The sequence below is a fragment of the Lissotriton vulgaris genome, chromosome 6 (genome assembly GCF_964263255.1).
Source record: "Lissotriton vulgaris chromosome 6, aLisVul1.2, whole genome shotgun sequence".
Taxonomy (NCBI): domain Eukaryota; kingdom Metazoa; phylum Chordata; class Amphibia; order Caudata; family Salamandridae; genus Lissotriton; species Lissotriton vulgaris.
Genome location: NC_141694.1, coordinates 567,677,801 through 567,821,979, shown reverse-complemented (window position 1 = coordinate 567,821,979; position 144,179 = coordinate 567,677,801). Strand labels below are relative to the sequence as shown.

The following is a 144,179-nucleotide window of genomic DNA, read 5'->3' as shown; positions in this document are numbered from 1 at the left end:
AAAACCTGTCAAGTCGTGTGTGTAGATTGTGTGGAGTAGTAAGAGTATTCTTTATGGGTCGGGTTTAATGCATGCCACGCATCCACCATCCCCCATCCCGTAAGCCAAGTCTGGAATGAGTCTGTCAGTCTATGCACTCCTGTCATCTGAAGGGGAGGGTGTGATCTATCCAGGTCTACATCTAGTACCATGTTCCAGTCCCCACCCAGGATCCAGGGGATATCTACCCAGTCAGCCAAGGCCCGTCCCACCTTGGCCAGGAATGCCTCTTGCTCAAAATTCGGGGCATAAATGCTGCCCAAAACAAGCAGTGTACCATCTAGTGTGTCCCTCACCAGGACATATCTCCCCTGGTCGTCGACCCTCTTCTCCAGTTCTACAAAGGGAGTGCCATGTCGTACCCAAATGGTAGCCCCTCTGTAGAAGGCGGAGTAATAAGTAGAGACTATGGTTCCCCTCCATCTCTTCCGCAAAGTGTGTATTTCGGACACTGTTAGGTGGGATTCTTGTATGAACGTTATTTGGGCATGATTGCCTAGTAAGAATGCGTGGATCCTGTGTCTTTTCTGTATGGCCCCAAGCCCTCGCACATTCCAGGTAGCCAGTCTATACTTTCCTATGGTGTCAGCCATAATCGGTCCCAGATGAAGTGCAAAGTAGCGCCCTGCCCTTCGCGGCATCTAGTATCATTAACAGCCAGGAGATGTGCTTTTTCCCACCCAGAAACTGAACTATTTTGGCGCAGCGTAAGAACATCACTGAGCCGAACAAAAAAACAATAAGTATAACAAATCGAGCACCGGTGCATGCGCCATTGGGGGGGTGGCCTAGCACTGTTCTAAGCATCTTAACTGTTAGTTCCTGTACTGCCGGCTCAACTGTGCCACCAGGGGTGTCATTATCAGGGGATTAGTCCTAGTTAGCTTCTGGAGGAGCCCAATTAAGAGGTATTAGAATCCAGCGGGATCCCGTAGTCACTTTAGATCTACCCTCTGAAGATACTCTTTATGGAAGTACGTGTATTCTTTTCTCGGATTCATCACAGTATTACAATGTGAAGATAACCTCACAACCACCTTATTGCCCTCCCATGTTGTGTAGGTACTAGCAGTAAACAAGTAATAGAAAAGGATATCAGTGGTCTCTTAAAATATGCAGGTCACACCGCATCAGGAGGTCATTCTTGTCCATTGTCCAACATTTCGTCTGCTGCTCTGGGCGTTACAGTCGGGAATAGGACCATGCTGTGTCCCGAGTCCAAGTTGATCTTGCTGTCATCCGTCTCACGTATTAATCGTTTCCCGATCCTCTCTGAAATTGCCCACCAAGGCGAAGGCTAACAGTTGATCGTCTTTCTGCTGTTCTCGGCAGGGTCTTCGCCGTCCTGGCCCAGTCTCCGAGGCTAAAGGTGCTCCATCAGTGTGTTCCGAGCCTTTCCGGGAATCGCTGGCCGACATAACTTGAGTTGTCTCTTGGCTGCCGTCAATGCTCATCACCTCCAGCCACTCCTCCACGTCGGCAGGGTTTTCAAGGAAGTGTGTTTTTTTGTTGTACACTATCTTGAGTCGGGCCGGGAATAGTAAAGCGTAACGTAGCTTGGCCTTCTGGAGTCTCTTCTTGACTTCAAAATAAGAGGATCGTTGTTTTTGTACCACATTGGTATAGTCCGGGTACAGAGAGATGCGCCGGTTTTCATATTCTATGAGGGATTTTTCACGGGCCTTCTGTAGTAGGATATCTCTATCCCGGTAGTTAAGTATCCGGACGATCAATTGTCGCGGCGGCTGGCCTGGTCTAGGCCGTCCAGTGGGGATACAGTGAGCTCTTTCCACGCAGAAGAGTGGCAACAGGCCGGGGGGCGGAGCTTGCCGGCAGCTAAGATGGCTGCTTGATCCCAGAGCTCCGCCGTGCACAGCACAATATCCTAAATAATCCTGACATAGAGCGAAGATCGTTGCCCCAATTTCCCCCCACGGAGGCCAAAAGCAGCTGGGACTCTAGCGATCTCAAAATCGCGAGGATTTGGCGTGCCTAAACCTGTCCGTGAAGGCGAGAAGACCTGCGGGTGGCCGGGCCGTGAGACCGCGCCCTTCAGTGCACACTGAGCCGGACGACGTGCCCCTGCGTGCGGCAGGGGTGAGCGCGCCTGCCCCGGCCACTCGCAGAAGAAGACCGCGAGCCGGTGAGTCGCACCTCAGTCGATACACACGTGTCCCGGTGGGCTGAGGAGATGGTGCCGCGACACACAGAGGGGTGGGCCTGCCTCCTCCTACACCCTCGTGATGCCGCGTAGCGAGAAGTGGATCCCTGGCTGCGTGTACCCCCTGGGCAAGGAGAATCCTTGGTGCGGCGGCGGCGGCGCTGAGGTCAGAGCGACTAGGGACCAATCCTGGTCAGCGGAGGCCCCCGAACGAGTGGGCGAAGTTTCACGGGAGTGTCCGCACAATACAAACTCAACTTGCGCTGCCCTGGCCGAGAGCCCTTAGGGGAGCCCATGAGCTATTGCTTTAGGGTACATTTACGTGCTGCGGGCTCTCCACTGAGAGTGAATAGGGAATGCTGGTGCTGGCTGGTGGAGACGAGCGTCACAGCGTGAAAGGGGAAGCCGGATCACCGCTTGGTTTTGCATCGGAGCAGCCTTCTGGGTGCAGGTACCTTGCTAGGCTGAGTAAGCCAGATCCCGTCGGTCTCCCCGGTGTGCCAAAGCGGACGAGTGAAAGCCTACACAAACAGTTGGAAATACCGGCGGCCCCACATTTCAGGTTTGTGACGCGCCTCGCCGATACATCGAGATTCCCTGGGGAGGTATTCCACGTTTACATCCGCAGGGCGGCAGAACGGCCATAGCGATGGGGAAGTGGGACAAAACACAAAGCAAGCTCCCCTTCGCACAGAGAAGACTGCAACTGCAAAGCCCCCCTGCGGAACACAGAGAAAATGCGTAATCCGTCAAGGAGCAGGCAGATAGCTCCGATATAAAGAACATTCTACGCTCCATGGAACAAAGCCTTCAAACTAGCATATCTGCGCTGGGCATCAAGATGGACGCTATGACATACAGAATGGACCGGATGGCCGAACGCTTGGATAAGCACGCCGAGAAGCACGACATGGCCGAGAGGAGAATTACTGAAGTCGAAGAGGCGCAGACCGAGTTAGACACGGCGCACAAGAAAATAGAGCACCTGATGCGCTCGCTCCGTGACAAGACGGAGGATTTGGAAGCGCGCTCCCGACGCTGTAACCTCCGCATCACGGGATTGCCGGAATCCACACAGACAGGCACGATGGAGCTGTTCGTGGAAAAGCTTCTCACTTCCCTCTTGGGAGATGAGGTTTTCTCCTCAATGTTTGTGGTAGAGCGGGCCCATCGGACCCTGGGCCCCCGTCTGAAACCGGGAGCGCCGCCCTGTCCGATTATTGCCAAGCTGCTTAACTATCGGGACAGGGACCGCAACGCCAGATCATAATGTAGCCCCGGGCTAGGGGCGTTCCAGAGTAGACTGTGCAACGGCGTCTACCGATTAGGAGGATTTGCCCTGTGTTCGAACCTGCTTTACTTATGGAGGAAGACTACCAGATAAGTGGCGGAGGGCGGGCAGCATGGTGGGGACGATATGGGCATTTCACTGTAATTGCAAATATGCAGCCGCGAACCGGAATTGCACGTACGGAACTGAGAGCAGATGGTGTGTGTGATGGGGGATTGATAAGGGAGGAGGGGAGGAAGCCGAATTCATTGAATAGACTGGAGTACCAATATGCTGCTCTGTCTACATTTACGACTGTGCATGGCGGAAGGAAGGGTGGAAGCCTGACAGAGTGTTTTGAGAACATTAGAGGCAACGGGCTGTTAGGCAACCTTAGTCCCCGGGCGCAATGCACCACTGAAGTTCTAGTTACTATGTTGGGGGAATTGGTTCTGGGGGGGGGAGGGTTGGAAGGGAACCTGCATGGCAGAGTTGGGGGGGGTCTGCTGTGGGAGGAGAGGGTGGAGGGGTTGGGGAATGTTTGGACTCAATTTGGACTGCTTTACCTGATTGCACTGCCAACACTGGCCTTTGAGACAGTGACTGCCTTACACCGAACTTTCCCACTGTTACGATGGCTAGTACAAATGATGTAGCTGTGAATGGGGAAAATGGTACGCTTAGAGCGCTGACTTGGAATGTACGGGGCTGAATGACCATCGGAAGCTCAGAAAAGTCCTGAATTATTTACAGCGCCATAATATAGACCTGGCTCTCATCCAAGAATCACACCTTCCGCTCATGAGTAGAATGTTCCTTAGCAGGGGACTTGAGGGCAATTTCACGGCTGTGGGGTTCACAACCCATTCTAGATGGGTCATAACTTGAGTGAATCCAAAATCTTAACTGACACAGACACTGCTGAGGGCAGACCCGGATGGTCGATTTCTTATCTCTAGATATGTGGGGAAGGGGCACGATTTTATTGTGGTTACCGTTTATGGCCCTAACTACGACTCCCTGGATTTCTATGAAGTCCTTGCCCAGCACTGTCGTGCATATTCCTCCACACAATTGCTATTGGGGGGGGGGGGAAGACTTAAACTTGGTATTAGACCCAGTGTTAGACAGATCCTCAGGCCCACCACGCAGACGCGCGACAGCTGCATTGAAAATACACTCGGAGCTCATCACACTAGACCTAGTGGACGTGTGGAGAAGTAGGCATACTACGAAAGGGGGGTTCACTCATCATTCGGCATACCACAACATACACACCAGAATAGACTACTGGTTGGCGCCATCCTCGATTATGGGACACATAAAATCATGTGCAGTACTGTCGCGCACCCTCTCTGACCACTCGCCGCTTCTTTTGGTTCTAGAGACTCCGGTGAAGAGGATCCCGCCTTTCACGTGGCGTTTCCCCCCGTACTCCCTATTAGACAAGACCTTTCGAAGTGAACTTGCGGAAGAGATAGTGAAATTCTTTGAGGTTAACATAGGGTCGGTTGACAGCTTCCAAACTGTGTGGGAGGCGTTTAAAGTCTACATCCGAGGAATCACTATGGCGAAGCACTCGAGTGTGCTCAAGGCTATATGCCAAAGACTACTGCACTTAGAGACGCGACTGGCTGAGTTAGAGAAATCTCAACTAGAGGGCACAGGTACAGATGTGTCGGAGGACATCAAGTCTCTTATAGCAGAATATAACGAGGAAGCTGACAGAGAAATTCAGCATATGGGGAAGTACGAGACAGCCCGGACGTATGGTGAGGGAGAACGCCCAGGCTCCCTCCTGGCCCGGATAATGAGGAACACCAGGCGCCCCCTTGTGATATCTGAGTTGGAGACGCCAGATGGACTCCTCCTTACGGAGGACACAGAGATTGTAGACGAGTTCAGAAACTATAATTCAAGACTTTACACCTCTCGGGCTGAGAATAATGAGGAGGCTATAGACGATTACTTGGGCCATATACAATTGCCTTTTCTGCCGAATTCTGATCGGGAATTTTTGATGCAGCCCATACACAAGGATGAGATAGAGGAAGCGCTTGCGAGTATGCGCTCGGACAGTGCCCCCGGGGCCACGCACAAAATTCAGCGAAGACATCACGGACTACATCAGCCCGCACGCCCTCCCCTCCGCAGACCACATCCTCCTAGGGGACCTCAACTTCCACCTGGAGAACAACAAGGACCGCAACACCGCCGCCCTGCTGGACAACCTCGCCAACCTCGGACTCAAGTAACTGGTCAACACCCTCACCCACTACGCCGGCCACACGTTTGATCCCGTCTTCTCATCCAGCAAGCCACTCCACCGGACTTCACTGGACCGACCACAGCTGCGTCCACTTCAGCTTCAGAAGAACAACGACCCACTACCAACCGCAACAGGTTCCTCACAGGAGCTGGAGCAAGTTCACCACTGAGCAGCTCACCACCTCCCTTAGCCAGAACCCGCCCGCCAGCACAACGGACCCCAACGAAGCAGCCCGCAACTTCACACAGTGGCTGACTGCCTGCGCAGACTACCTCGCGCCACTGAAGAACCCTCTCAGCAGACCCAGAAGCAAGAAAGCCACCTGGTTCACCGACTAACTCAGGGACTCCAAGAAGAACTGCCGCACCATCGAGAAAGCCTGGCTCCTCGACCAGACCACAGACAACATGACCACCCTCAAACAAGCCACCCGCAAGCTCCACCAGCTCATCCGCACCACCAAGAAGAAATCACTGAAGAATCGACTGGACAACAACGCCCACGACAGCAAGGAACTCTTCAGCATCATCAAGGAGTTCTCCAACCCCAGCACCGGCAACAACGACATCACTCCTTCACAAGACCTCTGCGACTCTCTCGCCTCGTTCTTCCACCGCAAGATCGCCGACATCCACAACAGCTTCGGCGCACCATCCACGCACCCTACCGTCGAACCAACACCCCCCACCGCCACCCTCGGCACATAGACCACGGTGACCACCGAAGACACAACCCGCACGATGAACACCATCCACTCCGGATCTCCAACCGACCCCTGCCCCACCACGTCTTCAACAAGGCCGACTCCATCATCGCACCCCAACTCCGGGACATCATCAACATCTCCTTCAACACCGCCACCTTCCCGGAGAGCTGGAAGCACGCTGAGCTCAGCGCCCTACTGAAGAAACCAACAGCGGACCCCACCGACCTCAAGAACTTTCGCCCCATCTCGCTCCTCCCTTTTCCTGCCAAAGTCATCGAGAAGACCGTCAACAGGCAGCTTGCCGCCTTCCTCGAGACGAACGGGTCCCTTGATCCCTCGCAGTCCGGTTTCCGAGCCAACCGCAGCACCGAGACCGCCCTCATCGCAGCCACCGACGACATCAGAACCCTGCTGATCAACGGGGAAACAGCGGCCCTCATCCTCCTGGACCTCTCCGCAGCGTTCGACACTGTCTGCCACCGCACCCTAGTCCAACGCCTCAGCAACACAGGTGTCCAAGAGAAGGCACTGGAATGGATCATCTCGTTCCTCGACGGAAGAACACAGAGTCCGCCTCCCCCCGTTTCGATCCGAGGCCACCGAAGTCATCTGCGGCGTACCGCAAGGATCATCACTCAGCCCCACCCTCTTCAACGTCTAAATGAGACCCCTTGCAGCCATCGCACGCCAACACAACCTCAACATCATCTCCTACGCCGACGACGCCCAACTGATCCTCTCCCTCACGAGCGACCCCGCCACCGCCAGAACTAGCCTACACGAAGGGATGAAAGACGTCGCCGAGTGGATGAAGAACAGCCGCCTGAAACTGAACTCAGACAAGACGGAAGTCCTCATCCTGGGACCATCGCCCTCCGCCTGGGACGACTCCTGGTGGCCCCCCGCCCTGGGCATCACTCCCAAGCCAACAGACCACGCACGCAACCTGGGCTTCATCCTGGACTCCTCCCTCTCGATAACCAGACAAGTCAACGCCGTCTCCTCATCATGCTTCAACACCCTACGCATGCTCCGCAAGATCTTCCGATGGATCCCGACCGAAACAAGGAAGACGGTCACCCAGGCACTCGTCACAAGCCTACTGGACTACGGGAACACCCTCTACGCCGGAACCACAGCCAAGCTACAGAAAAGACTCCAACGCATCCAGAACGCCTCCGCCCGACGCATCCTGGACATCCCCCGTCGCAGCCACATCTCCGGCCACCTGAGGGACCTGCACTGGCTCCCCGTCAGCAAGAGAATCACGTTCAGACTCCTCACCCACGCACACAAGTCCCTCCACGACCTGGGCCCCAAGTACCTCATCGACCGCCTGACCTTCTACACGCCCACCCGCCAGCTACGCTCGACAAGCCTCGCCCTCGCCGCCGTACCACGCATCCGAAGAGCCACCGCCGGAGGAAGATCCTTCTCCTACCTGGCGGCCAAGACATGGCACTCCCTCCCCACCCACCTTCGGCTGACCCAGGACCATCTCGCCTTCAGGAGACAACTCAAGACCTGGCTGTTCGAGCAATAGCAGACCCCTTCGCCCAAGCGCCTTGAGACTCTCCGGGTGAGTAGTGCGCTATACAAATGCTATGATTGATTGATTGATGGGCTCACGGTGGGCTTTTATAAAGCATTTGAAGACAAACTCATGCCACATTTATCCACTCTATTTGACGACATCTGCGTGGAGGGCACCCTGCCACGATCTATGAGGGAAGCTCTGATCGTGACTATTCTTAAACCGGGCAAACCTTCGAATTCCTGCGGCTCTTACAGGCCCCTATCTCTTCTGAATGTCGACGCCAAGCTCTACGCTAACGTATTGGTGACCCGTTTGGCGTTACTTGCCCCGGAGATGGTCGTCCCAGAGCAAGCTGGATTCATCCCTAGCAGGAATCTCACCTACAACATTAGAACCATACTAGGGACCATTCAACATGTCAGGCAGGACACCAAGGCCATGGCGGTCTTCCTGGACATGGAAAAAGCTTTCGACTCTGTGGAGTGGCCCTTTATGCTTCGCGTATTGAGACGATTGGGACTGGTCGAACCGTTTTTATTACAAATGGTGGGGGCGCTATATTATCCCACAGCCAGGGTACGCATAGGTGACCGTGTCTCGGACTCCTTTGAAATTAGCAGAGGCACTAGACAGGGTTGCCCACTCTCGCCGCTACTTTATGCGCTGGTTGCTGAACCACTGGCATGTGCACTCAGAGTATCATAGCAACGAAGGGGTGAGCTTCCCCACATACAAAATTGTCATCTCTACTTATGCGGATGATACTTTATTGTATGTCCGCGACCCTGAGTCGAACCTCTCATCAGTGTTGAGGGAGGTGGTACGTTTTGGTGCACTCTCTGGTCTCCGGATAAACTGGTCTAAATCGGTGGCCTTCCCTCTGACCCCTAGGACCACAATCTTTGACATGGAGTACCCGTTACAATGGACAACAGAACCGATCAGGTATTTAGGGATCATGCTGCATACTGATTCGGAAATTCTAATACGCGAAAACTATGGGGTCGCGTATAGTAGATTAGAGGACGACGTCGAGATGTGGATCAAACTACAGCTGTCCTTAATGGGACGCATAGCAGTGATGAAAATGGTGGTCCTACCCCGGTTCTTATTTCTCTTCAATAACATCCCTATTGTGCTAGCAAAGTCCTTTTTCACCAACCTGACGCAGCTACTGATCAGACTCGCTTGGTGGGGGGGCAAACAGCCGAGGGGGAAATGGACTCGCTCATGCTACCGTACGAGTCGGGGAGACTAAATGCTCCAGACTTGGAAAGGTACTACAGAGTGGCACAAGCGGCACACATGCACACGTGGGTTCACGGTGAAGCGACGATACCGCATGTACGCCTGGAACGACTTTTTACACAACCGCTTCCGCTCCCGGCCACGATCTTTCGGCCACCTGACCGTAGAATTGGTATATTGGATTCGGTTAAGTCCACTAATCACGCCTGGAATGCGCTCCTGAAGGCGCAACACAGTGCTTTATTGTATTCCCCCCTAATGCCTATAGAATGGACACTATGGCTGTCCCCTATAGCTGAAAAGGGAGTGATTCAGGCATTGCGCGACTTGGGGATCGTCACGGCGGGTGACTTGTTTTTGAACGGCACTGTGAAAACGTGGGAACAGGCTGCATCGACTCCCACTGGGGCCTCTCTACTGCTCCGTTTTCAATATCATAGGATTCGTAGTGCTTTACTGGACCTTTTGGGTCCGGATCAGGCGGAGCCGCCGGAAGTGCTGGAGCTGTTGCATGTTATTAAATCCTACTTCTCCCACAAACTAGTCACAAATTTATATAGAATGAACAGGGAGAGCGACGAGCTACAACACTCTAAGGCAAGGACAGCTTGGTAAAGGGACCTACACATTACAATAGATGAAGGCATGTGGACATACTGCTTCAAAAATACCAGGAAACTATCATTAAACGGCAGACATGGACTGATCCGTTTCAAATTCCTGTAACGAGTGTATTACACTCTGGAGAGACTGCACAGATATGGCCTCCGGCAGTCGGCTGAATGCGAACGGTGCCACGCACCGGATCGCGGACTTCATGCACCTGTCGTGGCAGTGCCCGGGAATTCTAAAATTCTGGACCGGGATATTCACTGAAATTAGTAGGATTCTAGACATAGAGCTGCCAACTGACCCTGCCCTAGCACTTCTCGGCTACTCCCGGGGCCTTCCTGTTGCGATGCGTCGACTAACTGATATGGGCATGCTAATGGCCAAACGAGTGGTTGCAATGTGCTGGATGAGAGGTCCACTGCAGACCACGAAGAGATGGGAACAGGACATGAGTTACTGCTGTACGCAGACAGAATGCTACAGTGAACTACTCCCCCCGACGAGTCGCCCAAAGAATTTCTGGTGCCTATATCGAGACTTTCACAGAGTAAAAGACGCGGAGAAGGAGACGCGCGGGGTGGATTCTGAGGGATGTGAGCGCGCAGATGGCATTAACCTGGATAACAGGTCGCCTTGTCGCACTTGAGAGAATGAAGGGGAGCTCCGACGAGAGGCGGCGCAGTGGTCTAGACTTGGGGGTAACGTACACAGACATGGCACAGCAGAAGGGGCCAGGACTCTCATATGAGTAGTGACCCTTCCGATTAGTAACACTCCTGCATATCCATGGGGTTAGGCCCTCATCACACTAATCTCCACACAGACGGGTAAGGGTTTTTTGGCAGAGCACAGTTATAAACTCTAGTTGAGGTAGAGCATGGGGGGACTCTGGACTAGGGGTGGGGAGTTGTTTGAGGTTTAGGCTAGTAAGAGATTTCATTGGGATCATGAGACAGTACACAGCGGATGAGCGGCCCTGAAGGCACGAGTGACGTGAAGGGGTCTGCGCACCTGCCTCTGTGGATACACGCAGTGTGCGCTGTAGGGTTCCATCATATGTATAAAAGTGCATTCGAGATTCTATATGAGATGCCGCCGGGCTCCCAGCTTGTCGGCTAATTGGCTGTGTATAATGGTTGACGAGAGCAATTTGACTGCTGATCACACTGCCGGCATCCAGGTTGTGACTGCATGCTGTGTATGACTTCTCAATATAATAAAGGTTTTCAAAACTTTAAAAAAAAAATACCCTTGGAAGAGATATTACACTAGAGGGAGGAAAGTGCCCTCACTCCCGTAGTAAAATACATAATTTATGCATAGTATAGACTTCCTGTATTTGCAAATAAAAGTCTACTTAATCTAAAAAAAAAATAGTAGCGACAGGCCTTCTGCAGACAAGTGTTCTCGGAACCACTGTTCCATAAAGTCCGTCGCGTGTGTCCCTTCACTGTGTAACGGAAAGCCAATGACGCGGATGTTATTGCGCCGGTTGCGGCCTTCCGCATCTTCCACGCGGTCCATCAGTGACGCCACCTGTTGCTGTAATTGTTGAACCGAGGTAGTATGATCCGCCACTGTCGGGGTTAAATCCGCTATCACTATGCCTTGGTCTTTTACCTTGTCGGCCAATTTATGATGGTGGGCCTTTAGTAAGGAGAGGTTGGTAGTGAGGGCCCCCAATTGTGAGTCCATTGCTGATCTGGAGACCCTAATCTCTTTTAGGATCAGGTCTAGTTTGTCCATGTGTTGTCCCCCAGTGGGATTCGGTTCCGCTGTCCCTGGCAGGGTCTTCCCCGTCGTATTCTCTTGAGCGGGCACCGTAACAGTCGGGCCGTCCCGCCCATCCAGTGGTTTGGTCCCTTTCCGGACCATGGTTGGCATGATCCGGGGTGTTCAGCATGTTGCGAGGGGGTACTGTCCAGAATATGTCCTGCGGCCCAGGGCGGTCCGTGTAGGCTGCATCCTCTGTGTCACGTCGCCAATCGTTTTATTTTAGGCCTCACTGAGCCGTGTAGCGGTCTTCTGGTTCGTCCCCACAGCGTGGTCATGCGGTCTGGGGCCTCACACCCTCGCCCCCCGGTATCCCCAGGTTGCTGTCCGCAGGCCAGAGAAGAATATTGTGTCAGGTGCAGGCTAGCAGGGCGTGCCGCCTCGGGATATAGCTTCTGGGAGTACCAGTTGTCCCCAATGTGACTCGGGGCATCAGCAGTGTCTCCTCACTATTTCGGGCCCCCCGCTATGTAGGGATCCAGTTGTAATGGTTGCGGCTGGTCTCGGTGCTTCTCAGTGAGTTATGGCCGTCAATTAAGGAGGGGAGGAGGGCGAGGGAGAAGGCCACCGAATAGCACCCCAGGGGTCACCAGCCTCGCCCCCTACCTTCTGGTCTGCACCTCCGGGTCCACTTTCCAGCGCGTGGGGCCACCAGATCACGTCACTCCTCAGGGCCTGCCAGGTGCGTCTCTTGCCTGCTTGTGGGTTCGTGGTTCCTGGGCTCCCCCTGTGTGTGGGCCTGATGTTCTACAGGGCACATCCACAGTCTCGCCACCTTCAGAAGGCAAGTTGGTAGCGGGGTTCCCCAGTGGCGTCCCGGAATTGGGCTCCGGCACTTCCGGCGCCAGGTGCCCCGGGCCTTCGGATGCACCACCAAATTTAGTCCCCGGTTGCTGCCCGGGGGGAAGGCCGCACTATCTCTGTGTTCGTCCACCGTCAGGAGCTTCCGGGAGACCCAGCGGCTCAGGACCCGGTCTGCACTGTTGCTTTGAAGCCCGCCAGAAGCACTCAGTAGGATTTTAGTCCCCTGGCGGCTCCGGAGCTCTAGCAGTGTCCGTCCGCCATCGCGGCTCGCTAGCCACGCCCCCCATCAGGAAGTACCATGGTCACACATATTCCTCATGCATTGCTATGGGAGGGCAGGCCACGCTTGCCACACATACACAGAGAGTGCACGCACTTTACACTGGACCACAGTAAAAAGGTGCCCAGAGGCCTAAAATCAGCAACACCAGGTTACAGAAACAGGCTAGGCAAATGCAAAAAGTTTCAGGGTGAACCTGCCAAAAGGGCCAAGTCCAACAGCTTCTATTTGGGAAATCCAGTTGCGCTGGACCAGGAAAAACTCAAAAGTTCAGGCCGACTGTAATGGAGCGCAGGCCGAATACAGGGACCCGCTAAACAAGAGTACCTTGATCCTGGTTGCATTGACGAAGATGTGGGTTGTATCAAAGTCAATGTGTCGGTTCAAGTCCCACAACAGGGGGAGATGCGTTGGTTTTCTCCACACAAAGTCAGCGATGCATCGGTACCGTGAGCGATGCGCTAGTTCCTTATGCGATGCATTGGTTTTGCTCCTGTAGCAAAGGATACATTGATTCGGAGGGTAATGTGCTGCTTCTAAGGTGATCCACTGGGTCTGCGCCGCGCAAAGGCAAAGATACGCCGGTTTCAATGCAGAAGCATGGGTGGGCTGAAGAAGTACCTTAGGCCTCTCTTCCAAGGGTCCAGGACTGGGGTGGCAGAGTCCAGGTGCAGATGCAGGTAAGTTGGAAGTCTTTTATGTCTCTGAAACTTCAATCAGGAGGCAATTCAGCAAGCCCTTGGAGTCACTCTTGGTTCAATAAATGTAGGTCCAGTTCTTCTCAGTCAGGTCAGAAAAAAGCAGGCAGCAGGTCAGCACAGCAAGAATGGAGTTCTTCCAGAGCAGCATTCTAGCAAAGTGCCAGTCCTTCAGCAGCACAGCAGTCCTTCTGCCTGACAGTCTCCACAGGTCCAGAAGTATACTGAAGTGGTAGGGCAAGAGGTCCTGTTCTTATACCTAGTGGTGCCTTTGAAGTGTAGGAGACTTCAAAGTAGGGCTTTGAAGTGCACAGAGGTCCTCCCTTCCTGCCCTGGCTCCATACTCACTACGGGGGGTTAAGTAGTACTCTGTGTGGGGACAGCACACAGCCTATTCAGGTGTAAGTGTGAGGCTGTGCCCAGATCCTCCCTCCCGCCCTGCCCAGGATGGTCCATCAGGATGAGGATGGCCGGTCAAGTCACACCTAAGCTTTCTTTGTGTGTGGCTCTCTAGACAGACCCTCCAGTTTATCGCGATTTCGCGATTCACGAAAAAATCGCGAAATCGGCAGACTACCGCGATGGCCGCGATAATAACCATTTTAGCCGCGATATTTAGAAAAAAGTGTCTCTACCGGCGGGAGACAACAAACAATGCCTTTAATTGGCTGTGCGCCCCTCCCCACTCGTGTGTGCCAGCAGCTTCCCGGGGACACACAGACAGTCAGTTTTTTAGCTGCCACCCGCAGCCGAGTACTTAATAGGTCTTTAAAAGACCTTTCACTTGTTAATGAGTCTTTGTGTTTCACCCTTTCTTTGACCTCTCTGCCTAGGGCTGGAATAATTAACCACGGGCGATCAGGACAGTCGATGTAAGCCACAACTCTTGGAGCCTTATCTTCCCCGACTCTGAAAAGAGGGAAACGGACTGTTAACCAACAATGCAACTGCAATACAGAGCACAAACTATACAGATTAAATTTACGAAATCTTCTATTGAACAAACCATGCAAATAATATCAGATCTCAGTTAATGAGGGTTGACACCGGGTCTCTTTTTACAACCGAGCCTCACCAAGACAACAAATGCGCGAGCAAGGTATTAATAACTTCTCCGCAGTATAAAAAATGCCTTTAACAAAAAAAAATTGTATTATATGCATTTCAATTATTGAGACAAGATTAGAGGCAAAATGCATGCCTTAGAAGACTAACGGAAAACGATAGAAATCTTCAACGGGAGATGCTACGTTTTCCAAGAAGGCTGCCTCACAGCATGGGCATCAGAAAGATGGCTATGACAATAGAGTTATGTTATATTCTTCATTCATATGTATTGTTTGTTTGCTTTTTGTATAATTAGAAATGCATCTTTTGATGTTCTCTGAAGATGTTCTCTGTTGCCTAGTTACTTATGCTCATTATCACCTACAGCACTCCAACTTTAACTTATGTGCTTTTACTCGGAGGACACAAACCACCCTCTGTGAAATGATTCCCATCAGTATGAGTTTACTCCTCCTTGACCACATGCTGAAGTATAGATGTATGGATGGAAGAATGAAAGGGTGGACGGATGAAGGATGGATGAAAGGGTGGATGGATGGATGGATGAATGATGGATGGATGGATATGTAAAAAGATGGGTGGATGAATGATGGGTGAATGGATGGATGAAAGGGTGGATGGATGAATGATGGATGTATGGATGGAAGGATGAAAGGGTGGATGGATGAATGAAGGATGGATGTAAGGATGGGAGGATGAAAGGGCGGATGGATGAAGGATGGATGTATGTATGGATGTGAGGATGAAAGGGTGGATGGATGGATGGATGAAGGATGGATGGATGGATGGATGAAGGATGGATGGATGGATGGATGGATGGATGTATGCATGGATGGATGGGAGGATGAAAGGGTGGGTGGATGTATGGATGGATAAAAGGCTGCATGGATGAATGATGCATGGATGGATGTGTGAAAAGGTGGGGGGATGAATGATGGGTGGATGGATGAAAGGGTGGGTGGGTGGATGGATGGATGGATGAAAGGGTGGATGGATGGATGGATGGATGGATGGGAGGATGAAAGGGTGGATGGATGAAGGATGGATGTATGTATGGATGGATGGGAGGATGAAAGGGTGGATGGATGTATGGATGGAAGGATGAAAGGGTGGATTGATGGATGTTTGAAAGTGTGGGTGGATGAATGATGGAGGGATGTGATGAGGTCTAACAGGCACATTTATGGTTGTCAAAAGTTGATGATGAGGAGTACCAGTTTCTAGAAACTTTTGTCGGAAGGGGGTCCTTACGCCTAAAAAGTTTTACAAGGGGGTCTCGGGATCAAAAAGTTTGAAGACCTCTGCCATAACATACAAGTTAGCTTGACAACCAAACCAGTATTAATACTAGATAGAGTATTATTCACATAAAGATGCAACTTTATCAGTCGGAGGTAGAGCCACTGGAATTATGAGATTCTGCAATAACTACAATTTCCGAATTGTTATCAATTTGCCAACCTTGCCACATAATATTCAACATCCGCTCAATAATCTTAAGATTTTAACAAAATTAACTGAATCATCAAACAAATATAACAGTGTTCACCACTGGATGTTACCCTGGTGATGGCAAATCTTTTTGTTAATGTTCCTGTGAAGATCTACTGGTCATGGGATTGCTAGCGACAGTGGTTATCCATTGTTACTTTTATGGTACAATCTTGGTGTTACTCAGATATTTGTGGTATGATAGTGGTGACTTGGTGGAGTCTGGGCTTTCTTAGTATAAGACCGGTTTTATAAAATGAGATGTAAAAATGTATTGTAGAATCCTGACCCTCGTTGTAAGGTTTTTTATTTCCATTAGAATGTACCCCCTTCCTGTGTTTGGCGGAATTGCTATATAGTTACAGCTCTTGAAGAAGGTGGTTAAGAAATCTCTATTTCCACTGAAATGTGCATTGGCGGAGGTTGTAGGGAGTCCCCCGACTTGGACACAACATTGGAGATGTTGAAGCAGTGATCCCCATGCTGGATTGCCAATTAAATTCCATCAATTTGGGTTATGTTTGTTTTGAGCGAGCATAAGAGGAGGTGACCTGTATGAATAAGGGTCAGTGAAAATGGGGTGGTTGTTCGATCATTCTGTATTTATGATCGCAGTTGTTTTGTCTAAATCACCCAGTTTTGGGGTGTATAGATAAGTAAAGTTGGATTGTTTTTAAAGCACAATGTATAAAAAAGAACGAAACTATAAAATGTATGAAATTGAAAAGGATTTATTAACAAGCAATTAAAATGCTTTAGTTGGGTCAGTGCTCGTTGTGGATTGACTACCTTCATTAAATAGATAGGTTAAGCATGAATGTATATATTTGTTTGATGGTTTGTTTTTCCCCTATTCACAAACCTAAAATTATACTGAGAGAGGGCCCTTTTCAGCGGCGGGCCCTGGGGGGATTGCTTTGGGGCATTTATTCATTAGTTTATGTCCTATATGCAGCCTTGAAGCCAAACAAAGTGTCTACATTGTAAATAAACCAAAAATACATAGTTTCATGTTGTTAAACAACTAAACAAACGAAGATATGTTTGTTGTAGGAAAAACCGCCAAATAAAATGCCGCTAAATTTCCATTTTTGTGCCGCTAAATTTGCTAATCCATGCCGCTATATCCTGGGGGGTCTGTCTAGAGGGAATGTACAAAGTCCAGATGTCGCCCTCACCAGACGTGTATTGGAGATAGCCTGCAGGCACACAGGGATAAGAGCAAAAAAATGACAACTTTCTTAAAAGTAGCAAACACAACAAGATGATTGGCGGAGTGTCTCACCCCCTCGTCAATAATTCTGGCTTTAAGACATCGTTCTTTTGCTCACTATGCCACCCCAGTTTGGACCCAATCATATCCAAATCAGTCTTGACCCTGCTTCTCATGGGAACGGTCCAGCCCGAAGTACCAGGCCAGGTCCTCCCTAGACTGGAGACCAGCATCCTGGGGCCAGTGTCGGGGTTTCCAGAAACTGAAAACAAATCACACGTTTGAACGATGGAGATGACCGTACAATTTAACTGCGCGAAAGTAATATGAATAGCGTACAATAATTTATTGTGTCTTTTAATCGTCAGCCAGGCTAGCTTGAATCCAGTGACACAGCGAGCAAGGGATCCACGTCTAGCATACCAGTGGCCCCTTAGGGCTAACATAGCAACACAACAAGATGATTGGCTGTAGGAGGCTGGCCTAGTATATAGTGCACACTTATTTAAGTGAAACAGCTTGCACTAATCCAGAAAAACCCTTATAGTGATTTTAGTGGTCTTAAAAAATCATAGAAAGCTCTAAGTGATAGCTGTGGACTCTGTCATACCTGGTGCCTGCCTGGATTTTCGCCGCAATACTCTCTTTCCAACTGGACTCAGCACCCTACTGTTGGGGGGCTCTGCGGGCTGCCACATCTCTGCTGCTCCGACCCGGAGCCGTCCGGCTGCCCAGGAGGAAGCCTACATTGCCCTGGGTGCACCACCTGAGGCACAGCTGCCGCGAGTGAGGGGGAGGCATGGTGATCGCGCTTGAAGCGCTGCCTCTCCCCCCGTGGCACGAGATGTGCGCAGGACATATCCCGGCCCAAGGGCATGCCCGACTGAGGCCGAAGAAGGCTGGGCCACCCCCCTTTTATTTTGCGCTAAGACTCTCAGGCCCCTCGACTTTGATTAAACTCTGCAGCTTGTTTTTGCTTCCTGGCTATGACTACCAAACGTAAGATTGCTGGACAGAGGGGGGGGATAGTGGGAACGCTGGATGCGTTTTTAACAAGGGCAGAATCGGTCTTAACGCATGAAATACAGCTTACAGAAAAAAGGCTGTCCCTGGGTATGTATGCTGGGCAAAAAAGATCATCCCTGGGAGCTATAACTGTGGTTAAATCTCCCCTGGGTGCCCCGCATGTTATGGTTGACCCAAGCTTGGATGCATTAGACGTCAGTTTGGCTGAGGGACTAGAGGATGGTGCAACCTCCAAACTGGGAGCCTTGGAGGAGGATAACTGTGTTATTCCGGAGCGCAACCAAAGCCCAAGGCTGAGCTCCTCTAGGGAACCGTCAGGGACCGTCTCCGTGCAAAATCCAGACTTGCCTGCTTCCGTTGTCCTATCCCAAGCACACACTGGAATCATGCCCGGGGTAGCCCGAGGTGGCCCTGCCACTAGACCTAAAAGAACTACTAGGAAAAGGGATTGTGCAGCATGTTCCTCTAAATCTGGGTTAGGAGGGAATGGAGAACCACCTGCAGAACGCACAAGGGGTGGTGTGGCATTGAGGACTAAGACGAAAGCTAAGCCTAAACATCAAGCCCCAGGGAAAGGTGAGAATTACTCCCCAAAACCCATTGGTGGCGCATCTTCTTTTTTAAACCCTGACTCCCAATTATTGGAAGCACCTGGAGACTTTAATGTCTGCTCTCCTAGAACCCTTTTTAAACAAACTCGGGCGATTGAAGATAAACGATCTGATCCTCTAAAATTAAGTCACGTCCCAGATAATCTGGAGGTATCTGGGTGTCACTGTTATATGGGGGGGGTTAAGGTACTCGTGGTGTCAACGCTGCCAGGGAACACTGGCCTTGTGGGGAATCATAATAGGGATGAGGCACACGGGCTAGGGAAAAAACTTACTGACAATGCGGGCGCTGTTATGCCACGATTACCAAATCTGCCATCTGGTCGGGAAGGGAACATCGCACAAGTGAGTACAGGATGCCAGGTGATAGATGGCAAAGCGAATTTCTTTTGCTCAGGAGAACAGAACCCCCCAATGTCTATGGGCCAGAAGAGACCATTACCTGCCGAATAGGTAAATTCAACCCCAAATCCCAGTAACCTCTATAAAGATGGCTCCACCGTGGTGAATCATGTGCCCACGAGTCCTCTGGGGACGTTCTAGATCTGCCCCCGGCCACATGTCCCTATCTCTTGGTGCTGGCTGGTGTTCCCCCCGCTCAGACCAGAGCAATCTGAATCTTGGACCCAATTGCGTAATAAAACCGTAGATTGGTTATCCAGACATAAAGGCTTTAGGGTACTCATGAGTAATACCATCTTAATGGTGCGCAGAGTTGGGTGGGTGGGGCGGTCACTAAAGAACATCGAGGGGGACTGTGTATTTGTCAACTTCTGGAACCCCTCGATTGTCCAGATGATATTAAATGCGCAGGTCCCGTGCCCTTTGTCTACCATCTCTATTGGGGCTTTGCTACTGGGCTATTTTTACAAACTCCTATTGAGAACATTGAAGAAGATAGCTCCCCCCATCCCTGTCTTTAATAGGTTTGAATTACGACAAAAGTGATGCCACGGTATTTTCTTCAAGAAAATTATTTATCAAGACAAAAACTATTAATTATCTGTCTCGTCACAACATGAATTGTATGGTATATATCTGTCATCAAATATAACGTTCATCCAATGGTTATTACCAACAATTACAAATACAAGAGGAGGAAAAACACAACAAAACAAATAATCTGATTTGTAAATTATTTTTAAAGGTCCTTTTTCATTTTATACATTATTAATACAAATCAGCCAACCAAACCATATTCAATCTTGTAAGGAATGACGTTTCAACATCCAAAAACCAAGTATTTTCTTCTAGATCCTAGAGGTCCAAAAGGTCCTATTGTTGTGAACCTTTAATCCAAGGGTTGTGTAAGAAGCCCAATAATTTATTTACACAGAAAAAATTGAAGTGTCTTTTCTTGGCCTAATTTCCTTTTCGAACACCAAAATAGCATGAAGCATAAGAAGCCTAACTGGTTTTTGTGGCGTCAAAACCAAATGGTGCTCCAAGGGAATATATCCACACAATCTACAAATCCAAAAAGGTGTCTAAAATACTAATAACTGTTGACGCGTCTCGGCCTTTCAAACAGTTTTAGGCCTCATCAGAACAAAGGGCAACATACTTGATACAAGTGATCCAGAAGGTCATTATCCAAATATAAAAGCCGATTTCAACTAAGGTAGTCCAAGGCTGCGGATATAATTCGGAAATGTAACTAAAACCAAGATGAAATTCCTTAAATGTGCACACCTGGGCTTATCCAAATTTCGTTTTGTTTTCAAACAAGTAATCCAATCACCAGCATCCGCAGGGTGTATCAACCCACATCATTATTGGGAAACGAGCCAGAGTCTCCTACTACTCGGCGTATATCTCCTTAATAGGTTTGAGGCATTGTCTGGATTAGATACTCAAGACTGACTACTTGCTAGAAAACACAGTGTCAGCGGCTTTAGCAAGTTTGGAGGATAAGAGGGAGGATGAAATGTATGCCCCCCCGGTTAGTCCATTGATCCCGATTGTATTACCCCCCACCTCAGAGTACCAGGCTGATCTACCTCGTGTTGTAAACTGTAGCCCTACCCGGTCATTAACCGATGGAGGCTGTGCGAAAGTATTATCATGGAATATTTTTTTTTACATTTATTTTATTTGGAAACCTCATACATATCGTTCAAATCAATACAATCATGGGCCTACAACCCCTCGGGCCGGCCGCTAGATAGTATCAAAACCTTGTAATGCAAACATAACATCATCTCAGCATCTCCAGGCCAGAGTCATAGCAAATCAGAGAACAGGATTTATATGTAGGCATGTCCACCAAATAACAGGATTGGAGAGGAGTCCATTTTATAATATGGGAAAAGGATCCTATAACATACAATCAAGCAAAGTCTTATTCGAAGCAGGTCGCGCAGCCAGATATTCGTTTCCTATACAAGCATGTGTAAAAGGGCTGCCATAAAAAACATGTGAAGAAGAATATGCAAATATATAATAACTACGCGCAAATTCGGTGTTCTACCCATGGGTCAGCAAACAATATAAAAACACATAAATGCACATTGCCAGATTTTATCCCAAAAAGAAGAAAAGTAGACCCCCCATCTGAGCGAAGGTATATGAGAAACAAAGAAAAAAGACATAAGTAAGAGAGAAAGAAGAGAGGCCATAGAAACAAGGAAAATGAAAATAAAACCCACCCCCCACCCTGCATACCAGCAGAAGGCTACGGCCCACCCCCACCTATAGGCATGCCTGTCGCCCCAGAAATCTGAAACCCCATTTACGAGAAAAAGGGAGGAGGACCCCCCCTCACCCCCCACGGCATCCCAAAAAGAATGTAAGCTCCCCAAGTAGGAGACAATCATCATCATGTGTCCCTCCCGCCCCCCCCCCCCCCACAGTCACGATAACAAGCCAGGCCTCACATCTCCACCGGGACTACCAACTCAGGAAAACAATCAGGAAAGGCTCATCCTTGACCAGTTCGAACAAGAGTAAACACACTCTCAAACCCATCAGTTCCACAGGCAGATGAGCCCGGAGACCAAACTTGCCGCTTAGGAGCCACCCAAGCGCTCATCGGATGCAGCAGAACAGTAAAAAGACCGCTTCGCCAGTAGTCACTTTCAAGTAGCGTGAGGACCCGGCGTTGCTGTTCGGCGGCAAGCACAGAAGTCTGAAGTTCAAAAAGAGTGTCCGTCGTGCAAATCCAGGCGGAAAGCTCACTGTGCTCAAAATCCAGCACCTTACGCCACATAGAGTCCTCGGGGACCAATAACTAAGCGCAGACGGGCGCCCGACCCAGCGCACTCCCATCCGCGCCACCAGAACCCATGCCAGAGATGATACACGCCAGTGAGTCATGGAGGGCCATCAATCCACGGCTCAGGGAAGAGTAAAAATCACCGACAGCCAAAAGAACATCTCCCAACGTGTATTCCCTTTCGCCACTATCGGTGTTCGCTGTGCTCCTCGCCTCTGGTGACTCCCCAGGCGAGATAAGAGACATCATGCAGGCATCCGGGTTCTTATTGTTACCTGATAGGCTATGTTGGGGTCGGAGCAGAATCAGTTAAAACCCACAATAGTACAGCATCGCCAATCCTTTATACGCCATGCCTGGGAAAGATCCATAGCCTGACACTGGTCGCGGCAGCGGACGATCACACCGGGGGTCAGGTCACTCTAGGCAGCCCCCCAACAAAGACCCATATGGGCAACAGAACTGCCGTGCGATCCCGGGTCATCAAGTGCTGTGAAAATCAGCCACATGCATGCTGCGGGGCTCAAGGCACTCGCTTCATACCTCGCTCGTGTCCGCCAGCAAAGTCGCGCACGCTGTGACTCCCATCGGGGTCCACCGGTCCTCTCTGCCCAGCCGCGGCCGCTGTTATTCAACTCCTCTCCGGCCACGTCCTTACTCAAAGTCCCGGCTTATAACTGGCGCAGGCCACATTCCTTGCGGCGACGTTTCTCGGGCATCCGAGGTGACCGCGAACTCGGGAACACACGGTCGGGCGCCGCTTTACCTCAGCTGTGCGGGGGTACGGTTTAGACGCAGGATTAGTATCAGGATATTAGGGAGGGTGCGGGCGACCGGCGGAGCCGGGCTCTTAAGCAGCCATTTTGAACGCCGTCTTGGCTTCTCCGCCTATCATGGAATATTGCAGGCCTAAGGGCTAAAAGGGGGGATGTCAACTGGGAACTCTTCCTTGCTACTTATCACATTATAGCTCTTCAGGAAACATGGAAGGCAAATGAAAACTATTTTTTAGATGGGTTTACATCCTTCTGTAAATACGCCATATCATCCTGTATGGGGAGAGCTGGGGGGGGGGGGGGAGGGTTATTGTTGATTAACCTCAAATTGTTTCAAGGCCTTGCCTTTATTTTAGCTAAAGATATAGCCAGGAACTGGAAAGCCCCAGGCGGACCAAGATTCACCACTTGGAGGAGAGAGCTAGAATGATGGGTGGGGGCAGAAGGGCGACTGCTACTCCGAGAGGCCAGCAGGGGAATAGGCAAAATGGAAAGGGCCAGAGCCTGGGAGGATCTTGTGGGGGAACTAGTGGCAGCTGACGTAGACGCTAGTAGCGAAGGAAACGCCTCGAAGGTGACAACACCGGTCCCAGAAGACGGGCAAATAGAGCAACCTGCCCCACACACCTGAAGGACACAGCCCAGCAACAACCACTTTCGAGGGCCCTTACATCTGCTTACCTCCTTGTACATTTTATCCAGATTCCACCTATTGGCAATCAACTCAAGGGGAGAGGGGGACAGTTTGTTATGACAGTTTTGGGGGAAAATATCCACTATTGAACTAGCACAAAGGTACATGCACATGTATGTATTGTTATAGCACAAATGCCAATAAAATGTTTTAAAAGAAAATAAATAATATATTAATCCTGGGAGATTTTAATATTTAAGTTTGCCCTAATCATCGTTTAGCAAGACTGGAAGAGGAGTATGGCCCCCAGGGGTTAACTGACTTCGAACATACCCTTATGGGACTTTTTTAGAAAGTTTTTTATCAACCCACAATCTGATCTGCCATGCACAGTCGGATAGGTTACCTCACGTACCTACATTTATTGGTCATAGCCTGCAAAGCACAATTGATTATATTTTAGTTTCAGCTTCATTGCTGAACTTACTAGGTACATTAAGTGTAAAGAATAATTGGCTTAGTGATCACAATCCGTTGGCATTGGACATTAATATTCAGGCTGTTAATAAAGGGAGGTCTATGGTTCAACTTACCAATGTTAACATTGCTCCTGTAGACCAAGCACGTAGAATAAGGTGGGAAAAGATTACCCCTGATAGCTTTATTGACAATCTAATCATTGAGTGCGCAAAGGATATTGGAATTTGTACAGACCATGACTCCGACCCACTATCAGTTCTTGGTGCCTTTGAACTGATTACAAAGCAAGTCGCCTCAAACCTAACTGTACCCAGTAGACCAAGGCCCATAAAATATAAAAAATGATTTGACAAAACTTGTATAAGTTCACATAACGCACTAATGCAGGAACTCAAGCAAAAACCTAGGGTAGCCAGGAGCACCTGCACGGACAGTTGATACTGTCCGTGCTTCACATCCTTTAGTCTTCACTATGGATGAAGTTAGTAAGGCGATTATGACAACGTCAGGGGGGAAAGCCCCGGGCCCTGACGGAGTACCGTCCGACCTCTATAAAGCAGATCCTACGTTATGGGCTAACATTTTAAATCATGTTTTTAACGCAGCCACCCAGTTTGTCTTTCTCCTGTCCTGGGCTAAGGCGGTTATTGTGCCGATCTTTAAGAAGGGAGCAAGAGACGACCCGGCCTGTTGTAGGCCTATCTCGCTTCTTGACTCCGCGGCTAAGATCATGGGGAAAGTGGTTCTTGGACGCCTAACAGAGTGGCTTGATCAAACAAACATAGTCTCTGATCTTCAATACGGCTTCAGGCAAGGGAAAGGCACGTTGGGCCAATGCCTCAACCTTCATTTGGTGATAGGGAAGTATGCAGTCGCTAAGCACGGAGACCTCCATTTGGCCTTTATGGACCTAACCTCGACTTTCGACCTTGTAAAGAGATCAAAGCTCTGGGCGACCCTTCATGACATAGGGCTAGATGCAAACCTGATATATTTTTTGGCGGCCATCCATGAAAATACTACAGTGGCAGTGTGCTTCAATGTAGACGGTACCCTTACTGATTTTTGGCCTGTCAGGAGGTGTCCGGCAGTGGTGCTTTTTTGCCCCATTGCTGTTCACACTTTATATTAACAAATTAGGGGATGACCTGTCCTATTGTTGCAAAGATATCCCTAGAGCTGGCTCCAAAATGATTCCCACACTCCTGTATTCCGACAATTCGGTGTTGGTGGCAAGGACTGCAAGGGGGCTGCATATGCTTTTAAATTGTTTTATAGATTTTATGAAGTACTTTTTTTTTTTTTTTTAAATATTTCAAAGACCTTTGTTTACTTTTTGCACAGTACAACAATGTATTAATGAAAAGGTCACAATCGAAATACAGGCGCCGTTGATGCATGTAGTGCAGTTTCACATACAATTATTTATATATAATTGTATCAACTGAACATACCCCCTCCCCATCATACTACAAAACATATCAAGTGATATTGCAAGCCGTCCAGTCCATCGAGGTACAGTCTAATAGCGTCAGCGAGTAAGTCACGATACATGATAGCCATCGCGAGGTACCTACAGATTCCAACGTAGAGCATCACAAGTAAAAAATCATGCAGCATCCCTCCATTCTCAGTTCTAGCGGTGCTAAGTGAAGTAGTGTGGCTCACTGGTTAGAGGCGGCAGACCCGAGAGCAGAGGACGGCCCGGGACCAGGGTTCGATTCCCGACGCGGCAGGTTTCTGGACCAGGGTCAGCAGACTCGATAATTCTCTCGCCTCGGTGCCCACTCCGATCAGCGATCACACTCGGCAACTCTGGGCACTAGCTTGCCTCATCTTCACTAACGGCCCCCCCAGACCGCCGGGGATGCCTGGTGTCACCCTGGAGATACCCATTAAGGGACCATCTCTCAGGGAAGCCAGGAAGGGTTTCGCAGCGGTCAAAGCGCGGAGGTACCCCTTCGGTGGTGATTCCAGCGCTATATAAGCACACAATTAATATAAGCACACAATTAAGCACAGCATTCGGACCTTGTCGGTGCTAGTCACGAGTCAGTGTCTCAGCACTCCGCACCACCATCTTATGTCTCGTGTAGAACTTCCCGTGTAGGTTGGGGGCAGGTCCCACTCCCGAGTGTATCTTGCCCCTCCTCCCGATCCGCGTCCTGCGCGACGAGATATATGGTGAGTGGGCCCCAGATGTCTTTCGGACGCGATATGGTGGGAAGTGTGTCTGCGTAATGGTGCATATAATCTTGCCATGTGGACATAGTGTGAATCCAGTCCTTAAATTTTGGAGCACGACCTCTCCCCCACCTGCACGCCATTTGTCTTTTTGCCAACAGTAATCCCATGGCTTTTTGTGCACTGTTTGGATTTCCTGGGTCAAGCCCAAAAGGGCTATGAGCGGGCATGGCGTAATCTGGTTTCCTATCATGGTCGACAACCCCTGAAACGTCTGTACCCAATAGACCATCACCTGAGGGCAGACCCACGCCAGGTGTAAAAATCCCGCTCCCTCCCGGCCGCATCGTGTACATGCATCACTATCCCTGAGGCGAAATCTATAAAGCCTAGCTGAAGTATGATATAAGCGGTGCAAGAATTTGAAATGAATGAGGCGTAATCTCCTGTTGCCGGTCACTGCTTCTGTGTGTGTACAGCTAAGTTCCCACTGTTCATCTGTCAGGGTGACATTGAGATCTGCATCCCATTCCCACCTGGCGCGCACCTGGAAGGGGGACGGTGAATTTTGTGTGTGTTGATAAAGGAGAGAGATGATGTGCTGAGGGTTGTCTGCTTGTAGTAAGGCGAGTAGTGGGACTAGTGTATCAGGTTCTGCTGGGAAGGCAGGGGTGACGGCCTTCACACTCTGCCGGAGGCAGGTATACATAAAGAAGTCCATGGTCGTCGGTTCACAGGTCTCAAAAAATTGTTCCCTGGAGTGGAATCGCCTTCCCACATAGAGATCTCCCCAGGAACTGTATTTAAGTTTCTCTAGCATTTTCCTGCATATCCCCTCATAAGTAACTTGCAAGAGCGGGTTCCTTGAGAGGGACACCTTGGGTGAGTACAACATGGGTATCTCCAATTTGCGCACTATGCGATGCTACGCCAGTATTGTAAAATCCACGGTTGGATGGGTCGCGCTCACGCTTCTTCACTGCAGTAAAGAGATAGCACGTCGTTGGCATCAGGGCCATTTATCCAACCTCCACCGCTAAGTGGGGCATGAAGGGAGGAGGATGAAACCAATATGAAGCAAAATGGGCTTGTGCACAGTAGTAATAAATTTAAAAGTTTGGGACATCATATCCTCCCTTGTGATACAGTAGCATCAAAGTGGTCAGGTTTAGTCGCGCCTGCCTCCCACCCCATGTGAACCTTGTAAGTTGAGAGTTGAGCGTCTTGAAGAAAAAAGTCCCGGGTGATAAGGTATGTTAATGAAGAGGTATAATAGTTTGGGCAGCAAGACCATCTTGATCAAAGAGATTCGTCCCGCCATGGAAAGTGGGAGGCGTATCCACTTAGTAATGGTGTCTGTGATTTTATCCACAGTTGTGCCATAATTCAGTCGCATGAGTATATCCCTGTCCCTAGAGATGTGTATACCTAGGTATTTTATCTCATCCGCCTCCCATATCAGGGGATAGTCCAATTGCTGCAATGGAGTGTTGTCTGTAAGGGGAAATACCGCAGATTTAGACCAGTTAATTTCCACCCCAGAAATGGCCCCGAATTTGGTTATCTCGCAAAGTATAGGGTTAAGATTATCTTGTGTTTTTTTAACATAAAGCGTCATATCATCTACTTACTGGGAATTGAGTAGTTGCCTAGGCGAGTAAATTAGTGCTCTATTGTTATGATGTTGCCGAAGTTTGGCAGCTAAAGGCTCGATGGCCAGGGCGAATAGGATGGGAGACAATGGACATCCCAGCCTCGTGCCTCTGGATACAGTGAAAGGGGAGGACTTGGTCCCGTTCAGGAGCACCGAGGCTACAGGATGATTGTACAACAGTTGGATCCATTGAAGGAAGGTAGTAGGCATTCCCATATATTCTAGAGTCCCCAAAAGGTAATCCCATTCCAGGGAGTCAAATGCTTTTGGTAGCGTCAAGGAATACAGCAACCGCCAAGCAGTTAGGATCAATATCCTGTAATACCGCGGCCAGGGTTTGGAGATTATATGCAGTAGCACGACTCTGGATGAAGCTAGCCTGGTCAGGCAGCACCAGACGTTGCATCAATAGGTTGAGCCGTGTCGCAAGGACCTTAGCTAATAGCTTAGTATCGCAGTTTAAAGAGAGAGGGGCCGGTATGAGTCACAGTGATGTGAGGGCTTCCCTGGTTTCAATAAGGAGGTTATGAGTGCCTGACCGCATTGTCATAGGCAGACTACTCTCCTCGAGCTCCGCATAGTACAATTCCTTCAGGATCGGGGCCAGAATTGAGACGTAGGTTTTATAAAACTCTATTGGCAGCCTGTCGGACCCTGGGGCATTGGCTACCTATTTCTAGAAGAATTATGTTTAAAATCCTCATTCTGGCTTTCAAAGCCCTTCACTCTGTTGGTCCTAATTACATCAGGAAGCGTTTGGCTTTCTATGTGCCGCGGAGGATGTTGCGGTCAGCTGATTTGGCTAAAATGGATGTGCCGTCTATTAGACGTGTTCGGATGGGAGGACGGTCTTTCCAATATGTGGCGGCTCGCCGTTGGAATGAGCTCCCTCTCTCCCTTCGTAAAGCCAACAGCCTCCTAGCCTTCAGGAAGGAGCTTAAGACCACGCTCTTTTCTGTTTAATCCTGAGATCGTAGCGTTTTTACAGCCTTTGTGTTTCTGGGTTTTCAGGCCTCTTTGTCAAAGCGCCGGGACACCCCCTGGGGTAGCCGTGCGCTCTAAAAGAATGGCGTAACATAACATAAAATAACTTAGGGCCGTAATAATTAGCAAAGGTCACATCATAAGAGTGACGTCTACCCCTAAGCAAGCAGTACCTGCCTTCCGCATCAGCTTCCGACCCGCTGGGTACGAATGCCACCCCCCTCTTGACTAATATAGCCACGCCCCGGGAATATGCGGAGTATGATGCGAAACTGCGGTGCGAGACCCACATCGAGGCGAACTGAGGAGTGGTGCTGGGGCTAAAGTGTGTCTCATGTAACATAGCTGCTGTGATGTGATGCCTATCAAGGTAACCCAGAATCTGTTGTTTTTTCCTAGGGTTGTTGATACCACGTATGTTCCACAACGCCACTAAAATACTATTTATGTTGTCGTGTGTCTTCAGTCATCGTATCAAGCGTAACATTCAGTATATACCCATGTAATACTGCTCTCATTGGGCTGGACAAGCTGTAAGCCGGTCATTGACAAAAAATCACCCCCACCCACACCAGCTTCCCCAACTTGCAAGGTACAGAACCCCCCCCCCCCCAACCGAAAACGCAACATGGTGTAACTGCTGGGGGATCGCCCTCACGGGAACATGCCAGGGGCACCCGACCCGCCCTCTTCCCTCCATACTCTCACCCCCCCCCCCCCACTACACCAACAGTAGGCTGGCAGTTGCGGTGGGACAGAGGTAAGTAGCCAAGCCAGACTTTATATTAAACAGGTAATATATACATGCATCACCACACCAGCGTGATTCAGTTCGTCACGAACATAGCATCAAAGAAAGTTCCAGCAGATAGCGATGCCAGTTACATCGGTGACAGGGACCTAGAGCGATCCCGAACTTCTGATTCTGCAGTAGCCGATCGGCGGTGGCGTTGAAGGTAGTTGTGGATTTGAAAAGAAGTGCTGCGATCCATGATGGGTTATCGTTAGTTTCGCCGGGTACAACATGGCATAAGGTATTTGTGCGCCTGCAATTTTTTCTTGACAGTGGCAAATTTCCACCTGGCTTCCTACACTAGTTGCGTGAAGTCTGGGAAGAATGCTAAGGTTGTGTTCTCATAATGCACCTGTTTCTTTTCTCGGGCAAGACGCAGCACCGTATCCCTGTTGCGGTAGTTTAAGAAACGACCTATCACAGGCTGCGGCAGTGCCCCCGGGGGCGGACGAGCCGCCAGGGACCTATGTGCCCGGTGCACCGAAAAAGATTCTCTGCAAAATAAGTCCACTACCAATTTCTCGATGAAGTCCTCCATGCGTCCTGTGTTCGCGGACTCCACCAGGCCAAGGATTCTAACATTATTTCTTTGAGAGCTTGCCTCCAAGTCCTCGTTTTTAACCGCAATTACTTTTAGTAATTTGTCCATCTGTGACGTGGTCAAATCTATGTCCCAGCAGTTATAATTATATGCACCAAGGGCAGTACTGGACGAGTTCAACACATATGGCACTAATCACCTCATGCAAGTTTAAGAGCTCCGGGCGTGTCAACACTCATGCGATCCCTTCCACAGTAGCAAGCAGCATTACCCCGTACAGTCATGGAGCCTCGTTCATCACCCCCAAAATTGCCGCCTCCGCCAGCGTCCGTAAAATCTTGGATATGCCTTGGGCAGAGATAGAGTGAAAAAGTCTCTCCCGGTCACTGTTATGGGGCGTGTGGTATTGAGGCATCTGTCCTCACAGGCAGCGTGTGGAATACCCCGTGGCGGCGTACCCCTGCACGGCAGCCTGGAGATCCAGCAAAATGGCGATCGCCTTGCGATAATGCTGTGCAGGCAAAATTGCACGGCACAGGCCGCAGGGCGCACATCCCGGGGGCGGTGAGTCGGACAGCGACCCGGATTAGAAGAAGTGCGGATCAATTGTGCAGCATGGCCCCCAGGTCTCCCACAAAGTCGGGCGGCCGCTTTAGATGCTTCCGATGGGTCGCAGCCGTCTCCCCCGCCATCCCCATCTCCTGCGTCGCAGGTTAATAAGGCCCAGCAAAATGGCGGTTACCTTTCTACAATGCTGCGCAGAGTATTCTCCGGCCCAAGCCACCGGGCGCTCATCCGAGGAGGGAAGTATGTCAGGCAGCGCTCCAGAGTAGAAGTATGAATCAGTAATGCCGCGAGGCCCCCAGGTGTCCCACGAAGCCGGGCAGCCGCACCAAATGCTTCTGATTTGTCGTGGCCTTCTCCCTCACCTCCGCTATCTCCCACGTCACGGATTAATGGGGTCCAGCGAAGAGTGTCACAGCAGCAGAAACTCACAGCAAGAGGCGGTGGCAGTTGCTTCATGCCGTCTATGCACTGGGTAGGCAGCGTCCCACTGCATTCAGCTCTCCACGCCTCCGGCTCGGAGGCCTGCACAGCCTCTGCGTTTCTTAGGCAGGCATTCCCCGGCGCAGCACCACGAGCAGCCCAGTGCCCGCCACACTCTGCTTTAGTAGGCTTTTCGTCCGTCACCTTTCAGGCAGCCCCTGCAAATGTAGTATCGCCAGAAACAGCAGGAGAACAGGTTTCACATGTCGTGACTTACTACATATAAAATCAATTCAGGATGGGCATTGTGAATGTTTTCCGGCTCGGCTGGGCAGGAGCCTCACAGGCTTGCGGCCATCTTGGTCGTGCGCCACCTAGCGCCCCCAGATTTTATGGAGGCCTTGGACTTAATTACTAATTTTAAAAAGTCACAGGCCATGTCCATAGGTTCAAGGAGGGCAATGAAGGCCAAATTCTATTGCAAGGAGCTAGAATTAGTAAACGTCCCGGCTTTTCCATATTAAGGGGTCCTTTTTTTTTTTTTAAAACAGATTTTATTTGTCTGGACACACATTATGCATTGCCCCGGACACCGGAGACTACTGTAAACAATGACATATCAAAAATACAATTGACAAACTTTTGATAGACATAATCGTACAGAAAACATACGGAGTCGAGCCAGGACACAGCACAATAGTAACGAATGAGCGTTAAGGTGACGGGAGTACGGTTCCATTGGGCGGAGGGTCCACGTCTAGCCCTCGATAATCAGCCCACCTTTTCCAAATCTTAAAATGCTTGCCTGGGCAGCCCCTGGCCAAGAACACAGGCTGCTCCAGACCCATACAAAAGTCCATACCATTCCTCCAGGCAGCCAGAGGCGGGGGCTGGTGCGCCTTGCAGGCGCGTGCAATGTCTCGTTTGGCCAATGTGAGGCAAAGTGACAACAAGTGACGTTTATACCTGTGACCCCCAATCACCTCCATGATATGTAGCAACGCCAGCCTGGGATCCCGAGGAAGCACCCAAGCCAGCACCTCCGACAGTCCCCGGAAAACCCCTTCCCAAAACCTCTGCAGTGCTGAACAGCTCCTGACAGTATGTAAGAGTGTGCCAACCTCTGAGCCACACCTAAGGCATTCTGGGGAGCCCACCATTCCCGCCCACCACAGGCGCTGCCGTGTGAAGTATGTGCGATGTAAATATTTGAATTGGATCAGGCTCAGGTGAGTGGATCGTGCGGCCGTCCGCGGACTTGCCAGGGCCTCGTTCCAGTCCTCCTCCTCTAGGTCCCCAACGTCCTCCTCCCATGTAGTCTTAAGCCTAGATAAGTCAAATGAACAGTGGTGGACCAGTGTCTAATAGATGAGCGAGAGTTTCTTGTCTGGTAACTCGCCCATAAATAATTTAGCCTCCAGCGGGCTAAAGTCAGGGAGCTGTTCCAAGGCAGCCAAATAGGGCGTCAGGGCGTGACGAAATTGGAGATATTTAAAAAATTGGGAACGGGGCATCCCGAACTCCTCTTGCAAGTCTTGGAACGACTTCAAGGAGCAACCGGACATCACATCTCCCAGTGAGGAGATACCGATAGCGTCCCAGTCCCGGAAGCACGGGAGCGCAGACAGGTGAGGCAGGCGACCATTGTGCCACAAAGGGGTTTCCTGGGTAAGCACGTTCCACCAACCCATTCGGCGCAGCGTCTGCCTCCAGACATAGAATATCACCTGAGTGGCCGAGGGAAGGCAGCGCCGGAGTGCGGCCGAATAAAACAGCGTATGGACTGAAGCCGAACCCATGAGAAATCCTTCAACCGCAGATGCAGGGTCCCCCCCTGTCCCTGTACCACCAGTCGTTCAGGATGAGTAGATACGCAGCCTGATAATATGAAAGAACGTCAGACGTGGCCAGTCCGCCCATGTATGTGGAGCGGAAACAGGTCAACAATGCCACGGGCGCGATCCCACCCTCCCACAAGAACCCACTCAGCGCCGAGTTGACCAATTGGAACCAGCGCGGTGGAATCCGATAGGGGTAGTTTTGTAGCTGATACACTATACGAGGGAGGGCCACCATCTTAAAGATTAAAGATGGCTGATCTACCATAAATGGTCAATGGCATGCGGGACCAGACCTTCATGCCCTCACGCGTACGATCCCAGACAGGGAATTAGTTGCGCTCCCGGGAGGCCACTGCCTCCTCCGACAGGTATACCCCCAAGTATTTCACTAGGCCTACTCCCCGACCCGTCCCCGCCCACCCAGTACCCACAGTGTTGACTTTACAGGGTTCATATAAAGGTCCGAGGTTTCACCAAATATTTGAAGAATACGCAGCAGCTATCTAAGTCAGTAAGAAAAAACGACACATCATCGGCGTAGAACGCTATTTTGTCCGCAAGGTCCACTGACCATCAGAATCCCTTAACCTGGGCATCTATGCGCACCCACGCCGCGAGAGGCTCCATAGCGAGCGCGAACAAGTAAGGGGGCAGGGGGCAACCCTGACGCGTCCCCCGACGAACCGCGAAGGGGTGCGATATCCCCCCCCGACACGCACTGAGGCAGTAAGGTCCGTGTATAGTAGCTGTACATACGCCAAAAAGCGCGGACCTAGGTTGAGGCGTTGTAATGGAGCAAACCGGTAGACCCAGCTCAGGGAGTCAAAGGCGTGGTCCATATCAGCAAGGAATAACGCCGCCGGCTCCCCCAGGGTCCTCCATGTGGAGACCGCAACATGAGTGCGCCGGATATTATGGCGGGTAGCCCTCTGGTGCATAAAGCCCGCCTGATCCGAGTGGACCAGCTCTGTGATGTTAAGGCGATTGGCTAGGACCTTGGCGAAGACCTTAGCTTCGGTCTTTAACAACGATATCAGACGGTAGGACGAGTGACTCTCTGGGGGCTGGCCCGGCTTCAAAAAGACCACCACTTCCGCATGATGCCAATCTGCCAGGAGCGCTCCCCCCTCATGCGCCTCCTCTATCACCGGCTGGAGCCGTGGGCCCAACTGAACGAAAAACAGACGAAAAAATTTGCAGGGGAAACCGTTTGGTCCCGGCGCCTTAACGAGATGCAGCTCACCCAGAGCCGTACCTATCATCATCGGTCAGCGGTCTATCCAGCAAATCCCGCACTTGGTCAGACACTGCCCATAGGAGGAGGTCATCAATAAATCGCTGGACCATATCAGCTGGCAAGTACTCCTGCGGCGCGTATAGCTCCTCGTAGTAGAGAGCAAAGCTCTCCGCAATCGCTGGGAGTTCGAGTACAGGCCCGCCCCCAGGGTCCACTATCCGAGACAGCAGCTGGGTATGCAGCGTGCCCTGACATAGGCGGTGTAGCATTTTACACGATTTGTCTCCCCACTGGTACACCTGACTACAAGTAGCCAGCCAAGCCTGTCGCGCCTCGTCCATCAGCACTGCAGCATATTGTTGCTGGACCAGGAGCAGTTGTCTCCTTCTAGGGCCCTCATCCTCTTCCCGACAACTGCGCTCTAGACCCTCTAGCTCCGCCTCACGCCGCACAAGTTCTTTCCGCCGCTCCCTGCGGGCAGCCGCGCACCAAGAAATATCCACGCCCCGCATAGTGGGTTTGAGGGCCTCCCATATGCTAGTCTGACAGTCAACCGAGCCTACATTGGACTCTAGATATCGATCCAATTCCATGGCCATGTGAGCCCTATAGTTTTCCTGCGTCAGGTGCCATCCCGAAAAACGCCATCTAAATGGCTGCCTGGCCAGACCTATATTGAGGGCTACCGGTGAGTGATCAGACAAGCCTCTCGGTAGGATGTCCCCAACATAATTCTAGAGGTCAGTCCCCGTGGAACAAATATACAATAGAGTCTAGAGAACGAGTCATGTACAGCAGAGAAATATGTGTATTCCCTCCCCGAGCCATGCATGTAACGCCATGTTTCTGTCCAGTCCAGTCCTGTCGCCAGGGCGTGCAGCTTGGTGGCAGAACCTCCTGCAACACCCCTCCCAGCGGCTGCCCCACCACGCCACCTGTCACCGCTCAAGTCCATCACATCATTCCAGTCCCGCCCAATACGGAGAGGGTATCGGGCATATCGCCCCAGAGGGACACGCGCTTCTCAACCAGGGGCCACTGTAAAGGTGGTGGGGTGTAGGCGCTACCCAGGGTCACTATGTCACCCCCTATCCTACCCTGCACGAAGTCATATCTGCCCTGTGTGTCTGTCCAAAGTCGCCCATGTATGTAGGAAATCCTGCGGTGAATCAGGATGGCCGCCCCCCTCGAGCCCCTTGTGAAGCCTGAATGGTATGTCTGTGTGTACCCAAACCGTTGGAGGCACAGTCTCTTCGTGCCCAGCAAATGTGTTTCCTGAAAGAGTAGGACATCCGCCCCGCCCTCTCTACCCCGCGCAGACATAAGACCAAAACATTACATAAATGACAAATGACCTGATGACCCAGTCTATACCGTATGCACCCAACAAGCAACAACATGGCTAGTGCAAACCACCTCCCTCAACCCCACCCCCAGCCCCCCAGCCCCTCACCCCCCACCCTGCACCTCCCAAACATGGAAGCACCTGTCGCGGCCAGGCCACGGCCAGGACCCCAACGGGGGACCCTGGACCACCCCCTCCAATGGATTAACAATTGGCATCCCATAAGAACAGGACCCCACTCCCCCAACCCCCCCTCAACTAGGGCAGGTAACCAGCCCACGATACCTGAGCACCTGAGCGTCCATAGTGTCCATCAGCAATGTCCCAGGCGAATGTTCAATCATTCAAGTCCCCTCTTGCCACTGTCGATCCGGCGCAGGACTCCCCTGACGCCGCACTGAGCCCGACCTCGAGTCCCGGCCAGAATGCGATCTCCTGCGGCGGCGCTGCTGACTTCGGAGGCCCCCCGGGCCATTCCACTCTATGATTAATTCGATTCTCCCCCCTGGGGCAGTAGTGACGCGGAGTTTCACTGTTTCATCTGTCCACTGGAAGACCTCCTCGGGGGGAATCTAAGAACAGCGTGCAGGACTGAAAGATGACACGCAGCGGTGCCGGGTACAACAAGGCATACTGGATATTGAGGCCCGAAAGCGGGCCTTGGCAGCAAGGAAGGATTGACGCTGCTGCTGCACTAGGCGTGTGTAGTCTGGGAAAATGAGAATGGTGGCATTATCAGCGGCGTTTGATACCGTGTCCCACAAACTGCTAATACACATGCTAGCCGCAAAAGGAATACAAGGTAAAGCCCTGAATTGGCTGGAGTCTTTTCTATCAAATAGATCCCAGTCCATCTGTTTAGGCAACTTTACCTCTACTCCTCGGAAGATCAAATATGGGGTGCCTCAAGGAGCAACATTGAGCCCAACACTGTTCAATGTATATGTTTCCTCATTGGCGTCGATTGGCAAGAAATGGGGCATAAATATCTGCTCTTACGCTGATGATACTCAGCTGATGGTAACCGTAAATGGTGCAAATGACGCCAAAAATAGACTGCAAAACTGCTTGTCAGAGCTATCCAATTGGATGCATGGCCACTATTTGAAACTAAATGCTGACAAGTCAGAAATTCTCCTTTTCGGCGGAGCAAAACAGCTTTGGGATAACTCTTGGTGGCCAAATACCTTAGGCACTCCACCAAATCCAACCTCGTCTGCTAGAAACTTGGGAATCCAGATGGACACTACTCTATCGATGAAAAGCCATGTCACCACAATATGTGGCAAAGGATTTGCCATACTAAAAATGTTGAAACGGGTCTTTCCCTGGATTCCACTGGAATGCAGACAGATCCTAGTCCAGTCGCTACTAGTTAGCAGGCTGGACTATGGAAATTCGCTATTGGTTGGTATGTCGGACTATTTATTTTCAAAACTACAATTGGTCCAGAATGCTGCAGCTAAGACTGTCTGCAACAAAAGAAAGTATGATTCAGCCACCAACTGCTTGAGAGCCTTACACTGGCTGCCTATGAGACAAAGAGCCTCTTTTCAAAATGTTATGCATTGCCCATAAAACTTTACATAATATTGGCCCTTACATTCTGCGGAATAGAATTAAGTTCTATGCTCCAGCGCGGAACTTACGTTCACAAACCTCAGCCAAAGCAGCCACCTCACGGATCAAGTTATCCAGGATGGGCGGACGCGCATTTTCGCACATTGCGGCCAAATGTTGGAATGATCTGCCCATCAACCTCCGACTTACGGACTGTTACCCCATCTTTAAGAAAAAATTAAAAACTGCATTATTCCCTATATCAGAATAATCAGTGGTCTCTGGTGAATTGCCCATGGTTTACTGCTCAATATTGCAGCGCCGTGATATCCTGGTTGGATGAATGTTGCGCTTTATAAATACACATAACAATAACAAATACACATAACATAACAATAAGAGATTCCTGCGCCCTCGCCTGTTGCAAGATAGTGTCTCGGTCGGCGTAGTTCAAGAATCTAGCAATAAGGGGTCGTGGGCGCGCTCCGGTAGGGGGCTTCTGAATAAGAGCCCGGTGGGCCCGCTCCACCACAAAACAACGGGATATAGCGTCCGAGGGAAGCCAGCTTTCCAGCCACTGGGCCAAAAAGCGCTCCGCATTGTTGCCCTCGCATCCCTACGGAAATCCCACAAAATGCAGGTTGTTCCGCAGAGCGCGCCCTTCAGCATCTTCGATCCTCATGGCGAGGCCCTTCTGTGTCTTTTCCATGGTGGCTACTTTCTTCTTGAGTGTATGAAAAATAACAACCTAGGCAATTGTATTATCTTGTCAATACAATGATAGAAATAGGGGAATCAAAACATTAACAAATGAGATTCTGCTTTTTATCGTCACAATTTTAATTTAAAAATAGACACATTATAAGATACATACATCATTAAAAAAGACTTGTATCTATATACAATATAGAACAATTCAGATACAATTTTATTAAAAACAAAAGTCAGAAAACCATCAGAAAATAGAAAAAGCAAAAATGTGGCACAGCAATAAAATATGTGTGTACTTTCTTCTTGAGCACAGACACATCGTCTTCTACCTCGGGTATACCGTCTCCGGCCAGTGATTCTCTCCACTGCATTCCTCAAATCTTGTCGGAGCAGCATCACGTCGGAGCCAACGGCCCCAATCTTGGCATCAAGCACATACCTCGATTGTGTGATGGCCGCCAATAACGATGCGTTTTCCAGCACAGAGGTCTGCGGCCCTCCACTGCCGCCTGGCCCACTCCGTAAACTTGTCCAGAGTCCTTTCCTTAGTAGGGCCGCCCCGAGTCATTGTGGCCGCAAGGGATATAGTAGGCGGCTGAGCCCCACACACCAACACCAACGCACAACGGCCAACCAAGGAGCGGGCGAGCCAATAGGGAGGGCCCCAGATCAGGTCTCTTCCCCACAGCAAATGTCTCACTCACGTGGCAAAGTCGAGTTGCCCTTCAGCGTCCACGGTGGCGCAGCAAACTGTCCACGGCGTTAAGAAGAAGGCCGCCGTCCCCTCCGGCAATACTACTGCGCCATCCGCTCCCCGCAAACACCACCTTCAATCCGCCAGGACAGGGGCCCACAGCAACGTTGTGGAGGAGCAGCAGCGCCGCTCCCCACGCTCAGCCAGGTCCAATCGGTGCGCCGCCCGGATCAGAGCCAACAGCCCGGGGCATCGAAAATGGCCGCCGTCTCTCAAGGGCCGCCCAACAGCCCGCGCCCGTGCTCACGCGGCACCTCCCGGCCAACACAGTCACTCACGGCCACTGCCGCCTCCCAGGGGGGGCACAGCCGTCTGTCCCGCACTCCTGGCCGCACCGCCTCCCTCCGGTCCTGGAGTGTGCAGATGAGGTGGTCCACCCAAACCGGCAACCAGATCTCACCCGCCGGTCCGGGGTCCGCAGCACCGGCCAGGCCAATCAATTGAGGCCCCCGCTCTGGAGTCTCAGGAGAGCACAGGCCACCCGCTCTCAATATATATTTCCATGGTGCGCCAATACTCAAGGCCTGCCCACCCACAAATCAAGATATCATGAAAGTGAAAGCACGAAGTACAAGCATACGATAAGAATCCGAATGATTCGTAGTTATACTGACCCTACAAAAAAGAAAGAGAAAGAAGAAAGGCCATAGAAAATAAAAAAGGCAAAATAACCCCCCCCCCCCATTCAGCCCCCCACCCTGCACCCCTGCAAATGGCTACAGCCTAACCCCACTAGCAGCGTGCCTGTCGCCCCTAACAACTAAAACGCCAAAGGTAGGGAAAAGAAGAGTGAAGGAGGGCCTATCCATGTGGGCTCCCAGCCCCTTTAGACCCCCCGCCTGAAACAGCCACCCCCTATCAGCAAAAGATAACCTTATGACAGCAATGTAGAGAAATTAGAGGGTACCGTGAGTCACCGCCCAGCCTAGTAGAGCAAACAGTTGCAGGTCCAACACTTGTAAAAGCCATGCCAACCCATCCCGATCCAGCCGATCTTAACCATGGCCCTTCCGAACAAAAACACGAACCCCTTCCAGCGAGACCCAGAGGCACACAAAGAAGCAATAAAGAAGAGAAGAGTCAGCAAGAATCAGCCTATGGCTACCAGCAGGCAGTGAGTCCTCAAGAACCGTGGATGCAGACGAACTCTCCCTCCAAGATGAATAGTCCCAATGTGTCTTGAACAGGAGTCGTAGCTTCGCCAGGGAAGGAGAAGATGACCACAAAAGAGATGGAAAGTCAAAGACAAAAGTCTCCGGAAGGGGTACGCCTGACGATATCTCCAAAGCCGGCAATAGTGAAAAGTTCAGCAATACCATACCATCCTCGGGAACACCGTCTACCAGGACACCATCCGATGATTCCATTACTCGTTTCTTCACGGGGCCCTCGCATGGAGTCAAAATGGCCGCGTTTTGAATGGCTGTAGAATTCCGTTTCAACAATAAGGCCGGGCCCGGTTCCACCAGGAGAATTTCAGATAGGCGCGAGTCCAACCTGCTCAGCAAAGTATCCACATGTGAGCGGAATGCCCAAAGTTCTGCCAGTATTAGCCGTAGCGATGGTTCATGCACCGTTCGATCCATATTCTCGTGTTCGGTATCAATCACTATCACCTCCCCGGGTGATTCCGGCACCCACGGGGGGATAGACGGGATCTCGAACGTGCAATTGCGAAGGGTGACCAGTCTTTGTTCACAACCACGGTCAACCCAGTTAAGGCCGCAGGCCAGTGATCCCGAACCACCGAACCCCGGCGGGAGCAAACCGGGGCCGCGGGACGGGGGCCCCCACCCGCAGCCAGCAGCACGCAGACTCACTTCTCCGTCGATACTGAGCAATGAAGACGATCGCCACAAAATCCGGGCTGAAACAAAGCCTCCACTCCGGTCGACCGGGCCCAGCCTGTCTCCTGGCCGATGTTGTTGCACTACAGCCCGGCTGTGAAAGTACTCCAGGCCCCGGCCTCACCGCTGGAGCAGGCGGCCAAAGTTAACTTTTGACTTTTGATAGCTATGGAGAGCATCCTTCAGGCTTAGTCCAGAAGGAGTGTTAAGCGGCTTGTTTTACCAGAACTAATCATAAAGTGTAGGTTAAATGAAAAAGAACCACACAGTGTAATTGTAAATATAAGCCAAAAACATGACTGTTTATTCAATAAGCTACTATGTAGTCTGGTTCATGCTCGTTGTCCCCAGCGCCGAGACACCTTTAGGTATTTGCGCACTTTACAAATCAAATAAATAAATAAATAAATAAGTCTATTTATTATACACACTCACTAACATATTTGGTATGTCTCCTACCCGGAGATATAACACAAATACACTCAATACTTCAAATGTAAACAGGTAAGTAAGCACAAATACACAGTGGTCTCCAGGGGAAGACCAAACCATATACTTAAGAATTGGAATGCACCTGCGACCAAAGTTGGGACTTGGACCAGAAGACTTGGATGAGGTGGGGACCCAAGGAACTACCCGAGGTAGGTACTCTGGAACCGCACGGAGGCTGTGTAGAGTGGAAACACATCTGCATACTCAATTCAAGTCAATAGGAAAGTCATGGTTGCAGTTTAAAAAAAGGACCCTTCCCAGTGGACCCTGAAGAAACCCTGAGGAAGACAAAAGGTTGGAGAGTTACCCAACCCGTGCATACCCCAGGAACCAGAGTACCTACACCAGGGAAGCCGGGTGCATAGGTGTAAATTGACGTCACAAACCGCAGTAGACCACAATGGAAGACTTCAGAAAAAATGCAGCTAGCAAAAAAGGTAGAAGAGTCTGGTGGAATCCAAGGATGGATTCTTGATGAGGAGAGCCTGCACACAGAGGGGACATAGTCTATGCCATTCAGAGGTGACCAGGAGGCATGGAAGAACAATGGCCGCCGATGACGGAAGATGCAGGACTGTTGACGGTGACCTTGTCGCTGCAGCTGTGGGGACCATGCGACGATATGGAAGACCAGGAGCCGTTCTTGAGCTGTCCCACGTCTGGAGTTAAGAACCAAGGGTTCGTGTCCGGCGGGAGCACCACAAGCCTTGGCAGCAGCAACAGATGTGGTAAACAAAAAAAGGTGTAACTTTGGGACCAGCAAGGGATGTACCAATTGCAGGAGAATCCGAGCAGGCCCTGAGCAAGCTGGGGAGCCCACTGATGCTTAAGAAGACCCTCAAGAAGACCCACAGGCCAAAGGCACAGGAGTCGCAAGAGGACCTCGGGCAGCTCACCAAAGATGCAGGCCCATGGTTCAGAGGATGCAGTGAGAACAAAGATCTTGGCAGAAATAGATGCTGGAGACTGGAGCTTCTTGTAGCACGAAGATCTCTGGAGTACAAAGTCAACAAGCCTTTGCAACTCAACTGCAAGTTGACGTGCTGCATAGGGGTTCTGCTCCAGCGGTTCAGAAGAGAGATACTGACCTCAAACTTGCTGAGAGGACAGGTCAGGCTTCGAGGAAATTGCAGAACCACCACCTGTGTTTCTGAGACTTTTGGAGTCTGTAGGACGTCAGGAGCAGCAGACCGGTCAGCTTAGTTGTGGTGCCTGGAGATGCAGGGGAGTGACTCCTTCACTCTAAGGGAGATTCCTTTGGGTTTCCTGGATGCCCACAGGCTTGGAGAGGACCCTAGATGAAGCAGAGGCACAGATGATGAAGAAACTTGAACAGCGAGACCAGGAGCAGCAGGAGTCTTACTTGGTGCAGGCTCGGTTCCAGGCGAAGTCCAAAGTGGTTTCAGGTTTGAATCTTGTCCCATGATGAATCTGTAGAGCCACCCACAGGTTAGCCCATAAGTACCCTAGGGAAAGGGTTGAGATTATTTCGAAGGTACCTCCCAGAGGAGGGGCTAGACAGAGGGGAAGCTACTCCTATGTCCTTTGTTCAGTTTTGTGCCAGGGTGCGAGCCAAGGGCTTCCCGAACTGGGTCAAACTAGAGTATGCAAGGAGGGCACCAAATGTGCCCTTCAAAGTAGTCTGGTGGCGCTGGCAAGCCCCCCCCACCCCAGCCCAATACACGAAGTCCTGTCTGGGAAGTGGTTACACCTCCCTGTGACAGGAAACCTATTGTGTTCTACCTTCATCTTCTCGAGCTCAGTCGAGCAGCAAGAGGGCCGAATTGTATCTGGGGTTGACAGCAGCACTAGCTTGCTGGCAGACCCTTTAAGGCTGTTACCAATAGCACTGGGGGCTTCCCCGAGGAGCCACCTTGGGTATGATTCCAACATGTTCGATACGAAACATGCCCAGGTTTAGCACAGCCAATATATAGTTAGCCAACGCATAATAACGCATGCCCACTATATGTATCAAAATTACTCACCGCACTTATAAAGCCTGGAGAAACGACTCCGGGGTTTGTATTGGTTGTTCTGCTTGTGCAGGGCACCCTCACACTTATAACCTAGCGCCCTGCCTTCAGGATTGAAAGCCTTACCTTAAGGGTGACTTGTAGGTTTTAAGTGCAGTGACCTTAGATATACGAATACTTCTATCCGTCGTAAGTGGGGCTAGCACCAGCTTGCACAGGCTGTCAAGGCAGGCCTGTAGTCAGTTTGAGTGGTCTCATGATTGGCACACTACATGCTGCAGCCCATGGGAGACCCCTGGTGTACCTATGCCCTGGGTACCTTAGTACCATATACTAGGGACTTAGAAGGGTACACCAATAGCCAATTGGGAAGGTACCAAAGTACTTACCGCTGCCCAATTTAGGGAGAATGCGCAGTGACTGGGGTCCTGCTTAGCAGGGTCCCAGTCATACTAGTCATAGAACAGGGAAGCACCAGCTAAAAGTGGGGGTAACCATGAAAACAGATCCTACTTTACTACATGGATGGGAGTGTTGAAACTTTTTATCCACTCACCTCCAGTCCAGTGAAGACCTGGCTTGACAGTTCAGGCTGGACTGTTCCCATGAGGAGCAGGGTCTAGACTGATTTGCATATGGCTGGGTCCAAACTGAGGTGACCTGGTGAGCAAAAGAACGATAAACCCAGATCGCTTGACTGGGGATGAATGTTTGATTTACTAGGCATTCTGTCCATCATTTGTTGCTGCAGCACTTTTTGACCTAAACGGGATGGGTATTCCCAGACGTCGGTCCCTTGCTCGCTGTGTCACTGGAATCAAGCTAGCCTGGCTGAGTGATGAACCCCCTAAACTGGTCTCAAGAAGCTTGTTTCAGGTCCAGTGAGAACCCAGCTTGGCAGTTCGGGCTGGACTGTTCCCAGGAGGAGCAGGGTCAAGACCATTTGCATACGACTGGGTCCTTACTGGTGTGGCGTAGTAAGCAAAAGAACATTGGATTTAACCTAGATCTCTTGACTGTGAGTGAATGTTTGATTTACTCAGCATTCCGTCCATCATTTGTTGCTACAGCACTTTTTTCACCCTAGGTGGGATGATTATGCCCAGACGTGGGTCCCTTGCTCGCTGTGCCATGGGATTCATGCTAGCCTGTCTGATGAGGAGTGACCCAATCAGTGCTGCAGGCTCACTAGTAGCATTTAATTTTCAAGCCGTGGGCACATGTATTGCACTTTACAAGGGACTTATAAGTTAATTAAATATTCCAGTTGTGGATAATTCAATCACACCATGTCTAGAGAGAGAGCATGTGCACTTTAGCACTGGTTAGCAGTGGTAAAGTGCTCAAAGCCCTAAAGCCAACAAACACAAGATCAGAGAAAAGGAGGAGGAAGGCCAAATGTTTGGGGGTGACCCTGCAGAAAGGGCCATTACCAACACTACATTTGCTCCACACTCTGTTAAATGTTTTGGGGCACCCCCTACTCGCATAAACCACTCTCTCCACCTCCATACATATGCCCATGCCCGTATGCACTGTGGCTTGGTCAGTACCTTTGCCCCTCGCCACAAACAGGCAAGGTCTTTTTTTGCAAGCAAAAATCCCAGGTGACCGAACAGAAATTGGCCATACAGAATCTCTACATCGCAGGGAATTCCCAGAAGGATGAATTGCGGCTTAACGGGGATGACAAATTCTAGGATGGATTCGATTTACTTAACAATGGCGCCCAGGTATCTATTGATTGGGGGGGATGCAATGCCATAGAGTGTTCAATAAGGTACCCCCACTCTGCAGCGCAGGAATTGAGGGTGCGGGGACCTCCCTATACAAAACAACCGGCTCCTGTGATAATAGGTTCTGTGGAGGAGTTTCAGCTGGATTAGCTGCAGCTTAGACCTGATAGCTACCTCTCTAGGGTGCATTAGGGCTGCCTCTCAGTCTACTATCTCCATGACTCCTAGATCTCTTTCCAAGGTCTCCCTGAGTCGTTGGAGTGTGTCTGGTGTGTTATTCAGAATGACACAGCTTAGGAAAACAAACTATTTATTACTACGAAGAGATGCTTATTAGGTGTGCTCATAAAAGTCAATGGCAGAATTGACCCATACTCCTTCTGGTTAAGTCAATGTGAGGAGAGGGTCTAGAGACCTTTTTCCTTTAGACTTTGGCTTATGTGACAGTCCCCCAACATGTGTTCAACAATTGAATCCAAGAAAGGAAACAATATTTCTGGTGCTGCATCCCTTTTGTGGTGACAATACCACTGAGACCTTTATGTACTATACTAAACTTTCTGTCACACTTCATTACATGGGATTGGCGGAACTCAGGACTTCGTGTAGAAGAGTGGTAACTGTTGTTGGGGGCCCAACGCAGGGCACGTTACGAGCCTGCGACAACCTACCTCTCGCTGCTCTGGCTGGGGCTCTTCCTCCAGGTTTTGTGAAAAAATAAAGCTGAAATGTGTTTCGCTGCATCTGTACCTGTTGCCACCAGTTGGCCTTCGCTGCTGGACCTCCGTGGGACCTGTTGGGGCTGCGTGTTACCAAGCGCCGCCGAATGCCGCCATTGTCCTGCCGCCATGGGGACTACATCCCATATCAGTCCTTGAGGCAGTGAAGCCGTAACCACGGCTGGGGCAAGGGCGGGCCCGTCCGAGACAGGGCTGGGCCACCCCCCTTTCTTCGGCCTCCCAAGAAACTGATCAGCAATTTATTTTTGACTGTAAGTATCTATCTGTAGTGCTTTTGAGTGTCACCATTCTGAAAGTATGAGCAAGGTTAAGCGTAAGGAGGGCCAGGAGTTGCAGGCACGCTGGACGCCTTTCTGACACGGGCGGTATTAGTTCTAATCCATGAAATTGAGCTAAAAGAAAGGAGACTCTCTTTAGACCCATATAGAGTCTCCTCTGAAGCTATCTCACCTCCCCTTTTGCCCATACCAGAGTTGGACACTGATTGACTGTACGCTTTTAGTGAGTTCCATCCCCCAAGAACACCAGCTCCATACTGTAGCAGCTAGTATTCCATCATTATCGCCCACACCCCCAGTAAAGGTACTCCGCCGCCATCAAAGGTCTATACAGGTTTCAGGTGGGGAAGTCACTAACAAAAAAAGAAAGGTGCGTGGCTTGCCCAAAACCACGCACCAGGCATGTAAAATGGCAAAACGGAAAGTGACAGTCCCTGGTAGTGAAGGTGGCCCCAAGGTTGTTTTAGCCCCAGGCATTCCGGGTGTTAGAGATGTAAGAACCAAGGCCACTGACACACAGGTGTCTAGTAATTTTAAGCTGTCCTCTTAACTAAATTCAAAGAGAAATTTACGGCCATGCTTGACCCGTTACTATTAAAGCTGTCTGGTATAGACAGGAGACTGGCCAAAATTGAGCAGCATCTTTTTTCCTCACCCCCTTTAGTGAGTGATGGTGTGCCAGTGAGATCCAATGCACCAAGTCAAGCAAGTGCAACTGAAACTAGAATACCCACTAATGTGGTTGGTTACCCTCCTCACAGTAAAGAGAGGGCTCCTATGGTAAACCCCCAGAGCATACTTATAGAACCCTAGCTAGGGCAATTAGGTCAAAGAATAGGGATGATATACGAAGGGCAAGGGCAGAATATAAGGCGGTCCAATACCGTGGTGCACCTAGTAGGATGCCAGTGAATTATGTAGCCCCATACCAGTGGGTATCGCACTTCAAAGCCCAGTTTGCACTCCCTGAGGAGGTACAAGATTCTTTTGATATGCCACCTCCTATTTCCATCTTGCATTTTACCAAGGAAGAGGTGGAAAATGCCTTACTCTCAGTCCCAAGAGGCTGGGCGCCTGGGCCTGACTGCATCCCTGTGGATCTGTTCCTTTATGATATACCTAACTGGGCATCTTATATTCAGCTCCTTGTGAATGCCATAGCAAGTGGAGCACCCATGCCTGGTACTTGGTCAGGAGCAGAAATATCTACAAGAAAGGGAATCGCTCTCAACCAGGCAACTATAGGCCGATAAGCCTTATTGATACAATTCTCTATCATTTGAAATACGTTTTGATTGGATTATAGATATAATGATTGAGTGTGCTCTGGTGCAGTGTGCTTAATATTTGGTCTGGATCTTTTACGTCTATAGATTGATTTACACCCCAGTGGGTGGGTGTTAAGAGGCCATTTTTGAGCACCTCCTACTGAGTGGAGTTCAAACATTTCTGTTATAGACTTAGAATGTCAATAGATGTGCAGATTGAATAGCAAACCCACATTTTGTGTTTATGTAAGCCTTATTGATTGCATACAAAAAGTTTTGGCTAGGTTGGTTCTGAGCAGAATCCAGGCCTGGATTGAGGAATATGACATCTTGTCTCCACTCCAGGCAGGTTTCCGCTCTTGCACCTGCACTATTGATCAGGTGTTCAGGTTCATTCCGATTTATTGGCGTACCGTAGTGCTAGGGGGAGGCACAATTTATGCAGCCTTTGTCGACCTCAAGTCCGGTTTGACCTTGTACCCCGTACTAAAATGTGGTGAACTCTTTGGGAATTAGGTATGCCATTAGAAATTCGGGCTTTTCTAGTTAAGTTACATGATGCTAACTATGTGCAGGTGAGATGGGATGTGCAGGGGAGCACCACCCAAACATTTTCTGTAGAGAAGGGGGTACGACAGGGGTGCGTTCTAGCACCAACTCTCCTCTCTTTATACATTAATGGGGTGGTTCAGTACTTTCAGAATTATCCCACGAATGCACTCACTTTAGCAGGGATGAAGATTCCGTGGCTTATGTTTGCAGATGACACCCTTGTACTCTCCAAGACACGAAAGGGCCTACAGTGTGCCCTTGTGAGATTCGAGGAGTTCTGTCAGGACCATGACCTTGTAGTGAACGTAGATAAAACAAAATATATGGTCCTACACAAACATAGGAATATTAGGGATAGAGTCGGAAAGAAGGAAGGTATCGTGGAACAAACGCAGAATTTTACTTATCTGGGGATAACTATAGGCAGCAAACTTAGCTGAAGCCTCAGATAGATTTGCTCTCTGTCAAGGTCAAGCACGCACAACTCTCAGGTGCCTTGCTGAAGGAGCAGTGATCATCATACACCAAACCAATTGCTCCTGCACTAAAAATATATTCCTCAAAAATTAGTGCTTCGATTTTGTATGGGGCTGAACTGTGGGGTTATGCCAACTTAGACCCCCTAGTGAAAGCTCAAAATACATTTTTGAGGTCATTAATTGGCCTCCCACAGTCCACCCTGCTATTACCCTTATTTCTAGATTTGGGTAGCTACTCAATTGAGGATGTGGCACACTTTAGGCCAGTGGCATACTAGAGAAGGCTCTGGGTTACCCCAGAGCTTTCCCACTATGCCCAGGCTCTTTTAGAAGTTAGGGAGGCTGACGGTATAAGCAAAATTCCGTGGCTAAGGTGAGTAAAAGCCACTCTTTGTGAGATGGGAATTAGTTATTTATGGGCATCCCCGTCAACAGTGTATTTCCAGCAAAGAGTGATTTCAAAGCAGCGTACTGGAACTCGCTAGTTATGAAGTGGTTTGCTGCCCTAACTGGTCCCTCACTATCCAGAGATTTCCTTGAGATAAAGCATGAAGTGGAAATTCGAAGGGTACTAGGATCTAATTACCACCCCCAAAGATAGGAAACTGTACCAGCAGTTTAGGATGGGCTCACTTTCGACTAATGTATTTACTAGCAAATGGTGTAGCTCGACTAGTAGCAAATGTTCATTTTGTCCCAACTATAACGAATCACTGGCACATATTCCGTTTGTTTGCCCACCCTATAGAAATCCTAGGTCCAGATGGTTAAAACCTTTGTCTAAACTTGGGCACCAGGTCGAGTAGGGAGGCACGTAGGATCCTAAAAACATCTACTAAAGAGTCCATAGTGATCGCTGTCGCTAAGTACTTGTGCTGGGTGGGTGTGGGTGATTTGTTTTTAAGAGAGGAGCCTTGGGTAAATGTTTCATGCTCCCTAGTCTTCGGCAATTGCACACTGCACCTTGCACATTACTGTATTAACACAGAATGAACTTAAATTGATTTGTATGCTGAATCATGGAAATTTGGTCATCTTAGGTGGCAGTTTTGCCGGAGTTTATTTCATCAGTTTTTTTTTTGCTATTTATCATATAACTATGACTTTTATTAAGGAGGACTGATCATGATGTGTTTAAGCTACTTTTATGTCCAAATATGTTTATATTTTATATATCCTCACCTCTATGCACTATTGTATTATCTTTTATGATTTTAATTCGAAATAAAAATTTTACTGATTGACTTGTATCTTTCCACTGCTCGTATTCGTGGAACAATTATTTTTTCTCTTTCAGCATTCCATGGGAGGGCATATGTTTTTTTGCTATCTCCATCTTGTGCTTCTTTAGACCTTCCAACTCTCATGGTGCCAATGTTTGCCACACAATATCAGCTCACTTCACCTGGTGAGAAGCCAATATCATAGTGTGCGCATAATTACCTGTAAGTCCCTTCAAAGAGCAGTTTTCTAGGGGTGTAATGTGAAACTTCCCCAGGACATCGGTAGCAGCTTCAGAACCATTGTTTTGTGTTTTTTTTTTTGTTGCTGAACGTTGACATCTGTGAATTTGAAGTTTTCTGGGTTGGGCTCTGCATATGGTAACACCTCCTCGGAAGCCCCGCCCTTTCCTTTTGCGCAAGTTGGCAAGTCTGATGCTTCCTCCCTCGAATATCTGCCTTCTACCTGCGTGCCCTGGCATATGACGTTAAATTCTGAATTTCTTCCTTTTCTGGTGACATAAGTCTGTGCTTCTTTATTGTTTTATATTGATGTTTTTGATAAGGGGAAAACTAAATGCAGATAAAATAATTATTGTTGGCATTCCAAGCCCTGTGTTGAGCAATTAATTTTGCTTCTATGTTGGACATGGTATGCTTGTCCCACATTAATCAATGTTTATGAAACAGTTGATTCCTTTAAGCACTTTGTTTTAATTTCTATATAACTAACTTTTGTTACTGCCAAACACTGTTAATCTAATGCTACCTCACAATGCCCCTTTTACAGCTGTCATAAATGCTGGAGTGTGAAGGCAGAGCTTGTCACAACCTGCATGTATTACACACATGAAGTCAAGCACCTACTGGTATTCACTATTTTCAGCCTCCCTTTCACACTTTGACCACTCGATCCCCCGCTCAGCCTGCATCATGTGGCTAAAGAAAGATATAAAGCAAAGAACACATGGGCATAACCAACATCCATGTATGCTGGAATTGCTCTTAAGGAAGAGAACAGTGAGTGAAGGTATAGCTTAAGTGTTACAGAAAACGTAGAGTGATGTCTGTAAAGAAGAAAATGAATTACACAGAAAGGGAAAAGAAGTGCATCTAAAAGAAAAGTAGTGTATATAATGATGTTTGAACAACTGCACAAGATGCACAGAAAGAGTATCAATATTAAGTCCAGAAGAGGTCTGTACAGGAAACCGAAGGAAGGGCAGGGAAAGATGCGTATTACAGAAAAACAAACTGAGCTGTACAAAAATAGAAGCCTCACAGAAAGACAAGGTACAGACACAAACCCAGGGGTGTTGAATTTAATAAAATACCTGCTTGTCAGGGCAGGTTGCTTCATAAATCTGCTTGTTCTGTAAATAAATCCATTTGTTCCTTTTGTACCCTGTAATGCAGTGACAAATTATGGCAGCAATCTCATTATGTAAGAACTTTGATATAGCCTCTCTGATTATGCCAGGGCTCATATCATAGTAGAGCTTGAATATTAGCCATGCCACATTTCAGCAGATCTACATACTAAATGTAAACTAAATGTAAACTAAATGTAAATGTAAATGTACAGGAATTTATATAGCGCAAATCACCGAGCGGTTTCTAAGCGCTTGCTTAGGGAACCCGTCCTGGTATTCCCCTGTGAGATAACCCCGGCAGGGTATCCGCAAGGTGAAAGCCAGGCATCCCGCCGCGAGGGGCCGTTGTGGAGATTAAGCAAGCTATTGCCCAGAGTCGCAGAGTGTGAACCCGTGAATCGAGTAGACACCGGAGCGAGAATTGTCGAGTCCATGAACATTTTAGGACTCAAGACCCCGCCGAGCCGGGAATTGAACCCTGGTCCCGGGCTGACCTCTGCTTCCAGGTCTGCCTCCTCTAACCAGTTAGCCACACCTCTCCACTATACTGGGGCTGAGTAGTGGTAAGCAATAGTTCCAGGGTTGGAATGCCCTTTTGAGTCTGTGCAAACCTACTAATTTGCATGTAAGGGTTTTCACCAACTCTTCTTTAATCTTTTCCCATACTGAGAAAGGTTGGAAATTTGGTCCTGACAATGGCAGATGTGAATGTTCTTCCAAGGTTGGGGAAAAAAGTGGTTGGAGGGAAAGTACACTTGTAAACACTCAGATTTTCGCATGAGCAGATCTACACATGCAGATTTGCTCATGTTAAAATGCAGTTTGCAAATATATCCTTAGAGTACTATTTCTTGGCCTACTTCTGTAAACAGGATCCCGTTTCCATCTCACCTCTCTTGAGAAGGTCGTTCTCTTCACTATGCAGCCCCACCTGCAACATGGGCTGTTGGTTACAGACGACCCCAATGTGGTGCCAAGTAAAACATTAAAAAAGAACATTCATAATTTATGTAACAACTATATTTCTTTGTGTCATGTGTGACTGTGCAAGCCACACCATGTTGGATCTTAAGCTTATTGTGAATACTGGTATATTTCTTTAACTTTTTTGTCTTTATCACACTACAAGTCCCAGTATTCTTTTTTTAAACCATAAAAAATGCCCCTCTTATCATATGTAAAATTTGTAAATGTGCTAGCTGTGAGTTGATCTATCAAGAATTAAAGATGCAAGCGTTTATCCTTGTTTGTGTTTCCATCAGACCTGCATTGTTTCTTTTCCATCATATATATGTTTATTCCTAAACTAAAATGTACCCCTTTTTAAAAACAAATGTTAATATACATTTTCTCATACAGTCAGAGTGAATCCCTCAGCTGGGGGAGAAGTCCCTATACCTGCAAAAAGTAAACATCAAAGGACAAGTTCACCACCAACAACAAGCAACAACTGGTATGTCTGTATGCTAACAAGAAGTGTTAATTGTGTAGTATGAAAATTATAATCAGTCATAATATATAAATTTTCTCATGTCCATTACTTGTTTAAAAAAAATATGTATATTGTTATTGATTTTTAATAAGACATCAAAACAGTTAAGCAGATATATCTCGGTCAGCGTCCATCTGTTACAGGAAACACAGATTTCATATGGTAAAGATACAATTGTAGCAGGAGTACAATTCCCCCTTATGACCCCGGCAGCAGTTCCTCCGCCCAGTATGGGATTTCTCACAGATCTCTTAGTGAAGTGTAGGCCTAGGAGAGCGAACCCCCCACCCCACCCTGTTTCAGATGTTGGCTTCTGCCTCTCTCCCGTCTTCTTCCATTTCTAGATTGTAATAGTTCAGCCATGGTTGCCAGATTTCCTGAAATTTCCACGGGCATCCCCTTGCTTTATAGACCATTTTTCACCTCCTATATACATATCCATACCCAACCGCCACTCCTTCAGTGTCAGAGGTTTGGGTCTTCCCCAGTACCTGGCTATATCTCGTTTAGGAATGTTGAGGAAGCTGTTCTCAATAAGGGGTTGGGATTTGTGTCTACACATAAATGCGATCCCTTCCAGGCACGGATAGAACTGGCCAAATTCTTTCGGAAGATCAGGTTACACTTCTTCTTCTCGAAGGATACACAGGAGATGATAGAAACAGTCAATAAGAACACTGGTCTTAAGAAACCTTCAACCTTTAATCCTCCACAGATAGGCCTACCAGCTAAGGTTCTGGCTTTTGAACAGGCTGTGGAAAATGACATCTCTAGGCTTCATTTTGAAGACGAACATGCTTTCATGAACCTTCCAAAAACAGAACAAACTACACTAGGAGCCTTAATGAATGAAGATTTATTAACCATTAAGCCAGCTGACAAAGGGGGCGCAATTGTTCTCCTAGATACAACAACATATCGCGATAAATGCCTTCGGCAACTACAAGACAGGGGATCATTGTAACTGCTGCATCTGTTCTGGCTGCAACACCTGACTAGAAGGAAAGGTTACCTGCGCTTTAAGAACAAGAGACACACACTGTATGCAAAAGTTATTCCCTGATTTAAGCGCTCCTATTTCCTTTTGAGAAAGGTTAGCTCTATCATAAGGACAACACATGCACACTGGTTCACTAAGAACTGGGGTATCTTTATTACAATAACAATAAAATGGGAATAAACACATACACAGATCTGCGGGGTCTCTGTAACTAACAGGAACTGTAAATAGACTGCACACCACTGAAAGAAAAAGGATTAGACATATAACAGGGACAAGGTTAATATATAAAGATTAAAGAACAATATCACCTAGGGAGTGTGGGGTCTTGCTCTAGCTGTCATCTGGGCTCCTCTCTCGTCTGTGCCTTAGCTCGTCTTAGATCCTCCCCTGCACTCTTGGACACACATCTGCGCTGATCACTCTGCACTGGATTCCTCTCCCCCACGAACTCTCTCCACCTTCCAACTTCAGTCTAATTGTTTCTGCCGCTCTGATAACCATTCGCTCCACTAGCTTCGTCACTCTGTCTGATTGTCTCCATGCCAATGTCCAATTCACTCCAGCTGCTCCACTGATTAATCCACGATATAACTTCAGTCTCTTCCAAAAGGCATTACTTCAGACTCCAGCTATTCACAACTCCTCCTGATAAGTAACTGCTTCTGACTGCTTCCTTCAGTTCCAGCTAACTGACTGTCTGTCTGTCTTCTCTCTGTTCCAAGCATCTTCTGTCTCTTCTCCTCCTGCAACTGCACTCCTCTCCTCTGCTCCAATTCAACTCCAACTCTTTCTGATTCTCCACTCCTTCTGCAACTCCACTCCTCTCCTCTGCTTCAATCCAACTCAACTCTTCCAGCTCAAACTCTTTCCAGCTCGAACTCTTTCTGCTCCTCCAACTCAACTAACTGACTCCGCCTCTGCACTTCACTAATATGGAATGCTGTTTCCTCATGGAAAGTTCCAGCCATCAGCCCGCCGCCCATCAGACCTCTGCACCACTCCGCGCCAAGGACACACACCCAGCCGGCCGGCCTTTTGTGGTGTCTTCCACACAGAGAATAGTACAGCCTACCGATAAGGGCTCACCCAGACCGGTTCTCTCCAAGTGGACAACAGCTTTAACTATAAACATTACCTTTACCCTGCAAGCATCTCAGCTCTGCAGGGATAGAAAGCAAAATGGAGTCTCTCTAGTTCTGGGCCTTGTAGGCCTGAGAAGGATGAAATAACCCTTAGCTCTGTCAGAGTACCTACACAAACCATACCAATATGTAATATAAAGTCAGAACTACAAAGGACACATAATTATGTCAAAGCCAATAGGCAATAGTTGGATTAGAGTCAAGAATAAGGGATCTATCATCATATTAAGCAGCTATCCTCTTCTAGGTCTGGAAAAAAGGGCTAAAAAGGGCCAACACAAGGTAAGAATACAGATTATAGATGTTAGCAAGCTTAAAGTCATCATCACTCCGAAATAGAGCCAAAAGCCATGTCAGAACATTCCACCCTTGACTTTATCTTGTGAACATCTATAAACAACAACAAACTAATAAACAAACATCAACATAATCTATCAACAAAACCAAACACCAAAAGACTCTCTAAAATAAATGACAACTTAAGGAAATTCCACCTAAAACTTGATGTAGGGAATGTAAATCTAACAACCAACTGAAAACAAATCCAAGCACCCTTGACCTGAACGCTGAAATGTAACTAAGATTGATCTGATAACAACAGAAACTAACCAAAGCACCCTTGAACTAAATGTGCCTCAACTTCTAATAATTGATGAATTCCATTGGCGTAGGGCCATGTTTGTGAAATGAAAACAACAAAGGGCCTAAATGGGGCCTACCTACTTCGGTCAACTTAAGAACTAAATGTGCCTCAACTTCTAATGATAACTCATGACATCTATTAATGTAGGGACATGTTTGTGGAATGAAAACAACAAGGGGCCTAAATGAGGCCTACCTACTTCGGTCAACTTAAGAAAGGATTTGGTAAAATCTGACAAATAAACATGACAAAGGGTCCTCAAGGTCTGGGCAAACAATACTAATAGATGTAGGACATAACCTGACTAAAAGACACACCTCCCAGGACAACTTAAAGTCTAGGGTGACCACCCTTGGAACTAATCCCTCTGTTCTAATTAAGAGTTGATGAATCAAAGTAAAAGTGTAATAACAGGAAAATAAGGATAACCCCATTCCTACAAAATAGCTGGTGTAGCACTATGCATATCAAGCAATAAATCAAAGAAAGTTATCTAAGTGTGGTGTATACATTTTTTCTAAAAGATCATAGACTTAAATTTGAACCATGCCAAAGGCAATAGGTAAAGGTCACAAATCATCGAAATCAGGAAACAGTTTGCACCTAGTTCCTCTCTGTAACACGCTGTGGAACACATGTGTGCACCATCATTTAAAACATCATTCCAGTGACCAGACTGTTTTGCAGAAAACAGGAAAACTATGAAATAGATGAAAGATAAACAAGTGTATCAATAATGAAATCGCATAGCATACTAAAAGCAAAATATATATGAACCATTTCATTCATGTGGCACTGCATAAACATCAAAAACATGAACATGACTGTGAGATTATTTTTTCAAGTGGGGCCTGTATATGGTAACTGCAAAAGTGGCATAATGTCCATCTGAAATAGAAACATGGGAAAAAATGCAAGGCTCAAGAATGCAGGCCAAGGAATTACATTTCAGGTCAATGAACATTTTTTCAAAAATTGAGTATCTGAAATTTAAGCCTGACTGCTGAGGCAGTCAACTGTCAATTTATAGTTGGTCTCTTCTTAGGAAAAGTTTATTTGCAAAGGCCATGATTCTCCATCTTCATCTGTATCCGGTGCCAAGGACGCACCCCCTCCAGTCTGGTCAACCTGGTACATCTGCTTCTAATCCTGGATTCAGCCTGGTACGTCTGCTTCTAATCCTGGATTCAGCCTCGGGGATTTTGGGGGTTGGGGACAATCATTCCGAAAACAACAAACAAAAACAAACACAGCACTCCAAAATAAGAAAATGACACTCATCCAGGGCCCCCACACGATAAAGCCATCTGAAACAAGAAACACGCATCATCAATCTTGCAAAAATACATTTTCCATTTAAAAAGCACCCCAAGTGCTTTTTATTTTCGAAAGAAACCTCCTAATTCATGAAAAGAATTCTTCTAAATCCAAGGAATGATTTAAACATTCTATATAAATCATATTCTTTAAATTTGTTTGGGCAAAATCTAATTTTGTCATACACAGCCAGAAGGGCTGGGGCCTAGCTACTCCTTACTCATCTGAGAACAGCCCCTCCCTCCAGAAAGATGTTCGCGCTCAGAGTTTTGAATCAGCTCCAACCATAATAAGCAGGAGCCGGGCTACAGTGCGATGTAATTTTGAATCACTGCCAAATGCTGATCTCATTGCAGGAGCAAAGCTACTGCCAATTATTCTGTATAAGCATCTCTAATCTCTAGTCAGGGAAGCTCACTGGGCCTACTGTATTTATCTAACTCCAAGGGCCAAGCGTCTGCCAATTATTCTGCATGTGCAAGCATCCCTTATCTGAAGTCAATGAAGCTGTCTGCGCCGACAGCAAGGAAGAGCGACTTGACCCCCCCCCCCCCCCCCCTTATATAAACATTTCTCTGCGGAAAGAAATTGTAACATAGCCAAGAATAACAAGCTGGCTTTCTCTGCTCTCAGGGAGCCTCCACCCTTTCAAAACCTGAGCCGCGAACAGATGCCGGGCTCATATCAGCCAAGGTCAAAGCAAATGCCTTCAAACTGAAAACATACAGCCGTTCCCAGGCCAGAAACACTGACCATTATTTTCTAACTAACTGAAGCAGATTTAAATGTGGTAAAAAACAAATTTTTCTGTAACAGTCACATGCTAGCATTTTAAAATAATTCTATCATAAAGTACTGCTACTTGCTGAAAGGGAAAAAATATTAGAACAACATTGCATGCAGACACATTTCATCATTTTTTCTTCAATAACATGTGAAACACCATCAAATTAAACAAGGGGCAACATGTAATTTTGCATTGCATAACCAAGAATACATAATTTAGTGGGCAAGCTTTTCTACTCTACCTATTAAAAGGGCCAGATGTATATTTGCAGATAGCCATTTTTTTTTTAACTGAGTGGGTTAACTTTCACACGCTATTCTAAAGGGCAGCTTGCATTAGGTAAAATAAACATTTATAATTTCTAGAACATTTTTTGTTTTAAAAGCACACGGTTGCATTTCACTAATTAAAAGCACATTCTATGATGGGTCTGTTTTATATTTTCTTCTCTTCACAACCGTTAAAGCACCCTCCGTGCAAACCCTTATCTCAATACGACTGGTTGATTTATCACTTAGCGACCTCCGAGTCAGACACATTAAATCATGTGTTCAAAGGAAAACCCACACAAATTCGTGGACGCATTTCAAATAGAATGTTAAATGAACACTGCTCTTTTCTTTCCATGAAAGATGTTACCATTCTGTCAGCAAGCTGACAAAGCACATAGGCGGACCCAGCAACCAATGAAAGTCAAATCAAACCACCATCCATCTAAACAATCACTGACTTTTAGTGTCAGCTCACATAACCATGCATGTTAAACAGCATGTTAAAATAAGTACTGCCGTCTCAATTCAAGATATTAACCCTTTGGCAGCTCAAACACAATCATTCCCCAATGTCTGCAGTACATGGGCAATTCAAGAACTTATCTCTCCACGTTTTCAAATAACACGCGCGCACATCTACAAAACAATTTCTCCAAGCATTTGAAAGAGATACAGCTCTCTCCTGCCTAACGGAACAATAGCATGCTCTGAACAAGCCATAACCACATGGCGCTATTCACAAAACCATATTTACAAGAAAGTCAACAAGTCCAAAAAATGACATGCTGTTCACAAGGCATATATACAAGGCGCAATTCACAAGGAACACAGCAAGTCAAAATGAGAACATGCTCATCATAAGCCATATTTACATGGCGCTATTTACAAGGAACTCCACAAGTCATATTACATTGAATACATTGCACATTGCACAGCATAAGCAAATGCAGCAAGCAAGTTAATGGGCAATTTAAAAGCATTTTTCACACACATATGTACAATTGCATCATCACCAAGATGGAATTGGCTCCCTCATCTAATGTCACCATTCAAGCCTGAAAGTTCAAACACCAAGATGAAAAGCATTTCTTCCACCCTGCATAAGTCAAATGCCATGATGTACTGCAATCTCCTTACACTCAAACTGTTCAAGTCCATAGGTCAGGCACTACACCTCACCGTGCAAGTCACAGACTGTTCCCAGATGTCAAATTTAAAGGGGTTTTAAGTCCAAATACATGACCAGGGCTCCCACCTCTGTGCAACATGTGCGAAGCTGCCGACTACGCCAGATGTAACGACCGGATTCTCGAACCAGATAGGATCAGCTCCTCAGAGCACCTCCAACCTAGCCGGAACGTAACCACCTCCCTCCTTAGGACCCATCTGTCCAGGCACCTGGGTACCTACCTGAGGATGGGGAACTCGCAATATACAAGCTCATATCATCAAAAACATCACTAAATCTATAGGGATTACTAGGAATACTCACTGATTACTAAGGACGTCCATGCCCTACACCACACTCATACCTCATAGTCTCGCGACCACATGGGTCCAGACTAATCTACCCTGGGGCAGTTCTGATTATTTACCATTACACACTGACCACAGTCAGTGCTCGCTCGGCACCTCCGCAATCCTGCGTGCCTACACACCGGTCTGCAGCCCTAGTGCTCTCTTCCTCACAGCCTGGTCCACAATCCGGTGGACCTAAGCACTGGTGTCCCCCCCCAGTGTTCTCTAACTCTCAGCCCGATTGGCAATCCGGCGGACCTAAGCACTGGTGTCCCCCCCAGTGTTCTCTAACTCACAGCCCGATCCACAATCCGGTGGACCTACACATCAGGCTTCCACCTGATGCACTCTTTAACGCCGCTTACCAACGACGATCACTTTCCTATGAATACCTTCAGCTCTCTCTCTCTCTATGTTGGGAAGTTTCTCTCACTATTCACTAAAGGTTCACTACTACAATAATATTATGGAATGGCCGAATTACTTAGTGTATATCTATTCTCTTAGCTCAAGGGCTCCTCTCTCTCCCTAATTATTCAGTGGCTACTTACCTGATCAGGGGCAGCATCTGTTCTGGCTGTAACACCTGACTAGAAGGAAAGGTTACCTGCACTTTAAGAACAAGAGACACACACTGTATGCAAAAGTTATTCCCTGATTTAAGCGCTCCTATTTCCTTTTGAGAAAGGTTAGCTCTATCATAAGGACAACACATGCACACTGGTTCACTAAGAACTGGGGTATCTTTATTACAATAACAATAAAATGGGAATAAACACATACACAGATCTGCGGGGTCTCTGTAACTAACAGGAACTGTAAATAGACTGCACACCACTGAAAGAAAAAGGATTAGACATATAACAGGGACAAGGTTAATATATAAAGATTAAAGAACAATATCACCTAGGGAGTGTGGGGTCTTGCTCTAGCTGTCATCTGGGCTCCTCTCTCGTCTGTGCCTTAGCTCGTCTTAGATCCTCTCCTGCACTCTTGGACACACATCTGCGCTGATCACTCTGCTCTGGATTCCTCTCCCCCATGAACTCTCTCCACCTTCCAACTTCAGTCTAATTGTTTCTGCCGCTCTGATAACCGTTCGCTCCACTAGCTTCGCCACTCTGTCTGATTGTCTCCATGCCAATGTCCAATTCATTCCAGCTGCTCCCACTGATTAATCCACGATATAACTTCAGTCTCTTCCAAAAGGCATTACTTCAGACTCCAGCTATTCACAACTCCTCCTGATAAGTAACTGCTTCTGACTGCTTCCTTCAGTTCCAGCTCACTGACTGTCTGTCTGTCTTCTCTCTGTTCCAAGCATCTTCTGTCTCTTCTCCTCCTGCAACTGCACTCCTCTCCTCTGCTCCAATTCAACTCAAACTCTTTCTGATTCTCCACTCCTTCTGCAACTCCACTCCTCTCCTCTGCTTTAATCCAACTCAACTGCTTCCAGCTCAAACTCTTTCCAGCTCGAACACTTTCTGCTCCTCCAACTCAACTAACTGACTCCGCCTCTGCACTTCACTAATATGGAATGCTGTTTCCTCATGGAAAGTTCCAGCCATCAGCCGCCGCCCATCAGACCTCTGCACCACTCCGCGCCAAGGACACACACCCAGCCGGCCGGCCTTTTGTGGTGTCTTCCACACAGAGAATAATACAGCCTACCGATAAGGGCTGGCCCAGACCGGTTCTCTCCAAGTGGACAACAGCTTTAACTATAAACATTACCTTTACCCTGCAAGCATCTCAGCTCTGCAGGGATAGAAAGCAAAATGGAGTCTCTCTAGTTCTGGGCCTTGAAGGCCTGAGAAGGATGAAATAACCCTTAGCTCTGTCAGAGTACCTACACAAACCATACCAATATGTAATATAAAGTCAGGACTACAAAGGACACATAATTATGTCAAAGCCAATAGGCAATAGATGGATTAGAGTCAAGAATAAGGGATCTATCATCATATAAAGCAGCTATCCTTTTCTAGGTCTGGAAAAAGAGCTTAAAAGGGCCAACACAAGGTAAGAATACAGATTATAGATGTTAGCAAGCTTAAAGTCATCATCACTCCGAAATAGAGCCAAAAGCCATGTCAGAACAATCATATAGACTACTCACGGAAGATCCAACTGCTAGGCTTGATAATATCATTGGCCATATGGTTGAGAAAGCTCTATCGGGAGGCTGGATAACGGCAGAAGAGGCGGGCTTTCTATGCACTGCACACCCTACCATGCCTTACTTTTATATCCTGCCCAAAGTCCAGAGGCCTCCACCTGGCTGTGCGATCCTATCCGGGATCGGATCGATTCTTGAACCATTGTCTACGTTCGCAGATCACTTCATACGTCCAGTGGTAAAAGAGATGCCGACGTTCCTCCAGGACACAAAGGATGTCTTACGGATACTTCCTGATTTTGAATTTGACACCACTAGTGATCTCCTGGTGTCTTTCGATGTAGAATCGCTGTATATGTCGATTTCCCCAGGACGAGACACTTGAAGTCATAGCCTCTCTACTGCTTGAGAGGAGTTTTGTCTCTATCACTCCTGTGAGCTTTATTATGGCCTGCGCATCTCTTGCGATGAAAGAGAATTTCTTTAGTTTTGAGGATACCATATACCTCCAGACGTCAGGGACCAGCATGGGAAGAGTTTTCGCTCCCAGCTTGGCGAACCTTTATGTTCATCATTTTGAACAGGAGCATGTCCTGACATCCACTAATCCACACCGTGATTCGATACGCACCTGGAAGCGCTACATCGACGATATTTTCGTTTTTTGGCGAGGCAATACTAAAGATCTCTTCGTGTTGCTGTAGTGGTTAAACACCAGGAACCAATTTCTGCGCTTCACAGTGGAGTATGACCGTAACAGACTGGCGTTTTTGGACTTGCTGATTACCGTGACACCCAGCGGATTAGCTTCACAACTTTATAAGAAGCCAATGGCACGCAATTTCCTACTTCGCTTTGATAGCTGTCATCCAAGGGCTCTCAAGAACAACTTACCCTATGGGCAGTTCCTGCGGATTCAAAGGAGAAGTTCCACAAGAGAATCCTTTGTAGAACATGCACACAACCTGGAGAAACAACTACAAGCTAAACACTATCCTAAGAAATTGGTGCGCCAATCACTCAAACGAGCTGCAAACAACAACAGAGAAGCACTCTTGGAACCAACACCAATGAAAGAGAAGACTCGAAGAATTACCTTTGTCAACACCTATAACACCAGGTCTAATCAAATACAAAAAAATGTTAAGAGACATTGGTCAATTTTGAATACAGTTACAGATACACTGCTGCCTCCTCTTTTTGCTTTTAAACGCGGGCCCGTTCTCAAAGATAAATTGGTCCATTCCCGACCAAAAACCAAAACGTCAAGAGCAGTTGGTACACTATGGGATCTGTCAGCAGTGGTGGGCCATCACCCGTGTGTCACTTGTGCGGCCTGCCCCGAGACTTCAAGATTTATCTCCATTGACATAGGTACAGATCGACCGTGGGAACAAGGGAGATTTACTAACTGTAATAGTGAACATCTAATCTACATGATCACCTGCCCATGCCATTTGAAATATATTGCCATGACGACGCGAAATATCAAGGTTCGGATCTCAGAGCATAAGAGCACAATACGCTGCGGTATGCAAGCCACTAGACTGACCAGCCATGTCCTAGATGCAAAACATGGCCCTACTGATTTCAGATGGACAGTGGTTGAACAACCATTTATCCCAGAACATACAGCTGACATAAGCAAATACCTACTAATTAAAGAACAGAAGTGGGTATATAAGCTTGGCACTGATAAGACTGGCCTTAATGAAGATATACCTTGGATGTCCTTGTTTCTCCAAGAAGTGACCAGTTGTGTTGCTCACTGTTAACATCTTTTTCCATTCATGAAAAGTCCTGATATAGTTTTGACATTCCTTGCTGCACTCTTTACTGTTAGAAACAAGTGCATTTTTACACTGCCAATGGCCTTTCTGAATATTACAATTCTAAATAACATCTGTGCTATGGTTCACTAATTCGGCACACCATGTATTGATAAAAATATGATGACCCCTTCTGTTACATTACAGTCCTTAATTTACACTGTCTCGATGGAGATTTTTTCTCTTATTTTTATTTGGTTGTTTATCTCTCGGATACAACTATTGGGACATTGTTTACAAGTAGGGACTACATGTCCCATGACTACTTGATGTGCCCCTTTCTGTGATTAGATCACCTTCCAGCCGCCAGCACAGCGGTCTTGAGCCATACAGCTTCAAACCACATACTATCATAATGTTTGGCTGTCCTATTTATAATTTTAAGCATAATGAAATATATGACGACACTGGTTGTATCACTCAGCATTTACCTGTTGGTTTTTAAACCATGGGATTATCTGCCTCTAATTTTCTATCCAAACGTTGGCATATTAAAATGGTGCTTTTCATAGACTGTGTGGGTTTCAATTTGATATACCGATCGGTTGGGGTTGACTTTTCTAACCCCTAACTACGCGCCTCAATGGGACTCACTTTCCCAGGATTCTGGTACCGTCACGGGACCTTGCTATTGCGCATCACGTATACGTGATTCCTAAGTTTAAAGATGGTGGCGTGGCTCCTACCGACCACCTCCCCGTGTGGGCTTGGATGTAAGCCTGGAGTACCGACGGAGAGGTAGGCCGTGGGAGAGAGGGAAAGAGTCTTGAATCTGGTTAGCATGTAGTGGCAGATTAGCGGTACAGCCTCGGACTGGATTGCTTTGAGAGCAGTTTCGCTCTCTTGACTGACATGGTGCCGCTTTGGTTACAGTCTGAGTCTGGACTCAGTAGAAGTTAGTCCCTTTTTTCTACATTACCAGGCGGTTATTTCTCTAAGTGACAAAGAGTTTCGGGCCCTCCTCTTAATTAAGGAGATGGGCTATCACGCCATTCGAAAACGATACTGCATATTATTGAATGGCATTTATGAAACTCGAGTCAAATTAAACAACATCTCTGCAGGCATTTCGGAGATTTACCCTTTTGACATCGTTGTTAGACGCCAACTATTCTAACCCACATTTCAATATTAGCTTTTCATTAATTTTGTGTTCTACTCAAACATTAATATACTGAACGCGGCTTTGAGCCACGTAGGATGAATGGGCACTTCCAGACATTGATATGCCATAACCTGTCAGCCTAACTAATCATGTCCTAAAGAGCAGTGTTTTCTTTTTTAACATGCATATATGAGGTACAGAATGTGATGTAGGGACATTCGTTAAGTCTATACATATTTTCTGCTTTTCAGCGCGGTGCTGCTTCTACCTGAGCCACAGCCAGGTGAGGTGAGGCAAATTCCTCCTGCACATTAGGTAAGAGGTATGAGTTACCCTGGGAATTATTCTCAGGGGACATTAGTGTTGGATACACTACATGGGTGACGTGATGGATACTATTGATTGATATGTTACCTATGATGTGTCTTTTTGTGTATTTTCCTTTTCTTTGTTCTTCATTTATGACGGATATCTTTCTCCACCAAAATTCCTACGTCAGTAGGTGGAAAGAAACTACACCTAGTGATTCAGGTGATATGGTTTTGATTCATTTATATATTTTTTTGATTTATTCACTTAACTTTGCAGTGGCTATATAAAACACCTATCTACAGGTCCTGATGAAGGCACAGTGCACTTGTGCCCATCAGTCTGCTGAAACATGTCGACCATATACTAGATATAGTAGATATTTGTTACATACTGCTATTTTGCACTGTTTTTAACATTTGGACGAATGAGAGACATCATTAAAATTGTTTCTTCTCCCATTCTCTCCAATTTTAATTGTCACACACAAGATATTTCTTTTTTCACAACACTATTTGCACTGCAAATTCAGTAGTCGCAACATCCATCCCCTGTTTTTTTTTTTTCTTTCTCTATCTCGCCCATACCAACTTACGGGATATATACATCTATTCCCAATGGGTGATTACTTACGATAGAGAATACGAGGATGCCCAAATGATGAATAGGGCGGTACAGGATTGCTCCTTTAATACCTATAAGGGTCTAGAGGTCTTATTTCTATCCCTGAAACCCTTTAATTTTCTTTTGGAGTTTTCCGTCTTACTTTTAGTACAAATTGTCAGTTGTTCTTGACCCTTGGGTGCTTTTTTTTGTTTGCTTAGTATCTTGTCGTGGGGGACGCTACCCAAGAGGTCTTTAAATATGCCCTTGAACCCTAAATAAATAAGTTGTTTTGTATATATCTCGTTTAGCCACTGTAAGACCCAGGTTGCTAAGTAAAAGTTGATACCTAGAAATGTCAACATCTGTATTGATGCCCAACAAACATATCTGGGGTTCATCAGGATTTGAATGTGTAATACATTGTTTAACTCTTGTACTATCTGCATCCAGTAGTGATGTATTGACTGACAATCCCATAACGTATGAATGAAGGTGCCTCTTTCTGTGTGACATTGCAGACACTCCGGCATCTATGCCTTACCCATAGAATGCAGTTTTGCCCGGTCATAGTAAACCCTGTGGAGGATTTTGAACTGGACTTATCAGAGTTTGAGCTTAATTGCCACCTCTCTGGGGTGCATCAGGGCCATCTCCCAGCCTATATCTTCTAGTGGACCTACAAGGTCTTCCCACTTGCCCTGGAGTGTCCTTAGTCTGTCAGTCATATTGTTTATTAGAGTTTTTTAGGTCCAGGAGACTGCTTTCTCCTGTACCTCTTCCTGTAATAACCAAACCTCTAACAGGGCTTTTCTGGGAGCTCCGCGATGTCCAGTTTCTGCGCTAGCCAAGCGCGTCGGAATTGAACATATTTGTAGTGCTGTGTATTTGTCAAATTATAGTCCGCTTGCAGGTCTGCAAACGTCATAAGAGTGCCCCGCCGCGTTATGTTTCCCAGGGTAGTGATGCTTATAGCGTCCCATCTCATAAACCCTTGCAGCTTTACAAGCTCGGGCAGGCATCTATCCTCCTATAGTGGTGTGGATTTCGTTAGCCGTTTGTCCCAGCGCATCTTCTGTTCAGCCTCCCTCCATGCCGCAATCACTCTCTGCGTTGCGGGTAGAAGTTTTCTAAGCCCTTGACCCCTTTATATATGTAGTGAAGGTGTGAGCGTTTGTGAAATTGGAGTCTCTCTACGGCGTATGTGTGGCGTATGTGTGGTGGTCCTGTGGCGCGTGTCCCTATTCGTTGAGACCCACTAAGTGTGCCGCTCTATAGTATGCCCTGATATCTGGTAGAGCAATTTCTCCATTGTATTGGCTACGTTGCAGCGTTTGGAGCGACACTCGGGGGTGTCCTCCGTCCCACAGTAAGGTGCGTAGCTCGGAGTTTATGGTATTGAAGATTGCATCCGGTATTTTATGGTAATTATTTTGGAGGACATACAGTAACTTACTTAGGCAAGGTGATCATTTAAAATTTTTTTTTAACACACTTTATTAGCGACTGCAAAGATGACATTTACAGTAACAGGGTTATTCAGTCGATACAGTCTTTTCCAATTTATAACAATCCCCATTAAGCAAACCACAGTAATATTTCATGCTCAGTAGCATACATGTTGTCAGAAGACAGTCAATGCCATCCAAATATGACCCACAGTATCGTTTGAGGAATAAACAGTTTACACCCTAGGTGTCAGTGCGGTGGTGTACATTTTATCTGTTTGAACAGGAACTTCTACAAACCCCTTACCCATACCCTCCCTAACCCACCCCACCCCATCCCTCTCCTATTCTATCTGGTCACACCTTTTTACTGCCCGTGGGAATTCTTTACCAAGTCTCAATCTAGAGGGTGCATTAGCCATAATGAATTACCATGTTTTGAGCTAAAAGGGCCCGTTACTCAAAAGCTTCTGTATGCCCGTGCGTATTACTGGGACGCAGCCTCCTGTGTTGGGGACAAATCAAGTGTTTCTAGCGCAATCAGCATGGCTTCCCAATCCAGTGCTATAGGTTGCTTTCTCAGACCACTCCCCTCCTCCTTTCAGAGAGCCGCTCCCTCCGCCCGACCCCACTGCAGCATATCTGCCTGCCACGTGGCAAATACAGGGGATCTGGGAGACTTAGGGCCCGATTCACAGAATGAACTTAAAACTCAATCCTAAACTTACTACTGTTTTGGTATTCACAGATTGCACTTACTACTTTTGGTATTCACAGAATGAACTTACTACTTTTGGCATTCTCAGAATGCACTTAATACTTTTGGTATTCACAGAATGAACTTACTCATTTCGGTATTCACAGAAGTTAGGACTCCTAACTTTAGGACTCCTAAATGCCTTCTGTGAATATCGAAAGTCTTAAAATTAGGATTTTGGTATACAACCTTTAGCACGCATCTTTTAGCACGCACTACCATTACCACTCATCTGTTACAACGCATACCATTACAACGCATAACGCTTTGAGGCGATCTGACTTAAGGAATGGCTAGTGAATAGGTTAATTTACTATCCAATAACCTTCCCTAGTGTCCACGGGGACTGGTGTTGGAATAGTAAATTAAACTATTCACTATCCAGCACCCAAAGCACTATGCGTTGTAAAGGTATCTCGTTGTAAAAAATGCGTGGTAATGGTATGCGTGGTAAAAGTATGCGTGCTAACATCATACATCCTAGGATTTTTCTCAATTTAGTAGTAGTAAAGTTAGGACTACTAACTTTAGGACTCCTAAATGCCTTCTATGAATACGGAAAGTCCAAAAATTAGGATTTTTCTCTTAGTAGTAGTAAAGTTAGGACTCCTAAATTGAGAAAAATCCTAATTTTAGGACTTTTGGTATTCACAGAAGGCATTTAGGAGTCCTAAAGTTAGTAGTCCTAACTTTACTACTACTACTACATTGAGAAAAATCCTAATTTTTTTAGGTTTAAAGTATTTTATTGCAGCATTGAAGGAAAAGGGACAACATTACAAACAAGTAACCACAGGTGCCCCCCGCAAAATAGTGTGTACAGTTCAACATATACATGAAGTCAGTTCGTGCAGTGCGATGGGCACATTCTGTACCAGAGTCACATGGCTAGTGCACCTGTGGACAGGGACAAATCAAAAGGAGAAAGAAAGACAAAGAAGAACCCCCCCCCAACCAACTGCACCCCCCCCCCACCCACCCAACTCCCTCCCCCACCCCCTGTACTGTGCTATCAAACTTCCGTCTTTTCACTATGGCAGCGTAATATCCGTCCCCCCCTCTAGCTAACTACTCGGGCGGGTCTGGCGGTGGTGTCAGCCGTAGCAATCTGAGATATCTAGGGCAAGTAATTTCTTGGAATTCTGACCTTAACAGTGTGTGAAATGGTGCCCACAGCTCCTCAAATGTGTCCACCTCCCTCGCCACCACCAGGGACATCTTTTCCATGCCTAAGACATGCCACAATCTATGTAGCCAACCAACAACAGTAGGAGGCGTGGTAGTGCGCCAGTGAATGAGTATATTCTGTATTGCCGATCCCAGGGCGATCGCTATCTGCCTACCCTTCTTAGATCGTAGTGGGTACATCAAACCATTTGGCAAGCCAAGTAGAACATAGGCAGGAAAGCGGGGTAATTAAATCTCAAAGCATTGGTCAACCTCATTCAGCACCTCCTCCCAGTAAGGGGTCAGCAGGGGACATTCCCATAGTATATGAGTAAGTGTGCCAGTCTGTCCGCAGTTTCGCCAGCAGGTCTTGGGTAGTGAGTGGTTCATTTTGTGTAGCTTCTCGGGGGTGCGATACCAGTAAGTGGAAATTTTTGTGAAAGTCTCTGTAAGCCCAGTGTGGTAAGCAGAGTGTCGTGCCCGGTAGGAGATGTGGTCCCAGTCAGCGTGGCTCAGTGAGCGCCCCAACTCCCGCTCCCACCGCTCTCTCCCGGGATTGTAGATGTGAAAGGGGGGAGGTTGCAACAATTTATAAAGGTCGGAGATAAGCTTGGCGTCCGATGAGCGAGTCTCCAACCAGCGCTTATATGCCGTGAGTTTCCGGTCCGCCGAGGCTCGCACCTGCGGCTGGAGCGCCCAGTGGCGCGCCTGCATGTATCTCATGCGCTCCGTCTCGGGCAGACCGAAGTCCCGCCGTAGATCCTGGAAGGAGACCGCACCCTCCGAGCCATACATGTGGAATAGGGCGGAGCAACGGGCCGCCCGCCAGAGCTCAAAGGCTCCCGGTTCCATACCCGGGCCAAAGTCCGGGTTTCCAATTATTGGTGTAAAAGGAGAAGGAAAGGTGGTAAGGTCGTGTTTGGTGGACACGGAGTCCCAGATTCGGAGCGGGACCAGCGTTACGAAGGACGCATAGAGGTTGGGGGGGCGGTGGGCCCTCTGCAGGAAGGGCACTTCCTGCAGCGTTCTGCCTGCCACCGCCTGGTCCTGAAACAACCAGTGTTTGTCCGATTCCCACCGGCTCCACTCTACTAGGTAGCGCAGTTGAGCAGCTTGGAAATACTTGTGCAAGTCCGGTATACCAAGGCCTCCAGACTCAGGCGCTAGCGTGGCTATGGCTCTCTTGAGCCTAGGTTTGCGACCCTGCCACACAAAGCGTGTTATATTAGACTGAGTCTGTCCGAGCCATCCCTTGGGGGGTTGCAACGGTAGGGCCCGAAAGAGGTTCAGGACGTGCGGCAGAAGGGTCATTTTTACCGCGGCCACCCTGCCCAGCAACGACAACGTGCCCTTGTCCCAACGGGCCAGCTCCTCCTTAATCGTTTTACTTAAAGCTGTATAGTTGGCCGCGACCATAGCAGGAAGAGAGGGTGCTAGGAGAATCCCCAAATAGGGTACTTGGTCTCTAGACCAGCTCAGCGGAAAAAGCCTCTAAGTCAGCCCTGGTGGCGCCGGACAGCGAGATGTCGAGGGCCGCCGACTTCCCAAGGTTTACCTTGAAACCCGCTACAGTCGCGAAGGTTTCCAGCTCTGAAATACAAGCAGGCAATGACCTCCTAGGGTCATCGAGCGTCAATATCACGTCATCCGCTTAAAGACTAAGGGTGTGGTGGAACTCCCCCATGCGGACACCTGTGACATTGGGGTTCTGGCAAACTCTTTGTGCGAACGGCTCCGTATAAAGGGCGAAAAGCAATGGCGACAGTGGGCACCCCTGTCTGGTGCCCCTCTCTATCGCAAAGTGCCGGGAGCTGCAACCGTTCACCCTCACTACCGCGGACGGGAATCGGTAGCAATGGAATACCAGGTGCCTAAACTTCTCTCGTATGCCAAATTTTCTCAATACCTTCTCCAAATAAGGCCAATGCACTCTATCGAACGCCTTCTCCACGTCGATGGAAAGGAGCATGCGTTCCCCGGGTATCCGTGATGCCTTCTCCAGTATATGGGTCACCTTTTTAGTATTATCGACAGTCTGCTGGCCCGGGACAAACCCGGCCTGATCCGGGTCAACCATACCCGGGAGGTGGAGTGCCAGACGTGCCGCTAGAATACTGGTGAAAATCTTCAGGTCTGAATTCAAAAGTGAAATCGGTCGGTAGGACCCGCATTCAGTCCGGTCCTTGCCCGGTTTAGGGATCACCGACACCGTCGCCTGGAGGAACTCCGGAGGGATAGCGCCCGGTTCAGAGAACGAATTAAACAGGCGCGTCAACAGTGGTGCAAGGTCCTGGCAAAAGGTCTTGTAAAAGAGAGGGATAAAACCGTCGGGCCCCGGGGCTTTCCCGTTTTTGAGTCGGGAGATAGCCGTAACCACCTCTTCAATCTGGATCTCCCGCTCAAGATATTGGGCCTGGTCCGGCGTAAGGGACGGGAGCGACACCGACTCCAAATAGTCTGCCTCGGCTCGCGCTGAGTGGGGAACACCGGCGTAGAGATCAGCGTAGTAACCACGGAAAACGTCCGCAATCTGGCCATCCTCCGTGACTGTCCCTCCAGTGGGGGCCGCTAGTTCTTTCACCCGATGCTGCTGGTGCTGCACACGGAGTTTATGCGCAAGAAGCCGGCCACACCTGTCGCCGCCGGTGTAGTATTTATGTTTCAGGCGAAGTACGGCGTACTCCGCTCTGTCCATATCGAGCGCGGACAGGAGCTTCCTGGCGGCCTTAAGTTGCCTCCAGACTCGAGGGGCTCCCGTCCGTTGATGCACCTGTTCTAGCTCCCTCACCTGGCGTGTAAGTTCGTCCTTTTTAAGCTGGCGGTCTTTATTCTCCGCCGAGATGGCAATAAACTCGCCGCGGAGCACTGCCTTCAAGGCGGCCCATTGCGTCGCGCGGGTGGTGTCGTCGTTGTCATTATTACGCTTATATTCCTCTATGGACTCGCGGATATGCTTCACCACAGATTGTTTGTGCAGCAGAGGGTCCCTGAGACGCCAGACCCCTCGCGAGGGAAACACCGGAGGTAGCCGGAAAGTGCCCTCCACCGGGGCATGATCTGAGAGAGACAGGACCCCTATGTCGGCGCCCGAGGCCAGCTCGTACATCGGGCCCGTCACCAAGAGATGATCCAGTCTTGTATAGGATTTGTGGGCGTGGGAATAGTAGGAATAGGCGCGGGTCGCGGGGTGGAGGCGGCGCCACATGTCGTGCATATCAAGTTCCTCCAAACGGGAACGAACCGAGCCCGAGAGCTCTCCCGATTGTAGGCGCCTTGGCACCGACCTGTCCAGGGACGCATCAAATGCCATATTCAAGTCCCCCCCCAATCACGATGTGTCTGTCAGGAGTGGACGTCACGTCTTCCAGTGCCCTGTGTAGAAACTGATCCTGATGATCGTTGGGGCTATATATGGAGCCTATAGTTAACACTAGACCCCCACCTTGACTCTATACGCCAGGAGCCTCCCCTTCTGTTCCGCTACCTTTTGCATGACCTCCCCTTTGAACCTCCTAGATATCATGAGTGCTACACCTGCTGTTTTGGAAACGCAGGAAGAGAAAAGCTGTGTGGGGAACTTTGGGGTCCGTAGCCTGTGACAGTCTTTAGCTAGAAGATCAGTCTCCTGTAGAAGACAAATGTCTGCCTGTGAGTCCTCCAGGAGGGACAGTACAGCCTTCCGTTTAACCAGGTTATTCAGCCCCTTCACATTCAAGGTAACAATCTTAAGGGCCATCAGTGAGGGGAATACCAGAAAGGCTCACCAAGGCGGGCATGGCCCACCGGACTAAACTCAAAGGCAACAGCGAGCGGCCACAGCACACAGTGAAAGCAAACCACCCCATAGCACAGTACAGTCCCCGAGCCCCCAAACCTGTCAAGTCAAGTCAAGTCAATAGATTTATATAGCGCGCTACATACCCAGAGGGTCTCAAGGCGCTTGAAGAAGGGTGGGGAATTACTTGTCAAATATCCACGTTTTGAGTTGCTTTCTGAATGCTAGGTGGTTCTGAGTAAGGCGAAGGTGAGTGGGAAGTGAGTTCCAAGTTTTAGCTGCTAGGTAGGAGAAGGATCTACCTCCCATGGTGGTTTTGTTGATGCGAGGTACAGTGGCAAGGGCTTGGTTGGAGGATCGTAGCTGGCGGGAGGGGGTGTAGAAGGATAGTCGTGTGTTGAGGCATTCAGGTCCGATTTCGTAGAGTGCTTTGTGTGCGTGGGTTAGGAGCCGGAAAGTAATCCTCTTATTGACGGGGAGCCAGTGGAGGTTTTTCAGGTGACCAGAGATGTGTTCTTTACGCGGGATGTCTAATATGAGTCTGGCTGAGGCCTTCTGGATGCGTTGTAGTTTTTTCTGGAGTTTTGCGGTGGTGCCGGCGTAGAGGGTGTTTCCGTAGTCTAGTCGGCTCGTGACCAGAGCGTGGGTGACTGTTTTTCAAGTTTCGGTAGGGATCCAGCGAAATGTTTTTTTGAGCATGCGAAGAATGTTGAAACAAGATGAAGAAACGGCGTTGACTTGTCTGTTCATCGAGAGTGAGGAATCCAGGATGACGCCCAGGTTCCGTGCGTGGTCCGTCGGGATGGGTGCTTTTCCAAGGGCCTCTGGCCACCAAGAGTCATCCCAGGCGGAGGGGGAGGTGCCTAGGATGAGGACTTCTGTTTTGTCTGAGTTCAGTTTCAGACGGCTGTGCTTCATCCATTCGGCTACTTCTTTCATTCCTTCGTGCAGGTTGGTTTTGGCCGTGTTAGGGTCTCTGGTGAGTGATAGGATCAGTTGAGTGTCGTCGGCGTAGGAGATGATGTTGAGGTTGTGTTGGCGTGCGATGATCACGAGGGGGCTCATGTATACGTTGAAGAGGGTGGGGCTGAGTGAAGATCCTTGTGGTACGCCGCAGATGACTTCAGTGGCCTCTGACTTGAATGGTGGAAGGCGGACTCTCTGGGTTCTTCCGGAGAGGAACGAGGTGATCCATGCCAGTGCTTTTCCTTGGATTCCGACGTTTCTGAGGCGTTGTAGAAGGGTGCTATGACAGACCGTGTCAAAGGCTGCGGAGAGGTCGAGGAGGATGAGGGCGACTGTGTCTCCATTGTCCAGTAGAGTTCGAATGTCGTCTGTTGCTGCGATGAGGGCGGTTTCAGTGCTGTGCTTGGCTCGGAAGCCGGATTGTGAGGAGTCGAGGGATTTGTTAGTTTCGAGGAATGCGGCGAGCTGGTTGTTGACCGCTTTCTCGATGACTTTGGCCGGGAATGGAAGGAGTGAGATAGGGCGATAGTTTTTGAGTTCGGTGGGGTCAGCTGTGGGTTTCTTCAGGAGGGCGCTGAGTTCGGCATGTTTCCATCTTTCCGGGAAGGTTGCGGAGTTGAGGGAGCAGTTGATGACGTCTCGGAGGTGCGGTGCAATAATGGAGTCTGCTTTGTTAAAGATGTGGTGAGGGCAAGGGTCTGTGGGGGATCCTGAGTGGATAGAGTTCATCAGACGGATGGTGTCCTCAGTGGAGATTGGCTTCCAGTCATTGAGGATGTTCAGGGGGGGTGGGGGTCCTGCAGGGGATTGGGTGGGTTGGTCTCCGGGTTGTTTGTCGAAGCTGTTGTGGATGTCTGCAATTTTGTTGTGGAAGAATGAGGCTAGGGAGTCACAGAGGGCTTGAGGGGGTGATGTCGTTGGAGTTGGCTGAGGAGTTGGTAAATTCCTTGACGATGTTGAATAGTTCCTTGCTGTTGTGGGCGTTGTTATCTAGGCGGTCCTTGAAAGCGGCTTTCTTGGCATTTCGGATTAGTTGGTGGTGTATGCGGGTGGCGTTTTTGAAGGCGTTCTTGGTGCTGGTGGTTGGGTCTTTTTTCCAGGCTTTCTCGAGGGAGCGACAAAGTTTCTTGGATTTCTTAAGATCATCGTTGAACCAGGAGGCCTTCTTGCTGCCTAGTTTGATTTGTCGTTTTTTCAGTGGTGCTAGGATGTCGGCGCTGTTGGATAACCATTGGGTGAGGTTGGTGGCTGCTTGGTCTGGGTTTGAGGAGTGGGCGGGGGGGTTTTGAAGAAGCGATGAGGAGATCTGGTCGATGGGAATTTTGTTCCAGTTTCTTTGCAGAGTGGGTTGGGGGTGGTTGTTGGATGTGGGCTTGTTGTAGGTGAAGTGAACGCAGCTGTGGTCAGTCCAAAGGAGAGCTGTGGTGTGGCTGAAGGAGACATGTTTGCTGGAGGTGAAGATAGGGTCGAGTGTGTGACCTGCGATGTGGGTGGAGGTGGTGACAAGTTGTTTAAGTCCGAGGTTTGCGAGGTTGTCCAATAGGGTGGTGGTGTTGTGGTCGTTTTTCTTTTCAAGGTGAAAGTTGAGGTCTCCCAAAAGGATGTAGTCCTCGGAGGGGAGCGCGTGTGGAGTGATGAAGTCCGTGATGTCTTCACTAAATTGTGCGCGGGGTCCTGGTGGCCTGTAAAGGAGGGTGCCTCTGAGTGTGGTCTTGGGGTCGATGTGGATCTGGAAGTGAAGGTGTTCAGAGTTGGCGAGATTGACGTCTGAGCTGGTAGAGATGCGGATGGATTTCTTATGGACGATAGCGATGCTTCCTCCTGTGTGGCCGGTACGGTCCTTGCGAATGATCTTATAGCCTTCCGGGATGGCAATGGTGATGTCTGGGGCTGATGTGGTGTTCATCCATGTTTCTGTTAGGAAGGCGACGTCCGGAGAGATGGTGTCTAGTAGATTCCAGAGGTCAATGGCGTGCCTGTGGACCGAGCGGGTGTTGAGCAGGATGCATTGTAGGTGGTTGGGGTCGGATATCTGTTGTGTGTTCGTAGATGAGGAGTTGTTCTTGGTGCCGTCGAACTTGCAGGAGTTGCAGGAGAAGGGTCCATGGGTGTGTCCAGGAGCGGCTTGGACGCAGTTGGGGGGGCGTAACCCCCTCCCTGGAACCCCGCACACCCCCCTTCTCCCCCGCTGCCCATTGAACCCCCAAACCCCAAACTCACCCATTCAACTCCCCTGCTCACCCCCCTCAACCCAAACCATTCAGAGTACTTCATTGTCCCTGTCCGGTCCTCAACGGACAAGGCCGTGGAAAGTTGTTCAAGTGGACGTCCAGCCACCACCTCCATCACCCCTGCCACCCCCCACCCCCGGAACCCCCGCACCTGCGATGAAGATAGGCTACTGCAGACTCCCCCCGGAGCATGTTCAGGCCGTCAAGGCCACATCGCCATTCGCCGTAGTCCTGGAGGCCTCCTGTATGGCGCTGGACATTTCTGCCCGAATTGTTGTATGGCGCTGGACATTTCTGCCCGAATTGTAGGCGAGTCAGGTCTTGCGGGCGGCGGGGATCGCCGTTCCCCGACTAACTGCCAGCCATCTCGCGTGCTCCGCCTGCGAAGAGGCGCCGGGGTGTCCGTGTCCGATGCAATGATTCCCAGCACTCCGCAAACATTCTGGAGGGACCGGAGCTGGTGCAGAGTTCCATTCCAGCGATAGATGAGGCGGAAGGGGTGCCCCCACGAGTACTGTGTGCCATGTTCCCTCAAGAAGTCCGTAGCAATTTTAAAGGCCTTCCGTTTCTGCAGTGTTATTGCGGATAGGTCCTGGTAGAGAGCCACCAGGTGATCTCTGAAGCGGAAAGGCTGTTGTCGTCTTGCCTCACGAAGAATCCGCTCCTTCAAGGGGAAATCTGGCAAGAAAGCTAAAATGCCCGGAGGAGGCGCTGAGGCCCTGCGAGGCCGACCAACTCTGTGCGCTCTGTCGATCCGAATTGGAAAGTCTTCTGATTCTCCCAGAATTTCACGGAACAGGGCTCCTAAGTAGGCGGCCGCGTCTTCACCCTCCTCATTGGATGGAACTCCTCGGACCCTTATGTTGTTCCGTCTGGACCTATTTTCAAGTTCTTCGGCATGGGCCTGTAGGTCGATCTGCTGGTCCCTCAGCCTCAGGACCTCCTGTTGCGAGTGGGTGATTTCCTCGTCCCTGGAGTGGCCAGCCGCCTCCACCGTGTTCACTCGCTCTCCAAGGGAGTCCACCTCTCTCCGGACTTCCTGGACCTTCCCGGCCACCTCTTGCTTCAAGGCCTGAAAGTCCTCCCTCAAGGAGCTGAACAGGGACTCCAGGAATGATCTAGTCACCGGGGGCTCCCCGCCTTCTGCGCCCCGAGAACTAGTCGGGGGGCTCGGAGCTGGTTGGTTCCTGTCTTGCCTCGGGGCGCCTCTTCCCAGCATGTCTGGCAAAGTCCGGTCACCCTTCTTCTGACCCCTGGCGTTCGACATTGCGGAGGGGGGGGGGGGGGGATCACAAAAGCCCACGTGCTGTGGCGAGGAGGCGATACAGGCCGGGGCAACAGTGCAGCAGTAGGTGGCAAACCACACTGCTCGTGCCGATGTGGGTCCACTCCCAGTGAGGCGCCCCCGATCGCCGTGAGCGAGGGCTGCTCCAAGAGGTCGATGCAATCGCTCCGCTCCCGTCCAAGATGGCCGCCTGCTACGGCCTGGGGAACCAGCGCCGGTGTGGCGTAATCTCGTCTCCCGGACTATATACGTGCTGTTTCGCACCGCCCAAGGCTGAAGTCGGGGTCTGCCGGTACAAAGAGGGCACTACTGTCCTTTCAGTGATCGCCCCAGAACACCACATCCGGCGATTCCGGCTAGGCCCGTTCTCGGGGATCGCAGCAGTCCTTCCCCACTGGTCCACTCGATTATCACTTAGCTGGGGGCCAGTTGTACGAGTCGTGCAGCAGTTGGGTCCGGAGAGGGGTTAGGTCTTGTGGGCCGCGAAGGCGACCGTGGGTGCCGGAGGGGCTGGCAGCGCCCGGCAGTGGTTAAAGGCGGGGCTCAGGGCCGGGCCACGTGGTGCAGGCCTCGCGGCCTACCTGATCCCCGGGCTTGTGTAGCTGCTTCCTGTCGGCTCCGCCTCCGCTCTCTCCGCTAATGCGGCTCCGCTCCGCTGAGGAAGGTCGTCTCAGGCCACAGCGGGGACGGTCGTGGTGTCGAGACGCCCTCAATCCGTTGGTCCACTCTGCGCTACTGGCTCCCCTCGTTGGGTTGCCGAGGCCCCGCGATCGAGGGGTCCTCGGGTCTTCCGGCGGTTCCTCCGGCGGCCCTCGCCGCGGCCGGTTCTCAAGCGGCTCCGCCGCCGCAGCAAGGAGACTGAGGGCTGCGGGCTGCTCCACACCACCACGGGGAACACTGGGTGCGTTTTCCGCTCGATCCGGGGGAGATCAGCGGTTTAGAAAGGTGCAGGTTTTCCAGGGGCTCGGGAGCTCACGGCAAGAGCGTCCTCTCAGCCCGCCACCTTGGCCACGCCCCCCGAAAAATCCTAATTTTAAGACTTTCGGTATTCACAGAAGGCATTTAGGAGTCCTAAAGTTAGGAGTTCTAACTTCTGTGAATACCGAAATGAGTAAGTTCATTCTGTGAATACCAAAAGTAGTAAGTGCATTCTGTGAATGCCAAAAGTAGTAAGTGCAATCTGTGAATACCAAAACAGTAGTAATTTTAGGATTGAGTCTTAAGTTCATTCTGTGAATCAGGCCCTTACATCTCACCGTTAAAGCCCTAATCAGTAAAATGAGTGCTAGATCTAGGAATCACAGGCTAACTTTTTGCATCCCCGAGCGTCTACGCAAGCCCATAAGGCAAAGTAGGACCTCATCGGGGACCGGTAGTTGTGTCACAGTAGTGAGGGCTCGACGTACCCCATCCCAGTATCCCCATAACCGAGGGTAGGACAACATCATGTGAATAGAATCCGCCTCGTCCCCCCTACAGCGAGGGCAACAGTGAGGGGAGTCCAGGAACATACGATGTAGTTTCTTGGGTGTAAGGAATGATCTATGGAGTACCATCGTCTGAATAAATGTAAGTCTTGCATTACGTGATACTCTTTTGGGGGGTTCTAGCATATTCTTCCATGCCTTGTCTGTAATCTCAGTCTCGGAATCCTCCGCCAAGCGTGTCCTAAGGGACGTGAGCGGAATCTCTGCGTGTGCCCGTACCCCGGTATATAGCCAACTCACTAAATGACCCCGGTCCCATATAATATGAAAGGCGTACCAGTTCATGTTGTGTGTATTCAGTTCTCTGCGGTGCCCATGTGGTCCTGATATGTGTCACCGTGGCGTGTAAAAAAAATATAGGCGTGGTGGTGCTCCATTGGCCTGCACAAAGGAGTCGTGGTTCAACAGAGCATCATCTCCAAAAAACGCTCCCACCTCTTCCACCCCACTATCCGTCCAGCCCTGTAGTCTGGTTCGTGTAAGTTTTCCCTGTGGTGTAGGAATGCCTAATAAAGGAATATTTGCTGCGTAAGGTGTTACCGTCGACGTGTAGGGTAGGGCTTTCTTCCAGCAGCTCAAGGCAGTCTTTAGCAGGGGGGGACAGTCCGGGGGAACCCGGGCCCTTGGCAGCAGTAAAGAGTGACGCTCTCATCGGTCTAGTCTCTCCAGTGTGAAGCCGATTTCTTGCAAATTCCTACCCACAGTCCAGTATGAGAGCCACTGAAGCTGACTAGCATAGTAGTATCCTCGGAAGTCGGGGACCCCAAAACCGCCCATCGTTATCCCAAGCTGGAGTTTCCAAAGGCTGATCCGTCTCCGGCCAGCTCCCCAGATAAAACTAATCAAAATGGTGTTCAGTGTGTTAAAAATGGATTGAGGGAGGACCACCGGTAGTTTCACAAAGTAATATAAAAGGCGAGAGAGCATCACCATTTTTGAAATGGCAATTCGGCCCATCACTTATAAGGGTAGGGAAGACCAGAACCCCACACTAGTACAGAGCCTGGGTGATCATTTTAAACATAGCTGCCCTACCGAGCAGTGTCAGTGGGACGCGTCGCCATCGAGACACATCACTCCTGAAATCTGCCAAGACTCGTTGAATATTATGGGAGCGGCAGCTTGTCACATCTTTGGAGATGTAGAGACCCAAATACTTAAAGCCCTCCTCGGCCATTGGGAGACGTGCCTGTATGGACTGCATGTCAATGTGGCCTGCTATTGGGCAGAGGACTGACTTTACCCAGTTAATCTTATATCCCGCCTGTCTACCATATTTTTCGGTTACCATCAAAATAATTGGGAGTGTCTTATCCGGGTTAGTGACATGTAACAGAATATCATTGGCGTAGAGTGAAATGCATTCATCTGACAGCTGACCCGCGGGGTCCCGGAACCCTGTGAGGTCTGAGTGTATTCTAATCCGGCATGCAAGAGGTTCTAGAACAAGCGAAAAAAGTAACAGGTACACTGGGCATTCCTGCCTAGTCCCCATTAGGATGGGAAATTCAGCCGATTTGACGCCATTCACTCGGACTCTAGTCCTGGGGTTTGTGTATAAAATATCTACCCACTCTTGGAAGTTGTGGCCAAAGCCCAATTTTAAGAGGACCTGCCTCATAAAGGGCCAGTGTACTGTGTCAAATGCCTTTTTGGCATCAAGTGATAACAGTAAATGGGGGACCGCTCTGCCTCTGGTCGCGTCTTGCCAGTTTGCTAGTCTACGGAGATTGAAATGTGTAGCGCGTTTGGGCATGAAGCCCAATTGGTCTTTGTGTACCAGGGATGCTATGACCGTCAGAAGGCGCGTGGTCAATATAGAGGCCAACATCTTCGTTTCAACTTTAAGGAACGAAATTGGGTGGTAGGAGCCACAGCTCTCCGGAGGTTTACCTGGTTTTGGTATGACCACAGCAGTGGCTTATTTCAAGAGACAAAGGTCATGAGCAAATTAAGGAATATAACCAAATATAATATAGAACACGATAGTTACTATATAGTTCTCCTGTCCAGCCGGACCAGGGATTTATTTAAATAGAATAACACAATAAAATTAAATACAAAGGCATCAATTACTGAAAGTAGGGCACAGTCCTGTACCGTACTTGTGAAAAGGACAGAGTGGTAGAGAAAATAGAAAGAAGGAGTTTCACAGGCAAAGAAACTGAGCAACCTGGACACTTTTTAAATCCGTGTATGTAGTGTTCTCCAGAGTAGACCATACACAATAATAAACAATGGTTACATGTATGTCCACTTAAAAAAGTCGACGACGTTTCGATCCATTGCTCTAATTAAGAAGGATCATCATCAGGACTAGAAATAAGATTATTTTGCCTGGTTTGAATAATACGCCTGTTTAGAAAGAGAACAGGGAAAAAAGAACAAAAAGGTTTTCTTAGAGGGTCAAAGTATGAAAAGTCAGCATTTCAAACGGTTTTACCACATTTGCATTATTCGGAATCGCAGTGAGCCTACTGGTGTTGTGCCACTTTTGAGGACTTGTGCAAAGGTGAATTACGGTGTGCGAACTGCTCCAAATCACGAGATGAGATTCGGGTTGTGAAGGGAGTGCCGGTCGGAAATAGCCACATAGCGACGTGAGTGCTAATCGCGGTGTCAACTTCAGGGAAAATAATTGTAAGCATCTGAAATCCTTGGCATGCCTGGCATATGTAAACCTGCTTTATAGAGGATACAGACATAAATTGTGCATATCGGTCTATAGCCGTGTTGGCGAGAGGCTATGATGGAGCTGGTTTAAGACTTACCTCGGGTGGGCGCGTGCCACTTTGGGACATGTGCAAAGGTGAATTACGGCATGCAAACTGCATCGAAACACGAGATGAGATTCGTGTTGTGAAGTGAGTGCAGGTCGGAAATAACCACGTAGCGACGTGAGTGCTAATCTCGGTGTCAATTTCAGGGAGAATAATTTTAATTTTTAAGCATCTGAAATCCTTGTCGTGCCTGGTGTATATAACCATGCTTAATAGAGGACGCGAGGGGCTACAAAGGAGCTGGTTTTAAGGCATACCTCGGGTGGGAGGGAACGTAATACTGAGGGTAGCACACGCCACTTCGAGCCGTTAAGGGTTGTTCGGGTTAAGAATTGCAAATTATTTGGAGTATGCTTGCGCTGTGGATTCAAGGAATGGAAAGTTAATTAGCTAAAGGGGGATATAGCATGCAATGGTAGTTGGCGGTGCTGGTGCCAGAAACCTACCGAGAAAAAAACGGTCTGCAGCAAGTTGAGATAGCTTCGGTGTAAGATTACAAGTCCTTCCGGGCGGTCTTAAATGAGAAGATCCGCTGTGGTAGACAAAAGGAACGAATTACAGGGAGACGGAACCGGGGGTCCGTGGAAAGTGAGGAGCGGGCAGCCAAGATATGAAAGGACTTACCGATTTGCTGAACAATGTCAGGTTGTGCGGGCAAAGACAGCGAAATTCCGCCGAGGTGCTCTCGCTGTTCGATTCGCCTGGGATTCACAGCGCGGCCATGCTAACAGATTATCTGAAGGCTGAAGGCTGACGTTATACCACTAGGCCTCCAAGTCCGAAACATCCCAGGGATTTTTACTGATAACCTGAAGTATATTTCCAACTTTAGTTACATAGGAACAACCTGCTCTAGACATTGGTTAGCACTTGGCATAGACATAGCAACGGAGACACTGAAATCCCTAGAACAGGAAATAAATGATATTTTGAAACAGATTAACGACTCAGATCCCACTGCTTAATGTAAGAAATAGCTTGATCAAGTTGAGAAAACCGTAGCGGACTTCAACCGAATTGAGCAAAATAAAAAGGCGAATAAAATAAAGAAAGATATCAAGGTATATAACATTGAAAAAACCTACCCTTACCTTAAGAAGGATTTTTACACCAACAGAATATACTCCAACCCCCAAAATAATAGACCCTGGGGTCGTTACAATAAACGTCAGACCCTAGTAGGATTCTCTGATACATCTGCAGAATCCCCAGATAAATCAGATCCTGACGAAGGGGCTAGTAACTAGAGACGTGGTGGAGGAGCCCAGCACAATTTTTTAGGCAGAGGCCAACAACATACCCCACAAAGAGGCAGGCTGAAGAAACCACAGAGATGGGTCAACCCACCAGGAGAGCGCAGGACGAGGAACAACTTCTACCAATGGTAATTTCCAATGAGATACCAGATCCCACAGGGGACGTCTCCTTGGATTCCACATCAGAAATTATCCCCATCTTTAATCTTTCTAACCATATTCTGTTGAACCCTGAACTGGAACTCCTCAAAAAAGGCTTATTGTTTGTTCCAACGATTCGTCCTAACTTTATGGACCTACAAACGGAACTCTTGACATTCTTCGGGCTAATCCGTTTAAAAGCCTTTTTTCAACTACACCCTTCACCTACCATCCACTCGAGTACACCCTTCCGTCCACCTTCCACATTTCGGCCTTCTGCAAGCATGGTTCACTCAGAAATCGTGACTTTTGAAAAACTAGTTCAAAAGGACCTTCAAGCCCTAGAGAAGAAAAAATTGTTTATTCCTTACAATATCTCCCGTCAAGAGAAGGATGCCATAAGCACACTTAAGAACAATCCTTCACTAATAATAAGTGCAGATAAGGGAGGCGGGATTGTCCTTGATTCCTACAAAGAAGAAATTCTACGCCAACTAGCGAATACAGACCACTATCAAAGATTAGCAGAGAACCCCACTAAGGATATCCAGGAAACTGTACTCAGACTGACTTCTGACGCCTGTGCTGAAGGAGTTCAATTTTCTTAATGTAAAAACTCCACGTCTACCAGTCATATACACTCTCTCTAAAGTGCACAAAAGCATTGACAATCCCCCAGGTACACCAATTGTTTCCGCCTGCGGGTCAGTCCTTGAACCATTGGGTGCCTTTGTGGATATTTTCATAAAAGATTTTGTGCCAGGAACCATCTGTTATGTTAGGGACACTATGTCCATGGTAAACCTAGTTGAACACTGCCCCTTTGATCCAATAGTCAATACATTATGTACACTGGATGTAGAGTCGTTGTATACGAACATCCCCCAGACAGCAGCTCTACGTGTCATCCAGAAAAAACTTGACTCTCGCCCACATCCACATAAAATACCAACTCTTTTCATTCTACAACTTCTGGAGTTATGTCTGACTAGGAATTTTTTCACATTTGATAATGTTTATTATCAACAGATAAAGGGGACTTCCATGGGGGCTATTATTGCCCCCAACCTGGCAATTCTCTTTATGGACGCACTTGAAACTGGTTCAATTTTGTCAGATACTATCCCTTTTCACTCAGGCATTGCGTTGTGGCGCCGTTATATTGATGATATTTTCCTTATATGGAATCTGGACATCAACACGCTACATCAGTTCTTGCACTGGTTAAATAATAACTGCGCTGACCTTAATTTCACACTCTCGCATGACAAAGCACAGATTGCATTCCTGAACCTAACAATCTATCACAAAGAAGGTGAATTACGCACACGCCTCTTTAGAAAGCCTACGGAGCGGAACACGCTCCTCAGCTACAACAGCAACCATCCTAGGGCATTAAAAGACTCTCTGCCATATTCCCAGTTTTTACGGATAAGACAAAATTGTTCATGCAAATCAGACTACTTTAGGGAGGCCAACATTCTATCCAACAAGCTAAAACACCGTGGTTACCCGAGAAGGTTAGTTAAAACTGCATCCAAAAGGGCATGGTACTGCCCAAGAGAGGTTTTATTGACACCGAAAGTACGTGACAAATCAGAAAGGATAGCTTGTGTCACCACCTTTTCGCCTGTGTCGCATAAAAACAGAAAATCTATCCTCAAGCATTGGCCCACGATTAATGCTGGCCCAATTAACTTAGAGAGACCCATTTTTGCCTTCCGCAAAAGCAAGAACCTTAAGGACCACCTGGTTAGAGCAGCACTACCTGCCCCTGCCCCTAGATCAACTATTGAATCAAATTGGAATCTCCCCTCACTGCTAGGACATGTAAAATGTGGCGGATGTAACGTTTGTGGATATACAATTGAGACACGCAATTTCAGTCATAATGGCGTCAATGTTGAATTGAAACCTTTTTCCAATTGTAATTCTAATGTTGTTTACACAATATTGTGCCCTTGCCCTAAAATGTATGTGGGGCAGACTACTCAGAAAGCCAAGACCCGCATTTGTCAAGATAGGAGTCGGAATAGGTGCAGGACTCCCAATGCACCACTGGTTGAACTTTTCTCAGAAACGAACCACACTGAGGATGATATTCGATGGACAATCCTCAAGGTTGTCAAATTACCACAAAGAGGCAGCAACTTAGCTCAACTCCTGAACCGCGAAGAACTCAAGAGCATAATCCAGTCTGACACTATACGGACTGGCCTCAACAGGAGTGAGGACTGGACTACGTTGCTGTAGCTTGGAAATCCACAAATGAACTTGACCTCATGAACTGTCCTGTGTACCTTGTCAAATGACCTTGAACTTCTATCTAGATGGGCAATATATTGTACCACTCACCAACTACAGCATTGCCCTCTGAAATATGAATGTGAAAACTTTTTCAATCTTTACATACTTCACGGTTTTAATTTAATGTCACTGAAGGTTGCCCTTCACTTGCGCCGTTTTTAAACGCACTTAACTAGTTATTCACTTCCCATAATCAAGCCACCACTCACCCTTCCAAGTGTCTGCCATGGTTGCATGCGCCCATGTTTATGCCTCTCCAACTCACAGGCACGTGACTTAGGCTCACGATCACCTGACTAAGAGCCCTTGGCTTATTAACATGGCCGCGCTGTGAATCCCAGGCGAATCGAACGGCAAGAGCACCTCGGCGGAATTTCGCTGTCCTTGCCCGCACAACCTGACATTGTTCAGCAAATCGGTAAGTCCTTTCATCCCTTGGCTGCCCGCTCCTCACTTTCCACGAACCTCCGGTTCTGTCTCCCTGTAATTCGTTCCTTTTGTCTACCACAGCGGATCTTCTCATTTAATACCGCCCGGAAGAACTTGTAATCTTACACCGAAGCTGATATCTCAACTTGCTGCAGACCGTTTTTTTCTCGGTAGGTTTCTGGCACCAGCACCGCCAACTACCATTGCATGCTATATCCCCTTCGAGCTAGTTATCTTTCCATTCCTTGAATCCACAGCACAAGTATGCTCCAAATAATTTGCAACTCTTAACCCAAACAACCCTTAACGGCTCGAAGTGGCGTGTGCTACCCTCAGTATTACGTTCCCTCCCACCCGAGGTAAGCCTTAAAACCAGCTCTTTCGTAGCCCCTCACGTCCTCTATTAAGCATGGTTACATATGCCAGACACGACAAGGATTTCAGATGCTTAAAAATTAAAATTATTCTTCCTGAAATTGACACCGAGATTAGCACTCACGTCGCTACATGGTTATTTCCGACCGGCACTCACTTCACAACGCGAATCTCATCTCGTGTTTCGATGCAGTTTGCACGCCGGAATTCACCTTTGCACATGTCCCAAAGTGGCACGACACCCACCCGAGGGAAGCCTTAAACCAGCTCCATCGTAGCCCCTCACCAACACGGCTATAGACAGATATGCACAATCTATGTCTGTATTCCTCTATAAAGCATGTTTACATACGCCAGGCATGACAAGGATTTCAGATGCTTACAATTATTCTCCCTGAAATTGACACCGTGATTAGCACTAACGTCGCTATGTGGCTATTTCCGACCGGCACTCCCTTCACAACGCGAATCTCATCTCGTGATTCGGAGCAGTTTGCACGCCGTAATTCACCTTTGCACATGTCCTCAAAAGTGGCACAACACCAGTAGGCTCACTGCGTTTCCGAATAATGCAAATGTGGTAAAACCATTTGAAATCCTGACTTTTCATACTTTGACCCTCTAAGAAAGCCTTTTTGTTCTTTTTTCCCTGTTCTTTTTCTAAACAGGCGTATTATTCAAACCAGGCAAAATAATCTTATTTCTAGTCCTGATGATGATCCTTCTTAATTAGAGCAATGGATTGAAACATCGGCGACATTTTTAAGTGGACATATATGTAACCATTGTTTATTATGGTGTATGGTCTACTCTGGAGAACACTACCTACACTGATTTAAAAAGTGTCCAGGTTGCTCAGTTACTTTGCCTGTGAAACTCCTTCTTTCTATTTTCTCTACCACTCTGTCCTTTTCACAAGTACGGTGCAGGACTGTGCCCTACTTTCAGTAATTGATGCCTTTGTATTTAATTTTATTGTGTTATTCTATTTAAATAAATCCTTGGTCCGGCTGGACAGGAGAACTATATAGTAACTATCGTGTTCTATATTATATTTGGTTATATTCCTTAATTTGCTCAGTACCTTTGTCTCTTGAAATAACCTATACCCTTGGTCCTTAGCTACCTTTTGGGTCCCCCTTGTTTTCTTCAAACAAAACAGTGGCTTGGCAGAGGCCTTGGGGGAGTGATCCCTAATCTTTTTCCGCAAAAAATAAATTTAGGAGGTGGGGCCAAGAATGGAACTGTTTTAAAAAATAAATTACCCTTGGAGTCCGTTCGGCCCTGGGGTTTTTCCTGACTTCTGCTTAGCAATGGCAGCCATAACTTCTTCTAAGGTAATATCCTTATCCAAAGCCTCTGTGTCTTCCGTTTTCAGGGCGGGCATGTCTATCCCGGCGAGAGCGGGCCGAGTATAGGTTAGCAGAATAGTTTGCGAACGCATCTGCAATCGCGGGCGTCGTTCTATATTGTGTCTCCCCCTCTTCAAATTAGTCCACCCAGTTTGTTTCCTGGTCTTTCCGCCTTAATGAGGCTAGGAGCTGTCCTGCTCTGTCCCCAGTTTCGTATAGCCTGTGGTGAGTGGCCAGAATGTGAATGCAATCCTCTCCCTCTGCTAGGGCCCAAAATTCCCTGCGTGTGATCTCCCGCTGTCTGAGTGTCCCTGCCTTGGTGTTTGGGGATATTTGTTTTTCTAGTTCTAACAATTTGCTCTCTAAGCCTTGCTTGTATTTGCAATGTTTCTTCTCTATGCTTACGGGCAACTACATCTTACAGCCTTCCCCTGAGCACCGCCTTGTAAGCCTCCCAAAGAGGGGCCTCCGAGGATACAGACCCTTCATTGTCCTGAAAAAATAATTTAGTCTCTACCGCAACTGTCTCCGCTACATGTTCATCACGTAGCTTCCAGGCGTCTAATCTCCAATCTGATTTGGGCTTATGTTCCCTACCCCCAATCTGCAGCTGTAATGGGGAGTGATCAGAGATGCCTCTTGCTAGATAATATACGGCCATGATGACTTGGATTTCTCCCGCTGGCGCAAAAAGGGAGTCAAGCCGGGAGAAGGACTTATGAGCCCGTAAAAAAATGAGTAACCACGGTCAAAGGGATGGTGGCGGCGCCACAGATCAGTCAGGCCCAAGGAATGCATAAAGTCTGCCAGTGGAGTAGGTGTTCAAGTGCCCGTCACCGAATTGGATCTGTGAATGAGGGGATTAATCACGTCATTGAAGTCACCCCCTATTATATGGGTAGAAGAGTCTGAATCTAACTGTATCTGGGCCACGGAGTGTAGTGTCTGGGATTGCAAGCGCTGTGGGGCATAAACACTAATCAATGTGAAGTCCCTCCGACCCCACAGGCCTCTGACCGCTGCGTATGTACCCCCAGGGTCCACCCATGTTTTAACTACGTGGAAGAGTTGGGTTTTCCTAATGGAGACCGCCACCCCTCGGTCTCCGGGGGAGAAGCCCACATGTGCAAGTGTTGTGCACGCCTGAATGCACAAAGGGTACCACGGAGATGAGTATCTTGTAGGAGAACTACGTCCGGCTTGAGCCATTTGATAAATCTGTTCACCAATCCCCTCTTAATCTTACTTCCCAGGCCGTTAACATTCCATGTCAGCATGGTGTACGGTGTATCACCCATCCCCCATTACCTGTTTTTTAGGTCTCGCCTGTCGATGCGCATGCGCATCGTGCAAGCGAGACTATAGGGGCTTATCCACTCTTTATCCACCACTGCAAGGAATCGTGGCGATTCCTTGCAGTGCACGAGAAATTTAAGCTCAATGCGCATGCGCATTGAGCTTAAATGCGCGTGCACATGCCCCCAGCCGCCTGCCTTGCCTACTCTCCCAGCTGGTGCCGCTCCACCCCCTGCGGCATCAAAGGCTTTCACGGCCGGCCGGCCATGCTTTCAGTTTCACAACCAGCCGACCGTGTGAAGCCCGCTCTCCCTGCCATGCCCCCTGCTCCGGCCGAGACGCATTTCTCCTCCCTCCTCCCCCCTCCTGGGTCAGGTTACCCTGCTTTGCGTAGACTCTTTCAGGTACCGCCCATCCCGCACATGGAGCAGTCGCAGTCCACTGAACCCGTCACAGCTGTCGCACCATTTCCATGGTCTTCCACTGGCGAGCCCTCCCGGACCTTCATTTTCATCTTGGCCGCCTTCCCCTCACTCTGCCGATCTCAGTGGTTTGGTTCGTTTTACCTTTAAAACGTGGTTTAACCTATACGGGGATGCCGGTTAGTTTGCATAGAAGCATTCGCCACCTTGCTTGTGTCTTACGGCCGGCCGGCCATGCTTTCAGTTTCACGACCGGCCGGCCGTGTGAAGCCCGCTCTCCCTGCTCCGCCCCCTGCTCCGGCCGAGACACATTTCTCCTCCCTCCTCCCCCCTCCTGGGTCAGGTTACCCTGCTTTGCGTAGACTCTTTCAGGTACCGCCCATCCCGCACATGGAGCAGTCGCAGTCCACTGAACCCGTCGTCTGCATGCGTCTTGCTCTTTCCACTTGCTGTAGATATCCATATACGTTTTGTAAAGCAAGAAGTTGGCTCTTAAAGCCTTCGTTCATCGACTTGTCTCGCTGCATGAGCCGTTGGTACAATCTCTTGAAATCCACCGTGTTTGACCTGCTAGCCTACAGTATTGTATATCCGGGGGGCTGTTGATTTTTCTAACTTGTTTTCAGAGATATGGACCTGGAAACGAAATGTGTAGTGTGGCAAGAGCTTGCCTGACTTGGCAGGAAGATATGATAGTTGCGTGGGTAATGTCCACTGGTTCATTGATGGGATTTTTTTGCAAAGACCCACTTTTTTTAATTTTTGATGGAGAAATTCAGATTACACATTTTTCTGTTAGCGTGGTTAGTTGGTTCGTCTACCAGGCAATTCCCTGATATTTTCATTCCTAGTATGGCAGTCACTGGTATCACCCTCAACCCCTCACCCTCACTCACCCTCAACCCCTCACCCTCACTCCCCCTCAACCCTCCCCCTCAACCCCTCACCCTCACTCACCCTCAACCCCTCACCCTCACCCACCCTCAACCCCTCACCCTCAACCCCTCACCCTCACTCACCCTCACTCACCCTCAACCCCTCACCCTCACTCACCCTCACCCTCACTCACCCTCACCCACCCTCAACCCCTCAAACTCACCCTCACTCACCCTCAACCCCTCACCCTCACTCACCCTCAACCCCTCACCCTCAACCCCTCACCCTCAACCCCTCACTCACCCTCACTCACCCTCACCCACCCTCAACCCCTCAAACTCACCCTCACTCACCCTCAACCCCTCACCCACCCTCACCCTCACTCACCCTGACCATCACTCACCCTCAACCCCTCACTCACCCTCAACCCCTCACTCACCTCACTCACCCTCATCCTCACTCACCCTCACTCTCACTCACCCTCACTCACCCTCAACCCCTCACCCTCAACCCCTCACCCTCAACCCTCACCCTCACCCCCTCACCCTCACCCCCTCACCCTCAACCCCTCACCCTCAACCCCTCACCCTCAACCCCTCACCCTCAACCCCTCACCCTCAACCCCTCACCCTCATCCCCTCACCCTCAGACCCCTCACCCTCAACCCCTCACCCTCAACCCTCACTCTCACTCATCCTCACTCACCTCAACCCCTCACTCTCACTCATCCTCACTCCCCCTCACTCACCCTCACTCACCCTCACTCACCCTCACTCACCCTCACTCACCCTCACTCACCCTCACTCACCCTCACTCACTCACTCACCCTCAACCCCTCACCCTCAACCCCTCACCCTCAACCCCTCACCCTCACCCTCACCCTCACTCACTCACCCTCAACCCCTCACCCTCACCCCCTCACTCACCCTCAACCCCTCACCCTCAACCCCTCACCCCTCAACCCCTCACCCTCAACCCCTCACCCTCAACCCCTCACCCTCAACCCCTCACCCTCAACCCCTCACCCTCAACCCCTCACCCTCAACCCCTCACCCTCTCACCCTCACCCTCTCACCCTCACCCTCTCACCCTCACCCTCTCACCCTCACCCTCTCACCCTCACCCTCAACCCCTCACCCTCAACCCCTCACCCTCAACCCCTCACCCTCAACCCCTCACCCTCATTCACCCTCACCCACCCTCACTCACCCTCAACCCCTCACCCACCCTCACCCACCCTGACCATCACTCACCCTCAACCCCTCACTCACCCTCAACCTCCTCACTCACCCTCAACTCCTCACTCATCCTCACTCACCCTCACTCATCCTCACTCACCCTCACTCACCCTCACTCACCCTCAACCCCTCACCCTCAACCCCTCACCCTCACTCACCCTCACCCTCACTCACCCTCAACCCCTCACCCTCAACCCCTCACCCTCAACCCCTCACCCTCAACCCCTCACCCTCAACCCCTCACCCTCAACCCCTCACCTCAACCCCTCTCCCTCAACCCCTCACCCTCAACCCTCACCCTCAACCCTCACCCTCAACCCCTCACACCCTCACCCTCAACCCATCACCCCCTCACCCTCAACCCCTCACCTCAACCCCTCACCCTCAACCCCTCACCCTCAACCTCAACCCCTCACCCTCAACCCCTCACCCTCATTCACCTCACCCACCCTCACTCACCCTCACCCCTCACCCACCCTCACCCTCACTCACCCTCAACCCCTCACCCACCCTCACTCACCCTGACCATCACTCACCCTCAACCCCTCACTCACCCTCAACCCCTCACTCACCCTCAACTCCTCACTCATCCGCTCACCCTCACTCACCCTCTCTCTCCCTCAACCCCGCACCTCAACCCTCACCCTCACTCACCCTCACCCTCAATCACCCACCTCATCACCCTCAACACCTCAACCCCTCAACACCATCACCTCTCACTCATCCTCACTCACCCTCAACCCCTCACCCTCACTCACCCTCACTCACCCTCACTCACCCTCACTCACCCTCACTCACTCACCCTCACTCACCCTCACTCACCTCACTCACCCTCACTCACCCTCACTCACTCACCCTCACTCACTCACCCTCAACCCCTCACCCTCAACCCCTCACCCTCAACCCCTCACCCTCAACCCCTCACCCTCAACCCCTCACCCTCAACCCCTCACCCTCAACCCCTCACCCTCAACCCCTCACCCTCCCTCATCCCCTCACTCTCTCACCCTGAACCCCTCACCCTCACTCACCCTCAACCCCTCACCCTCAACCCCTCACCCTCAACCCCTCACCCTCACCCTCACCCTCAACCCCTCACCCTCAACCCCTCACCCTCAACCCCTCACCCTCAACCCCTCACCCTCACCCTCAACCCCTCACTCACTCACCCTGAACCCCTCACCCTCACTCACCCTCAACCCCTCACCCTCAACCCCTCACCCTCAACCCCTCACCCTCAACCCCTCACCCTCAACCCCCTCACCCTCACCCTCAACCCCTCACCCTCAACCCTCTCCCCTCAACCCCTCACCCTCAACCCCTCACCCTCAACCCCCTCACCCTCACCCCTCACCCTCACCCTCAACCCCTCACCCTCAACCCCTCACCCTCAACCCCTCACCCTCTACCCCTCACCCTCAACCCCTCACCCTCAACCCCTCACCCTCAACCCCTCACCCTCACCCCTCAACCCCTCACCCTCACCCTCAACCCCTCACCCTCACCCTCAACCCCTCACCTCAACCCTCACCCTCACTCACTCACCCTGAACCCCTCACCCTCAACCTCTCACCCTCAACCCCTCACCCTCAACCCCTCACCCTCAACCCCTCACCCTCAACCCCTCACCCTCACCCTCAACCCCTCACCCTCAACCCCTCACCCTCAACCCCTCACCCTCACCCCTCACCCTCAACCCCTCACCCTCAACCCCTCACCCTCAACCCCTCACCCTCAACCCCTCACCCTCAACCCCTCACCCTCAACCCCTCACCCTCAACCCCTCACCCACCCTCAACCCCTCAAACTCACCCTCACTCACCCTCAACCCCTCACCCACCCTCACCCTCACTCACCCTGACCATCACTCACCCTCAACCCCTCACTCACCCTCACTCTCACCCTCACTCACCCTCACTCTCACCCTCACTCTCACTCACCCTCACTCACCCTCACTCACCCTCCCTCACTCACCCTCACTCACCCTCACTCCCTCACTCACCCTCACTCACCCTCACTCACTCACCCTCACTCACCCTCAACCCCTCACCCTCAACCCCTCACCCTCAACCCCTCACCCTCAACCCCTCACCCCCTCACCCTCAACCCTCACCCTCAACCCCTCACCCTCACCCTCAACCCCTCACTCACTCACCCTGAACCCCTCACCCTCACTCACCCTCAACCCCTCACCCTCAACCCCTCACCCTCAACCCCTCACCCTCAACCCCTCACCCTCAACCCCTCACCCTCACTCACCCTCAACCCCTCACCCTCAACCCCTCACCCTCAACCCCTCACCCTCAACCCCTCACCCTCAACCCCTCACCCTCAACCCCTCACCCTCACCCTCAACCCCTCACCCTCAACCCCTCACCCTCAACCCCTCACCCTCAACCCCTCACCCTCAACCCCTCACCCTCAACCCCTCACCCTCAACCCCTCACCCTCACCCTCAACCCCTCACCCTCAACCCCTCACCCTCAACCCCTCACCCTCACCCTCAACCCCTCACTCACTCACCCTGAACCCCTCACCCTCACTCACCCTCAACCCCTCACCCTCAACCCCTCACCCTCAACCCCTCACCCTCAACCCCTCACCCTCAACCCCTCACCCTCAACCCCTCACCCTCAACCCCTCACCCTCACCCTCAACCCCTCACCCTCAACCCCTCAACCCCTCACCCTCAACCCCTCACCCTCCCCCACCCCACCCCTCACCCTCAACCCCTCACCCTCAACCCCTCACCCTCACCCCCTCCCCCTCACCCTCAACCCCTCACCCTCAACCCCTCACCCCCTCACCCTCACCCTCAACCCCTCACCCTCAACCCCTCACCCTCACCCTCAACCCCTCACCCTCAACCCCTCACCCTCACTCACTCACCCTGAACCCCTCACCCTCACTCACCCTCAACCCCTCACCCCCTCACCCCCTCACCCTCAACCCCTCACCCTCAACCCCTCACCCTCAACCCCTCACCCTCAACCCCTCACCCTCAACCCCTCACCCTCAACCCCTCACCCTCAACCCCTCACCCTCAACCCCTCACCCTCAACCCCTCACCCTCAACCCCTCACCCTCATTCACCCTCACCCACCCTCAACCCCTCAAACTCACCCTCACTCACCCTCAACCCCTCACCCACCCTCACCCTCACTCACCCTGACCATCACTCACCCTCAACCCCTCACTCACCCTCACTCTCACCCTCACTCACCCTCACTCTCACTCACCCTCACTCACCCTCACTCACCCTCACCCACCCTCACCCACCCTCACCCACCCTCACCCTCACCCTCACCCACCCTCACCCTCACCCTCACTCACCCTCACTCACCCTCACCCTCACTCACCCTCACCCACCCTCAACCCCTCAAACTCACCCTCACTCACCCTCAACCCCTCACCCTCACTCACCCTCAACCCCTCACCCTCAACCCCTCACACACCCTCACTCACCCTCACTCACCCTCACTCACCCTCAACCCCTCACCCTCACTCACCCTCACTCACCCTGACCATCACTCACCCTCAACCCCTCACTCTCACCCACCCTCACTCACCCTCACTCACCCTCACTCACCCTCACTCACCCTCACTCACCCTCACTCACCCTCACTCACCCTCACTCACCCTCACTCACCCTCACCCACCCTCACCCACCCTCACCCACCCTCACTCACCCTCACTCACCCTCACCCACCCTCAACCCCTCAAACTCACCCTCACTCACCCTCAACCCCTCACCCTCACTCACCCTCAACCCCTCACCCTCAACCCCTCACTCACCCTCACTCACCCTCACTCACCCTCACTCACCCTCACTCACCCTCAACCCCTCACCCTCAACCCCTCACCCTCAACCCCTCACTCACCCTCACTCACCCTCACTCACCCTCACTCACCCTCACTCACCCTCAACCCCTCAAACTCACCCTCACTCACCCTCAACCCCTCACCCACCCTCAACCCCTCAAACTCACCCTCACTCACTCACCCTCACTCACCCTCACTCACCCTCACTCACCCTCACTCACCCTCACTCACCCTCAACCCCTCACCCACCCTCAACCCCTCAAACTCACCCTCACTCACCCTCAACCCCTCACCCACCCTCACCCTCACTCACCCTGACCATCACTCACCCTCAACCCCTCACTCACCCTCACTCTCACCCTCACTCACCCTCACTCTCACTCACCCTCACTCACCCTCACTCACCCTCACCCACCCTCACCCTCACCCACCCTCACCCTCACCCTCACCCACCCTCACCCTCACTCACCCTCACTCACCCTCACTCACCCTCAACCCCTCACCCACCCTCACCCTCACTCACCCTCACCCACCCTGACCATCACTCACCCTGACCATCACTCACCCTCACCCTCACTCACCCTCACTCACCCTCACCCTCACTCACCCTCACTCACCCTCACCCTCACTCACCCTCACCCTCACTCACCCTCACTCACCCTCACCCTGACCATCACTCACCCTCACTCACCCTCACTCACCCTCACTCACCCTCACTCACCCTCACTCACCCTCACCCTCACACAGTGCAATAGTTCTCAGACCATTTCAGTTAGAGCTTTTAGAAATGTTTATGGCTTTTTTTATTTGTAATACTTTAGCATTGGCTACAGGAAACAAAAATGCTAAACATTTACAAAAAAACCCATAAACAATTCTAAAAGCACTAACTCTAATGGTGCGAGACCTATTGCATTTCCAATGCTTGTTATCATTAGTTACCTGTTTATAGGCTTTTCAACTATAAAATTTGTTTTGAATAAGAATTCCATTCATATTCTTACGGGCCCTGTGATGTTGGCTCTGCCGCCATCTCAGGCAACAGTGACTTCTGCTCCTCATAATGAGATCACACATGGACCGGTACCACACAGCTGGCAGATGGGAGACACTGGTAAGTTGTCTAATCTTTTACAACTCAAATGTTTAAACTCCTGATTTAATGACTGACATGTTGGCAGTATGAGTTTTTTGCACAGATCTCTGTTGTCACCAATCTCGATATGCGATTTAATGCTTTAAAGATTAGAAGAAAGTTTTTTGCCATTTTATCAGATGTTCCCCATTGTGAGTGTATGACTTACCTGTTCATTTACAAATGTTATTCTGTTTTACAAATAATGAATAGTGTGTTTTTCAAATATGACTTGCTTAAACTTTTTCCTAACACCTTTCATTATCACTTACACTTACTTGCTCAAATAAGTATATGCTTCTTTAATTTCCGCTTCTGTCAGGAACAATTCCCTGGTGGCAACGTGTCAAAACTCAACATCTAGGCCATGAAGAGACATACGGACAGCAGCAATTAGGCCCTCTACCACCCACTTGTCAGGTAATTGTGCTAACTTGTGTATCCAGTCAAACATTTCATAATTTTAATACTCACTCAGTCTTTTAAATCTGATTTTAGAGTGCATGCAAATGTTTTAAATCATGATATGGTGCTATGTATTATTCTCTATTTAATTGTGTAATGTATCTGCTTTTGTTTTCATGTTGACAAATCATACAATTAAAAACCTAGAACTTGATTTTCAAGCTGCTGGATCAAGGAAGTTTTTGTCTAGTCCAACCTCAAGGACCCAGGTTCAGCAGATGGCCTCACTGGGATCTCCAACAACACAGATCTGTGGCTAGAGTTGGTGAGTTTGATTTTGCTTTTGACTTGTTTATATATCTCACCCCTGCCAATCTCTGTCCTAATAAATGTTCTGTTGGACTAGTCCCATATTAAATAAAAATGTAATACACAGGTAAAGATGTATTACATTAATGTGTTGTGTATTAGCATTTCAACTTCAATCTGATGTACTGCATCTGTTGCAGTCTGCTTTTTTCACATATCCCTATAATGTCCTGGGCATTAATACAGGCCCAGCAATGCTGAACTATTTACATGTGGAGGATTGCAAGCAATGTGAGGCGAGAATCCGCTCCTCCTCCAAGCGGCAATATCTTATCTGCAGCCCGTACTGCTCAAGATGACTTCGATGGATGGGTTGGAAGAACATGAGCTGATCGAGGAGGAGGACATGGATGAAGAGGACATTGTTGCCCCAATTACATAAAAAGCCACAGAGGGCACCAAGGTCTACGCAACCATCCCCTCCACGCAGCCTGAATCACATCTCAGGCTGATGTGTAGATTCTCCTACACACTCCTTTCAAGAAGGTGCATCACAGGCCTACTTTCTTTTTTTAATTTTTTTTACTTTTTATTTATCATTGCAGGAGAAACACAAAAAAGAAAAAAAAGACCATGCGAAGTTCATACAGCAATAACGTCATACACAATAATGCATAATAATTAGTAATACAGAGGGATACATCAAAACAGCTAATTTCTTCATGATTTAAAAGATAATAGTTATAGCCAGCTTGATCCAAGCAATATTATCACATAAAAGCTCTCCAAATGTTCTCGCTTTTCCTTAAAGACTGAGGGGCATATTACCAAGCATAAGCAATAATTATTGCTATGCTTGGTTAGCGGCAATAAGTTTATCACTGTGTTTCGCTTATTTTTATCGCTTAGGAGCCTTGCTATTATCAAGGTTTATCTCCTAAGCGATAAAAATCGGCCGAAATGCATGAATATCGCTGAAAAGTCAGCGATATTCATGCATTACCGAGCTAATGCTCTTAGCCATGTTATCCACCTACCATTGGATAACATGGCTAAGAACTGCTCAGGGCAGGCGTTAGCTTTTGGAGATATTCTCGCTTAGCGCGAATATTTGCAAAAGTTGGTAATCGGAGATAGTGATGTTAGTGACTGTTTTCAGTCGCTAACATCTTGGCACGCCCACTTCGCATGTCATTAGCGATAATTATCGCTGACATGCAAAGTGGGCCCCTAAATGCCCGCTATCACCTACAAGCTGTCGCTAACTGGTGTTAGCGACAGGTTGGTAATAGGGCGATGAAATTATCGCCGCATTAGCGGGAAAAAGTCCTGCTAATGCGGCGATAATGGCCCTTGGTAATATACCCCTGAGGCCCCCTTAATTTTGCTAACGATAGTTCCATCGGGCAGGCCTACTTTCAATCAATCTGAAGGAGAGAACATCCTTAGGGAGATACATGTATCCCCCATGCATTAATCATCTCCTCACAGCCTCTTTGTGCCGGTTGACCTGCTGGTCGTGTAAGGGGAGGGGGAATTGGCATGGGCTCATGTGGGCCACTAGTAGAACGAATTTCGGGCTGTATGCTTTGTAAAGTTCATGGGTATTCAAAAAAGAAAATGTTGAAGGCTTCAACTGCATACGAAGTATGATCATAAAAACGAGTTTGGGTCTTATTACATGCTCTTAGTATGCGTTGTATAACAGTTGACAGTTGTATCTTATTAATTAAATCCAGCTGCTAACATTGTAGTTTATATGTATTTGTAAAAGTAGGTCTCCCTTTTTCCTGCATTTTAAGGATTTTTATTTCCACCTAGATGATATGTTGCCGTAACACTATGTTTGAAACTGTCACTTTTCACTTTTGCCAAGTATCATTTGCATCTTTATTGACTGTTTATTTTAACTGTGGATTTATTTATTTCATGTGGAATTTTAACAGGTGTTTTTTTTTTAAGGTAGTCATGCGATTCTAATACTCTCTACTATTTCATGTATGGTTTAAATTAACTGAGTCATGATACAAAAAATAAATAAAAATAACAAATGTTAACAATGAATATGGTAAATAGAAAAAGTCAGCATAGCTTCAAAGTTTTAAAGGCCCTTGTGTGAGTAGCTATGCCACTATTAGTATTCTTGTAGAAAACTTGCATTTGTAATCATGTTGTACCCATTAATGAATGAGGACTACAAGTCCCAGAATTCTTAGGAAAAAAAAGAACTGAACATCATGCAGGGACCTGGGAAACTTGGCAGCTTTGACACAGGTTATGTTAAAGGTCACATACAACACTTGACAGGACATCTCTCTTAGAACTCACATCAAGCTATGTGGCAAATAATAAAATACATTACATACCATCTCTCTGATGACCCTCTGGTACATTGAGGTCATGCACCAGGTTCTCTCTAGGTGGGTGGGAGGACACGCCCATAATGTCCTGGGCCTTAAAACGGGCCCAGCAATGCAATTCCTCCCAACGCCTACTTAAGAGCTTCCACCACCAGTTGTACACACACCCTCCACTGCAGCATATGACGATGTTCCTCCATATTTGGGATTGCGCTGCATTACTCAGTCAGGTGTCTGGTACCCCAAACAGCTGAGGATACTTGCCAACAGCCCATTCACTGATGATGTTTAATTCAGTCTTGGTGATAGGGAGGGCCTTCTCCTCAAGTCCCTTACCCATGTTGGGCACAAGATTGGTGCAAGGAGCAATAGGATGGAGGAGGATGCTTCTTTGAAATGAGGATTGCTCAGAATGCACTAAAAAGTCCAACTTACTTTTCCTGTATGTCATTTCCTGTTTAATTGCGATACGCAGACTTCTCCAGCCCGACGACGAAGTATCCACACATGGGGCAGAGCACCTAATGCGAAAAGAAGATCATGTATATACACAGTAAGAAATGTGAACATCTGTAAAAATAGCTACGTTGGAAGGTTTAACACAATTAATACATGGGTGGTGAAGGAAGCTAGGATGAAGTGTAAGGAAAAAAATAAGGTTGTTAGGTATAAAAAAAAGAATTATTGTGTTTAAAAAATAAGCAATATTTTAACTAATGACCACAAGATTTACACTAACGTTATGCAACATGAACAGGTGTCTCTGGATGGAATATATGGACATTGTGTTAAATGTCCACCAGTCATCATTGACAACAGACTATTAAGCCACATAAAAGCCATAACCCATAAGCGAAAAAGGTTGACCAGTTGATCAGGCACCTGCATACCGTGATCTTTGTTCGGGACAACAACAAAGTCCAGAGTTGGATGTTGCTGAGAGGACAGAGGCACTTGTAAGCCCCATTGCATTGTGTATGCCCAGACGTTTGTCCCTTGCTCACTTTGCCACTGGATTCAAGCTAGCCTGGCTGATGACGGCTTATTAGCCAGAAAACGGTCCCAGGATGCTTGTTTCCGGTCCAGGGAAGACATGGCTTGGCAGTTCGGGCTGGACTGTTCCCATGAGGCACAGGGTCAGACTGATTTGCATAAGGCCATGTCTGAACTGGGGTGGCGGAGTGAGCTAAAGAATGATGATAGATTAAACCTAGATCAGTTGACTGGGGGTGAGTGCTTGCAATGTTCAACACTCCGTCCATCATCCCCTTTGGTTTTGCCTTATCGATGTGCCACCTGCCAAAAAAAGAATCTGGGTCAAAGAGGTGCGATGGCAATGAACCACATTGGAAAGTCTGAAGGTCCCTTCTGCCATCTCCAGGTTGACTTTGTGAATATGCCATAATTCAATCAAGTGAGGTATATCCTTAGCATTGTGTGTCTATTCTCATGATGGGTTGAGGCATATCCCACCCAATGATGTGACTGGGTTCGAGGCATGTGGGCTGCTGAATTCATATCTGTGCATAGATCGCCGCCTAGTTTTGGGTCCGGATGATTGCACATTGTTGTCCTGGAAGAGTCTTCGAAGTATCACGAGATAGGTGGCTCCTCCCCTGGACTACAGTGCGCATGGGCATCGCCTCCATCCCCAGATTGTTTTTTTCCGGCATTGGGTTCGGATGTGTTTCGGTTCCCTCTGTCGGGACCGATAGTTGTTTTCGTTTCTACTTGAGACCAAAAGGTCTTTAGGCTGGGCGTCGGTATTGTTTTCGTTCGGGTTTGTCTTCCTTCTCAGCTCCGAACGCTTCCTGCCCCTCCGCGTGCTGTCGGCGCGGACGGGCCTACTCGACGCTCCAAGTTACTGAACATGGAACGGACTCCGTTCAAGAGGTGCCCGGTGTGCACCTCCAAGTATTCACACCTCGACGTGCACCCTGTGTGCAACAAGTGTTTATCACCGGGCCATGACGAGGCCAGATGTATGGCCTGCTCAAAGTTCCGGTGCAAGAAGACCCTAAAGCATCGTCGGGCCGCTCGACTCCAGGCCCAGTTGTCGGCACCCCCTGCGCCCCCGCCGGACAACATCTTTGAAGAATTTGAAGAAGACGAAAATGTCTTTCAGGTTTCGGACTCTAGCCCTGCGTCGGAGGGAGATGACTACGACGCGGGAGATGAGGAGTTCGATGAAGCCGGCGACGAGGTAGGGGACGACGATGGGGCCATTGCCACCGTGGGGGATAGCTCGGAGGAGGAGCACCCCCAAACTGACTCAGGGGTCAATCCCCAACATACGGCCCAGGTCGAGGGATCGCCTTCGGGCCTTACCCAAGACCTTGCTAATAGTCCAACTGCCCCGCCTCTCGGCCCGGCCACGGACATTTCTGATGCGCCACTCCCGTTGAAGAAAACGAAAGTGAAGCCATCGGGATCCACACCATCGGTTTCGAAACCGAAAGTGAAAGCTCCACTGGTGGGACAGAAGGCTCTAGAGGCGTCAAAATGGCCGACTTGAAGAGCCACGCCAAGATGGCCGACCCCAAGGCCTCGGGGTCGACGCCGAAGGCGGCCGGCGCGGCTGCGTCGGCGCCGAAGATGGTCGATGACCCGAAAAAGGCTCCAAAGAAGCGTCAAGGCGATTCCAAAGCTCCGGCTGCGCCGGCTCCGGCCGTCGGGGCCAAGGATGGCAAGGTGTCGGCGCCGAAGACGCTGCCCCCGGCAGACTCGACTCCCGACTCGGGGAAATCGCTCGAGACGGTCAAGCCCTCTTCAACCTTGACGAAAAAGGTCGCTGAGTCCCTGCAACGGATTCGGAAGGACGCTGAGGCTCCCGATCCGGAATCCGTGAAGCCGAAGACCGCATCGTAGCCGGCAAAGGTGCAACCGCCTATTCGCTACACCCTGCCGCCAAAGTCGACGCCGAAAGCCTTCGCTCCGAAGCAGGGGGCGGACGTGCCCTCGAAGGAGATGTCGACGTCCAAAGCGTCGTTGGTGGTGTCGAAGCTTCGGCTCCAGCCACTCGCGGATGAGGAGCGCCGAGAGGTCATCATCGACGCCAATACTGGGAAATTGTCCCTCCTCAAACGAAAAATCACCACGGAGCCGGTGCTAGAACATTTTCGGATTCCTCTTAAGAACAAGAAGGACTCGGCGGGCGCTTCGGCCCCTATAGAGCCTTCGTCTCCCAAACATGTGGAACGTTCTCCAACGCGTTCTAACGTGGGGGAAGGTGACGATGAAGAGGAGGTCGAGTACAACTATCCGGCGTACTCGGATCCGGAGGAGGAACATGAACCTTGGTCGGCCGGAGCCGACCCAGACGACCCGCAATCGGGTCAGGAACCGCAGCTCTTTGCGGCAAAGACCTCACCGACGGAGGACTCTGCAGCCTTCAACGCCTTGATTGAGAGGGCCGCAGCTAACCATGATGTCGAGCTCCACTCAGATCCTGTGGATGTGGACTTTTTGTTTGACACTTTCTCAGTGGCCGAGAAGTCAGTCAAGACATTACCAATGCTCAAAGGAGTGCTAAAGCACGCGCCGGAGGTCTTCAAGGAGCCCACTCGAGCGCGTGTCATCAATCCTCGAATTGATAAAAAGTATAAGGCAGCGCCCTCGGATCCAACATACATCAAGGGACACTTGCCACTGGACTCTTTGGTTGTATCCAATGCTCGGAAGAGGGCGAATTCACAGACAACTGGTGACGCTCCTCCCCCAGACAAAGAGTCGAAAATATTCGAGGCCTCAGGAAAAAGGATTGCTGCGCAGGCAGCTAACATCTGGCGTATTTCAAACACGCAGGCCCTACTTGCACGCTACGATAGGGCTCACTTTGACACCCTAGAAACACTGTTGCAGCACTTACCTGACCAGTACAAGGAGGCTGGGGAGATGTTAATTCAGGAGGGCAAGCTAATCACTAACGCTTCCATCAAATGTGCGCTAGATGTGGCTGACACTGCCTCCAGGGCGATCAACACTAGTGTGTTGCTGAGGAGACATGCATGGCTTCGAATATCAGGCTTTAAGCCAGATATACAAACAACCATACTCAACCAAACAGTCAATCCTGACCACCTATTTGGCCCCGAGGTGGATGTGACACTGGAGAAAATGAAAAAAGACACAGACACTGCTAAGTCTATGGGGGCTCTCCAATCTCAGCAGTTTCGGGGTGGTTCCTTTCGCCGCTCCAATTCCAGAGGCACCTCCAGGGGTCAAGCATCGCAATCCACACAGTACTATAAGGGCAATACCCAGACCTCGTACACCAACAAGGGTAGAGGTGGCTACAGAGGCAACAACGTCAAGGGCAGGGGACGTGGAAACAATAGCTCCAGGTCCACCACCGCCAACAAGCAGTGACGTCTTGTCACTGCCCCCCGACCACACAACACCGGTCGGGGGGAGACTCCAGCAGTTCCTGCCCGCGTGGAAATCCATCACCACGGACAAGTGGGTGAGATCTCTTATCCAGTACGGTTACTGTCTGGAACTTACTTCCACTCCACCAAACATACCTCCAAGAAGCCGTCCTTTGTCCGGCGAGCACTTGCACTTGTTGCAGCAGGAGGTCACAGTCATGCTGCAAAAAGGGGCAATAGAGCTCGTTCCACTGCAAGAAAGGGGAACAGGGGTTTACTCCCTGTATTTTCTAATCCCCAAAAAGGACGGATCCCTCAGGCCCATCCTGGACCTCAGGCCCGTCAACTGGTATATTCTCTCGGAGCACTTCCATATGCTCACGTTACAGCAGGTTCTCCCTCTGCTTCAACAGGGGGACTTCCTGGCCACACTGGACCTAAAGGATGCATACTTTCATATCCCCCTGCATCCTTCCCACAGGAAGTATCTCAGATTCACAATCCAAGACCAGCACTACCAGTTCAGGGTTCTGCCGTTCGGGGTCACCACAGCGCCAAGAGTCTTTACAAAGTGCCTGGCGACTGTGGCGGCGCATCTGCGACGCCAGAACGTCCACGTCTATCCTTATCTGGACGACTGGCTCATTCAGGCAAGAACAGAACAGCAGTGCGCAGACCACGTGTCACGCACTATTCATCTCCTGCACGATCTGGGATTCTCGCTGAACTATCCAAAATCCCATCTCCAGCCCGCCCATGTACGGCAGTATCTGGGCGCGACGATAGACACGCTGGCAGCCACTGCGCAGCCAAATTCAGTGAGAATCGCCAGCATCCAAACACTGATCCAACGATTCAGACCTCAGCACTCGCTTCCAGCGAAGGTGTTCATGCAGTTGATAGGCATGATGGCCTCCTGCATCTCCATCGTCCCGCACGCGAGACTACATATGCGTCCACTTCAGGAGTGCTTGGCACGTCAGTGGACTCCGGCTCATGGGCAACTGACAGACCTAGTGTTGGTGAGCGGTCGGGCGTACAACTCTCTGCATTGGTGGAATCCACAAAACCTTTGCAAGGGCCGACCGTTCCAGGAGCCTGTGCCACAGATTATCCTGACAACGGACGCTTCTCTCCAGGGATGGGGAGCGCATGTACTCCATTACACGGTGCAGGGACTATGGACACTACAGCAGAGAAAGATGCACATCAACGTTCTGGAGCTGATGGCAATCTTCATGGCCTTAAAGGCATTCAAAGTACATCTGTGCAACAAGGTCGTGTTGATCCGGACGGACAACATGACGGCCATGTACTACATTCAGAAGCAGGGAGGAACACACTCTCCGCAGCTGTCTCATCTGGCTCAGAGCATGTGGAAGTGGGCCATTCAGAGGAACATCTTCCTCATGGCGGAGCATCTCCCGGGCAAAGACAACCAGATGGCGGACCTGCTCAGCAGGCACAGCCACCAGATGCACGAGTGGGAGATACATCCATCAGTACTCCAACCGTACTTCCAAAGGTGGGGTCATCCAGAGATAGACCTGTTCGCCACAAAGGAGAACGCAAAATGCCAAAGCTTCGCCGCCAGGTTCCCACACCCGCAATCGCAGGGCAATGCGATGTGGATGAACTGGTCAGGCAGATTTGCGTACGCTTTTCCCCCAGCACCTCTGATACCGCTGGTGGCACGCAAACTCAGGCAGCACTCGATGACTCTCATCCTGGTTGCTCCAACGTGGGCTCGCCAACCATGGTACACCACGTTTCTGGAACTCTCCGTGGTACCGCATCAAAGGCTTCATCTCACCCCCAGCCTTCTGACGCAGAGCAATGGCGACATTCAGCACCCAGATCCGCAACAGCTCAACCTGGCGATCTGGCTCCTGAAGTCCTAGAGTTTGGCTACCTCAATCTTCCCCCCGATTGTATGGACATCATTCGGGAGGCAAGGAAGCCCACTACTCGAGCTTGTTACGCGGCCAAGTGGAAGCGTTTTGTCATGTACTGTGTAAACCACGATATTGACCCACTGGACGCTTCCATTCAGAACATTATTTGCTACCTGTTCCACCTGTACCAATGCAATTTGGCGTACTCTTCCATCCGCATTCATTTGTCTGCGATGGCAGCATACCTTCAGAATAGGCAACACCTATCCCTTTTTAAGGTCCCTGCTATCAAGGCTTTTCTGGAAGGACTCAAGAGTCATTCCACCGCGGACACCACCAGCTCCAGAATGGAACCTCAATGTGGTTCTTACAAGGCTGATGGGTCCTCCCTTTGAGCCACTGCACTCTTGTGAGCTTCAGTTTCTGACTTGGAAGGTTGCTTTCTTAGTAGCAATTACATCGCTACGGAGGGTTAGCGAGTTGCAGGCGCTCACCATCCAGGAACCTTTCTTCCAAGTACACGCTAACAGGGTGGTGCTCCGCACTAACCCTAAATTCTTACCCAAGGTTGTATCTCAATTCCACATGAACCAAACAATTGAGTTACCAGTGTTTTTTCAAAACCCAGAATCACTGGCGGAGCGGATGCTCCACATCCTTGATGTTAAAAGAGCCTTGATGTACTACGTTGACAGGACTAAAGATTTTCGTAAGACCAAGCAACTCTTTGTTGCTTTTGCCTCACACCACAAGGGAAATGCTATCTCCAAAGCTGGGATCGCTAGGTGGATAGTGAAATGCATTCAGATCTGTTACGCTAAAGCTAAACGCACTCACAATTCCACCGAGAGCCCACTCCACCAGAAAGATGGGGGCCTCTATGGCTTTCCTAGGTAACATTCCCTTAGAAGATATTTGTAGGGCAGCCACATGGTCTACCACACATACTTTCACTAAACATTACTGTGTTGATGTGCACTCTAAACAGCAGGCAGCTGTTGGCCAGGCTGTTCTCAAAACGCTTTTTCAAACTGCTGCAGCTGGCACGGGCGGCCGCCGCTAATGGAGGGACTGCTATATATTCTATGCACAGATATGAATTCAGCAGCCCACATGCCTCGAACTGCAAATGCTACTTACCAGTATGCATCTGTTCTTGGCATGTAGGGCTGCTGACATTCATATCGCCCGCCCTCCTCCCCGGCGCCTGTAGCAGCTGCAGTATTTCTTTACACATATTTTCATACTCTTAGCATAGGGCATCACTCACATATTTCACTCCATCTCTGCCAATGGCTAAAAACAATCTGGGGATGGAGGCGATGCCCATGCGCACTGTAGTCCAGGGGAGGAGCCACCTATCTCGTGATACTTCGAAGACTCTTCCAGGACAACAATGTGCAATCATCCGGACCCAACACTAGGCGGCGATCTATGCACAGATATGAAGGTCAGCAGCCCTACATGCCAAGAACAGATGCATACTGGTAAGTAGCATTTGCACTAACAGTCGTCAAGCTATTGCTGTGAGAGTTGAGCCCGCGATTCAGGATGCCAATTCATCTTGTTTAGGATCAAGGTACCCACTTCAAAAGTGAGATAATGCAGTTACTGTGTAGAGCCTTATGGATTGACCAGCGATGCAACTGTAACTACAGGTCTGAGGTACCAGATGTTGTTGAGAGACTAAACAGGACAATCAAAGCTAAACTGGCTAAAGCTTGTGCATCAACGTCGCTCAAATGGCTTGACAAGTGGTGGCCGGATCGGGGTTGGCAGGGCAAGGGGGAATGTGTTAAAAGGAAAAAAACGTACCTTATCCCCACTGCGTCTCTCCTCCATCAGGACTCAAGAACCAGGAAGCACCCAGGCTCCCCAGACCAATCACAACGCTGCAATGGAGCATTGTGATTGGTCTGAGCATCGTGGTTTGACACTTAGCCAGGAACAGGGAGCCTGGACATGTTCTCCACGCATGCTGTAATGCATCTTGTGTGGAGAACAGGGAAAGTGTGCATGACTTTTTGGCCGGCCCAAAATGGTCCCCAAACAGTCATGTGCACTTCGGAGTGGGCAAACCACTCTCCCCTACCCTTCGCTGTTATCAGAACAGCACCGGCCACCCTAGCCGCAGGGACAAATAAAATGATAATATTCCGTTATCATTTCATTTTTCCTTTGTTACACTGCTTAAAAGCATTCTATCTCTCATCAGGTCGACACTGCTACTCCAGCTGTCTGAGGGTCTTCAGGTAATGACCTGAACGCTAGTGACTGGATTCAGATCAAGAAACACGTCCTCAAGTCTTGCTTGGAAGAGTTCTGGAGAGGACCCTACCACCGTTCAAGGTTGCTGGTCTACCAAACTATATACATGCCTCCCACACCAAGAGTACAAGGCCCAAAGAGGAAGAAGCCGAACCAGAATTCACTCGTTTCTCAAGTCACCCCAGGTTTGTGGAATCAGCGGCTTCATTCAGAGGAAGAGGAAGACCCAGCTGAGTGTCCACTTGCTCCATCAGCCGAGCATCATAAAGAGCGAGAGACTGATAAGAGTGCTTTTATTCCTGCAACTACTGTGATATTGATTACTGGATTGAGCATACACGTTCACAGGGACAGTGAAAATTCATAGAAGGTTGTAACTAAATTGCCATAGCAAATCACTTCAGAAGCAGAGGTTGGGGTGGGACAAAGAAGCTCCACCTGGGAGAGCGAATCAGCCTCATCAGAAACAGAGATCTTGAGTACCTCCAAGGACCAAGGTCCCACTGAGGAAGGTTGGCCAAAAACTACCATTACCCAAAAGACTGACACCCAAGTAAAGACCAGACGAGTAGGGAAGACAGTGAGTTAAAGGAACAGGAACCGATTGACCAGATCAACATTATGGATTAGGGCTTGGACCTGATCTGTACCAAAATACTCAAAAGAGAGCGAAAGATCAACCAGAAATATTCAGACCATGACAATACATATCTTGCAAAAATCAAGTTTGATTCTGACGACGACTTGACCGAAATCAACGGGCCTCCCTGAAACTAAAATATGTAACAGCAACAACCTATTCACACTGACAAACATTGAAAAAAAAGGACGAGCAGAGAGTTAGGGTACCGGGCAGAGGGCGATAGCTCCTTTAGGCTTCCTGTTGATGCATAATAAAAATCCTAGTAGATTTCGAGATAGGTAAAGACAATAGGATAGTACCTAGAGGACAAACACTTCATCTGAGATTTCCTTGATCTGATTTAGGTTAACAATTCGCAGCAGCACTGCAAAGGTTTGCTTGTGAGTTTGGAAATTGCCATTTTTGTTTCAATGGTGGTTGGATGTCTATTTGCCGGGAGGGGATGTATCTCATGTTTCATTCAATAAATTTCACACTTAAACCACCCGTAGACAAATTTCCCTTATCTGAGAACAAAGTTTCACATGTTCCATGGTAGGGGATTGTGTATAATTATAATGTGTATTATTAGATGTTGTCTTGAGTATGTAAAGATCATGGTGGTAGAGGACTGCTTAATTTGCTCTTATCTCCCTGCTTTTGCCCCTGAGGGAGCAGTATATGTTCACCTACTCCTGTCCTCCTTCTGTCTTCCTAAATCTTTTCTATCAATCTGATACCATTAAATTGTTTTATTCAGATTTTAAGGATCCTTAAGAGAATGTGCGGATTGTCATTTGGGTACTAAACATATTTCTCACTTTTGCAAAGGGTCTAATTCAAGGGATCAGCATGAGTATATGATGAAATTCTTTACTCCTGTGACTAACATGAGAATAACTGATGCCAGCGGGCATGATGCAACCTGCCTGCAAAATTAACCAGGATGAAATAGTATTCGTTGATGAGCTGAACTGAAGAATAGAATAAATGATAAGGGGGAGAAAAGAAGCCTTAGCGCAGAACGCATCATTGGGAAAGGCAAAGAGACTTTAAGGGTCCTACCCTTCCAAGTTAAGTATTAAGGTAACCAAGAAGGGATCTTTATGTATAATACAGCAGCCATAGGGAAGAGTGTGAGCATAATTATTTAGACAAGAGAAACACTTTTCAAATGTAGGTCGAGCATTGAAGTCATCTGGTAAGGCTGTTTGTTTCCAGCTACCACACAGCTGGACAGGTAGTTGCAATGGAGCTCTAGTTTTTCGCAGGATCTTTCACACTAATGAGTTAAATTTTCCTCTTGAACAATATATATATATTTTCTTAGCAGTATCTTTGGAGTACTAATACCATCTATAGGAGTGGCACTGAACAATGTAAAAATTCCAAAATTGTCAACATTAGTTGATCAGCTTGATACTAACAGTCCGGTAATAAATAAGGAATTGCTTGCAATGAGAGGTATGATTATGTAAAATAGTCTTGTGTTTGATTTACTTCTCGCAAAGGAAGCCGGAGTTTGCAAAGTCTTTCTCTCTCTGGAATATTGCTCCTATGTACCCTGCATAGATAAGTAGCTTAATGACTATATCACTAACATTACAAACATAAAGCATGAGCTAAATGAGCTAGATGAGTCAGGTACCTGGAAAGGATTAGGATCTGTTTTTGGATCCATTGGAAAGGGATTCGCTAAGCTAGGGCAATGGTTCAATAGTGTAGGAGGAAGCATTCTGAAATTGCTTCTATCTTGATTTTACTAATTGGCATTGCATGTGTGCTTATTTCCATGAAGTTTTGCAAAAGAATTTCATCTCGGAGTGGTATGGATTGTGGGTATAAGAAGCTGTCGGCAACGAGCGGAAGAAAAAGAAAGAAGCTTGATGTAAAGGTCGAATAAATGCAAGGTGAACTTTACGACACCTTGAAGTGCCTAAGAGAAATCAAGAAGAAAAACCCAAAGTTAGAATGATCTTTTGTATTAAAAAGTAATAAAGTGATCATTTAGAAATCATCAGGGGGCGGTGATGGAAGCAGTTTTCTTCCCTATTAAACGCATTATAAACTAAGCTTAAGTTAACCTAGATTGTGTTTACACTGTCCTCAATTTTACACCTATGTCGCAATATTCCATGTGATGACTATCGCTGTCCTGTTCTAAAATAATGCAGTGCTAGGATCCACACTAATAAACAGAGTGTTCCCAGGGATTTTCTCTCACTGTACTGTTAGGAGCCCCAATGTACCCCAATATAGACCTAGGTAGCTGCACAACCTTTTACCTACATTTGTCCTACTTTGCTCTATTCAACGGCTCTGGCGCTGATTATTTGCCTAGTTATGTGCCGAATAAATATTGTGTTGTTTTCTTCGAAAAGTAGCCTCATTTATTATGCATGAGGATTCTTGGTATCACACAGCATGATTACCATCTTCTGCATAATTACTCTGTACAGCAGTCACCGATATCGTCATCCTCGGACGACAGGCCCACAGTACCATTACACATCTAGGTAGACCCCCTGAGGGTACCTTTTGGGTATATAAGCACCACATCTTTGCTAGGCAAATCAGAGTAGAATCTGCCTTGCTGACACAAAATCTTGGAGTCCCTACACGCAGAAACTCCAGCAGTGCTCTCACATCCATTGCGGGGTGTCCAACTCGAGACCAAGATAGGTCCTTTGTTCTTTCCCATCAGGTAATGAGGTTGGCTCTTTACTAGGGGCATTCTGGACTTCACACCTACATACATGCTAGGTAGACTTAGCTAGGGTTTGTGTCTTAGGAGTAAGCTTGATTACTGCTACTGCAAAAACGATGGATTTAGGCCCAGATCTCTGTACTGGGGTGAATGTATGACATTGTTCTGCATTCTGTCCATCAACTGTTGTTTTTGCATTTGTCACCCCGAGTGGGATGGGTATGCTCAGACGTGAGTCCCATGCTCTCCACACCACTGGAGTCAATCTATCCTGGCTGAAGACGACTGATAGCCAGAAACCGGTCCTAGGATGCTTGATTCCGTTCTAGTAAAGACATGGCTTGGCAGTTCGGACTGGACTGTTCCCATGTGGCACAGGTCAAGGCTGATTTGCATATGGCCATGTCTGAACTGGGGTGGTGTGGAGTGTGGAGTGCAAAAAAACGATGGATTTAGGCCCAGATCTCTGTACTGGGGTGAATGTATGACATTGTACTGCATTCTGTCCATCAACTGTTGTTTTTGCATAATACAGTGACAGTACAATACTTACAGTTACCACTGATCGATGAGCTAATAAAAACTACGGGGCATATTACCAAGGGCCATTATCGCCGCATTAGCAGGACTTTTTCCTGCTAATGCGGCGATAATTTCATCGCCCTATTACCAAGCTGTCGCTAACACCAGTTAGCGACAGCTTGGAGGCGATAGCGAGCATTTAGGGGCCCACTTTGCATGTCGGCGATAATTATCGCTAATGATGTCGGCGATAATTATCGCTAATGACCTGCAAAGTGGGTGTGCCAAAATGTCAGCGACTGAAAACAGTCGCTGCAATCGCTATCGCCTATGATCAACACAGGCGTAGTTTTGGAAATATTTGCGCTAAGCGCGAATATCTCCAAAAGCTAACGCCTGCCCTGACCAGTATTTAGCCATGTTATACAATGAGAGGTGGATAACATGGCTAAGAGCATTGTCACGGTAATGCCTGAATATTGCTGTATTGACAGCGATATTCACGCATTTCGCCTGTTTTTTATCGCTCCTGAGATAAACCTTGCTAATAGCAAGGTATCTCAGCGATAAAAACAGGTGAAGGGCGGCAATAGAAATATTCCCGCTAAGCCAACACAGCGATAATTATCGCTAGTTGTTGGTAATATGCCCCTCCATGTGTTAAGTAGCTTAAATTATCCCGGTGGGGGGAGCTCCTGTAGACCCACATCCAATCCCTTAGTTTATGTTGTCTAATATGCAGATCCTATGTATTATTAGGAACTACACAACAGTACCTAACCAAGGACATTTCAACTGTCCCAGGCTATTTCTATGCAATGTATTAATTTACACACTTGGATAAGCTGTGAGTGTGACTGAGAGCCAATGTATTACTAATATGAGAGAATCTTTGAATGTATTATTTACTAAAATATTTCTTCTTACTCGCTTTCTAATGGTGCATATCCTGAGAACTGTATACTTATGTAGAAAGTATGAATGTCTTTGTCCAAAGTCCTATAAAAGGACATGTGATTTTCTGTATTCAGGAGACCATTTTCCCTACCTTTAGAAGGCAAACCTATGCTGGATTTCACTTAGAATGAGTTCTAAAACTTGTAATTGGTATGCTTTGCTCCTAAAGTTTACTTATGGCATTTCCTGTGTAACCTGCCTATTGAGTCATTATATAAACCCTTGAAACAGCAAACATTTGCCTGTGATACTTACAAGAATGTTACCGCCTCTGCCATCGAATTTAATCCAATAGAAATCGCAACGGCTTCAATCTGGGAGCACCGAAGTCCGTATCGAGGCTACATCATTTCGGTCCTAGCCGTTGGTGTCCTTATGAGTCAGATTTGGAAATGAGTTTGCGTGCTGACATGTATGTACAGAATGGCTAACTATAGTCCCTCAGTCATTTGCGTGCTTGTCAGGCTCCTTCAGTGAAACGTGTATGCCTGGTCCGTAAATCACATTTAGGGTCAGTGTACAGCATTTCATGCAGGTTTACATTTTTGTGAATTTGTGTACAAAGAAGTCCTGCATTGTTCTTCCCAATACAAGGGTGAAGACTGATAAGCGTGGCTCAAATCCACCCGAGTGACTTACCGCACTCACCTATAGTCACTATATAGGAAGTCAGCCGGACTGTGGAGAAGAATAAACAAGTCTTTATTAGGCCAAACAACACTCATATGAGAGGGCCCTGTCCGACCTCACTCCAAGGAGTGCGAACGAGAGGACTGACTCTCTGCATCACAGCAATACATTATAATGCAATACAGTAAAAAGGGTACGCCCCTTGTGGAAAGTTACCGAGCCTCAGACCAGTGGACAATGCTCTCATACAGCAGGCATCTGCACCTGCAAGGGATACATCATTATCTCTACTCAAGGCCATGGAGCTAGGCTTCGGCGACTCTGGGCCTGAGAACATTGCTGATAAAGAGACTTGTTAGTTTCGGCCACAGTAAGCCGAGAAACGAAAACTGCTGTCTTAGTGAATTTCTGTATTCCTGCGGGAGGGGCATATGAGCGAGCAGGGCCCGCAGGCACAGAGGGGTACACAAAATGGTGGCACACAGGCTAAGCTAAGGAACTATAAAGTCACACATGCATTTAAATATATGTAAAGGAGCAAGTAAAATAATTCAGCATAGGTGCATATACGAACTTCATCAGTTAGCCATATGATGCTAACTCACACATCATCAATGGGTAATCGGGTATCGAAAAGTGAGTTCTATCAGACCCTCCTTTTAGCATCATTGGCTAACTATGGCCTCATTTATTTGCCAAAAGGTAGTGTCGACATCCATTCTAGGGGCAAGACATTTCTACACCTTCATTTTCATGTCTTTAGTCTAGAACATCCTCTGCAATAAACATCAACCAACTTGCATCAGCAGGAATTTCAGTAATCATAGAAGTAGTGTATTGACCAGGTAATTTCCTTGTCGGGCGTAAATTCGTAGCACACATAGAGCAACATGGAGGGAGGCAATATACACAAAGGCAGCAAGTCAGTATTACACTCGCCACACCAACCAAACCCATCAATATTTTCCAACCCCAGGAAGAAAAGGCACCCCAGAGCCACCCCTGTAAGGACCATGTTCCATTATCCTGATGTAGTTCATTCGCTAATCTATGTAATTTCTGTACCGCTAAGTTAACAGTCGGTGCTGAGTCAGGAATGTAAACGCAACAAGACGTCCCGATGATGCGGCAAGCCCCGCCCCTATCTGCCAGGATGACGTCAAGCACCATCCTGTTCTGGATCGTAAATAATCTCATGGCCTGACCCTCAACAGATATGTTTGTCGTAATGTCTATTTCTGTCAGAACTACCTTTTCCATCACCCTGGACAGTCGCCGAATAGCCCTGCTGTTAAATATCGGACCCCAGAAAGGTAGCAAACCCTTAGAAAAATCAGTCCATTGTTGGTATGAGGTGTCCGTCTGATCAACGTCATCTACCTGAAGCTCCCTCCTTTTACGCTGTTCTTGTGGACTGGGGAATCGACGATGAGTTTTGTGGTAATCAGAAGGAGCCACATATAAAGGAGGAATCATGTAGGCTAAATAACACACCCCACCCCAACCCTCGGGCAACCATAAGTATCCATTATCTCCACACACAAAATAGATACTAGGTGGGGCAATGAAAGAGGGGCTAAGAGGCAAACGTATCGATGCAGTCACATTACAGGAGCTATTGCCAACTTTGATGGGACCCCTTCCCTCTATACAGAAAAATTGAGATGGACCTACCACAGCCAGGGGTATCAGCGACTTGGCACTGTTATTACCTTTTGGGGGGTGTCTATAAGACAAGGATGAATTTAATTTCAGGAAACTGTCCATAACTTTGTCAGTATCATTTGGTATCAAGAACCGGCCCAACTTCTTCTCACACGTCTCTATAAATGTCTGGTCAAAACGTCCATCAGTGTATATTCGTCCAAGTGAGGATGGAGGCAGAGGGCGTACTCGCATTGTCATTGTCCACCCCCTATTTTGCAGTCGAGGAGTCAGGGAATCTGGCTGCTGGAAATATTTAACAAGACCAATGAGAGTATACCACCCCACACAGCTATTCACAGGAGTCAAAGGAAGTGCAAGGAATCTATCCTTTTTATAGGCAGCAGAAGGCAAAAGCCCACAGACCCAGCAGTCAGTTAAATTGGTGGTGGCATGTGCATGGTGCAAAGTCTTAATAAAAACATTTTCTTTGTAACCTTTTCTCAACATTCTTTCACCATAATCCACAGTAATCATGTTATGTTCAGGTACGGCAGTGGGTGTGGGTGCAAACACATGAACAGGGTAGGCTTTATCCAAGAAAAACAATATACCAAGAGTCACTATAAAGGCAATTAGGATGATGATGATAACTACAATTTTTCCCTTTCGAGGAAGGGCCAGCCAGGGGGAATCAGGCACAGGTCTCAGAGGAGCCGCAAAGGGCTGCTCCTCATCAGGGATGGGCCGGCCAAAGGGATACATTCTCAAAACGTCCAAAAAATATATCAAAAGAAAAGGAAAACACACCAGAAGAAAAATACTATCACTAAAAAAATAGTCCCAGACAATCCTCAACCGGCCGGAGGGGTTCTTCAACCCTTAAAAAGGGATCTTCTCCCTGTGTCCTTCAAAGCCTCACAGGCAGGCTTTTACCGTCCATACCTTATTCCAACGTCGCTTTCAACAAATGGAAACAGGGGAGCACTTAATCCAGGCCCCGCACCACTCTATAGTCTCATAGAACGCAATCTTCGGCTAAACACCAGGGCTCTTACAAGTCTATCCCTACCACTAAATCTTCGTATTCTGAAAATGCACTAAGCCCTTCTTCCAGTGTTTAGTCCATTTATTTTTGCACTGTTACTTATTTTTTTCGGGGCCGTAGATTGTAGCGAGTGCTCCCTGGCACTTCGGGGTCAGTGAACAAAGCAGGTGTATCTGTGGCAGATGCTGAACTCTCTGGTGTTTCTTCACTAGTAGCAACAGGAGTAGTAGAGCTTACTGAATTCTCTATTCCTCTTCGCTCTTCTCCAATCAGTGAAGCATCCGAGAAAGGAGCATACCTTGGGATATTCTCATGCTCTTCGTCAGTGATGCCGTCCTTTACCCACTGGTCATAAGGCAACGGGAGCGGGACCCTCTTCACATGTGAGGCGTGGGTCCAAGCTTTCCTTCCGTCCACCCGAAGTGCAGTACGCGTGGTGAGGAGCACCTGGCGCGGCTCCGACCACCTTGGCTCCAGACAAGACTTCCGCTGATATCTTCTTACCACGACCCAGTCCCCTGGGTTGATGGAGTGTCCAGGCCCCTCCGGCAACGGCTTCAGAGTGTCTGCTACCTGCTGATGAATAGAACGAAGATCTTTAGTCAAAGCATACAGATAATCTATCAGCAAAGGATATGGTACTTCTGAGAAACATTTAGGTCTGGGCACTCCCCAGATATTGGCCGGGCGGCCGAATACCACTTCGTGGGGGGAGACGCCCGTTTTCGAGTTCACAGTTACTCTCGTGGAGAGCAAGGCTAAGGGAAGGGCATCTGGCCAACGGAGACCTGTACTCTCACATATTTTGGCCATTTTTAATTTGAGCGTGCCGTTAAACCGCTCGACAAGCCCTGCTGCCTGAGGGTGTAAGGCCGAATGAAACTTCTGGGAAATCTGTAGTCCTTTACATATTTGCTTGACTAACTCTGCATTAAAGGACGTGCCATTATCACTCCAGATCACCCTAGGTAATCCGAAGCGAGAAAAATACTCCTTTATCAACATTTTCGCAGTAGAAATGGCCGTGCAATCTTTCGTTGCATACGCCTCCACCCACCTACTAAAAGCGCATACGACTACAAGGACATACTTCAAGTTGTTGACCCTTTCCATTTCGATGTAATCCATCTGAATCACCTCAAAAGGGAAAGAAGGAGGTGCAAAGTTTCCAGTTGGGACAGGGGTACCCTTTCCAGGATTATGTCTCAAACACACCATGCACTGTCGAACCAAGTGAGAGGCCACTTTAGAGATATTCTTATTGCTCCACACTGGGTCTAACAATTTACAAATCCCCTTTGCACTGACATGGGCAGGTCCATGCGCCATCGTCACTACTGGAAGAACATATGCATTCGGGAGTAACCATCGTCTCTTATCGGTCACATCCGTCCAACATTCATCCGCATCCAGTCGTCCCTGCCCATCCTTCCATGCCCTCAATTCATCTTCCGTTGCTTTTCCCTGTATGTTCTTTACACTCTGTACAGTATCTGAGAACATATGAACATCTGGGACCCATCTAGCTGGTCCTGCCACAAACATTCGTGGTAATTTTTCCCGAGCAGTCTCTTTTGCTGTCTCGTCAGCGAAGGCATTGCCTCGCCCTACATCATCCACTATGGTCTTGTGTGCGCTACACTTTATCACAGCCAATCTTTTGGGTAACGTCAGTGCCGCTAGCATTCGTAATATCAGTGGGCCATGTTGTATGCGTTGTCCATGAGAAGTCAGAAATCCCCGTTCTGCCCAAAGTCGCCCATAATTATGAGCCACGCCAAAGGCGTATTGGCTGTCAGTATAGATGTTGACGTCTAGCCCCTCACTCAATTCACATGCTCTCAGTAAGGCTATAATCTCAGCAGCTTGGGCCGAATTGTAAGGTATCCTAGAGGTCTCCACTACCGTCTGTAATGTTGTTATTGCATATGCTGCTGTCGATGTACCATCTGGCAGTTTAAAACAGGACCCATTTACATACAACTCTCCGTCTGGTTCGTCCAAAGGCCTGTCTGTCAGATCCACCCTCCCCTTTGTCTCCTCTTCTGTTCTAAACAGACAGTCGTGTATGTCATCGTCCTTTGTATCTGTGGGGATAGGTAACAATGTGGCAGGATTCAATGTAGCACACCTTTTGATCGTGACATGGGGTGCAAAAAGAGTCATCTCATACCCCGTAAGACGAGCACTAGTTAAGTGCTGCGTCTGTGTTCTGTTCAACAGAATGTCCACAGCATGCGGTACCATGACTGTGAGATCTGATCCCAATACGAGCCCTGCCGATTATCTTATGGAGACCGCAGCAGCCGCCGTGGCTCTCAGACAACTCGGCAGCGCTCTTGCCACATTGTCAAGCATTGCGGAGAAATAAGCGCAAGGTCTCTGTTTCCCCCGTAACACTGAGTTAAAACAGACAACGCGCAACCTTCCGCCTCATGTACGTAAAGAACAAAAGGCTTCTGGTAATCAGGTGTTCCAAGAACAGGCGCAGAACATAAAGCCGTTTTTAGTGACTCAAACGCTTCTTGACATGCGGGGTCCAGGGTAGGGGTTCGCGCACTTCCTTGGTAGTCAGATACAATAGGGGTTTTGTTAGTAACGCATAGTTAGGTATCCACTGGCGACAGTACGATGTTATGCCCAGAAATGCGCGCACCTCTCGCTGCGTATTAGGTACTTTCATATTAGTTATGGCTTTTATGCGCTCTGGCGTCAATCTCCTCCCCACTTTCGAAAGGAGGTGACCAAGGTATGTTACCTCCGTTCGACAATATTGGAACTTTGGAAGGGACACCTTATGCCCCCTTTTAGCCAAATGGTGCAGTAATTTCACAGTAGCCTCCCGACAACCTTTTTCGTCGTCCGACGCTATCAGGATATCATCCACATACTGCAACATGACGTTGCCTGGTGGAAGTTCCAGTTCATCCAATTGTGCCTTTAGAGCCTGACTATATATGCTCGGACTCTCAGTGTACCCCTGGGGAATTCTCTTAAAGCGGAAGCTTCGGCCAGCCAATGAGAATCCAAAGAGATAACGGCTTTCTTCATGTACTGGAATACTAAAGAAAGCATTTTTCAAATCCAGGACAGAGAAATATTTAGCAGAAGGGGGAATCATGGTCAATATTGTAGTGATGTCCGAGACCACCGGATACTGTGGCTCCACTACTCTATTTACGTGCCGCAAATCAATCACAAACCTATAGACATCAGGAGTATTATCAGCAGCTTCAGGTGACCGTCTTTTAAGGATAGGTAAAATAGGGCTGTTACATATGTTCGAATCAGTCTCTTCCACTACACCAGACCGTATTAAATCTTGTATTATTTGTAACAGGGCCTTCTCTCCCTCTCTAGGAATCCTGTACTGTGGAACCCTGGGTAATTTCGCCCCCACCTTCACTCTTATGGTCACCGGGGCAATATCCATTTTACCTACATCCGTATCATTGACAGCCCACAAGCTGTCGGGTATGCCTTGAAATTCAGGTGGTAATTGTTCATCTTTTGAAAAACACTGTAATGGGCGGGCGACATTCGGGCCCAAAGTAAGGTACACGCCATCTGGGGAACAATAGATAGTGGCGTGCAATCTTTTCAATAAATCCAGGCCTAACAAATTTTCCCCACAATTCGATGTTAACAGAAACGGTGAGTCAACAGTGAAAGGACCAATCGTCAACGTGAGAGGTTTAGAAATGGGGCTAACCACCGGGGTACCTGCGAAACCCACAGAAATATTATTTTTGCCAGACAGAGCCGCCCCTGGGACCCGAGAACGAGCCACTGAACTTTTCATTGCACCCGTATCCACTAGAAATTTTTGTTGAGACCCCAATAAATCTGCCTCGACATAGGGTCCCTTTTGATCAACTTCCACAAGTACTGGTCACATGCTCTGTCCTACGCTGTCCTAGTTGTGGGAAAACCCGGTCAAATCGTCCACTGAGTAATCATCGTTATAGTACTGACCACCACCCCTCTGTAACTGTTGTCTGTTTGTATTATTGTCAAAGTAATTTCCTCCCGGCCTCCCGCCTCCTTCTGACCATGCAACCTGTCTCCCAGAATCACCACTACCTCTTCCTCGTCCACGCCCTGCACTAGCACTCGACTGAAACAGCGGGCAATCCCTCCACCAATGCCCCTCCTGCTTGCACTTCGCGCACTGATTCGGTCCCAGCCTTTCCCTACTCTCGCCTCTCCCAAAGCCGCCTCCGCGACTCGGCGCCGCACCCCTGCCTCTTGCCACCTGCTGCAACAAAACTCTTGTCTTTAAATCCTTAGCCTTCTTTTCCTGCTTGTCCTTGCTCTCATTTTCCCTGTGCTCATAATACTGTGCCATACTGAGAATACCCGAAGGAGAGGACGTTGTCCACGTGCTCTCCGATGCTTGCAATCTCGCTGAAATTTCAGGCAACAAATTCGTGACAAATCTATTAACAAAAAGCCGTAACCCTCCATCCTGTGACACATCCTGCCCACTAAAATCTATGAACGTTTCCTCAAACCTCGTAAAGAAGTCCGAGACTGCCTCATCCTTCTTCTGCTTACACGCCGTCAACTTGTCCCAATCTACTTTTTTCGGGGGAATAAGAGAATGCATGTATTTTATTGTACGCCCCGGTAAAGCTAAAATCTCAGCCTTCGGCTTCTCCCCTGGCTTACGTTCCTTATCCCAGTCCTGCAACTCCTGCCACGTACCTCCTAACTCATCCGCATGGTCAGTACCTTTCACTTGCCGCCACACATCAACCGGGACCAAAAGCCCGAAGAACAATTCAACATCAGCTAAAGTCATCACAGTGGAAGACGCAGCTTCTGTTAGCTCTTTGTAGTAGGCAGTCGGGTTCTTTCTAGAATCCGGTAGCTGAGCCTTCAATGATAATACCTCACTTCTCTTCCATGGTGTATACACCCATTGCTCCTGGAAATGTGCATCTATCCTGTTCCTGGTAACAGCCTTCGTTATTGGATCCAACAACTCGGGGACCTCGGGGTGAAAAATAGGGTGCACCTCACGCATTGGATGGAGACCTGGGAAATGGGGTGAGCCTGCGGAGGGTAATTTGTTCCTGTATTGTAATAGAGCACGTAAACTACTCATCACCTCTTTCACCCCTGTGTTCGTTCTATAGGCTCCGGCCTGTATGTCTCGCAAAACCGCTGGAGCCACACCTCCATACCCCTGCTCCCATAGCGGTATCAATACATTTGACATATGCCACAAAGCGTGCTGCTGCATCAGAGGCTCAAAATCTTTCATCGTGGACCAAATATCCTCAAACGAATAAATATTATTCCTGGCCCACTGACATGCCTGATTAGCCACCATACTCTTTTCATCTAAACCAACTGTAGAACGTGTAAGCAACTTCCGTACCTGCGAGAATAATCCGCTACCTGCGCCTCGAAGCGGCGTTAGCATCTCCTGACTGGGGGTGGTACTAGCTGAGACAGTAGGGAGTGCTAAAGAAAATTGTGAGGGTGCAGGTGAAGTGGTCTGGAGTAAGGAGACGAGGGGTGTCGAGGGCGAGGATTGTTGGGGGGCGCTTGCTGAAAGACCTGGAACTTCACTACTGGGGGCCGCAACTGGCAAGGAGGGGTACAAGGGCTGTGGGGCATAAGGGGGAGGGGGTCGGGTATTCAAAATGTCTTCCATCTCATCTGGGTCGTCCTCACGTACTACATAACTTTTATTCTCTTTCAACCTACAAAGTCTATCTGAGCGTTCCATGCGCAGCGCATTCTCATTTCCAACCTGCTCTCTCGCCTTCTGTGCCATAGTCTGGGTGGACTTTTTATAAGCCTCTTTCTCGTCTCTCAACTTGCGTTTCCTGGCCTCTTTCTGCCACACTCGCAAAGAATCAAACATACTTTGACGGCTACGCTTAGCAAACAATTTGTCCTGTAAATAATCCAATTTAGCTTCATCGAAAGAACCCGTCAAAGGCCATTGTAAATCCACATTATCAGCAGTGTACCGGTGCCACAAAGTACCAAACAAGAGCGGGACCAGTCCATGTTTGACATACATATCAAAACTTGGAGTGCCCTCAGGGGGGGCAGGTTGGCTCTCGGCCAGTCTTGGCTCAAATCCACCCGAGTGACTTACCGCACTCACCTATAGTCACTATATAGGAAGTCAGCCGGACAGTGGAGAAGAATAAACAAAAGTCTTTATTAGGCCAAACAACACTCATATGAGAGGGCCCTGTCCGACCTCACTCCAAGGAGTGCGAACGAGAGGACTGACTCTCTGCATCACAGCAATACATTATAATGCAATACAGTAAAAAGGGTACGCCCCTTGTGGAAAGTTACCGAGCCTCAGACCAGTGGACAATGCTCTCATACAGCAGGCATCTGCACCTGCAAGGGATACATCATTATCTCTACTCAAGGCCATGGAGCTAGGCTTCGGCGTCTCTGGGCCTGAGAACATTGCTGATAAAGAGACTTGTTAGTTTCGGCCACAGTAAGCCGAGAAACGAAAACTGCTGTCTTAGTGAATTTCTGTATTCCTGCGGGAGGGGCATATGAGCGAGCAGGGCCCGCAGGCACAGAGGGGTACACAAAATGGTGGCACACAGGCTAAGCTAAGGAACTATAAAGTCACACATGCATTTAAATATATGTAAAGGAGCAAGTAAAATAATTCAGCATAGGTGCATATACGAACTTCATCAGTTAGCCATATGATGCTAACTCACACATCATCAATGGGTAATCGGGTATCGAAAAGTGAGTTCTATCAAGACTAAGCCCTTGTGCGGATGCTGAACGCTAGAATGATGCCAGTAGTGATAGGTTGCTTATCATTGACAGAAGGGGTGTTTCACTACACCTAAGATGCTTGTCACAAAGTGGGCAGAACACTTAAGGTTTTGATCACTTTGATTTGGACAGCAACCCAGAGAGGATAGGGGTGCCCCACTGAAAAATGGGGGGACCAGATGGGCACTTTAAACTGTGGCCTTGCTTTGCAAAACTATTTTTGGCTCATTTTTAAATATATATTGTACGAATAGTTGTGTTGCTGTTGAAATAAAAGTTGACATAATTTAAATATTTTTAAAAAGACTTAATTGCTGTGTCACTACATTGAATCTGTTTCAAATTAAGCTAAACGATTACATTTTCAGGAGACAAAAGCCCGCACAAATAGGTATCGATGGACTTTACAAGCCCACATTTCTTTACTAGTCCTTTTCTATTTTGATGAATGTTCTTTCTGTACTGCTTCCACGACATGCAACAGAAAACATGTATACAACATAGGGGCATATTACCAAGCATAAGCGATAATTATCGCTATGCTTGGTTAGCGGCAATAATTTTATCGCCGTGCTTCGCCGATTTTTAGCGCTTAGGAGCCTTGCTATTATCAAGGTTTATCTCCTAAGCAATAAAAATCGGCCGAAATGCATGAATATCGCTGAAAAGTCAGCGATATTCATGCATTACCGAGCTAATGCTCTTAGCCATGTTATCCACCTACCATTGGATAACATGGCTAAGAACTGCTCAGGGCAGGCGTTAGCATTTGGAGATATTCGCGCTTAGCGCGAATATTTCCAAAAGTTGGTAATCGGAGATAGCGATGTTAGCGACTGTTTTCAGTCGCTAACATCTTAGCACTCCCACTTTGCATGTCATTAGCGATAATTAACGCTGACATGCAAAGTGGGCCCCTAAATGCCCGCTATCACCTACAAGCTGTCGCTAGCTGGTGTTAGCGACAGCTTGGTAATAGGGCGATGAAATTATTGCTCCATTAGCGGGAAAAAGTCCCGCTAATGCGGCGATAATGGCCCTTGGTAATATGCCCCATAGTGTGGTGTTGTCCCAATAATGTGTGCCCCATGGAAATTCCTTTGAGTACGTAACTAATGTTCTCAAAGGCTAGCATGTACCAATGGTTTGTACTTAAGTACAACACAAGTTTATAATGCCCTTCTACATAGTAGCGCAGAGGCAAGTCCCGCTTGGTGTACTTTTAGGATTTTCCTATGCATGGGCATGGAGTAAGTCATCTAGGGAGATACAGGAAACCTATGAAAGGAAGGATTGGTGCAGAAGGGTGTGCAAATCAGTTGTAACAAAGTGGCAGTTAATCGAACATATCTAGTGGAATTAAAATGTGTCTGGGTGAGACAGAGCAGACACAGGAACCATAACATTCTTGGAATGTGAAAAAGGCTGCTTTAAAGGGACAGTGCATATCACAAAACTGCAATCCTGTCACTGTCTTACAGTCTACCTTAAACCCCACTCTATATTAACATGCTGTTGGGATGGAAAAGTCCTCTGCATGGTAATGGACTTGCACTCCTGCCCTGAGTGCCCAACTGTACTGATGTCTGGCTCCCTATTGCAGATTTTTTGTTGTTGTCATAGGCAAACATGGGTCATATGTGTGAACCATGACATGGGCCTGTTTCACGGATTGCAGTCTTGTTGCGCGGGGAGAGGCGCTCAAAGTGCTACCCTCATAGTGGTGAAAGATTGCCGCCTTTACCAGGAGTTAAGCAGCACTAGTGCAGGCGTGTAGCATACCCTGTAGTGATCAGTAGGAGTGAACAGGCCCTTTTTATGTCTCGGCCTCTGTCGCACTGCGTAAGCAGTGGGCAGAGTCCGAGATTTTTTGTTTTGGCTACAGTGGGGCTTGAACCCGCCCCTCTTCTCCATTGGCTGGCCGTCACTCAGTTCAGGCCCGTCCTTTTCGGATTCGGGGGCGTATTTTTTGCAGTTTTTACCTCTGACATCATTCTTCACTCAACTGCTAAAACCACGCCCCCAAATCTGAAAAAATACGATGCTCTCTCCGTGGTATTTCTGCCTCGCCTCGGAGAAAGATGGTGGTTCCCTGCTTGTGCGCGTATGTTCCTTAGCCCAGATGGTGGTTCCCTAACACCTGAAAAAGTAGGCCAAAAATATTCCTGTTTACGAGCTCAGCATCAAGGCTCTGTGCCCCAACCTAACACGACGGCGTTTTTTGGCATTTTTTTGATATATCTTGCAATTATCTGCGAAACCTAAAGTGAATTTTCTGGACTTTAAACTCGTCACGTGTTAAAAGGTCCACTGCGTGCCCAACAGCGCTACTTCTAAGCACCTTTGTGGGGGATTCAAAGAAACAATGAATTGCGTTTGACAATTGCCCGCATTGTAACACTGTGAGACTCTCTGGGGTGTGGGTTTAAACTGCTCGACCAGTGGAAATCCACACAAAGATGTATACAGAGGCTGCGTGGGGGCAAGACACAGCAACGCAGCCATGCACGAGGCATCTCACGGGGGATACTATGCGACCAACAACCATAAATGTATTTATACAAATATATGGGTTTGTTTTTAAGCTACTAGTAGCGCGAAACTCGTCGGGTAGCAAGGTTCGCTCTAAAAACAAGGCAATAAACATTAAGTAGCAAATTTAATGCTGAAAATTAAGGAGGGGGCACTTAAGAATAGGTCCACGTGTTTAACATTGTTCTCCTTGCTCGTACAAACGTCCCTGTTTTTAGAAGCGTTTCAGACCCAGATATGCCTAGTTGCTCAGAACATCTCCACTGCCACTGCGTGGAGCACTGCAGGTCCACCCAGTGCCCTCACAAGCAGCCCCAGACACTTTCCTAAGGGGAGGGGGTCACACACACTTCTCTCGCCAGGGACGCAGAGGGTCCAGTCACTTGGAGGGGGTGCGCGTGGCACACTGCTCACCTTCTTTCTTAAGCCGAGGGTGACCTTTGGGCCCTGCCATTTATATCTGAAACAGCATGGCATTTCGGGTAATTGCTAGGCGCACTGCTCGCTCCGGTGGCGGGAGGGTTGACTTAGCAATGTTTCGGAGCAGGGCCGGGGAGGAGTTGGCTTGAGCCATATGGCGTCTTGATGGCAGCCGGGCGGCCTCTGTGCTCAGGATTGCGGAGCTGCAGACGCTTCATCTGCCTCTGCTGAGGTGACAGATGTGGAAGTGCCGAATTCCGCGCAGGCCATAGCGGAGCAAGCTGAGAAAGTACATTGTGCGGATCTGAAAACCCCTTGAAAAGACACTGCAACCTGCTCCCTCATTCCACGGAGCAAACGGCACGGTGCAAGAGAGTGTGCAGCCCCAGAGTTCACTCTTGAGGTGAAAAGGACAAACACAAAACACCAGGAAGCGTTTGTAAATGCAAAGTTAATAAAGCATGCAACGTTGAAAACATTTACCCTATATTTTGTGGATCTTATTTGTGCCACACTTAAACAAATAAATATGGAGGACTGCGAGTCAAAGGAGCATAGACTCAAAATATGCTGAACAAGCCAGGCAGATGTAAGCATAGATGATCTCAAATGCCATCTGCAAGTAAAGCCATCTATTGCATCTATTAAATCCAAATATTGCAATGCATTTGGCTCTCAAACAGTGGTTGTATGTGTTCTATCAACTATACTCTGTAACCCTGTTATGGGAGCTCTACTTGCACTGCATCCATCAGCCTCTATTAATATGCACTCATCCGCATTGCACGCCACGGTGTCTTGAAAGAGCCTCAGCATTATAGGACACTATTGGAAAGCAGTAAATACATCTACAAGTCTGTTATCAGTGAATGACTGGAGGCAGTGAGAGAGACACACGCACACCTACTGTTCTATTTTCCCTTTATTACTGGCAGTTCCCACTAGCGAAAACCATTGGCACTCAGCTCTTAACGGCGCGAGTGCTAAACATGTACAAGTACAATTTGTGCTCATTTCATTGCGGCCTCCCACTAGGGACGACTCCGCCTTTCATCGTGCTGACATCGATTAAATGAGTGCCAGTAGCTTAGATGACCATAACAATTCTACAACAATATATTTGCTAGAAAAGAGACTGTATGACTCCAGATGATATTGTTTAAAACACAACTTTAAAGCGAGTTGGGTGATATATTTGTCTTCAAAGAAAGCAAGGAGCCCTCTGTGGGGGAGGTATCTGGCTTTTGAAATGGAGACTGGGCAAGAGAAGTCCGAGGTAGAGAGGCCTGCTGAACTCATTCGAGACCTCAGCTGTGAACGGAAGGGCTTTTCCTGCTGCAGCACATTAGGCCTGGGAGGCTGCAGGAATGCTCCCCGAGAGTGGAACGGAGCCTGGAAAACTTCAAACTGCCTCCTTCCCGTTCGAGCGGGGTGGGGTGGGTCTCTGGTCGTCACGCAGAACGACCCCTCCTTTCAAATGGTCGACAGCTGCAAGTCAACTAGCCCCCGGAGCGGCCGGTGGGTTGGGGGAAGGCAGCATCCATTTGGAAGTGCTAATGGATTCAAGTGTTAAAATGGCCGACCACTAAACTGCTGAAATACGCCGCAGTAAAACCCATGGGCAGTGTTTTAAGTAAACTTGACGCTCTGGGAGGTTGCAGCGCAGCTTTAAGTCATACACAATGAATTTTATGGTCCGTGTTGATACCTTTACTCTTGTACACTCTAGTTCTAACTTTAATAAAAATACACCGAAGTCGCAAGGGAAAGGCCCCCGTTCTTCAGTTCCGAGATTTGAGGCCTCCACATCCAGCTGAGGTGGACCCCCTTTTGTTGTGAACTAACTAATCCAGCACTGTTTTCACAGCTGGTCTGGCTTGGCTTCACCATGCGGAAGGACTCGTGACTTTTTCGCTAATCCATATCAAGGGTCCCTCTGGTGTGATCCAATAGTGATTCAGTTAGCCAACGTTGGACAGATAAGGGGTTGCATTGAATAAACATGGCTCAGCAGTTCAACTGGGCAAGGGAAGGTCTCTATTTAAAATGTACCAAAATACAGAAATAACCCCAAGGTGGTTGTTTATTTCAAGAGGTATCTCTTAGCACAGTCATGAGTAAAGCCTTACTCCCTGGTGGCTGGGTGCAGATCCCCATTGGCTTTTATACAATATACACCGGGGCAAGTGATGCCACAGGCTATTTTCTGTCTGTGTGTGTGGCTCTCTGTCTGTGTGTTGGGCTCTGTGTGTGTGTGTGTTGGGCTGTGTGTGTGTTGGGCTCTGTGTGTGTGTGTGTTGGGCTCTGTGTGTGTTGGGCTCTGTGTGTGTGTGTGTGTTGGGCTGTCTGTGTGTGTGTTGGGCTCTGTGTGTGTGTGTGTTGGGTTCTGTGTGTGTGTGTGTGTGTTGGGCTCTGTGTGTGTTGGGCTCTGTGTGTGTGTTGGGCTCTGTGTTGGGCTCTGTGTGTGTGGCTCTCTGTCTGTGTGTGGCTCTCTGTGTGTGTGGCTCTCTGTCTGTGTGTGTGTGTGGCTCTCTGTCTGTGTGGCTCTCTGTCTGTGTGTGTGTGGCTCTCTGTGTGTGTGGCTCTGTGTGTGTGACTCTGTGGGTAGCTTTTTTGTAGGTGGCTCTATGTGTGGGTGGCTCTCTGTGAGGGTGGCTCTGTGTGTGTGTAGGCGGCTCTGTGTGTGTAGGTGGCTCTGTGTGGGTGGCTGTGTGGGTGACTCTGTGTGGGTGGCTCTATGTATGTGTGGGTGGCTTTGTGTGTGTGGCTCTGTGTGTGGTTGCAAATGCAATAGGTCTCGCATTTGCGAGAGATTAAGCTATTGGCAGTGTAAATGACAATACCATTTATTTATATGTTTTAAAAACAAAAACATAAATAAAAATAATGTCATGAGCAATGCCAATAGCTCTAACTTTAACAACGCCGAGACCATTGCATTGTAAATGCTTGTTATCCCGTGTCACTGAAGTGAGGCCTATAAGCTCACTCATTTTAAAGTTCTGCTGCTGTATGCTTAACTCACATCGGAAAGGTACAATACAGGGATAGTGCAGTACTTTGCAGTGCAAGCATGTTGAATACATGTCCTGAGTGTATGTGTTCCTGAGTGGTACATTACAGGGAGGATATAGTGCTGTGCAGTACAGTACGTTCATGGTAAATGCATCTTCTGAGGAATGAGTACCTGTGAGTGGTACAGTACATGAAGGATACAGTGCTATTCAGTGTGTGTATTTTAAATGCATGTGCTGGCTATGTGTGTGCCTGTGAATGGTACAATACATGGCAGACTATGGGATCCATTGTGGGAAACCCACGCCTGCATGGTGAAGGTTGAGGAGAGGAATAGAGGAATCCCCCAGACAGATTTGTGTATTGCTGCATTCCTGTAAGCTGGGTGGGCACCCACTGTAGAGGGGGAGCTAGGCTTCCCCATCACTTTAATGTGTACTCGTTGATTGAAAGAGAGGTCACAAGGAATGGACCTGGGTACGTTTCAGGAAGGAGAGGGGGATGATAAGAGAATCATAAAGAGTAGGGCAGGGGCCCTGGGTTAACCTTTTGATTGGTACACATATTTCCGTGGCTGACAGCCAGGTGTGAACCCTAGGCACTCCTATAGCCTGTATTGTGAGTATCAGATCTCTCCTGCTGTGACAGGCTGCTTTCAAGAAGAAGAGAGGGCAGAGGAGTGGGCACATTTGGGGTTTGCAAATGGACTATAAAAAGATGAGCTTCAGACCTGAACAATTGTCATCTGCCAAGCATCCAGAAGGATTGTGTGAGGTGTGTAAGACTCCTGCCTGTGACCAGGACTCGGGTCAAGGCCTGCTAGTCTCCCTGCTGAGTCAGGGGCCATCAACCAGGGAATTGAAGACCACCCCATACATTAACCTTGAGCACCATTGCCTGCCTGCTTGCCAAGAGCAGTGTAACCTGTGAAGAAGAGGAGAGCATTGCAGGGAGTGAGGTCCAGTGGGGAATCCTGTTGATGGGATTCCTGTCCCTAGGTGTGATGAAGCGGCAGCTGCACCTATCGGATTGTTGCCCGTGTATTGAACGAAGTTAGCAATCCCCGCATGCCAAGGGAGGGCTGTTAAAGCGAGCTGTGGTGAACAGTGTGTCAATTGGATCAAAGCCTGTGTGCAGCTACGGATCGGCAACCCCATATACCAGTAGAGACTTCCGCAACGTAAACTTTATGAATGCTGTGCCATCAGCCCAGAGCCCTTGTCCAGCTAAGAATTGGCAATCCCGTATGCTAGGAGGGGACGCCGCATGTGAACTTTACTGATGCTGTGCTGATCGGGCCGAAGCCTTGTGCAGTTAAGGATCAACAACCCTGCATTCCAGGAAGGGCTGTGGAGCGGACACCTGTTGTGCCAAGCACGTCAGTGCCCCTGCACAGTAGGTATGCAGCAACCTGGTATGCCAGAGGGTGTACCGCAACTAGCCAGAAGTGTGCGCTGACCAAGAGCATCGTCTGAGGAGTGAGGCCGCTGTGGGAACCCCCAAAGCATCTACCCATGGATGAGGGATTAGCCCTTGGAATTTCTCCCTGTCGTGGTAGAGACCAAAATACTTACCTGCACCTAGGAGACGCTAGGAACCTCCAGTTGCTCCTGGAGCGTGACCACGTCTGAGGAGAACGGTGATCAGAAAGTGCAGCCTACCTGGGCCACGTGCAGTGAACTCCCAAGTTCAGCTGCTGCTGTGGTGACACCGGTAGAGGGGGCACACTCAGAAACTCCAGAACCTCTGGCCCGAATGCAGTCTTACTTGCACCTGCAGGTACAGTCGGCCCTGAGGGAACTTGCTGGCTAGATAACCTGCCAGCGCTGGAACACTTCATTTTCAGAACAAAGTCAGAATGGACTCTTGAGACTAGGAATACTAGTGGTACATACCCTGGATGTTGCCATTAGTGAATGGGGAATACCCACTTTAACTAAGAGCGAGGAAAGGAGTGGAACTGCCTGAAGACACACTAGAGCCCTGACCTCAGGGGGACTGTGTAGTTGTTTGTGAGTGTCACAATATCCTTTGTGTTAGTTGTAAAATAAAATACTTCTTTTATCACAAAAGTAATTGGCTGTACAATAATGTATTGCTACTACTGCACGCATGTTGAGTTGTGAGCCTGTTATCACCCACCTGTATTCATCCCCCCACCCCTCTAAATAGCCTTAGACTGCTCTGACCACACTAATACTGAGACTCGAGACCTGAAGGAGTGCTTATCCCAGTTGCTTAGGATCCATAGTATGTTGAGCCCCAGGACATCAGGAGTAAAAGGCTTCAACACCCATGGTTGGGCACAGTAGCTCCTGCTTGACCTGTGGCCCTTTGAACGGGGTACTGACACCTGCTTAAGTAATGCCCTTCCCCACCCTTAATCTATCAGTATACCTTTTAGTGACCAAAATCCCCAAACATCTCTCTCCTATTTAAGAAACCCTATGGGGCAACATTCTTTAGCCAAACATCCTGTCAAATCACCATGATGATCTCATAACTCTCCCAGCCCTCACCCATTTCCCTCCCTCAAGCTGATTTGTTCTTTCTGTACCAAGACCAACCGTAACTGCAACCTATCCTAAAAACCAATAACTTGTCACCCAGAAAAACCTTCCCAGCTGAGTTTTATGATTGTTACTTGTAACCACAGATATCTCACCGTTGGAATATGCAAAGTATCCAGACTGGATCCAGAAAATGTTTCTGAATAGTCTGGAGCTAGCTTCTACTTTTTTTCTTATCCGTTGATGGGCCTTTTTCCCAGATTTTTCCAATGTGCAAGGGAGCAATTTTCCTCCTAAAAGTAAAGGGTTTAAACCTTTCAGGGACAGTTGCAAGCACATCTGTAAATTGTGCTTCTAGGACAAAGTGTGCTTTTAGAGTCGGGGTTCGGGGTACGACTCCAAGCTGTGTTGCTAGTGTTCTCTGATGAATCCGAAGACAAGTTGTGACTGCGAAGCCAAACTGTACGTCGATGAACATCGCAGGAAGTCACATAAGGCCCTTTCCTGCTCAAAGCTGAGGACAAGGTGCATCCCAATCCTCTCAGGGGTGGTCCTCATTAGTTAGGTATTGGCAGAGATTGGGCTTCTGGTGGTACCGGGTGTGGGTCAAGGGTTTTAATGACCTCTTCAATGTTTCGTCATGTGTGGGGCAGTTGGAAGCTTTGCCAGCAGTTATATGTCTGAGTTTTTGGGCTTAGTAGGTTTGTTATTTAGATTGGAAGTGGTTGTATTATCTTAGTAATAGGATTGGTTTTAGCATTATGCAGGAAACAGGTAGGGTAGTGTTGCATGAGGAGGGGAGGAAGGATCTACTTTAGCAAGGGGTTCTAGAGAAGACATGAATTGGTATGAGGACCAGAAGGGGGTCAGCTAACGGTGTGGCTCCAGCAGTGTTCTTTAGTTCACCACTGTGACAGAGGTTTAGGATTAGAGGTATGACCAGGGGAAGGAGTAGGGTAATAGGTGTTGTCAGGAGCTCAGTGGTAGGTGTGAGGGGGGCAGGCAAGCAGAGTTGGTAGAGGGGCAAGAGGCTTACCTGGACAGGCCATTATGTCAGGTGAGCCAGTTTTGGCTTGCGTTGTGGCAAAATGTCCCAATCTGCAGTGCAGTCTGTTGATGAGGTGGGAGAAGGAGGGTGCAAGGGTGGTGTCACAGGTGCTGCTGGCAAAGATGGGGACAGCTACCTTTCTCTGCGCAGCGCAGCGGTTCTTGATGGGCAGTTTCCAATGGGCTCCCTTTGCACGTCGACGACGCTCTCTGTGATCCTTCCCGCACGCAGCGGGCAGGGGCAGCCCGGAGTGAGAGCTGACCCTGCAGGAGACCTTGGAGGCCGCCGTACGCCCTGGAAGCTACCCATGAGCGTAGATTGAGGTGTTAGTCCTAGTGCTGGAGGATCGAGGCTATGCCCTGCCCGCAGCCGTGACCTGTGCCGCACTGGCCCTGGCTGATGCTGGCATCGAGATGGACATGGACGGCACAGATGTGCTTCGGAGACCGCCTGCCCCACCCCCTCCCCTCCTCCCTTGTTGACTGTCTGGCTCATTTCCCCTTCTTGTTCCTCCTCCGTTGGGTCGGCTCCCTGATTTTCTTAAAACTCGGCCCTAACTTTTGGACTGGATCTAGTGAGCCCCTGCCATTTTGGGACCGTCTCCTGTTGTTGCTCTTGTCCTTGGTCTGCCATCTTGTGAACTGGTCTGTCCCTCCGTCCCGCTGGTCTCCAGCTGGGTGACCTATCAATCGTCCTCCTTCTCCAGGCATCTGTTCCCTGTTTGTGACTATTGTTTGTACTTATGGTCCAGTCTCCGTTTTCTCTCTCTTTCCTGTCCCTATCTGCTTTTCTTACTTGTTTCTCGCTGATACTCTTGTTAATGCCATGCCCTTTACATTTATTTGTAACATATAATTGTCCAACCCTAATCGCTTTTGAAATACGACAGGGAACGACAGTGGCAGTGTCTCCCGACCCCGCTTGGCGCCAGGTAACATTTTGAGAGTGGAACATTCTGAATAGCATTGTGGATCATGTTGTAAACTCAGTCACTTTTTAGAATTGATTACAATTTTTAAATATCACTTTTGCCGTGTAAAATTGATAACGAATTTTAAACCACCCACGCTGTGCTGATATTGAAATTGACTACTATTTTTAATCACTCACTCACCGCGCACCTACGATCTTCCCCGGAGCTGCAAGGGGCATTGGGGCTAACATTCGAAGTCTGTGCTCGGTGTTTCAGCCTGCCCGCCCCGGTCCGACTCGGTATCCAATACCGTTGAGCGGAGGGCGGGACAGGTAAGAGCCAGACACGCCCAGACACCCCGAGACAGTTGAGCGGTTAGCGCTCTAGCCTCACATCTGAAAGGGCTATTTAGCCACTCGTCGGCGCAAGCGCGCAGCGGTTGCGCGCAGAGGGGCGCCTAAGTCAGCTCCTAAGACGAGCCAAAGACTAGCCCTTCTGCGCCCGTCCGCGACAGGACGGGGCCAGGGGCCAGGGACTATGGCAATATCCACCGATGCCCTAGGAACTGCTCCTAGCACCCAGTGAACCTATACATCTCAGGTACTTTTTGGTATACAGGACAGTCTCCCGAGGGGTTGTAGCAAGAGGGTGGATGTCAGTTTGGAAGGCCCGTTCTCCTGCAACAATTGTAAAGCCCAGTTCCATACATTACTTGAGGACAGGACCCCTACTGGCAGCCAGTCACAGATGCAACCATTCGATAGGGAGCCGATAGATTGTAACACCGCCCCCCAAATTCACAGGGTGTATGCTGACACATCTCTAGGGAGCAAGAATCTGCTCTGTAACATCAGATATCTATCTAAACATTCCACAGAGTTATGGGACCTTATCTCTTCTGAAGAACCCGATATATACTTCCTGACAGAAACATGGCTAAAGCCCCACTCGGTACCTGCTATAACCTTAGGAATCCCAGCTGGGTATAAAATAGTTAGGTTAGACCGGCCTATTAAGACAGGAGGGGGAATAGCAATTGTTCATAAGCAGGAAATAGACATCTCTGTGATTGAAGGACAATGTACCCCCGAGCTAGAACTTCTGATTTTTAAAATCAAAACTATGCCCAAAGGGAGCAGGAAAGGAGCTCTGGTATATCGCCCCCCTGGTCCATGTACCAATTTCTCCATTTCACTTGTAGAAGCATTAGCTCCTCATGTACATGAAAATAGTGACTTTCTGCTTCTAGGTGACTTTAATGTCCATAGTGAACAAGCAGAATGCAATGAGGCACAATCCCTATTAACGGATCTGTCCCTACTGGGACTGAAACAAGCGAATAGTGGCCCTACACATCAGGCAGGACACACCCTGGACTTTGTCCTGTCTAACTACCCTCTAATTAAATGTCTGCCTCCATCTCAAGTAGAGTGGACTGATCATTTCATTATTGAATTTTATACTCCCCCCTTCAACCTGTCGGATTACCTTACCTAGTAAAAGGAGACAATGGCACAAAATGACTCGGCAGTCTTTTAAAGACAGATATGTAGAATCCACCCTGATCCCTACTGAGAACATTGAGACTGCTCTGGTTATATTTGAAGGGGCGATTGCTGCAGCAGTAAATGACATCGCACCGCTAAAACAATTTAAGTCTCGCCCAGCACATAAACAAGAAGTCTGGTTCTCAGAGCATCTAAGATCGCTAAAACAAGCAGCTAGAAAACTTGCAAAGAAATGTAGAGCATCCCATTTGGCTGAGGACAAAAACTTTTATTGGAACTCCCTCACCACATATCACAAAGCCATTCGCACTGCACGGAAAAATCACATTGCATCCCAGCTCATGGCTGTGGGAAACACTCCAAGAGTACTATATCAAATCTGCAATCTTTCGTGAAACCCATGGCTTGTGAGAGTTCTGAGCTGGCGTCACAACAACTTTGCGACGAGATCTCGCTATTTTTTACCAAAAAAATAGATAGAATATATGATAAAATAATTAGCGCAATTCTGCAAATGTAGATCTGGGATGGCCTCCCTAACATCAGGATCTTCAAAGAGGTTCTCCTGTTTTGATGACAGTGAGCAGCCTAAAATGCAGTCAGTGGGGCAGGTGTGGGCGATGTGGTAGAGGACAAGGATAAGGAAGCAGACCGTGACTGGGATGCAAAATGTAACTGAGGATATGGTTCATGGCTGCTTCTAATTTAGCCACTTTGCTCTTGCCAGTTGTGCCAAAAAAGCAGGAATGTGAATTTGGGCTTATAAACCACTTGTCTTGGCCGGACGGTGATTATGTCAAACCGCTGAGGAAACAGACGTGATGTATGCACCTTTCTATGATGCCGTGGAGCTGATTACGAGATGTGGGGCAGTTGTTGAGTTAATTAAGCAGGACATCAAGCTGGCTATTAGGCCCCCAGATGATTTTTTGTTGTTGCAGTTTGAAGGTAACATTTTGTTAATAGGATGGCACTAAGGGCTGTTCAGTGTCTTGTTTGCGGTTTGAGATGTTTACCTATTTTTGCAGTTGGTGTTTTCACAAAAAACAGGTTTTATTCAAGTGACTCCCTGACTTTTAGTTTGTCGGGCATGCAGGCTCTACAAGTTGTAATGATGCCCTACTAGCTTTGATGCAGTCATTGGGGGTGATTCTGGTGCTGGAGCAAACCTACAGGTCCAGCTATGATGGTGACTTTTATTTGAATAAAATTAGACTTGGTTTGTATGTAAGTGAGGCTACCGCAGGATAAAGTCATAAAGGTATTGGAACTTCAAGAAGACGCAGCCAGAGCCAAGCAGTTAGAATTATGAATATTTCAAGAGTTACTAGGCCTTTGAATTTTGTTTGTAGACTAGCCAATGTGGTAAGGGCATTTTGCAGGAGGCTGATGTGTTCCGTGTCTGGTTCGAGTTTTGATGCCATGCTACCCCATCAGAGTTTATCTGAATGATGGGTTGCTTGCGGACCTGAGAGTTTGGATAACTGGAAAGGATTTATTGGAGTGACTATGTGGTTGCTGCAGCCTGAGCGGTTGCAGAAAGTTACAATATTTTTGACAATACAGTTCCAAAACATTTTGGTCTGTTTTGGGATGGGAGGTAATGTGAGGAGGCTTGGCCAGAGAATTGGTTGGGAAAAATGTTGACCATTGCGTTCCTTAAAAGAAATTCCACTGTTTGTAGCACTTTTGCTTAGGGGCAAAGAGCTGGGTAGCAGGTGAATGGCTTTAAGAATGACAAACAAAAAATGTAAAAGTGAGAGATAAAGCTAATATGTATTTTGCTAGGTTGTTTAAAGTATAACTGGGTTTTGAGTTAGGCATTCCCAGGAACAGGATATCATATTGTGGTTGCATTACTGTAGGGAAATGCCTTTTTTTGTAAGGTCAACCCCAAGTTTTTTGACTGATGCGGCTAGTTTTTCAACTCTGACCCTAAAATGTATCTCGAATTGGCCCAACGGAGATGACTAACTTCCTGTAAGTCCCTAGTATATGGTACCCTGGTACCTAGGGTATGTAAGTTACCGGGGCACCTCAGGGCTTGCAGCACTGGTTGTGCCACCCTGGAGGTTATACAGGACTCCCAGTCTGCCACTGCAGACTGGTCGAGCAGGCATGAACTGCTTGCCCAACTTTGTCATTGGAAGCAAAGGCAGAGCCACCACATACATCTACGTAAGTCACCCCTCTGGCAGGTCTATCGAGTCTTATGGCAGGGTGTAACATATGACACAGCCAGGACATGTAGTTTACATGCCCTGACCGTACAAGTCTCAGCACAACATTCTGTGATTCTAATCTCCCCATGCCTACCAAAAAAAAAGTGGGTCCTTGTGTAAAGTAACTGGTGCTCATGTAAAGCACTCCAATAATTTCAGGTCAAGTTTGCGCTATATAAAACTTTAAAAAAAGAATAAAACACGCAAAACTGCAGATTTTTTACTATGGAAAGACTTTGTCGCCTAATTAGTGAGTACAGGGTTGCCCGCTGACCCCTCAGCAGTGCTAACTCCAGAAGGGTACGAACCAAAGTAGGCACTCCATGTTATCAAACAACTTGTTACATTAATCCTGACTTGTATTTCAATCCAAAATAAATGTAACTTGTTGCAGTGTGCAGCTTTAGCTTTTTAAAACTCCTGTTCCTTCCCAGGCACACATGGAGCCTGCTCCACGAGCCAGCTTACTACCCTTTTATAGAGATATGCCAACGACTCTCAGTAAGGAGAACAATGAGGGATTGCAGGCCAGGGAGGTGTCACCTCCCTCCTGCATGAAGCCACTTGGGATGTTGACCCCAAAAGGCAGGCTTCAGAGGTGAAGCCACCTTCGAAAGGCAGATGTGTAAAACCATGGGGAGGGTTGCCCCATTGTTGAGATAGAAAGGCTGTTGCCGTAAGCAGAGAGGGGAAACCAATTGCCAGACCGGTTGCTCCAGGAGCGGGTAGTCCTGAGATAGCCATGCCCTGGAGGTGGGCTAGGGAGGACTGAACTCCGAGAGAGGGGTCTCACCATCTTGGGAGTGGGCAGAATGGTGCATCCTGGGATAGCCAGATGCTACACTCCATAGGAAGTGGTCACCAGGTGGGAGGGAACATGGTAGCCCATTGGCTACCAACCACATCCTGCCCTGAGGGCACTTTCCAAGCATAAAAGAGCATCCCTGGCACCCAGACCTCAGATCTCGACCGACTTGAAAGAAGGACTGCCCTGCTGCACCGAAGGTCCAGCAAAAAGAGGCTGCACCGAGAAGTACTACACCTGCTGCTTCTGGTGGCTAGTGAAGAGGGGGACTGTGCATACCATGTCCTGCTTTCCAGGACCCAGTCAATCAAGAGAACTGCAAGGGCCAGCTGACTGCCCCCTTTTTCACAGCACAGGGACACAACAGCTGAACGAGCCTTCTGGGGCAAGTCGGTAGCCCAAAGTATTCAAGCCGCGACCACCACCGTTGTACAGGACGGAGGACCAAAACCCGACGCACAGAGTTGAACTCCAGTTCGCTGAGCCTGGGAGTGCTGTCGGAGAGTTACTGGGACCCTCAGAAGGAAAGTTATTGACCCATGAAGGATTAGCCTGTGACCGCTACAACAGGTGACTGGTAGTCAAGTGCGGCTGCACTTTGGCCAGACCAGAGAGGACTTTATAGTACGCTGACCCTGCAACCAGGAGCCCCTCACTATCTTTGTGGACTGAGGAATCCCAGCGAGAAGAGCCCCGTCGACCTCATGCATCTACAGCATTCTCAGAGCATCTTCAGCAGTCCTCATTCCTTGCATCAGGACCACTCCATAGGAATCCATTGGAATGCAGAAAGAAATGTCTGGAACTGCTTCTTCTTTGGAGGTAACTGTTCTTGAGGACCATGCTAGCCCCCTTACTTTCTCTCTGCTGGAGTTGCCTGCCTCAAGTATTTCTAACTGACTGCATGGACACTTTAATATATATATATATATTTTGATTGCCCTTTATTATAATTACAGCATTTTGCACGAGAGCAGCAGTTTACTAATCACAAACTCCCGAGTGTTACAACTCAACATCGTTTGATTACATTTTGTCTGAAAGGCATTATATATTAAGCACGTCTGTGGTGGTTCTCTTTTACAGTAAGGATCAAAATACAGAGCAGTATCACTGATGAGTATATGCGTGCCAAATACTGTATCTAAATAACCTTCTTACAGATTTTGCTGATTAAAACTATTTTAGTTGTATCATGTGAACACTAGCATTTCAGTCAGCATACAGGTGCTGCTCTCTATATAAGACCTCCAATGAGAGTTGTAGTAGCTAAAACACTAAAAACAATTACGTAAAGTAAACATTAATAATAATAAAGAAGCAGTCCTGAGGGCCCAGTCGTCAATCTGCTGTATAGTGTCTCATAGAGGTCTTTATACACGATGGGGTGTCATTCCATATTTTCTGATGGGCGGGGGTGCACTAAGGAGTATATCTCTAGGTTAGCCCCGTTGAGCTATCTAACTTGTTAATTGGAGAAAACATGGCAAAATGAAAAATACGGCTCATCCAGCTCGAATCCCTGCCCTTCCAGGGGAGGGTAATCTCTGTATTTGATATTGAAATTCCTGCCTCTGTCACATTCTACTGTATGTCTTCACTGCCCTCTGAGTCAGCCCCAGGGCCTCCCTTAGCCTCCTCCATTTGTGGGATCTGGTCACCAGTATCCCCTCCAGGATCCTCCCCTCGATGTACAGCATGGACACTTTTTTTCTAAAACTTTTTTTGAGCAAATACTAATGCCATATTACACTTTTGGCAACATAGTAACATCCTTCAGTACATTCGAAACTTCGGCTTTCCCATGAATCAGTTTCCAACCCACACGCTAAATTGCCTTTCAGGGGGTCGGGAACAGTGCAACATCTATTTTTCTCCACCATCTGCTATAGTTAATTAATATGCCCATCGTGCATCTATGCCCTCAGAGATATGAGATGTGGTCTACATCGTGCTGTCGCCTACCCCCTACAAAACAGGACAACTCCCCCCCACTCCTCCTGCTAGGCATGCCATGGCAGAAGTTGGTGTCCTCTTATAGGGTGTGAAACTCTAATAGCATGGGTCGATGAGTGGGCTTGGCTCATGTACTCTTTCGTTACCCTGGCTACTTCACTAATGCTTGCTAAAGGGTTATTACTGTCTTGCGTGTCGGGGTCATGAAATAATTTGAGCCTTGACTCAGGACCTTATGGCGTCTCTGGCATTTCCTCATCTGAGTTGGTTTCTGGGTGTCTCAGGATTGTCACCAGTGCTTCCCATGCCCTAGCTGCTTCCAAGGATCCCAACCCTCTTCTGGTTTCTCTTTCCCGCACTGCCCACTCGTAGTCTGCCCAGCGCATGAACTCTCTCTTCCACCTGTCTGCTTTTGGGTCCCCTTGGGACTTCCAGTGTCTAGTAATCTCTCTCTTGGCCAATAAGAGTGCAATGTCTTGAAATGTACTTGTTAATTTGGTTTTGGAATTCTGATTAAACCAATGCAAAAGACAGTTACCTTGTGTTCCGGTCACTTCTCTCCCCGTCACCTCTGTCAGTACGGTTGCCCCCACCCTCCAGAAGCTCTCCAACTTAGGGCAGTTCCAGAACATGTGTAAAAATTCGACCACAACCTCTCCTCAGCGGTGACGTGCAGCCGTTCATGTCTCAAAATATCTATCATTGTTCGTGTGAGGTATGCTTTGTGGAGTACATTAAAATGTATTAATTGAAACCTGACATTTCTAGCGATCTTAGTTGCACGTTCAACTAGGCCATCCCATGTTTTCTCTTCAAAGGTACCCCCCTATTCTCCTTCCATCGAAGTCATAGGTGATTGAGTGCTGGCAACGTTTCATTCCAGAGGTGACGGTATAAACAGGTGACTGCTTTGAATGTCCCAGAGGTGGTTACTACATATTGGCACCCTCCTGAAGTTGGCGGTTCAGAAAGACCCCCCTCCTCAATGCTTGCTTACCGCCACCGTGAGAGCACTGTGTTGCAGGAAATGTTGATATTACACGTCATATCATTCCCGAAATTCTTCAAATGGTAATAGGGACCCATCCTCATATAGAATGCTGACAGTGGTCACTTCTGCTGTTACCCATGCCTCTAATCCTCGCCAGTCTCCCCTGTGTGACAGCTCATTCGCAGGGTAAGTGGTATGTCTGGTGTGTATGGATGTTTAGTTTTGGACCTCTGTAAGCTTCTACCCCAGCATTTGCGAATTACTTTTATTTCAGTGGTGTCATCTCTGGGTGGGCAGGCGCAGCACCATGCAGGATAATAAGCTTAGGCTTGACACTGCGGTGTTTAAGTGATCTATTCTCCGCACCGCACCAGCTACCCACTTCGTGATCCATTGTATCTGAGCGGCTCGGTAGTAGAATTCAAAATCCGGGAGTGCCAGCCCCCGCCACCTTTGGTCTTGAGAGGGTATCTAATGCCACTCTGTGTCTTCCAGCCCCCCAGATGAATAATGATGTCACAAACGATTGCAAGTGGTGGAACGTCCCTGCCGGGATCCAGACTGGCAGTACCCCAAATAGGTATAGCAACCACAGTAGGTTCACAATTTACAGGAGCGCCACTCTTCTCATCACTGACAAAGGCAGGGTCGCCCAAAAGTCCAAACTCAATTTCACTCCCCTAATAGCTTTGCCTATGTTATCTTCTAAGAGGTCCGCCTGGTCGTGCTAGACATTAACCCCCAGTTAGGGAAGGCTTCTGTTTTCCCTTAGCACTTCATCCATGTCCAGCGGCCTCTCATGTCTCGCCTTAGTGGGGAATAGGCAAGATTTCCGCCAGTTAAGCAGGCGGCCCGACACCCTCCCAAGAGTTACAAGTAGTAATCTATAAAAACGAACTTCATCTCACTTTTGTAAAGAATACAGACCACTTAATCTTTGAATACCTTGGCGCCGAACTCACTGTGCAGGGGTCTTCCCCAATTCGACTACATAACATCTACCACCCGTGTGGAGATCCTCTTCTCTTCGTGGAGGAATTATCCGACCTTACACAATCCTCAATTTCTAATTCAAAAAACCCCTTCTTAGGAGATTTTAACATCCACTAGAACAATGCTGATGATCCCACAGTCATCCACCTTATTAATCTTCTTGAGATAAACAAGCATACTCAACTATGTCACACTCCTACCCATAACAAAGGGGCCACTCTTGACGCCATCATTTCCAACAATGACTTGGCCTCCCTTTCCAACATCTTCCCCATCGACTGGTCTGACCATCACCTCATTTTGTTTAAGATCGCAACTACTCAGCTACTCTCCGCCCTCACCCCGCCCCCACCACCAATAAAAAATTCAAACCCATGAAATGGATCAGAAATCTTAATCATATCCCCCCTGGTGAACTTGAATCTTAACTCCAAGCAGAACTTCTTCTCACCCTCTCTCCCAAAATGCCAATGCGCTCACAGACGCTTTCACTAAGACCGTCAATGATGTCTTGGACCAATTAGCCCCTCCCAAACTAGAAAAACAAATAAATATTCCATCCAAATCTTGGTTCAACTCTGATCTTAATAACCAAAGACGCTCACTTAGATTGACGGAAAGAATTTGGAGACAACACCCTCCTCCCTCCCATCTTGCCCACCTCCGAGCAGCGAGATCTACTTACAAGAAACACATTTTCAATGAAAAGGCAACCTTCTTCCAAGCACAACTATCGCAGCTGAGGAAGGGTAGGCGGAGATGTAAGGGGTGTGCTGCTGTGCACCAGTCCTTGGCACGGCTCCTTTCTCCTTGATTTCGGCAGCTTCTGCTCCACGGCTCCGAGACGGGATCCCCGGGGCCGGCCGCAGCCCCTTTCGCCTTGAATTCAGCGCCCGGGCTTCGGAGCGCACTGCAGAGCCGCGGACACACCGCTTCCTTTGCCTGGATTTGAGCCCCGCAAGCTCGCCGGCTCCTTCAATGCACCACACGCACGCGAATCTGTTCCTAAGACAGAGCGCCAGTGCGGTCCAGCCAGGGCGGCACACACACCGCTCCTTTCTCCCGGTGTGAGCTGCTCGGGCTGCGCAGTGCGGCTGAGCGCTAGACACAGTTCTCCCCCTACCTCTGGAGCCACGCTAGGACACCCGACCCTACTACCTGCAGCTGCTTGGGAGTGCTGCTGACGGCCGGGCTTGGCTCCGCTGTGCTTCCTGTTCTCCCCGTGATTTGCGAGCCGGGCTTAGCTCCGCTCTGGGTCTGGCCCGGCTTGGCTCCGCTGGGCCGCTTGTTAAACTACAAACCCCAGCAGCCCCAGCGCGGCAAGGACGCCGCTGACGACGAACACAAGGCGCAAGGAGGCGCTTAAAGGCTTCACTGGTCCCTCGTCCCGCGGGACGCGCACGGGCGCGCCCGGGAGAAGCCCGGGACAAAAGGCGGGCCCTCTGTGGCCCTCAGAGGCCTGAGGAGACTGGACTGGGCCAGGGTCTTTACATCGCCTCTTTTGGACCTCTAACGTGCTACGAGCACGTAAGACTTTTTATTCATTACTGTTTTGTTTCTTTGTGAGTGTTTAGACTCTAGGGTACTTGTGTGGAAGTTTTATATCACCACTGCTCATAATGTCTAAATCCAAAACTGATAAGGTGATGGTGGGCCCTGCTTCTCTGGATATTTTCCTGGTTAGGAAAGTAAATCAGATTAACAATGATAGACGTGCATCTCTGGGGAAGGGCACTATGACAGGGGAATTATCAGAAAAATCCCCTATTAGTCTGACCCAAGACAGCGAAAGTAACACGAGCGATGTCATTTATATTGACCCTCCAGCGCCCATCTTAGTGAGTGCCGAGGTTCATTCTGATTCACGTGCGCTGTCAAGCTTAGATACCGGTGTGTTGAATGAGACCCAACCTGAAACCAGGCCCCTGAGAACTTGTAGAACAGTATCTCAAAAGGAGACTGGGAAACATAATAACTCTAAGTCTAAAAAAAAAGGATGGTAAGGCAATCAATAGTCCTGCTATAATAACCCCCTTTGTATTCACGGGTACTAATGGTAACGGTAATGTTAATGGTGTAAATTTAAACCCTGATTTGCTTGCTTCACTTATAAAAAACCTAGAAGTTTCTTTAACAGCAAAAATAGAGGAGCTTATTAAACCATTAACCAACAAGATAGATAACCTAGTCAAGGAAGTGACAAGGCTGGGTGGTCTGTTATTGTCACAGAAGATTGTAACATCTAGTGGAAATGTACACTCTGGGGGGAAAGGGAGAGAAACTGTTGAAGTTCATGACACACGGAATAAGGGGAGGGGGAATATTGTTGCTGCAGTTGCCACAGGGTCTGAAACACCTAATCGATCGGATATCCCTGTGGCAACTGCCTCGCAGCCACAATCGTCTACAAACCCCCAAAGCAGTAGAGCTCCTAGACCCCCGAGGTATAACCGCTATTTAAATTTACCACCAGACTGTGCTCCGTTTGTGGCAGTACTGACTAATGTGCCCACTTGTGGCACCTATCCCGCATCTCCTTTTGATGAATCCCACACTTCTCTGAAAAATAAGGCAGTGGCATGGCTTAACAAAAATTGTGGTTTTCCCATCTCATATTCTGACCAGATAATGGCAGTAAGGCGTGTAAATTGGGTGGGACCTTCTAAAAAGACTGGTTCCGGGGATTGTATAGTTATAAATTTCAAACACCCCCAGCATGTGGCAACTGTCCTTTTGAGAGCTTCCTCACCGGTATATAATGTGAACAGTATCTATGTACGCCCCCTGGGTTACTTTTATGTGCATCTGTGCAAACCTTTACCCCAACAGAGTTTAACCAGGCGGGTGTTTGAACCTTATACTCCTGTCCAAGAGACTCAATTCCTCTATAACATCACTAATCCCTGTGGGTCTGGCGGACCCAATGGAATTTATAACAGGAGCTCTAGTGCTGGCCACTATCAATATGGGTCGAACTTAAACACACAGAACAGGTACGAAGTGTTATCCGGTCTTGAGCTGTGTGATTGACGGGTGGCACCTGCGGCTCAGGACACTGTGGCTACAGGTGAATTTATAAACTCAGATAACCCGGTGGGCATAATGCCAGGATGTCTTGCTGTCTCTTGGAATATTGCTGGTCGTGCGGCCAAAATGTCTGATGTAAATTGGGTGACCTACATTAAGCAATTTTCGATCATCTGTCTACAAGAAACCTGGGAGGGGGGCTGTAACCTTTTTTTAGAAGGGTACAAGGCCTTCTTTGTGCCAGCTTTGCCATCATTGCAGGGTAGGCCCAAGGGGGGTCTTGTAATTTTTGTTTCCATACTAATACCCTGTGAAGTACAAAGAATTGAAGCACAACATACAGGTGTAATGGGCTTAACTTTATCTGGAGGTAATGTCCTTGTGGGCCTGGTGAATTTTTACAATGCTACTTATGATAGTGCAGGCAGGAATCAAATTCTTATATTAAATTCTTTTGTCTCTAGTTTTATGAAAAACCTGGGCCATAACCTCATGATTATGGGGGATTTTAATCTGCATCCTTGTATAGATCCACTGCACAAGTGCTTACCAGAAATGTCCTGTGAACGTGCGGACTGT

General features: G+C 48.6%; 1 long non-coding RNA gene across 2 annotated transcripts; it reads left to right on the top strand.

The window, feature by feature from the left end:
• Window positions 1–51,820: 51,820 nt before the first annotated feature.
• On the top strand, window positions 51,821–98,757 carry LOC147707560 (uncharacterized). 2 transcript variants are annotated; one of them, XR_015296464.1, is made up of 5 exons: window positions 51,821–51,915; window positions 63,941–64,004; window positions 95,469–95,566; window positions 95,774–95,876; window positions 98,696–98,757. It is a non-coding gene; the product is annotated as an uncharacterized LOC147707560 (long non-coding RNA). The 2 variants fall into 2 exon arrangements; XR_015296463.1 differs by having other exon boundaries at window positions 95,759–95,876.
• The last annotated feature ends 45,422 nt before the right edge of the window (window positions 98,758–144,179 follow it).